At 33.4% G+C, this 142,881-nt stretch overlaps 1 protein-coding gene, 2 long non-coding RNA genes and 1 pseudogene across 4 annotated transcripts; 3 read left to right on the top strand and 1 right to left on the bottom strand.

Moving 5' to 3' along the window:
• Nucleotides 1–5,886: 5,886 nt before the first annotated feature.
• LOC143049673 (uncharacterized) lies at nucleotides 5,887–7,514 on the top strand. Its single transcript, XR_012970285.1, has 2 exons — nucleotides 5,887–5,994; nucleotides 7,382–7,514. It is a non-coding gene; the product is annotated as an uncharacterized LOC143049673 (long non-coding RNA).
• On the top strand, nucleotides 6,000–7,514 carry LOC143048766 (integrase/recombinase xerD homolog; annotated as a pseudogene).
• Nucleotides 7,515–24,820: 17,306 nt separating this feature from the next.
• On the bottom strand, nucleotides 24,821–103,864 carry LOC143049672 (kinetochore protein NDC80 homolog). 2 transcript variants are annotated; one of them, XM_076223317.1, is made up of 18 exons: nucleotides 103,769–103,864; nucleotides 102,619–102,705; nucleotides 55,903–56,157; nucleotides 53,799–53,809; nucleotides 53,496–53,596; nucleotides 52,412–52,498; nucleotides 50,170–50,355; nucleotides 47,116–47,196; nucleotides 46,584–46,677; nucleotides 46,213–46,307; nucleotides 43,234–43,378; nucleotides 39,068–39,273; nucleotides 36,747–36,866; nucleotides 34,448–34,537; nucleotides 29,832–29,924; nucleotides 28,028–28,158; nucleotides 27,386–27,488; nucleotides 24,821–25,068 (listed from the first exon to the last, which is right to left on the bottom strand). In XM_076223317.1, the coding sequence occupies exons 3-18, from the start codon at nucleotides 56,124–56,126 to the stop codon at nucleotides 25,003–25,005; spliced, it is 1,833 nt and encodes a 610-aa protein (XP_076079432.1). In that variant the 5' UTR covers nucleotides 56,127–56,157; nucleotides 102,619–102,705; nucleotides 103,769–103,864; the 3' UTR covers nucleotides 24,821–25,002. The 2 variants fall into 2 exon arrangements, with proteins under 2 accessions (XP_076079432.1, XP_076079431.1); XM_076223316.1 differs by lacking the exon at nucleotides 53,799–53,809 and having other exon boundaries at nucleotides 53,496–53,607.
• Nucleotides 103,865–119,001: 15,137 nt separating this feature from the next.
• LOC143049671 (uncharacterized) lies at nucleotides 119,002–128,966 on the top strand. The gene is made up of 3 exons (XR_012970284.1): nucleotides 119,002–119,037; nucleotides 124,185–124,290; nucleotides 125,938–128,966. It is a non-coding gene; the product is annotated as an uncharacterized LOC143049671 (long non-coding RNA).
• The last annotated feature ends 13,915 nt before the right edge of the window (nucleotides 128,967–142,881 follow it).

Here is a 142,881-nt window from a genome sequence, read left to right as displayed (position 1 = left end):
GAAATTCGAATAAATAGTAAAACGGCTTGCCATATTTTCCAGACTTAGGAATTTTTGAACCAAATTTATGAAAGAGTTTTTATACGACCATAAGAGATTTCCGTTCGTACTTTTTTACACGACCATAAACAAATGTCCGTTCCTATTTAATGCTATCATGTCGTTGTCATCGTCCTAAGACACACTTGATTTCAGGACAATAACGATCAATAACTTAAGTATAATTTTATTGTGCATTTATATTTTTTGGGTAAAGATCGCATGAAATGTAATCAAAAACCAATGGTACTGACTTGATATATAAATCGTCAAAGGTTTAATACTACCTTTGATATACACAAAATATAGTGCATTAATTGTAGCATTCTATACTTACTTTCCATGGACATTTCCAGTTTATCAATGAAATATATGCTCAGGTATTCAAGTTACAAAATGAATTTATACTTTTCATGAAAATTACATAAGTTTTGGAAGGTGCAGGTATCGTTAAAAATTGGAATTGTCTTCCTTTGTCCAGAATTCTTGTAGATCAACTACAACCAATGCAAGATTTAATTTTACTTCCCGGCACCGATAAATTGACTCATGAGTGAGGCTCAGATCAAAATAGTTACAAAGAGCATTGAGGACCCAAAATCCCCAAAAAGTTGTGCCAAATACGGCTAAGGTTATCTATTCTTGGGATAAGAAAATCCTTAGTTATCCGAAAAAAATAAAGTTTTTTTACAGGGAATTTATTAAAATGACCATATAATTGACATTCATGTCAACACCAAAGTGCTGACTACTCGGCTGGTGATACACTCGGGAACACAATGTCCACCAGCAGTGTAAATAGCTATCAAAGGTACCAGGATTATAATTTGATACGCCAGACAAATTAATCAATACTAAGGTTTGAAGGGTCCAAAATTAAACTAGCATCAAGCTTAAATATTGTGTCCAAACTTACCCCAATTATTTAGGGTTCGACCTCTGAGGTCATATAATGCTACGTTGGGCGCAACATTTTATTTGTAATCAATTAGTGTTTTACCTAGCTCCCTGAAACTTTACAGAAAATTACTCATGGTTAAACATACGGAACTGTTTGTAGGAGCTTAGTAATTTTTCAGTAAAATCAAGTCACAAATATTACAATCAACCCATTGAGACTAGCCTATTGTATTTTGTGTGGAATGATTGACAATGTCGTCACAATGAGACACCTATCAAGATAAAGTCAGTCACACCTTTTTTATCTAAAAAGTTCTGAGTCAAATGCTTTGTGCTAAGTTTCATATTGGGTTGCATTCATTTTGTAGACAATAACATTTTAATACATGTACATACTTTTAAAATTGTACAGTGTATATGCCATTTTGTTTTACTATATTGTTCTATCAAATATTTTTTTGTTATTGACAGTCTTTGACAGATCTATCAGGGCCGTAACTGGGGTTCGAATTCAGGGGAGGCAGGGGTTTGTGGACCGCCGATTGAGGCCCCCCAGATAGCGCCGATTTTTTTTCTCTCAGTCAATGGCTAAAAATGACCCGTTTCCCTTCGATTTCTTTACTTTAAGAAACGTCAGTTTTGCTTGAACCTGGAAGCAATTTTTATGCAAAAACAAGCTGAGATTGCTGTTCGGGGTGACCCAAGGCTCCGTCTTGAAGACCTTACTTTGACCTATAATTATTAACATTAAAATTCATCGTGGCCGTCGATTTTTCTCTCTTAGTAAAATGGCTAAAAATAACCCGTTTTCCTTCGATTTCCTGACCGTGACTGTAAGAAACATCAGTATTGATGGATCCTGGGAGCAATTTTTATGCAAACAATTATTATCTGTATTTAAAGATATTTTTGTTAGAAATCAAACTGGTAAGTTAAAAAAAACCATATAAAGCAAGATTAAAGAACGCAAGATTTTTTTTATAGAGGACCTTGAATTTCAATATTGTTGAAATCTGAACAGACATGTTAATAACTACAACCAGGTACTTTCTATGCTAGTATATACTTAGTATATATAGAAAGTCCCTGCTACAACAAATGGGAGGTATTGACCATAATCTTCTCGTACGATGGGGACACGTTAAAAAACGATCCAACAGCTGATTCAGCCGGCAATGAATTTCCGATATCTTTTAAAGATTCAAACTACAAAGGTAACTTCCTCTGCTTAATTGAGCCCCTAAATAAATGTGAATAGTTATGTTTTATTCAAAATTGTCGAAAGCAAAGTTTCATATGTGTTCTCGTACGAATACTGAATAACAGACGGACGGCCACACGAAAAAAATAGATAAAATGAATACTGAAACGGTTCACTTTCGATCAAAAATCCGGAAAATGACAGACATGATAACAATGTTAAAACTGTAAACTAGTGTTGTTTATAAACATATTTATTAAAGTTATGTACACCGGTATGTAAACATTACCACGTGTATTTGTTTATAAAATTACACGTGTTTGAAAGTATATAATAGGTTAAATGTTTTTCATTGGTCGAGTTAGAACTGACCATAATATTTGAATAAGGTCATTTCAAATATTTCGTGCTATACTTTTGGCGGTTTTGTATATTAAAGATTATTGTCATTCGAGGTTCGCTTTTGGTGCAGTAAAGTTGTAAGCTTGTGCTTAACCTGAGTATGTCTGAGAATAGAGAAGGAAGTCCAATGTCCGAAGGTGAGACTGAGCATTCACACATTTCAACCGGTAAATCACATAGTAGCAACCACATAGTAGAAGAGCGACGTGATTTAGCTGATACTTTTGAACTTTTTAAAGTATATTTTGACAATAAGCTTGTAGATCTTAAATCAGATTTGGTCCGTGAACAGGACGTAATTTCCAAAAAGTTAAAGGAAGAGGTTTCCCTTAAATTCAAGCACGAGGGCAACAAAATACAATACAAATTTAACGAGGAAACTATTACCGAGTTAAACAAGGTTTATAGCTTTGTTCCCCGTTCAGAAACCAAGGTGTCACGTATCATCATAGACCTCATAGAAAAGGTTAATGGCAGAAACAAACTGATACGCATAGCAGATACTTCAGCCGGTGGTTGGGCTACTGTCAGAGAGTATGAAGCAAATGTTATCGCTTCAGACTCTGAAGATGAGAAGAAAATCCGCCAGGCGGAGTCCAGAGCCATGCGTTCGACTAAAGACAAATCCCGACGCCCAAATCCCTACAAGACAACTTCTAGACCGGCTCCCGTTGAAACTGCTCCTAATCCTTATTATTCCAATCAGTATCATCGTCAGAACCCGCCGCCCTTTCGAGCTGGCAGCGGGCGGCGTGAGCCGTCCCAGCACGATATGTGCCATGCCTGTAAACAATTTGGCCACTGGAGGAAGAACTGTCCACTTGTCAAACGCAACCAGTTCAACTTCAACAATACACAACAGAACAATTAACAATGAACAGTTAGTTAATGATAAGTATTTATATTTATTTTCTGAATTTGATAGTGATTATTGTTTAAATCATGATATTGAGATTTTGCTTAGACAAGTAAGATTTTTTGAAAATTTCAAATCTAACACGGGTATTTTCTCTGGTGTAAAGGGAAGGTTAGCCAAAAGTATTCAGTACTGGGAGCATATCGGTGCTAATTCATTTATTTTAGACACACTGAAAAATGGTTATCTTATTCCATTTATTGATACTCCTTCGAGCATGTACATGAAAAATAACAAATCTGCTCTTAAGAATGAAGATTTTGTTAGCAAATCTGTAAATGAACTTGTTCTTTCAGGTTGCGTCATTGAGGTCCCTTTTCAACCTTACATTGTGAATCCGCTTAGTGTAGCTACTCAAAAGTCTGGGAAAAGGCGTCTAATTTTAGATTTGAGCACTTTGAATTTATCAGTGAAAAAGGAAAAGATTAAATTTGAAGATTGGAAAATAGCTGTGCAATACTTTCAGAAAAATGATTATCTGTATAAATTTGATTTAAAGTCTGGTTATTTTCATTTGGATATATGTCCACAGCAGCACACGTATCTAGGTTTTTCGTGGGAAGATAAATTTTATTGCTTCACTGTTTTAGCATTTGGTCTTTCAACGGGTCCTTACATATTTACAAAGTGTCTCAGACCATTGGTCAAGTATTGGAGAAAAAATGGTATAAAAATAGTTTTATATCTTGATGATGGATTTGGTATGAATAACGAAAATAATGAATGCATCAAAGATGCTGAATTTGTGAAACAATCACTTTTGAGTGCGGGTTTTCTTCTGAACGAAGAAAAATCAGTTTTTACTCCTGTACAGAAGTTGGAGTGGTTGGGAATCATTTGGGATTCATGTAATTTCACTTTATGCATTCCTCAAAGGAGAATTGACGAATTATTTCAATCTATTCATAATGTTTTCAGAGAAATTCCATATATTTCTGCCAGAAATTTAGCCCAGGTAACGGGTAGAATTATAAGTATGTCTCCTGTGATCGGAAATATTACTAGAATAATGACAAGATATTGCTATATGTCTATTGAAAGTAGAATGTCATGGGATAGTTATTTAGTTTTAGAAAGTAAAAGTTTTGTGATATCAGAATTAAAGTTCTGGCTTGATAACATTGCTAATGTAAATTTTAAAACATTAAATCAATATAGTCAGTCACATGTAATGGTATATTCTGATGCTAGCAGCATAGCTGCCGGAGCATGTACAGTAGAGTTGGAAAGTAAAATTTTTCACACTATGTGGAAATCCACTGAAATGTTAGAGAGTTCCACGTGGAGGGAACTAAAGGCCATAGAATTGGCGTTGATGTCTTATCAACATGCATTTGCGGGAAAATCCTTAAAATGGCTAACTGATAATCAAAATTGTGTCAGAATTGTTCAAGCAGGAAGCATGAAAGAAAAACTGCAAGATATAGCAATTTCCATTTTTTCAATTTGTTTACAAAAGGGAATCTCCATTAACATACAATGGATTCCGAGAGGTGAAAATTCGAAAGCTGATTATATCAGTAAAATCCTTGATTATGAAGACTGGGGAGTCTCAGAATTGTTCTATACTTTTATTAACGACCTTTGGGGTCCTTATACAGTCGATCGTTTTGCTAGTTCTCGTAACACAAAATTAGAAAGATTTAACTCTTTATTCTGGAATGTAAATACAGAAGCTGTAGACTGTTTTACTCAGAATTGGTCTGGTGAAAACAATTGGATTGTACCACCTATTTACTTAGTATTGAGAGCTATAAAACATGTAATTGCTTGTAAAGCTAGAGGTACTTTAATTGTACCAAAATGGATATCTGCGACCTATTGGCCTTTCATTTTTGATAAAAATATGAATTACAGAGATTACATATCTGATGTTATTGAATTTAAAAATACAAGTGGTATTTTTGTCAGTGGTTCTAATAGACAATCCATTTTTGGCACTGAGCCTTTTATTGCTCCAGTATTGGCAGTGAAGTTAGATGCGACAAGGATAACAAGGCCCTAGTGCACTATTGTGTAATGTAGCTGGCGAGGTTAAAGTTGCGAGGCCCTAGTACACGAACGTGTATTGTAGCTGGCGAGGTTAAAGTGACGAGGTCCTAGTACACGGATGTGTATTCTAGCTGGCAAGGTTAAAGTTACGAGGCCCTAGTACATGAATGTGTATTGTAGCAGGCACGGTCGTTGTTGATAAGGCCCTAGTGTGTATATACATTGTAGAAAGCATGGTTGTATTCAACACGGCACTAATGTATATAGCATTGTAGCTGGCATGGTCAAATAAATATTGGACAAGGTCCTGTTATGTTAACAGTGGCATGGTTCACTTGTATATAAGTTTTTAATACTTTGACATTTTATAATGTTTGTTTCACGATTGCACATTTTTCAGATATTTTTCGAGTTGGTAGATGGAAACAGGATTCAGATATTTCGGATGAACTTTCTACATTGAAAGCTAGATTACCAGAGTACTGCTTGAGCTCACGTTCTCTGAACACTCGTAAAAAGTACCAGTATGCCTTTAATGCTTTCTGTAAGTGGACTGAAATACATAATATTACTCCATTACCTTCATCTGATTATACAGTTTCTCTATATTTGATTCACATTTCACAGAATGCAAAATCGGCAAGCAAGATAAATGAAGTAATATACGCCATTAGCTGGGCACATAAACTGGCTGGATTTAATAATCCTTGTACATCTGAATTAGTAACGTTTGTAAACGAAGGAGCACAGAGAAAATTGGGACATTTTATCACTAAGAAAGATCCTATTACACCAGACATTTTACGAAAGATTGTTCATACTTATGGTACTCTTAATAGTAATCTTAAAGACTTAAGAACTGTTTGTATGTGTTTATTAAGCTATGCAGGTTTTTTTAAGGTTTTCAGAACTAGTTAATTTGAGAGGTATCGATATAAAGATTTATTCTACACATGCAAATTTATACTTGGCAAAGAGTAAAACTAATATTTACAGAGAAGGGAGGGATGTGGTTATTTCTAGAACTAATCTTGTAACTTGTCCTGTCTCTATGCTAGAACGATATCTCAAATTAGCTAGTATTACATCAAATTCTGATGAATTTGTTTTTAGATCCGTTAATTTTTGTAAGTCTGATAATTCTTATAAACTTAGAAGTACAGGTCCGTTGTCATACACGAGAGCTCGAGAAATACTACTTTCAAGTTTACAGAGTATAGGCTTAGATAGTAAAAAATTTGGACTGCATAGTCTCCGTTGAGGAGGGGCATCGGCTGCTGCAGCGGCTGGTGTAGAGGACAGATTGTTCAAAAAGCATGGTCGGTGGAAAAGTGACACGGCCAAAGACGGTTATGTTAAAGAGTCTTTGAAGGATAGACTTTCTGTAACAAATAATATTGGAATTTAATGATGTATTTTTTCGTTTATTTTTTCTTTACCCTTTCTTTATTTTTCGAAGCTTTGCTGCACACTGTCAGGCGAGCTGATCCCATACAAAGGTGTTGAGTTTATTTTGTAAATAATTTATGTTCGCTTGAAGTTATGAATTAGAACATAAATATATTTATTAAAGTTATGTACACCGGTATGTAAACATTACCACGTGTATTTGTTTATAAAATTACACGTGTTTGAAAGTATATAATAGGTTAAATGTTTTTCATTGGTCGAGTTAGAACTGACCATAATATTTGAATAAGGTCATTTCAAATATTTCGTGCTATACTTTTGGCGGTTTTGTATATTAAAGATATTGTCATTCGAGGTTCGCTTTTGGTGCAGTAAAGTTTCCCACCCTCCCACCCGACTTAATGTATTTTATTTGTGTTATTTTTTATTAATGGGAATAATAATGTGTGTAAGAACAGAATCTTTATTTGATTCATAAAATGTATTTTCGTACATAATGAAAATTGTTTTTATTTTTGTAGATTGGTTTTTGTGTTTGTTACCTGCAGCGGCCTAGGCAGACAGTAACACTGATGAACATTTTTTACGTTGCATTTGTCTTTAATAAAATTAAAGCTTTGCTGCACACTGTCAGGCGAGCTGATCCCATACAAAGGTGTTGAGTTTATTTTGTAAATAATTTATGTTCGCTTGAAGTTATGAATTAGAACATAATATAAATTCAAGTTCTTCGTGTATATATTGTCAATATTTCAATTTTTTACTTCAAAAAAAAAAGTTGGTGTAGAAAATTCATAGGTAGTTACGGCCCTGTCTATTTGTATGTTTGTGTGTATTATCTAAGTCTGTGCATTGTTTATCTATGATGTATGTTTACACAACATAGCTGTTGGATTTCAATTATAACCAAATACTGTCTGTTTGAGTTGAGTTACACAATTTTGTCAATATGACAGAACTTATGAACAATCTTCATACAAGTGGGATGTTTATCTAGCTATAAAACCAGGTTTAATCCATTACTTTCTGTGTAAAATGGTTTAGGTTTTTCAAGTTTTATGGACTTCCTCTGTCTATCGGTCTGTCGGTCGGTCGGTCGGTCGGTCTTTCCGTCTGTCTGTCCGTCCGTCTGTCTGTCATTGAAAAACGAGTTGCCATAGGGAAGCTATATATTGATCAGGATGATTTACGATAAATTGACTATTGTCTTGATTGTACGTCTATACTAGTGAGCAATTGTATATTTGACGTTTTTAACTACAAGAGGACACATTATGTAAGAGTAGAAACTTTAAATTGATTAGACCATTCAGTAAAAATCAACAAATAAGGAATTAATAATTGAAATTCGGTGATGAGGATATGAAAAAAGAAAGAAATAACTTCCTTTTCCTTGGTAAAATGAATGTCTATACAACTATTTCCTCGGGTATACAATATTAATACTAATCAAATCCCAAACCGTGACAACCTGATAGAATTTAGAGGAAGAATGTTATGAACAAATGTATCTTTTATTTCAATGACAAATATTACTTAGTGAAAAAGTGCACAAGTTACTGTGCATAATACCAATCTGGGAATACAATAATTTATAAGCAACACTGAAGATCTATATGTTATGTGTGTTTTCGTTCTTTCTTTGGTAAGCATTAATGCATGTTTTCTATTGTCTAAATATGTTAAGGGGAGGGTTGAGCGCTTTTATATGGTGGCCTGATATGAGCTTGATAAGCGACAGATAAGAATGAAATGAATAATAAATCGGCAAAAACAATTCATGTCGTCTCAAATAGTATTCCCGGCCTTATTTATCCAGCTTATCATCCTTACAGGAATGTCCTAAACCTGCAATTCCATAAAAACATTAATCACAAAGCTCACATATTATTAAATCTGCATTCATTAACTTATTCATGTCATTTAAACTATTTAAAAGGAAGAGGTAGAACAAAGCCAGAAGATCTTCCCAATGCAAAAAAAAAGATCCTGTTGATACCGTTTACTAATATTTTGGCATTGCAAAATGTAATGATTTTTCAGACTATCGTTGAAGTCTTTACACTAAATCTGTTGGAAGTGTACTGGTTGATTCTGAAGTTTAAGAAAAATGATTTATTTTATTAGATGTAATTGCATGGCTTTGAACCAGCTTCCAGTAACTACCACTACTCTTTTTAGTTACGCAAATTGCTACTTTTTTCAGGTTGTGTTTTGTGTAGTGCTGTAACGCCACTATCTTAAGTAAGGGGAGGGTTGAGTGGTCACAAACATGTTTAACCCCGTCACATTCTTTATGTGTCTGGCCCAAGCCAGGAGCATGTAGAACAGTGTTCGTCATATTTGTTTTTCGTAAATTGATTTGTTATAAATTATTCCGTTAGTTGTTTTTTCCGATTGATTTGTTTTATATTTTTCATGTCGAGCCCTTTTATAGCTGCCTATACAGTATGAATGTGTTTCTCATTGTTGAAGGTCGTACGGTGGCCTATAATTGCTTACTACAACTTAATTTTAACTCTGTTGGATAGGTAGCTCATTCGTGTGCATTCATTCCACTTCTTCTCATTTTATATCCATGTCTTCAAATAACGTCCCTTGAAGTTACATTGCCCACTTTAAGCTCTAGATCCAATATTGATGTAATATTTTTATGAACAATAATTATATTAAAAACAAATAGAAATTGTATGCATGCATTTTTTTTAATGAAAAATAAAGGTATTGAGAATTTGTTTAAGATTTATAAAATTTAAACTGATTGCTAAGTATTTATATATACACAATGAAGTGATTTTCTGATATTCTTTTATAGAATTCAATATCGAAGTGAAATATCAATGGATAAAAGCCAGTCACTGTGTTTGTACGATTATTTATGTCAGAAAATTGGATCTGAAGAGGTTGTTAGAGTGCGGCGAATCACTACCTTAATTTGTGACATTGGATCTGCAGGAGACAAAAGAATAACCAGTGGAAGTAGAGGCGAGGGTCTCAGCTTAAAAAGCAGCGATTTGGACTTGATGATAATAGATTCTCGCTTAAAAGTGTATGAATCAGAGAAAGATATCGTCCACCAAGATGGCATTCGTCCTCTTATTGTGGATGTAGAGGACACACAACCATGTTTCACCAAGCTGCGTCTTTTTGACCCTGCCGTAGTATCTTCATTTTGTAAAACAATGCTGTTGAACGATGGTTTATATACAGTGTTCTCAAGTGAATTGTGTAGATTGACAATTTTGAAATTATCAGCTCATCCAAAACTCATGAAAATGCATGGTCCGTGCTTATCGGATCAGAATGATCAAATTGATATTACAAGTTGTCTTAAATGTGACCAATGGATATCTGTTGCAAAAGCATGGGTCAATAGGCCACGTACGTGGCCTTCTCCTGATATAATTTCCAAAATTACCTCTTGTGGCGTTTTATTTGTTCCAATAGGCAGCAAAGGGTCCAAAAATGAACATATTGAGTGGCGAATATCTTTTTCAGTAGCAGAAAAGATTATCATATTTTCTTTCAATCATACTCAGCTTCTATGTTATGCCTTATTGAAAATCTTGCTGAAAGAAATAATTGAAAGCCATAAAGACTTAAAAGGGTTATTGTGTTCCTATTTCATAAAGACATTGTTGTTTTGGATGATCGAAGAATCAATTCAGTCGATTTGGAGACCAGACAATATAATAACATGTTTTATGTCATGTGTACAAAGACTGTTATACTGTGTACAATATTCAACCTTACTACATTATTTTATACCTGATAACAACTTATTCTTTTCACGATTCAATATTACCAACAAATACAAATTGATAAACACTTTAACAGCTACATATAATCAAGGAATTAATTTTGTCTTTTGCACAGAGACATTGTGTGATTATAGCAGAGTGTCTAATAGTATCTCCAGGCCATTTGACACACAAATTAGATTAACTGAAGAAGTAATGCAGCATTTATTCTTAAGCTTAAACTTTGCCGAAAGTGCAAAAGCAAGTATGTTTGTCCTGATGTACAATTTAGTTAAACATTCCAGAACTCGTCTTTCAAGGGATATATTTACAACACGGTTGTCAAAAGCATTTCAGTTTAACTCACAGGACCCTTCGAATCATCTTGTATCAAACAACAAACACGAATATTATAAATATAAATATAATTTAAGCCAACTGCTTGTAGGTTTGAATACAGATGCAGTATCTGGATGGCTGTTTTTGGCTTCGTTCTTCTATATTCATAACAAATACTTAGTATCACTTAGTTTGATAGGTCATGTTCTAGGTAAAAGCAATGAAGAAATAAAATATTTTCAGCAACGTGATCCCCCGTTTAGCCAGATTCAGAAATATGGGCTAAGAAGAATGAAACGTGAAAAACGTTTCACCGTTTTAAAAACGCTGTCTGTGATGGAGACCTGTTTTAAACACCAATCATCCATCATTCCACGAGAACTTCAACTGGATGTAACAACAGGACCACTCAAATGTGCTCCTGTACCATTTGCATACTTTCTTAGGTTCTTGTGCTACTACAATCTACATTACATTCCACTGTGTATACATTCTCTACAACAGTTGCTATTGACCGTTAAATCTAAATTCAGAATTCAACCATCATCCTACATACAAACACATATTTTCTGTGGCATAGCTTGTCAAATGGTTGGCGAATCAAAAGTTGGAAGACATTTTTTACAAACGGCAGCAAATTTTGACATTTTTGATACAAGCAGTGCAAAATTAAGGCTTTTAATAGAAGTTGCATATAGGCTAATTTGTTTCGACAGGAACATATAAGGTACAATTATATGTATCTGATTTCGACCAACATTTATACATTTCCAAATCTTTACAATTTTGCAGTAATATCAATACCTTTGAGTTTTACACCTCCACTCACCACAACATGAAACAAAATATGATTTATGGCGCCAAGCCCCCCTTTTTGCAGATTGGTGTTTTTATTGTACTTATCAGATTGACAATGGTTCGTGTAAAATCGACAGAACAATCTAAACTCGCAACAAAAAGTGCAATATAAATCTGATGAGCCCTTTTTCAAATATTTAGTTTTGTTTTAATTTCTATCTTGTAAACTCGTAAGCTTTCTATCTTGTAAACTTAAAAATATCGAACTCAGAGATACAGAATTCCCTAAGAAAAGTCCTAAATCAAATGGGAAAACAAAAAGCTCAAACACATCAAACGAATGGATAACAACTGTCATATTCCTGACTTCGTATATACACTTTCTTATGTAGAAAATTATGGATTAAACCTGGTTTGTAGCTAGTTGAACCTCTCACTTGTATGACAGTCCAATAAAATTTTATAATATTGACAACGATGTGTGAACGAAACAAACAGACATAATAGGTAAAAATGTTAAAATTAGGGGTATAACATTCATCATTGTGTATTAAATCACTATAAAAACAAACAATATGTAACAAAGAAACACAAAAAGGCATATATACAAGCACATAAGCAAAAATAACTGACACGAATACAAACATTTACCACTGCACAACAACACAATACAGGGATGTATAAGTGCAGAGCCACGTCATATGTTACAAAGGGCATATAGACAAAGCATATTATCAAAAATGGAAGACAAAAATACTAATTTATCCAGAGCTTACTACCTCTTTTTGCAAAAAGAGACAACATCCTGTCCAAAGTGCAGAAAACAGCCGAAATGGGTAACACAGCGAGAAAATTCCGCACACGGTGGAGGATTTCATCTGGCCCCTAAGCAAATTCGTGTACTGGTCATGTGAAAACGGACGTCATACTTAACTCTAAAACATAGGAATGTTTTTTGCTCTTTGGTCGGGTTGTTGTCTCTTTGACACATTATCCATTTCCATTCTAAAAACAAAACACCAACTACAACAACATACAAATCTATCAAAGACCAAAGGCTCCGGACTTGTGACATGCGCAAAAATGCGGCGAGGTTAAACATGTTTGTGAGATCTATACCCTCTTCGTATAACACTAGCCAATGAAAAATAAACAAACGTACAGCAATACGCACAGTAAAAAAAATAGGTAACAAAAGAAACTAAGCAAAATGACAATGATACATAAATTAACAAAGTATTACTAGCAGTATCAACATTACTACAAATGAAAATATCTTTTAAATCATTTATTCTTGAATTGAATTTTTATTTACTGATAAGTTTAATATTATTCGTTTGTGGTGTAAAAAGACCTTTAAATTTTAAAATGAGACAACACCTATTACATCTCTTTTCTTTTTCTTTTGAAATAAGTTCAGGGTAATAAAAAACTCGTCACTGTCAAGAATGAATTGAGGAAGATATCAGAAAATTTTGCGTATTCGTTCCTTGACAAATACGTACTTTTTTTTAATAGAAAGTGCAGACGTATCATTTTCACAAGTTGTACACAGTAAACTATAACTAGGAGAACATGTTTTTATTTCTTATGAATGGCTCTTGTCGATCCGATGATTCAAGTCGTTTCCAACTGATTGTTACCTACTCTCGCCCAAACGGCCAAGTGAACTTTTTCGATTACTTGGAATCAGTCGTCGTCGTTATCGTATACAATCATATTCCCCTCCGACACTACTGAAACTACTGAATTAAATTTAACCAAACTTGACCACACTCATTATTGAGAGATTTACTTTTAAGTGTTTGCTCATTGATACTGCCTGCAAACCAACATGGCCAAGATGGCTCAAAATAAAACAAGGGGGTTAAATGCAAGTTTTGTCTAATAACATGAAGAGGAGAAACATTACCGCCCTATGAAATTCGTGAGTTTTAATTGTCAATTTTTTTTCTGTGTCCCTTTGATTTTCATGGCAAAATCTTCTTTAAAATTACGATAACTTTGACAAGTATTGTTGTTAATTTGGCAATACAATTTGAACAAAGAATTACAATATATCCATTTGAGGGGAATCATGATTACCAAATAAATTCATGATCCTAATTGTTATTTTTGATATTTATTTTTACCCATCAACTTTAATGACATAATTTCATCAAATTGAGAGACCCTTGACAAATATTGTTGAATCATCAAAACGTTTTGACGCACCCTTAAAAATGCAAATATATTTTGAACCAGTCCGTCCTGTTTTAAATTTCAGCAATGAGTGTGTAAAAATATAATTATTTTCCATTTCCTGCATTAAATCTGGGACTATTATACTAATATAATAGTCCCAGATCAAATTTCTTTTTCGTAATAAAATAAAAGTTTGTACGATTACTTTCCTGGTATAAATCTATTTAATAATATAATAAAAAACATTTCAATCTTTTCTTCGTGCCTACGTCACTATAATACTGACTATTTATATAGCCAATACAAAACAGTGACGGCCCGACAACATTTTAATAAAGGAGTCTACGGAACGTCTGTCTTTTCTATATATACAGACATGGTAAAGTGAGAATGAAAAGAAGTACCAATACACAATGCCAATTACAAGTATCATGTTATATTGTTTAAGGTATGAGATTTTTACTTTTTTTTACTTTGCAACTATTTACAAATTCATTTTTGTGTTGTAGGTGAAATAATACCACAAAAACATTGAAAGAAGCTGAAAACAACGTAAAATATTGATTTTTGACTTTATTTGCTATCAACTATATGGGCGTATGACAAGTTTGCTATCTTTCATTTGCGCCGATTGTTTAAAACAGGTAAATCACAGGTGAATGTTATTTTTTTCTTTATAATAAAGGCAAGTACAGTTTTTGTTTCATCGCATACAGTTTTTATGGATTTTAATGTTTTGAATGTTGTAACTTCGTGATATTCTTATATAGAAAATGGTGGATTGAACATAGTTTTTTTTTAGCGCATTGGACAATATGTGACAGCACTCATTTACTTTAAGTCGACCCAAATGTTGTCTTAAAAGTTAATGACACTCAATTTTTTGTTGCATGTTATTCATTGTATGATTGTTTTACAAGGAAATATTTCAGTATTAAACCCAATCATTTATACGACATCGAAACTTGTCACAATATATATGGTGTAGTACATTCATGTTTGTCTAGTATATAAACAGATATTGTTTTTTTTAAAGCAGTGTAATTTTCTTCCTGTTGCAAATATGTACCCACTGTACTACTCTTACATTCATTGCCGCAAGGAGAGCTATACGAGTTTGTTAGACTTTTTACATTTTATATCTTAAGTCATTTCGAAACATGTGAAAGACAATGCGCCGTTTCAGAATCTAATGCATCCTGGGTAATATTTACAAAAGTGTGCACCAAAACGTCCTGATTGGTTAAAAGTGTCATAAACAATGGAAATTTAACCAATGACGTGACGTTATTTTCATTTTGGGGTACGAACAATGAAATTATCCATGATGCTTTAGATTATGAAACGGCCAATTCCATGGTAACACATGCTCTACTACCATTTAAATATTTGTTTTTCTTTTATTCTAATAGATTGACATAAGGAAACCAGAGAAATGTCAATGGACAAAAAACAGTCGCTTAATTTTTATAAGTTTCTGTGTCAGAAAATTGGATCCGAAGTGGTTGTAAAAACTAGAAGAATCCATTCGATAATAAGTGACATCGGAGCTGCAGAACAAAAACGAATAACTAGTGGAAGTAATGGCGAAGGACTAAATTTTAAAAGTAGCGATATAGATTACATGTTTCTTGATCGTTCCTTCAAAGTATATGAATCAGAAAGAAATGTTGTCCCTCAAGACCTCAGTATTCCTTTTATTATGGATACAGAGGATACACAACCTTGTTTCACTAGGCTACATCTTTTTGACGATAAATTTTATCGTATAATAAATGGTAGCGTTCTGTTGAAAAATGGTCGAAAAAATCTGCTTTCAAGTGAATTGTATAAATTGTATCATTTGAAAAGATTTTGTTTTTCCCCAATCTTTAAGGTTCATGGTCCGTGTTTATCCGATCGGGATGATCGATTTGATTTAGCATATTGTCTTAAATGTGACAATTGGGTATCTCTAGCAAAATCATGGATCACAAGACCACGTAATTGGCCACACCCTGACGTTATTTCCAAAATTATAGCATGTGGTGTTTTGTTTGTACCTATAGGCAATAAAGGGTCCATATATGAACATATTGAGTGGCGAATATCTTTTTCGGTATCAGAAAAGATAATTATATTTTCTTTCAATCATACTCAGCTTCTATGTTATGCCTTATTGAAAATCTTGCTGAAAGAAATAATTGAAAGCCATAAAGACTTAAAAGGTTTATTGTGTTCTTATTTCTTAAAGACAATGTTGTTTTGGATTGCAGAAGAATCAACCCCGTCGATCTGGCGATCAGACAATATAATACCATGTTTCATGGCATGTGTAAAAAGACTGTTGTACTGTGTACAATATTCAACCTTACTACATTATTTTATACCTGACAACAACTTGTTCTCATCACGATTCAACAATACCAACAAACTCAAATTAATAAACATTTTAAACAATACTCATGAAAAGGGAATTCAAAGTTTTTGTTCTACAAAAACCCTGTGCGATTTTGGAAGACTATCATATGAAATCTCTGAGCCATTTGGAAGAAACATTAGAATAATTGAAGAAATTATGCATAAATTTCTTGAAGGTGGAAGTCAGTTTGGTGAAAATACTATACGGCAACTGAACAATTTGATGCATCATTCCAGGACGCGTCTATCTAGAGAAATATTTACTCTACAATTGTCAAAAGCATCTCAATGTGTTTCAAAGTATTCACAAAGACAACATGGATCAAATAACAGAAACCAGTATTTTAAGTACAGATATGATCTCAGCAATTTTCTTCTTGGTTTGAGTACAGATGCAGTATCTGGATGGCTGATCTTGGCCTCTTTCTTCTATGTTCACAAAAAATATTCAACATCGCTCAGAATATTAGACTATGCATTGTCGAAATGCACTGATGAGAAAATTTATTTTCAGCCACGTAACTGCCCGTTTAGTCAGATCCAAGCAAGTGTGTTAAATTTGATGAAACGAGAAAAACTTTATACAGTTTTAAAAACTCTAACTGTTCAAAATATTATATTTGATTGGCAATCGTTTGTCATTCCACCAGAACTACAACTAGATGTGACATGGAATGGTAATGGTGTAGTCTCTTATGCTCCTGTACCATTTGCATATTTCTTAAAGTTCTTGTGCCACTACCATTTACACGAAGAATCGTTGTGTAAACATTGGTTAAGGAAGTTAATGACGTCCGTTAGAAGATGTAAATGGGGAATAAGACTCTTTTCTACAATACATTCAAAGATTTTTGCTGGCATAGCGTATCAAATGCTTGGTGAAGTAGACAAAGCGAGATTTATGTTTGTTGAAGCTTCTATTAGTGACTTTAACGTAAGCAGTGCAAGATACAGGCTTTCGAATTTTTAGACTAATTTATTTTCAATACTTTGTAAATAAAAATAATAAAACTTTCATAAACCGAGACAACCCACCATTTTTTCTTCAAATGTCCTGTGTCATGTCAGGAATATAGTAGTTTTTATAAAATATTCCGTTTTCTGTCCCCGGCATGTTGTTGCTTGTTTTTATAGCATTTCTATGTTTCGTTTGTTCCGTCGGTGTTCTCTAATAGTTGATGTGTTTTTATCGGTATTGGTTTGTGATCCGGATTTGTTTTCGTTTATTCTATTTCTGATTATTGAACAGCGGTATACTTCTAGCTGTTGTCTTTAATTTTTTTTTATTATAAATTGCGATTATTATGATTCCCACCATATTTATTGTTAGTACAGATTTCTGGATTTACCTTCATCAAATTCAAGATTCCTGACCTTCTCTTTAATGGTATTGGTATCAATAAATATCATTTCACTAAATAATTAGTGATTATTATATTTTACATTTATATTTATCACTGAGAAGTACCGTGGATTCCTTTTTTACGTGGCTAAAAATTCTCGTAATTCCATAAATAATTGCATTTTCGTGGTTTTTGCCACAGTCTGCATGCAAGCGTATATGAAATTTATACTTCCTTGGACATCTAAATTCGTGGTTCGCGTAAACCAGAGACATATAATACAACAAATGGAAGTTTTTAACGACCTTGACTGGCTATACAGCCCTTGCACGGTCGGCTTATGAGACATATAATTCTATTGTATAGGGTCTTATATGCCTCTGCGTATACCCACTAAAATTTGGTAATCAGCAATTAAGCAGTTCACAAAATATCTCCAGAGCCTGTATTTAATACCATGATTTCCTTGATAGAGTGGTGCTGATAACAATGTATCGATTAAAGCAGGGTTCCAAGTAATGAAGATGTTATGTATGCCATAGCGGATTGGTTGACCTTTATGGAATACATGAATTCGTTACATAAATGACACAGGCACTCGTCTCAGTATTTCCCCTATATAACTTTGTTATATTAAGGTATATAGGATTTTTTTCTGAGACAAGTGCCTGTGATAAATGACAATGGATATGTTCCAATTGTGTCATAATATCATTATACCGTCATCTTTTCCTCTAATGACACTCCAACGAACTTATAACAGAGTCTGTACGTACATGCGCAACACGATGGGTACTAGGGAGCAGTATCTGCTGGAAGCACTTGAGATTGCCGACAGTTTTTGTGGGATATTTTTTTTCTCGATCGTTGGTTGTTTTGTGTAGTGTATCAAAATTGCTGCTTGTCATTCGTTATTTTCCTTTCGTTGTGTTGTCTTTTTTCTTCAACTTATTTGACTGAACTATTGCTTTTAAAATTGGAGGTGTGCCGAACATGGTATTCCCAAACTTGAATAAAATGTGTTACCAAAAGGGACAATAAAAAACCATAACTTTTTTTTCTTCTAATGACTTAATGAAAAACTATCTAACTAGATAGCTTTTACACGATGGGTACTAGGGAGCAGTATCTGCTGGAAGCACTTGAGATTGCCGACAGTTTTTGTGGGATACTTTTTTTCTCGATCGTTGGTTGTTTTGTGTAGTGTATCAAAATTGCTGCTTGTCATTCGTTATTTTCCTTTCGTTGTGTTGTCTTTTTTCTTCAACTTATTTGACTGAACTATTGCTTTTAAAATTGGAGGTGTGCCGAACATGGTATTCCCAAACTTGAATAGAAAATGTGTTACCAAAAGGGACAATAAAAAACCATAACTTTTTTTTTCTTCTAATGACTAAATGAAAAACTATCTAACTAGATAGCTTGTACGACTTTGCCCCCGCAGAGCTATAGAAAAACAGTACATTAACGGGTGTTACACGGACTCTTTTTAGATGATACACGGACTCTTTTTATTTGTTACACGGACACTTTTTATGAATAGAATCACTCGTGCATGACCAGTGAGTTCATGGGCACTTTATATTAGATTTGAACTCTTTGGTTCACCGACTTATTTCCTGTCTTTTTATTGAACAAAATATTTACGTTAGCACCAATATCTTTTTTCAAACATTTCCAGTAAAATACTATTCAAATCAGTACACTAAGGGATTAGACATTTAACTTCAAAAAAGGGGGGGGGGTATGGCTATCTCCTAAAAAAGTTATTTTGATCCCAAATTTTATGAGAAAAAAAATTATTATGGTCAAGCAGATGACAAATTAATGTTTTGCATGATTCCTAATTTTCCGAATACGGTAAATAGTGCTAATTTAAACAAAACATTTGGGTGATGGCGTTGAAAAGTAAATAGTTAATATTCTCAAAATAGAACATACCGCTCCCTTTATGAAGCAAAATATTCGGTCAATAAATGTTTTCTTCAATATATGGATATGAATAGTATTTTGGACAATGCTGAAAGTAAAGAAATGATGATACTGACGTGTATATTTCAATAAAAATAAGACAGGAAATAAGTTAATAAAAATCAAATCTATTCAAAAGATAAAATCCCTATCAACTCACCAATGCACGATTGATCCTATAAACAAAAAGTGTTCATGTAATACACGTCCAAATAAGCAGCAAATCTAGAAGAAAATCATTAAACTTTGTCATCAATTTTGGGCGGTAAGCTGCGATTGGATCATAATGTAACACGTGTTTATTCCCGATCAACACTTGCATATCTAGAGACGAGCATGAATTAAAAAAAAAATAAAGTATATGCCTGAATATTTATAATATTAAGACAAAATCCATTTTTTCATAAACATTTCATTCACTAATGAAGAAGGAAATTCATTCTTTTGATACATTTATATTGTTATCGAATTTATATCAGTGGCGGATCCAGGTCCAAATCCAGGACAAAACAGGGGGAAGGGGGCCAACTGTATGTCCCCATTTAAATGCATTGATCAACAAAAAAAGGGGTGTTCCAACCCCCGGGACCCCCCACCACTGAATATTAAATTCATGTATTTGGCAACAAACGCGCAATTTTTACGATTTTTTTTAAGGGGGGATGGGGGATGGAATGGCACATCCTGCATTTTTTCATAAAAAAAAAAAGATCACAGCCTGTTATTTTTTAAAATAAAATAGCCCCCCCCCCCTCCCCGCTTTCCGTTTCATCCATAAAAATCAAACGTTATCCTACTTACCACTAAAAAATTTCTTTCATATACTAATTTTTTACGAATTTGCATTTTAAAAAGTTTTAATGTACAACATTCATCTTTTACTTGAAACGGTTCTTTTTTATCAAATTATTAGATTCCTGATTTTTTTTTTTCTTGAAAAAAAAAATCATGATTGAAGGGAAATGAAAAAAAAGGTGTTTATACTATAATTTACATTTACTGCTTTATGGCTATCTAAATTTCTCAAATGTTTAGTCTTGCAAAATGTATTATTACTTTCTTGAAACGTCGTACAAGTCAGATAAAAAACAAAAGTAACAAAAGAAACAGGCCGGTAACAACCAGCTGAATAGTTTTTCTGCACTTGTAGTCTCGTGCAGAAAAACTATCCGGCAACGGTTGTTACCGGCCTGTTTCTTTGTTACCTTTTTATTTTATCTAATACATATAATACCGGGTATTTAATCACTGAACGGTAAGTTCGGAAAATTTCTATCCTGGTATCTACCATGAGTTTATTTACAAACACTGGCGCGATGCCACTGCTAAATTGTTTTTCTCCTCGAGGGTATCATCAGTCCAATAGTCAGCACTTCTGTGTTGACATAAATTATCATTGATATGGTCATTACCATAAATTGACTGTTTACAAAAAATAAACTAAAATTCTTTGAAATATCAAGGATTTCTTAACCCAGGAATCGATTACTAGAGTTGTATTTAGCAAAATTTTTAGGAGTTTTGGGTTTTCAATGCATTCTGGGACATTTATACCAACGGGACTGGAAACTGATCGACCTGTTGAGATTTCAATGCCCCGATAGTGGGATCATTGATTTTTTTGTTTTGATTGACAGGTTATCGTGTCACGTAGTAAATTAGTATTCGGTACATGTAAACAAGTTAGAATCAGTCCTAGATGCATTCAACTTCATATTGTTTTGCCTTTTGAAAGAGGGACGAAAGATACCAAAGGGACATGTACAGTCAAACTCATAAATCTAAAACAAACTGACAACGCTATGGCTAAAAAGGAAAAAGACAAACAAACAACAGCACACATGACACATCATAGAAAACTGAAGAATAAACAACACGAACCCCACCAAAAACTAGGGGTGATCTCAAGTGCTCTGGAAGGGTAAGCAGATCCTGCTCCACATGTGGCACCCGTCGTGTTGCTTATGTGATAACAAATCCGGTAAATAGTCTAATTCGGTTGGTCACATTCATGAAAGGGAAGGGGATTGTAGTTACGACGTAAGGAACATATCCGTTACCATTTGTGAAACGGTTATTCCCGATAACGGTCAACCAACTCGTGATGGCGTCCGTAAAATTTACGAAGGGATGATTTCAACTTCCCCATTTGGAACTCTTGGTTTAATAGCTTCCTTGTGAGAAGTAACCCTCTATCAAGAAAATCAGGAAATGCAAGCACGGGAATATCGTATCAATTGGGAGATATGTACCCCGTATGCAGGTGCTGCTGGAATGTTGCTACTTAGAAATGGAAAGTTCACAATTGGAATGCTGAAATCATCTCTTTTGTCGTAAAGTTTTGTTTTCAACCGACCCTCATTGTCAATTTCTAGATGTAAGTCATTACATGAGGCCGACTTAACTGTATATGTAGTATCCTTTATCTCTCGTTCGATGGGATAGATGCGTTCCACATAGTCACCAAATTTTGAATTATTTAGTGAAAGAACATCATCTATATAGCGGAAAGTAGAGTTAAAGGATATTGCTAACTTCTTATCAAGTTCCTGCATGAAGCCAGCCTCATAATAATAAAGAAACAAGTCGGCTAGTAGAGGGGCACAGTTTGTTCCAATTTGGAATGCCGACAGTCTGTTGAGAAACACGTCCACCGAACGTAACAAATATGTTGTCAATCAAGAAATCAAGCATCTTAATTGATAATATCAGTTTCAGAGAATTTTCTGTTTGAATCAGAGTGATCCTTTACAAAGTAGGATTTATCCCTCCCTAAGACAAGATACTTGTATTTACGTTGGCCATTCTTTTTTATGAAGCAAAGCAATACCAACTCTTTCAATTTGTCTTTTAGTTTGGAATGTGGAATACTTGTGTAAAGAGTAAAAAAGTCAAATGTTTTAATACTGTCAGAGACATATAATACAATTGTATTATATGTCTCTGATACTGTTAAAAGATGAAAGAGAGTTAGATTGTATGTTCTCTAGAAGATATTTGGAATTTTTAAGTATCCACATCTGATTCACGCCACCTCTAGAATAAGCAGTTTCACAATAACTTTGAAGCCTGTCTTTGATTGCTGATAAAATAAATGTTAATAATTTAGAAAGAGGTTTCGTGGAGCACTTGGAAGATCCAGCAATATACCGTTGTTTGTAAGGAAACTTATGAAGTTTAGGTATCCAATACAGTGATGGAAGATCCAGTTCTTCATCTTTGGTTGAAATTCCAAAGGAACACAGAACAGACCTATGATTATCCAGGATTTCCTCTTTGGTAAGTGTCGTGAGGGTATATGTTGAGTTTCCAAGTGAATTGTCAATACCTAATTCGTTTATCAATGTAATGAGTTTTACACACACAAACGATGTTGTTTGGGGCTTTATCTGAGGGGACAACAACATATTTTCATGGAGATAGGATAGGTGTTTTGCAACATTTGGGTCTTTACTCTTTAAAGATTGACGTAGCATGGGCATTGATAGACCCATTCAGTTTCTTAATTCTGATTTGTATCAACGACCTCACTGCCTTAGTCCATTCGGAAAGAGTGTCTACGTCTTCCTTATGAGTAAAATACAGAAAAACAGGTACCAATTTTTTTCACAAAATTTCTTTCTAGATACTAGCTTTTGATCATAAACAAGGTTCTCTCCAAGTTTGGTACAAATCCAGGATAGTTTAAGAAAGTTATTAAAACTTTAAAAACTTTAACCACAGAGTGAATGTTATGTTTTCTGGCAGAAAAAACTAAGTCCATTTATAAGTAAAATACTCAAAAACAGGATTTTGTTTTACAAAATTTACTTCTGGATACTATCTTATGATCATAAACAAGCCTATGTTCACATTTGGTACAAATCCAGGATAGTTTAAGAAAATTTTAAAAACTTTAACTACAGAGTGATCATTTCTGGAATGTCGCCAACGGAATGGAGGATCGCTATGTCTCGCTTTTACGACAATAATACTTTGATGTTTTATAATAACCAATGAGACATATATCCAAATGAATCAGATTAAAGCAACCATGGGCCATTGTTTGACCTTTAACAATGAGTAATCCTATACCATAGTCTCGTTATAGGGTTCTGCATGACAAAATGTGAAACAATTCAATCTAAACAACTTGATTTAAAATAATAACAAATGAGACAGACAGCAACCAACAACCACTACTAGACTCTTGACTTGGGAGAGGAACATTATAGAAGCGGCAGAATTTCACATGTTTGTGAGCCTTCCACCGTTCCCTAACCTGGGACAACTGTGTTACACCACAACGTAAGAACAATCTGTGATAATCAGTTGGAAGTCAATTAACTCAGCAGCAAACAACTATCCTAAAGACAAATGACACATAGAACCAATTTAAAAATACTATCAGTTACAGAAAGCTAGCTCAAAGCTGATAACAACATAGGATTAGTTCATGTATCTCAGACTTAAGTACTCAAATACTTAGCTACAATAAAAACTGGAGGTTCCAATTGATTCAGTAATAAGAATTCCAATAAGTAAATCACTGCTCTGTCAATACTGAGGTTGTGAGTTCGAATCACGCACTTTACAGGTGCGCTCATCTCCAGTCTTTACAATTATTTACCAATACAACATTTTTTTAATTGGAATAATGCAACTAGATGAGTATTGTAGTAAAAAGATATGTATTTATGTCATTAATTTTACATTTTTGTCCATTCTTCAAAAAAGGCAGTTATACACTTAAATACAGTGAATGCATACAATATTTCAGATTTTACTATAATAATTGTTGTTTCAGGTACAGGAATCTATTTCAAAGTTTTCATACACATCTCTTTTTGAATTGGATTGATCAACGGTTGTTAATTTAAGCAGACATCAGTTCAGTTTATAGTAAATATAAAAAAGAAGATGTGGTATGATTGCCAATGAGACAACTATCCACAAAAGATCAAAATGACACAAACATTAATAACTATAGGTCACCGTACGGCCTTCAACAATGATGCCCATACCGCATAGTCAGCTATAAAAGGTCCCAGTAAGACAATGTAAAACAATTCAAACGAGAAAACTAACCGCCTTATTTATGTAAAAAAATGAACTCTGAATGTCTTTTATTGGTTTTTGCAACAATATATATGATAACCTTGTCTCTCCTTAGCTACTTTCCTGGCAATCAAGATAAAAATGCACATTAAATTAAAAGATTGGTTTATAGTGTTAAGAAAGGAAATACAATTCATGCTGTTTAATATATACACATATACACAGTTTGTTCCTCTTTACTGTGACAAACTTCACTAAAGTCAGAAACTAATATCAAATATTCTTGTAAGATTAGAGACATGCTCATCAAGACAATTTTCTTCAGTTCCATCATTTTTCTTTTTCACACTCTTTTCTGTAGGTAGTCACATCTTTTAACATTGTTTCTAATCTTTCCTGAAAAAGAAATTTGACAATTATTTCCATCTTACATTGTGAGCTGCAGAACAAAGTGTATAATGAATGCTTTACATTTAAATAAGAAAGTAAAACCTGCTATCATTGAAAGTCATTAATACAATAGATTTCCGCCACCACTGGCAAGTAATATCTATGTCTCGCAGAGTGTTACTGTCCTCGCAGGCAAGACGATATTAAGTAGTATCTTTCAAATGAAGTAAATGACAAGCCAAACAATTTACTGAGACATTTCATAAACATACATGTAAACTAAATGTTAATTTGCAAATTTCAAAATTACTAAATATAAAATGCTATTAAAAATCATATAAAACACACTTTTAGAAATTCTTTATAAAAAGTTATCAGTTGACTTGTTAAGTAGGTATAGATTATAACATGCCCTTTTCCATCTTGGCCCTGGTATCATCCTGAGACTCCCATATCAGCCTCAAGGCTTTAGTCGAGGGACAATATGGGTCGAGGGATGATACCAGGGCCAATTTGGAAAATAAATGTTATAATCTATATATTACATATATAAGTTCTGCAGAAAAGAGAAAACAAATTTCAATTATAACAATTTAAGGATGTACACCTCTGAGGAGCCAAAAATTTCTAGAATTAAACTTTTTTTCTTAACCTGATTTTTGGGTTTATAAGACTGTAACAAAATAATTGGTGAAGAAAAAATCATATGGTGGTGCACTTCTTTTTTTGCTACGGCCCTTTGAAAATGCCCAATTTTGATGATTTTCCCATTTTTCATCGATCTTTACCTATTTTTGGGCTATTATAATGAAAAAAATCACAGTTCCACAATTAAACTTTTTCTCATACTTTCTATAAAGATGAAGTGGACCAATCTGAATAAATTTTACTTACAAAAACTATAGGTAGGTGTTAATATAAGAAAGTTTTATCATATTTTGAAGCTTTTTTGTGTAAAATTTACCATGCTGTCAATTTGGTATTTTTGTGATTTTTCTCAGTTTTAAGAACAAAATGCATATTATTTCAACTTTTTTTGTTATAAATGATTGGAAAAAGACATATCTAAGAAATTTGAAAAGACCAAAATGATATGGGATGTACATGATTCTTGTAAAATCATTTTTTGTATCCTCACCCATTTTCTCAAAATTTTGGCTAAAAATACTGACTTAATTGGTCTTTAAATTTGAAAACTAGATTACGCAAAACCTTTCATTGTAAATACACAATTTTTTCACAGATTTATGTTTGCTTATAATATTTTTAAAATTCATTGATATTTTCCACTTCTATCACATGTTTTGGGAATAATTCAAGAACGAGATTTCAACGAGACTGAATGAGACTGAAAAGTCAGAAGAATACATCCTTAATGAAACATAACTGGTAAAAATCTTTTGTAGATTTTATCACAAAAGTGTTGTTAAGGATGCAATGACGTGACGTCATATGGAGGAAAGGCACAATATCAATATACTCTTTTTTGCCCCAGGTAATTTTGAGGTTATTGCATATGTAATACCTAAGGTATTCATACCAAATATGTGATGAAAATAAATATACATCTATTAAAATGTACACATGATTTGTCTCTGGTTTTGGGCGGCTTTTTGTATAGTGCACTGTCAATGTCACAGTTAACTTCAGAACTTATATTTATAGATTATCGTTGATCATCTCAACGAGATTGATTTTCTTGCTTGAGTTGGTGCGGGCAAAAGCAAGAAGAATGGAGTTGAGACGATCAATGATAATCTGTTTATCGCTATTTTACCGATGACGATGTTGTCAATTTCATATTAATTTCATTAGCAATGCCACTTGCCTCCTTAGTTTCTAGCGATAATTTTCCATCTCAAGCTTGTAGCATGATATGAAATATTATCACAAAAAAAGATCTAAGGAAAAATGAACAAAATAGCAATAAATTGTTTTTATGTCAGTCTTTGTTAAAATATCCTAATTATTATCTTGAATGTCTTTTGTTACTAAGTCAAAAGGGATCAAAAACAGAACTATAAAAAAAGTCTGGGTGGCTCAACTATTTTTCTTCTGATGCTTTTAAATCTATAAACTGTTATTTTCATTTTATAGAACTGACATGATTTATTCCACATTGATCTTACAATTTCCCTTTATAAATTAAGAAATTATTAAGAAAATTACGTTCATTTTTTTTTTGCCAGGATGATTTAAAACTTGAACTTTAAATTTATCATGATGACCTTGGTGATGACAAGAAATCTACATGATAGTATCAAAAGAATTGACCAAATACTGGTCCCCCAAAACCAGTAAAGAGGGGGGAGCAAATACTAACCTGAATCTTAGTTTTATGATCAATAACTTCTTCTACTACTTTCCTCAAGAAGTCCGTTAACTGACTTTCTTCCTTCTTAATCTCCCATCTCTTTTGAGCTGCCCTGTAATCATACAGTATATATTCAAAAGCAATTTTTTCTAACAGTCAAGACACGGGCGGATCCAACAATTTTCAAAAGAGGGGATTGCCAACCTAGGATTGAAAAAAAGGGGGAGGGTGTTTCCAACAATGTTCTTTCCTATAATAAGTATATATTTTTTAACCATGTCCTTGCTTAGGTTTAGTCATAGTGGTAGTATTTCGCTTTTGTGAATTATAAATAGACTTGTATTTACAAACTGTATACTATACTGACTTAACATATTATGCTTATACGTAATAATCATATGGCGTTACAATATGTTATATTAACAATAACAGTTGCATAAATTAGTCTCTGTATTGCAGCTAATTCGTTAATAGTCTTTTTTAAATAATGGCATGAGGAAACACCAGCAGGATTAACAGCCTCAAATGCCACTATAACTAAAAATGGACATAACATATTATAACAGGGCTATTCTGAAATTTAATGTTTATGGCATATTGCAGGAAATTAGCATATATGTATTTCTTAGTAAGTTTCCAATAAAAACAAACCATTGCTCTTTTTCTAATAAAACTTTTTTAGCATCAGGTACAGATGATTTCCATTGAGTTTGAATTTCCATAATTTCTCTCTGCATTGCTTCTTCCTCTTGTATTTTTATCTGTATTTCTTGTTGGTAATTCTAAAATCAAAAACTGTTGTTAAGGTCTATGCAAAGAAAAGATGTTGGGGTAGGAGGGTTGGACAGCATATTTTTACCCAGCACCCATTATTTTTAAAATTCATTTGTCGCACTTGTATTTGCTTCCCCTCCATTTTCCCACAGAAAAAAATATAATATGGTGTCAAATCCTTATATACATTTTTTTCAGAAATAGCCCCACAGATTTTAGCTTCCTGAAGTTTGTAACCATCTGGTTTTTAAATATACTATACTTAAATAATGTTTGCAAAGCAACCATTGCATCGTAGAATCATAAGCATTTATGTCGGTTTCAATTTTCAACAATTTAATGGGTAGGGGGGATTCTTAATTTGATGTTTTAGCATGTTTAGAAGTTTGATGTTTAGTAACTTGATAGGAGCATCAAAAAATTATAAATAACAACAAAGCTAGGTATCATTAATTGGAACATTGATACATGTACTGACAAAAATAATCATTCTAGTCAGTCATGCGTAGATTTATACATGAAAATTATTAAAGGGGTATAGTTACCTCCCTTAGCCATTCAAAATTTCAAGTCAAATTTAAGTTCTTTATGATTTTCACTGGACTGCAACGCTCAAATCGAGTATCTATGGATCTTCTCTTATAAAATCATATAAATATCCATCAACAACAGTAAACATGGAAAAAATATGTTTGTCACAAAGTTGCCTGGAAATGGGCACACCTCAAATATGTTTTGTTGTAATGGCTATTTAATAACAAGAGGCTGTCACAACGACAGCAAACCGGATTTATTAATATTTATTTGTGTCCTGGCAATATCACAAGAACCATTACTGAGGAATGGTGAAAGTGAAAATCGTCAATATCAAATTTGACCTCCATTTTGTCATCAGTATCAACATATTAAAATTTGAAAAGCTTAGATTGAATGGTTCATGAGTAAATGCAACAACGTGAATGGAAACGCCATTTTAAAATCTTTCAAGAACCATAACGCCTGAACGGTAAAAGTCAATATCGTCATTATTGAACTTGACCTCCATTTTGTCATCAGTAACAACATATTAAAATTTGGGAAGCTTTGGTAGAACAGTTCATGCGTAAATGCACGGACACGACTGAAAACTCCATTTTTCAATCTTTCAAGAACCATAACTCCTGAACGGTAAAAGTCAAAATCGTCATTATTGAACTTGACCTTCATTTAATTGTCAGTAACAACATATTAAAATTTTAAAAGCTTTGGCTGAACGGTTCATGAATTAATGCACGGACAACATTTGATTGCCGCCCGCCCGACCGCCCGACTGCCCGGCCGCCCCACCGCCCGCTGTACATCCCCAAATCAATAACCGACATTTTTGTCACAAAAATCCAGTTAAAAATGTATGTGGGAGGGATAGGAAGGGAAAGGAAGAGAAATTTAATTAATGAACTTGTTTTAAGATCCATATCAACAGGACACTGAAAAATTACATGATATTCATCTTCAACAGTATTAAAACAATAAAAACAACTTCTGTTACAGTGGATATTTTGCAATGATCATTTTTATCCCTGTTATTTTATGTTAAATTCTTCCTATTTTCAAAACAAATTTCTACCAATTTTTCTAAATATTAATTTTTACCTATATTTTTTAAGTCAATTTTTACATATTTTGCAATATTATATCCTACCTGTTTTTTAATGTTAATTTCCTCATCTATCAGTTTGATTTTTTTCTCTACAGAATCGACTTCAGCTTGACACTCTGCTACATATTCCGTTAACTGGAAAATAAACAGTAATCAAAGAGCTGAAAGCTCTGAAGAAAAATGACGCCACTGTCTCTAATATTGGGATAGTTTTTATGCAAGTCTTGATTTTCACATACCGTAATTAGTTTAACAATGCAACATGTCTCGTAAGCATATAATTGATATTCGTATATGTGTGTGTGTGAAGTGAAGGTGCCAACTGGCTGGGTTTTTTTTAAGACAAATGAATAGGTCAAGACTACCTGAATTGTACAAATAAATACCGTAGAAAGGCTTCTATATTTCTCACTGGTACATAGGCTGAATCCGGGTCCGTTCGCGCCCATTCACGTTTGCGCCAACTCATGTTCGCCCCCTTTCACTTTCACACCCTACATGTTCGTAACTAATCTTAATTGGTTTTGTGTTTAATAACTCTGTAAGCAAGTGTTTTCTTATAAGTATAATTGTTGTCATTGTCTCAAAATAAAGTGAGACAGCATTTTTTTTTTGTGTTGAATAAATCTTAATCATGTTTTGGATAGCGTATTGTTAAAGATAATAATAATCCTTTCTAAATAAAGTGGTATTTTGTCAACGTTTTATTTAGCGTTGAATAACTCTTAATCATGTTTTGGTCAGTGTATTGCTATACTTTGTTTCATTGATCTCTTTCATAATGAAGTGAGATTCTGACTAATTTTTTTTCTGTGTGTTTAATTTTATCATGTTTTGGTTATAATAGTGGATTGCTATATTTTGGTTCCTATATTTTATTGTTTCAGATCAAAGGGCTTAAAAACAATTATCTTTTGTGTTTTCCTTTAAAATCTTCAATGTTTTACTCATACCAAGCTATAAATACATTCAGTATTTACACCAAAGCAATTTAAAACAACAATCATGATTTTCCAATTATTCAACTTGAATTTGAATTAAAATTGGGCGCGAATGAGTAGAGTGCGAACAGACCTTGGGTGTGAACGTGCGAGGTGCGAAAGTGTATTGGGCGCAAACAGACCTGATACCACATAGTCTGAACCCCCTTCTCCCACAAAATATGAAGTAAATTAAAAACAAATTGTTCAGAGAACAATTGAAGTCTTTCCACTAGAAAAGATCTATTTTTATATTGAAATATGAAAAATCAGTTTAAAATGTTAGTTTCTTATGGCTTTATGACGTCCTATTAACCTATGACCTTGACCTCAATTTCAAGGTCACAAACCATGGACCTTGAATCAAAATATCCTAGGTCTTTAATATGTTTGGTTAATGAGTACTACCACTTGACGCGTAATTTTAAATGTAAGATGGACAAAAACTCCCTTTTATTGTATGCGCAGCCTTTCAACCAAAATATACAAGTAAGGACATGTAAAATTATTTGTCAAAATGTCATACGGTATTTGAAAAGAAGTGAAAATAAGCCAAAATCAAAATTTATAATATGACCTTGACCTTTGACATTGACCTCATTTTCATTTTAAGTACCAATGACCTCATGAAGACCCTAGGTCTCTATCAGTTATGGTTTACCAGTTGAAAATGCATATCGCTTGAATCAAATGAAAAAGGGGGAATAACTCTCATATGGAGTCCCCATAGAGCTATGGTTCAAACGAATATTCTTATCCTTAATATATGTAACGAGCAATTTGGTAAAATAAAATCTTTTACGGTTACGAAGGAGAGGTGGCCACAAGAAAAACAGTATTTGGGGAGATAACTCTTACAACGTAATGTATTTTGTTATAATTACATTTGATATATGTTTCATTATAATACTTTATTCTGATTGGCTAACTGCACATCACATGTTATTCCTCAAGCAATTGCATCACTCAATAAAACTTTTCATTCATGATAACACGTGGTCCCACAATAAAGTGCACAGATGAATTGAATAAAAAAGTTATAAAATTCGTGTTTTCATGATCCTAGCTAAAAAAAGTAATTATAAGTATTGAATGTTTCTTTTTGTAACCTCATAGGGTTGCAAAAGCATTGACCGTTTGCACATTTTTAGAATGAAGCGCTTACGCTTAGGCGCTTCATACAAAAAGTACTTCGGTCAACGCTTTTACATCTCAATGAATTTACAAAAAAAAAGCATTCAATACTTAAATGCAGTTGTAAATTTTTAAAGCAAAAAGAGTTAATACTAACTTTCACTTTTTTGGATGTTCATGTACATTTTGTATGTATTTATTTTTCTCAACTACATGAATTTTTTGGTGTATTTTTAATGATATATATGAGTAGTCAAAATAATTATTACGTCTGGCAAGGCTTTTTAAATTTTATTCTGGGACACCTTCCTATGACCACAAGGCTATGTTAATTTTTTTCTGGGACGCCTTCTTAGAAAGCCTTCCTACGAACGTCTTAGGAAGGCGTCCCAGAAAAAAATAAAATAGCCTTGTCAGACGTCATTATTATTTGGACTAATACATGAGATATTGGATATTTTTATGCATTATTTAACCAGTTGAGTCTTTTACAGGATTGTTTGTTTAATGCTGTTTAAACATTACTGAAAAAAAACACCTTAAATTTGCTAATTATTTGGCATGAAAGTTTGATTTATTGAAAGGGACTCATAGTTTTCCATTTAATTTTAATAATTGTCTAATGGTTAAAACAATAGCTTCGTTGTTTACTTTTATACACAACAACATATTCACTTTGGTTTCGTTGTTTACCTAATATTCACTATGTACTTGGTAACAGTTATTAATTAATTGAATAGAAAATATTATAATAAATATTATTGGAAGCCGAATTGACGTCAAATAGGTGCCGATTTGACTAGATGCCAATTTAACCAGGTGCCGACTTGACTTGTACGTTTCAATTCCTCTGCGATCGTTTGCGGTATTTTCTTGAGAAAACAAATTTTCCATCATCAAAGAGAAGGAGAAACTGCTTGAAATGATTCCCGAACGCTTCGTGATTGTTAAAATAAGTTTAATTCACTCAAAAAACAATTTTAAAACTTGCGATGTTTAATTCTGTATTCTGTTTAAACAGGAAGTTTCAAAAGCACGTGTAAAAGAAGAAATTAACCGGTGAAAGTGGAAATCCGTACATAACATATATCACTATAGTACGACTTTTAAAGCAAAACAGTTTCATCCTTTTGTAAAACAGTCTTTAATATACCTATCACATTAATGTTTGAAGGGTCTTAAGCTTATTCAAACCATATAAGTCGGTATGAAACACCAAAACGGAATGATAATAACCGATTACGTTTTGTAGTTTACAAAATTCTGGACTGGTTCCTGTCAAACTACAACACTTTGTTCGACTGTAGTGGAATACAAACAGAAACCAGTTAGTTTGTAAACTGGTTCCTGGCTGATTACTACACAATGCTCATGCATAATGATAAGGAACACAAGCACATTCCAGTTTGTATTGAAATTAGTAAATACGAAACCAAGCGCGGTAGGCAGAGAAATCAGGTCGGCAGTTATGGAACAATGACTGCGTCATTTTCCAAAAATCAAGGCATGGGTTTAAAGTATTATGAAATGAGTGTTAGTGTTGTATGAAGTCATGTAATAAAAAAAAAAAGTTCTTTGTCTGCAAGATTGTAATTTCTACCTTCTGGGTCTATTTCCCAAACATTGAAAATATCCGATTGTGCATGGTTTTGAACAAAATTTTCTGAATATTCTTATCCTACTTGCCAATATATATATAGATTCTTACATTGATACCAGTGGATTATCGGATTTATCCAATCTTGATAGTTAAATTATCAAGTTTAAAGTCCGACCGCCTGGGTGAGGACTTTAAAATTTATAATTTAACTATTGAGATTGGATAAATCCGATAATCCTCCAGTAACTATGTAAGAATCTGTTTCTCTAATGATTAAAAAATACATTTTCTTTTTTTGTTAACCGAAAATCCTGTTAGCATATTTTGATTCAGAAGCTAAAAAGGTCATGACCCTTAAAATCATCCAATGATCTTTTGAGATCACCAGCAACCACACGTTGATTAAATTTTTTTATACAATGGCTTCGGAAAGGAATAAATTTCCATAGAATTAGAGAAATTCTTATATCCAATATTCAATTACACGATAAAATTAGCATTTAACACAAAAGAAAGAGTTTGGTGTTTTAAAATGATATTACAATAGCCAATATATCTGTTTAGCCGATATCAGATTAGGTGGAGTCTACTGTACCTTAAATTAGAATAGAGCAAAGCAGTCCACAGCTTTTTAGAAAGTTGAGACTTGTTGAGGTCATTTTCAAATTGTTAACAAAACTGTTAGTGAAATACAAATAACTATGTCTTCCTTTCTTTGAATGTACAGCAAACATGTTTATAAAGGTCACAGGTCCAGAGGAAACTAACCCTTAAAGTGAGGTGACCTTGGCATTGAGATCCAAAAAGGCAAAAGTATCACAAAAAGATAAGAAGATGGTGACCTGACCAGACTGTTTTTTCTCAATAGAGATGCCATTTATAGACAGGTTTGACTGTACTAATTTGAATAATGATTTGAAATGATATGACCATAATGTACTAACCTGCTCTAGAGAATCAAGATTGGTTATTTTTTCTGACGTTTTCTTTATGATGAAATCCTGACACTGTTTACTACATTTGACAACAGAAGGCTGAAATAAAGTCATGATTTTTAAGTCTTATCATGTTCAAATAATATTATACATTTCAACTTATATTACAGAATAAGACGGATCTCCAAATTTGTCTTAGGCCAAATAAAAAAGTATGTGTGGTTCCAGTTACGTCTGAACAAAAGTTAGGGTAGGTAGGTAGGGATTTTTTTTTTTTTTTTTACTTTTTTTTACATTGAGTCTATGAAAGCAACATTCTGATTAACAGTGCTTAATGAAAAATGACAATAAAATCTTTAGGGTAGGCTAACTTTAAGACGAAAAAGTAGGGACGGTAGGGTTACTGGAACCACACATATATTTTTATTTGGCCTTACCATTAGAAACACAACAGGTTGCATTCGTGAAGCAGGATCTGTTTTATTTACAGTCTGGAGCACATGAGATCCTTTTCAGTTTACAGTCTGGAGCACATGAGATCATTTTCAGTTTACAGTCTGGAGCACATGAGATCATTTTCAAAGTTTGTTTGGGTTCAAATTTTTAAGTCTTTTGTTTTCTATGAAGTGTTCTGTAGACATGGTTGTTTTCATTTTCCTCCTTTTTTGTATATCTTGTATATATTTTTTTTAGTTTTTAAAGTCCCCTTGGTATATGCTGTCTCTTTTGCTTTGGATATATCTTTACCTTGTCATATTTGTGTTTTAAACAAATGTTAAATTTGCCTTGAAGACAACCTGTTTGATGTTTTGGGTTTCTTTAAATACATTTTTTGTTTGTTAGTTTCATAATCTGTAGATGAGAATTGCTGTCTGCAACAAGAATGTGTCCGTAGGGCCACTGTTTTTTACTTTGTTGGTTTACAGATATTCCCCATATAAAAGTCAGGTTGGTCAGTCGGGAAAAAAAAGAAAAAAAAACATCTTTCAAGACAGAAAAATATGCAAAATAAATATATATTTTACCTTTCTAACAATATGTCTGTTATGCTATTTTGTCATAATTTCTTGAATTTTAGTTCGATAAAATATTATTGCTCAGCTGTCATAAACATCGCATGACATTGTCTAATAATATCCAGTTAAAAAAGGGGGTGCAGGGACAAAGATGAAATTAAATCGTCACTTCAAAAACAAGTAAAACAGATTCGTGTAGCTCTTAATCAATTCCAGAAAACTTGGTGAATAATGATCTCCATCATGAAAAAATGATTTAGAAAAAAATGTAAAAATGTCGTACGAAAATAAGTTTGAACACACGTGTCAAAAAACGTAATAGACTCGTCCACTGGAGAAACGAGAATATCGGGTAAATCTGTAGTCATGCATTCCCGTTTTTTATCCAAATGGCCGATTTTTTTTTTTATTATCTATCAAACAAGAAAATTCCAAATGATTTGTTAATGTTCTATACTTTTACTTGATGTATTCCACCTGTCCAAATTTGGACAAGTCTATTTCTATGAGATGATGCAGTCTCTGATGAACGGACTGATGACAAATAAGGGAAACGAACTAATTGTGTAATTGGTCTTAAACACAGGTTTCGTTCTGCAAAACGATTTGCGCAAACGACATTTCAAGGTCAGTTATAATTGATTTGTCTATTTTTAGAAACGTAAACTGGAAGTTCGATTTTTTTCACAAGAGAAAGTGTTATCAATTTTGTTAATGATTAATGCATTTCATTTTATAAAAAAGATAAACTTATTTTTTTTTCAAGGATAATGCATTTGTTAAGGTTGGTGGGAATAAAAAAGCATGAAAAGTAAATTTTATTTTTATTCTGAACATCGGCAAAATCGGGTCGGCGGATCCGTAAACCAACAAATAAAAAAACCTTGGCCTAGTCTATGGATGCCTCACTTGCACTATCATTTTCTATGCTTAGTGGACTGTGAAATTGGGGTCAAACTCTAATTTGGCATCAAAATTAGAGAGATCATATCATAAGGAACATGTATACTAGGTATCAAGTTGATGGACTTTCTACTTCATCAACAACTACATTGACCAAAAACTTTAACCTGAAGTGGAACAGATGGATGAAAGGACACACAGACCTAACAAAAAATAATGCCACTAAGAGGAGCATAAAAAGATTAGAAATAGCAACATTCAAATCCATGATATACACATACTGTAAAATCTAAAATTACAGCGACAACACAATCTGTAAAATTTTTAAATCTCACAACCTCAGTGTTAAGATGATGTTATAATCACTGAAATTTTCCCACCAATCTTACCTTGATTACATCTCTGAGTCTTTCCAAAGCACTGGCATCCAAGAAGCCAATCTGAAAGTCCACATCTGATGACTTTAACTGCTGGGCTAGTTTATTGTACTGTAGTAAGCTCTGTTCAAACTGAAATTATACACATATAAAATTTAAAGTACAACTCCAACAACTCCATACAAGATTCAGACAAATGAATTTAAATAATTGGTTAATGGCGTTTAATGTAATTTTCATATTTTGTATGTACCATCAGCTAACATATATTGACAGGACTTGATTTTACTGAATATGATATTTTATTTAAAATGATGTCTGATTCTTATGAATAGAGAAGACTTTTCATAGGAAAAATTATATGAAAGCTTAGTTTGGACATTTTTATAGCAATTCAAAATTACAACAGTTCACCTTTTGCATGGTAATGACTATAATAATATGCCTACACAAACTGTTCGACTGATTTTGTCACATCAACATTGAAATGGACAAAGATCATTTAGGATTGTAAGTATGTTTTATTTTATCACCTGGCACTTTCACATTTTGACTGAATAATTTGTTCAAAATTCAGACCAGTTGAACAGTTTGGTTTAATAAAACAAATTGCAATTTGGTCAGAATTTTAAATGAGTTGCAATTGGTGGAGAGCAACACACTAACAGTCAAGCCACTGTAAAACTTATTTTCACAAAAATAGTATTGAATAGGAAGTTATTAAGAGATGAATCTGAAAACGCATCACCATACCTGCCAACTTTTTAAAATGCCAATGGGGGTTTTACATGAGAGATGGTTCTTGTAGTCCTACAAAACCTTCAAGGGGGCCTTCAAATATATTCTAATGTGGTTTTTTGGTTTCTTCATGCTTTAACAAGCTCATAGCCATTGTTAAATCAATTGTTTTCTTTAAAATAGTGGACAAATTTGCTCTTATAAAATTTCCACTGGGGAGCCTCCATGGGGGAAATCCCCTGCAAATAGTGACAGTTGGCAGGTATGCATCACACGGTATAACTGACTTATATAAACCCTAAAACCAAATTTCAGAAATGCTTGTAATGTGGTTTCTGAGAAAGATGCGATGAAAATATTCATGGGATGGACGAACCAAGGTAAAACAGTATACCCCACTTTTTTAAAGCAGGGTATAATAAAATACATACAAATTTTGCTCATAAAAAAGCTAGCTATATAAAAATCACACCCTATAAACGGAGTATCTATTACCAAGAAAGACAACTCAATGAAAACTGATGTAAAAAGAAATACAATAAATCAAGTGTTCTCATAAAATATATCATGCCACATCCTGCAACCAATACCACAGGGACGTTCAAACTTATTTGTTCAAAATAAACTGACAAGGCTATGGCTAAAAAACAAAACAGACCAAAAGACTAACAACAGTACACAAAACACAAGACATAGACAATAACTGTTTAGTGTCTTTAAATATCAGCTGTATTTGTACGAGGCTAGGAAACAAGGTGTATGCGAGCTTTTAGCGAGCTACTACACCTGTTTCGAGCCGAGTACAAATACAGCTGATATTGAAAGACACTAAACAGTTATTGTCTTTATCCTGCAATTAATTCTGTATATTGTTTGTGTTTTGAAAGACACAAAAACTAACATATTTAGCATTTATTTTTGATTTGCAATCCCATGAGGCCCGCGTAGTAATATCAAAATCACACATTACGCTGAAGACAGGTTCACCAAAAAAGAATGGTCAACAATAATACATCGCTCAAGGTGAATAATTATCTATTTTAACATAACTACTAATTTCAACAGTAAAAACAAATAACAAAACATTGTCAAATTTGAAACAGAAGTGTACAAGTTGTCCTACGCTTCAGACTTGACATTTACTAAACATGCATGCTGAAATTGATTTTGTAACACATCATACACATTCATGTTTTGAAATCGACAATTGTCATCGTCATTGGAATGAAACTGGAATACACATTCTGAGGTCACACAAGTTCAAACAATACTCAGTCCGGCAGTGGGCGGAGCTTTAAAGCGATATCTGTATAGTATACAGATACAGCATAGCGATATCTGTAGGGCTGTATCTGTATAGTAGGACACCCAATTGCAGGATAAAGAAAAATAACCCCACCAAAAATCAGGGGTGATCTCAATTTCTGTCATGTTGCTCATGCTAGTTCAAATCCAGTGGATTGATAGACTAGTGAAGTAAATTGTTAACAGCAATATATTGTTGAATAATAAAAAAAAATAATCCAGTGTTAAGTCTAATACAGTAGGTCACATTCAGTGAAAAGGGGGCATAACTTTTGACAAAGATTCTTCACCTTTTCTCTCTCCTTAGAAAGTTTCATCTCCACACTCCAGATGTCCTGGTCTACATTAGCCCCTCTGTTCTCCATCTCATCAATCTGACGTTTTAATTCCATGCCGCTAGCCTTGATTCTATCAATATCGGCAGAACTAAACTCTTGAGTCTCGTAAATTGACTTCATTCTCTGTAGCTGGTGCAAACATTCATCATATTCTGCAGCTGTAATGAGAAATATATTTCACTACATATTCTATGAAAATGAAATAACTCAGAAATGATTGCTCGCATTTATTATTGCGATTTTATCATTTGAGACTTAAATGCATTTATTTAACTATATATGCAATTTTAATGTTTGCCATATTGAGAAAAATCCTAATTAATTAATTTATTAAAATTCAACATGCAAGTTTAAATTATTGTGATTATAACCCTGTTGATTTTTCTCGTGATAATAAACACATAGAAATAATTTGTGAATTTACAGTAAGTTCTAATTAGGGGTTAGGGTCACTTTTCTTCTCTATCAGGCAAGAAATCATGTGTTTCTCATGTCCCTTGATAAATGATGCTTATAAAATTGTATGTCTGGTTTCATTCCTTTAATTGCACATAAAGAGAAGTTATGACACTAAAATCCAATACAATTTCAATTATCTCATATTTAAAAATAGAATTATGTACTTTGATAAAAAGAATGCTTGTTTGGTGAACAACTCCATCTTTTCATAAGTAAGAATACAGACATGGAATGCAACTAAATTCAGTTAAATGACAAAATAATGCAAAATCTAAACAATTTGAACTGTACATGCTATATATGTATAATTTCAAGTAAGTGACCTGTGTGTATGTGTATCATTCTTGGCAAGTTACCGTTATTTGTGTATAATTCTACCATTAAATTTTCTATATATATATATGTTACAATACTCATGTTATTAATTCATAGAAAAACTGTCTAAACAAGAGTGCACACGCTGAAATGTCTCGCCTTCTATACTAATCATTGATATTATGTTGATAGTCCTAGGTATAAAGCTAAGCTTTATTACAACTGTCACATAAACTTAACATTAACCAAGATAACTAAAACCAAAAGACCAATGAACCTTGAAAATGAGGTCAAGGTCAGATGAAACATGCCAGGCAGACATGTACAGCTAACAATGCTTCTATACAACATATATAGTTGACCCATTACTTATAGTTTAAGAAAAATAGACCAAAACACAAAAAGTTAACATTGTGCAATGAACCGTGAAAATGAGGTCAGGGTCAAATAAAACCTGCGTGACTGACATAAAGATCATAATATATTTCCATACACCAAATATAGTTGACCTATGGCATATAGTATTAGATAAAAAGCCCAAAACTCAAAAACTTAACTTTGACCACTGAACCATGAAAATGAGGTCAGGGTCACATGACATCTGCCCGCTAGATATGTACACCTTACAATCATTCCATACAACAAATATAGTAGACCTATTGCATATGGTATGAGAAAAACAGACCAAAACACAAAAATTTAACTATAACCACTGAACCATGAAAATGAGGTCAAGGTCAGATGACACCTGCCAGTTGGACATGTACACCTTACAGTCCTTCCATACACCGAATATACTAGCCCTATTGCTTATAGTATCTGAGATATGGACTTGACCACCAAAACTTAACCTTGTTCACTGATCCATGAAATGAGGTCGAGGTCAAGTGAAAACTGTCTGACAGACATGAGGACCTTGCAAGGTACGCACATATCAAATATAGTTATCCTATTACTTATAATAAGAGAGAATTCAACATTACAAAAAAATTTGAACTTTTTTTTCAAGTGGTCACTGAACCATGAAAATGAGGTCAAGGACATTGGACATGTGACTGACGGAAACTTCGTAACATGAAGCATCTATATACAAAGTATGAAGTATCCAGGTCTTCTACCTTCTAAAATATAAAGCTTTTAAGAAGTGAGCTAACGCCGCCGCCGGATCACTATCCCTATGTCGAGCTTTCTGCAACAAAAGTTGCAGGCTCGACAAAAACTATTTACAGGTGCCACATGTGGAACAGGGTCTGCTTACCCTTCCAGAGCACCTGTGATCACCCCCCAGTTTGTGTTGGGGTTTGTGTTGCCTGTGTCGATCAGTCTTTATATTTTGAATGTTGTGTTTTGTGGATTCATTTATTTTCGTGGATATCAATTTTCGTGGATTGCTGAAAACTTGCATATTCATGGATATTGGATTTCCTTGTTTTGCCAATCTCTGTATCAATTCAAAATATTTTATTGTTCAAATATCAAATGTACATTTAAACAAAGGGATTGGACAAAAGGCAGTGCCTATACAAATCCTTTCCCATACAAGATGGATTGAATAACATGCATGATAGTATATAATTTTCTGATAAGTTAATAGATCATACGTTGTTGCAGTGAGTCAGGGGAGGCAATTCCCCCACTTCTTGAAGTATTTTATTGTGTATACGTATATATATAAATAACTATGTTAACAAAGTCAAAGCAAGACCTACTGAAGGTGGTGTCGAATTTTATACCACATTAATAAGTGTTGGTTAGGAATCAAGTAGATCATTAAGTGATTTTTTACTCGAATTCACAAACTCACTGCAACAAAGTTGTTCTATTTATATGAATAACAAGAATTGATTGGCCCTTTTTTGCAATACATAATTAATTTAGTGTACCATCTTATTACATGACAATTAATTTCTTGATTTTTGAAAATATAATTACTAATACAAAAAATAAAATAAAATATATATAAATTTATTTGCAAAAAGATGCTAAACACAATTGGTTGTTTTTTGTGTGTTAAAAGTTAGGTTTGTCTTTAATTAAGACTAAAGAGTGGTACACTGTGGTTATAAGCCGATTTCTAAACAGTATAGTATCATATGAAATATTATAAAAATCTTCCAGTTTCATGAATATATTGTTGTACATATGTAAATATGTCTGTGTTTTCATCAACATTAAAGTCTGAGCAACCCTGTAGTAGGACATCAAGATTGACATTATTAAAGTTACTCATTTTTCGAAAGAGCTCATATCTCTGATAAATGTAAAATGGACAAACATAAAAGAAATGAAAATCTCTGTATACAAAGCCTATTGAAAAGATGATATTTGTTGAACATTTGGTTTCGTGGTTCGACTGTATTCACGAAAATTGGTATCAACGAATTACCGGTATAATGAATTCACAGTACTATGGTTATTCTGCATGTCCTATTCTTTCTTTGCAATGGCGTTATCAGATCAAGCCAAGTTACCTGTATTTGTGAATAGTTCTAGCCCAGTAATTAATGTATAATTTAAGTCTAACTACCTGTATTTGTGAATAGTTCTAGCCCAGTAATTAATGTATAATTTAAGTCTAACTACCTGTATTTGTGAATAGTTCTAGCCCAGTAATTAATGTATAATTTAATTCTAACTACCTGTATTTGTGAATAGTTCTAGCCCAGTAATTAATGTATAATTTAAGTCTAAATACCTGTATTTGTGAATAGTTCTAGCCCAGTTATTAATGTACAATTTAAGTCTAAATACCTGTATTTGTGAATAGTTCTAGCCCAGTAATTAATGTATAATTTAAGTCTAAATACCTGTATTTGTGAATAGTTCTAGCCCAGTAATTAATGAATAATTTAAGTCTAAATACCCGTATTTATGAATAGTTCTAGCCCAGTAATTAATGTATAATTTAAGTCTAACTACCTGTATTTGTGAATAGTTCTAGCCCAGTAATTAATGTATAATTTAAGTCTAAATACCTGTATTTGTATGTGAATAGTTCTAGCCCAGTAATTAATGTCTAATTTAAGTCTAACTACCTGTATTTGTGAATAGTTCTAGCCCAGTAATTAATGTATAATTTAAGTCTAACTACCTGTATTTGTATGTGAATCCTCTATAATTTAAGTCTAACTACCTGTATTTGTATGTGAATCCTCTATAATCTGTTTGATATTTTGTAATTGTTTGTTATATTTCATTGTATTTCATGAGGGCCTCAGGGAAGATTAGCTTTATAGCTAACTGTGTAACCCTCTTTAAATAAAGAATTATTATTATTATTATTATTATTATTATAATTTAAGTCGAACTACCTGTATTTGTATGTGAATCCTCTGTCTAAATACCTGTATTTGTATGTGAATCCTCTGCCTCTTTGTAAATAATTTCTTGATTTTGTCTGTGAATCTCTAATTCATTTATATAGGACTCGAATATCTTTATATCAGACTTAAGAGAATGTTCTTTTTCTTGCAGACTTCTTAATTTATCCTGAAACCAATTGCAGATAATTAATTAATACAAGTTTAACAAGATGGTGCTTTTTCTCCCATCAACAATGGAAAGGCAAAACTATGTTAATTGGACATGCTTTGATACTATATATGCCCTTGAATTTTTACTAGATAACATTTTTGTTTGCTTTGGGGATTCCGTATATCGTCAGATTATCGGAATTCCAATGGGGACTAACTGTGCACCACTTATTGCGGACCTGTTTTTGTATTGTTATGAGTTACAAGTTATGACAAAAATAAGCAAAGACCCATTGAAACAACATCTGATAAACAAATTTAATAATACTTTTAGATATTTGGATGATATTTTGGCTCTCAATAATGACGACTTCAGTATGTATATTAATGAAATTTATCCTGTTGAACTTACTTTAAATAAAGCTAATACTAACAATGACCACTGCCCTTTTCTCGATCTTGATATCTATATCACTAATGGAAAGCTGAATACTAAAATTTATGATAAAAGGGATGATTTTTCATTTCCTATCGTTAATTATCCGTTTTTAGATGGTGACGTTCCCTTGTCACCATCTTACGGTGTTTATATATCTCAACCTGTACGATTCGCTCGTGTATGTAACAATGTTTTAGATTTTAACGAGAGAAATTTATGTATTACTGAAAAATTATTACACCAGGGTTTTCGATATCACAAACTAGTCAAAACATTTACTAAATTTTATCATCGGTATAAAGACATTATTCGTAAATATAGCTCAACATGCAGACTTTTAATATGTTCAGGTATTTCACATCCAATTTTTTATGGTAATATTCTTTATAAAGCACAAAGGTGTCAGTATTCACCCCAGAAACTTACAAAACCTTTGAATAGACTTATTAAGAAGGGATATAATTACGATACTGTTGTCAAGTCATTAAAGATTGCATATTTTGGCGTTAATATTGAGTCACTGATAAGGTCTTTGCATCGGAACTAAACACATTTATTCTAAAAACAGTTGTTGGCATGACACGGGTTATGTTCTTCTCATATATGTTATGATGGTATGATATTAAACCCCTAACGGGAAGGATTGTGCCTGATGTTCATATGATGAAATCATAATCTTTCAGTCAGTTTAGTTGAAGTCTGGAGCTGGCATGTCAGTTAACTGCTAGTAGTCTGTTGTTATTTATGTATTATTGTCATTTTGTTTATTTTCTTTGGTTACATCTTCTGACATCAGACTTGGATTTCTCTTGAACTGAATTTTAATGTGCGTATTGTTATGCGTTTACTTTACTACATTGGTTAGAGGTATAGGGGGAGGGTTGAGATCTCACAAACATGTTTAACCCCGCCGCATTTTTGCGCCTGTCCCAAGTCAGGAGCCTTTGGCCTTTGTTAGTCTTGTATTATTTTAATTTTAGTTTCTTGTGTACAATTTGGAAATTAGTATGGCGTTCATTATCACTGGACTAGTATATATTTGTTTAGGGGCCAGCTGAAGGACGCCTCCGGGTGCGGGAATTTCTCGCTACATTGAAGACCTGTTGGTGACCCTCTGCTGTTGTTTTTTATTTGGGCGGGTTGTTGTCTCTTTGACACATTCCCCATTTCCATTCTCAATTTTATATTTAACCTTTTAATAAGGAGTGAATAGTAACAACATGAATAAGACAACAGTAAAGTCAGATCAGTGTATTTTAGCACAAACTGGTTGATATTCTTATTTTACAAAGGAGTAGGCCCAGTAAGAACCCTTTTTGGCCCAAAAATATAGAATTTTTACAAATTTGTTAAATTGTTAACTTTTAGCTTAAAATTGGAAAGTATCTCACATTTCCTACATAAATATGGGCCGGGTTTTTTGCACATGCATCAGGTACTAGCATCATTAATTCATGCAAAAATTCAGAAATCTTCACAATTTTAGCATTTGTGCTCATTTCAAAACTGTTTTTGTCTAAACTGGAAGTTGACACACTTGTTTTCAGTCTTAATATTTGAAGCATATTTTTGTATTTAGGGATAACACATAACATATATATATATATAAAGGTTGAATCTGAACATGAATACAGAGCCTTTCATTTTAAACATAATCCATTTGAAAAGGGAAGTTTTATAACATATTTGATAGATTTTTCATAATAAAGCTTGAATTTGAGTGCCTTTAATGACTTGACAAGTTCAAAGTTTATTTATAAACTAATTGAATCGACTGAAGTAGACATCAGATTTATTTTGAATCTTAAGCCAAAAAAGTCCTTACCTGATCTTCTGAACAAACAGTGCAAACTGCTGTTATCTCCTCTTTGATCAATTGTTGTCTCTGTGAGACATTACCCGTTTCCATTCTCAATTTGAAATGAGCTTATTAAGATCCTGAGTAGATGTAATGAGTTAATCAAGACTTAGGATCAAGAATCAGGAATCTGATGTACAGTAGTTGTCATATGTAATTTATACGTGTCTCTCGTTTCTCGTTTTTTTTTATATAGATTATACCGTTGTTTTTTTCCATTTGAATGGTTTTACACTAGTAATTTTGGGGCCCTTTATAGCTTGTTATTCAGTGTGAGCCAAGGCTCTGTGTTGAAGACCGTACATTTACATATAATGGTTTACTTTTATAAATTGTTATTTGGATGGAGAGTTGTCTCATTGGCACGCATACCACATCTTCCTATATCTATTAGTTAATAGGAATTCAGATATCAAATTATTATAAAATATAGCAACAAGTATAACAAGTCCAATTAGATTGGTTTATCAAGCTATTTGTGCACCCTTGCCATCCAGTAAAGGGAAATAACTCCATCAAAATGGACAATATTTGTGTACTCTAGTTCACTTACACTATCTTGTTCCAGAACCTCAAGTTCTTGTAACAACCTTCTGTTTTCCTTTTCTAATGTCTCTTTCCCTCCAGATATACCATAATATTTCTGTTCTAAAAATAGATGCAAAGAAAAATTGAAGTGTCAGGTGTTTTTAAGTCTTCATGCCTATCTTAAACAAAAAAAAACTTCACATGAGGATAATAAAAGATTTTCAGTAGGCAGATATTTTCTGAGTAGGTAGGTTTAGGGCAAACAAGCATATTTATTTTTATGGCGCCGCAAAGTAACAGTTAGAAAGAAAACACTTTTCTAATCCAAGCTGACCAGTTTTTCCTTTTACTCACTAAATGCTGCTTGTATGGTAAGGAGAATAGCAGTAAACTTACTTAAAACATCAGCCAGTTTATCATCATATTCTTCAAATGTATCTTGTCCTCTCATGTAGGCCACATATGTAGACTCTATGTAATCAAACTCTATCTAAAATCACAATTACAAATAATATTTAGGAAACAGTAATTTTACTCAAAAAGAGGGAGGGGAGAGATTATGGTAATTAATATAAAAAATATTCTTAATGAAAAGATTTGCCAACAAATGTTTTTTTTCAAAAATGTTTTTTTCCCCAATGCAAAGTTGAAAAGTAATTCCCTAATCAAAGTTCTGGAATTAATTAATTGAAACAGCATAGGATTCTAATAAATTCAGATTCAACCGAAAAATGCAGATGAATACAATAGAAAATTAAATTCTATGTAAAATTTGGCTGGTCAATTCTTTTGAGCAAGTAAAATTGAAGGTTTTTGGATAACACTGCTTTTAATGACAACTGAGCTCAAATCTTGACAATAAACAGAAAAAGTTAAAAAAGCTGACATAACTCTGCAATAAAAATCTCCATGTTAAATAATATAATACCTTCTTCTCAGACTTTGTATCAAAATCGTCATCTGGCGGGAACATGATGGTATCTATAGAGCTAGACAGAGTTTCTCCTGACTGAAATAAAAAACACGTGGTATCTATAGAGCTAGACAGAGTTTCTCCTCACTGAAATAAAAAGTATGTGGTATCTATGATTGAGCCTTTCTAAACAAAATTTTGGCAATTCAATTAATTTTTTTCAGATTCCCAGAGCCAAAAATGAGTGATCAAGCTCCTTGAAAAACATATTCATCTTAATTTTAAACTAGTATGGAATTTGTCTCTATATATCTATTTTAATTTTTGTGGAACAAAGTTGTAAAAGTGGTCATTCTATTTGTAGCAGGAATGTGCAAGTTTTTTTTTATGGTGCCTTCAAAATAGAAAGAGGGGAGTTTTTGTATGCAAATTCCAAACTTGTCTATCCTGTCCTTTTTTATGTCTGTACAAAGTCTGGGCATTTAGACCATGTAAAGTTTGTTGTTATTTGTCTTTGTTTTAGTCTCTTTTTTGTTTGCTAGTGATTGGTGCGATCTGTTCATGCTATGTCAAATATTTTTTGTAATTATTTTTTCTTATAGATAAAATTGAGACATACATGACGGTAGCAGCTTTATTAAGGAAAATCAGAATATCAAGTATTATTATTGATTAGTTAATGTTTAATGTCACTTTCAACACTTTTGTTCTATTTGATGGAAGTCAATTTTTATTGCTGGAGGAAGCTGGAGAGAGAGAACCATGCCATGAACCGAGTGCATCTGCCCCAAGTGGGATTCTAACTCACAATCTCAGTGTTGACTGGCTAGTGATACAATAGTGCAAGTACTTATACCACTCAACCATAGAAGCCTAGTATACATGAAGTACATGTATATATTAAATTGAGCATAATTATACAAAATATTACCTTCAACAATAAACTGTAAATTTTTTGCATTTATTCTTGGGAATGTTCAACAATTTAAAACACAAATGCTAGTTTTTGTAACTCTATAAAATGAAAATAATGCTATCAAAATGTAAAATGCTATTTTTTTATTTTTATTTGAGTGACATGTATCATGTAGCACTTTTTCATGCAATCAATATTTGGACTGGTTCTTATAAGCTGCAGAAATCTGCTGCAGACCTGCCAACTTTTGAAAATCTCCATGGGGGATTTAGCGCGGGACCAGATTTTTAAGGGTTATAATTTTAGCGACTTTTCTGTGTGCATTGTTTTTTACTCCTAAAATAATCTAAGTTCTCTTCTTTTTTCTTTTAGTATTCTAATGATGAGCTTGTAGGCCTTGATTTCTTTTATTTGCATGATTCTTGTACTATTAAATTAAAAAATTGACAAAATAACTGAAGAATAGAGAAAAATGGCATTAAGAATAAAGGATTCTAAGTAGAGACCCCCCTTTTCCCACTCCAAAGACCTTCTTATCTATGAACCTTGACTCAAAAGACCTAAAACTACATGTCCTAAAGTTAGAAGGATGAAGACAGATTTTGATTTAGTCTTACTTATGGTCTTATCAGTATCAATGAGAAAATAGATAAAATTTGAGTTATCTTTTTTTGTATTCAGAGGTGCTCTTACCGGCGGAGGCTTATACAGTAACACAGTAACACAGTAGAAGTGAATACAAAATGGCGTCGATTTTAAATCAACAGACACACGACGTCTGGTTTCAAAAATTAAACAGATTTCAAGATAAACGATGTTTTCTTGATCAGTTCATTACAATTCTCATCTTTCTATTAATTATGATTTTGTTGTGGAACTACGGCAAATGTTGCAAATTGTGCTTGTATGTTAAATTGATTAAAATTGAAAGGCTGTTTGACCAAAATTGTGTATACAAATTAATTTTGAGGACTGTTACGACCCATTAGGTAATCTGATTACATACAACCACTAATTATGACACCTGTTGTGACTGTTGATTAGCGTAGGGTCGTTATAACTTGTCATAATTTCTCCCCAGGTAAAATTATAGATTTTTTAAAATTGAACAGAAAAACTTCAAAATCGGTAAACAATAATTTTTTCGGGTATATTTGGTGAAAATCGGGATTTTGACTAGTTTTACGATCCCGATATCGGGATTCGGGTTGAGGGATAAAAATCGGGATGATACCGCAAAAATCGGGATAGTTGGCAGGTCTGCTGCTGCATAGTTTCTGATTTATTGATGGAAATCAAAACAGTACCAACTGCTGTGGAGTCACTTCTTTTTCTAGTGTACCAATTTTCATGTATTGAGGGAAAATTGTATGTTCATGAATATTTGATTTCTTGGTTTTGCTTCAGTCCTTGTACAAGCCAATATAAAATCAATTTCTTGTAAAAGATTTAAAGGAGTAGGTCCAGTAAGGGTCGATTTTGGCCTCAAATTTCAGATTCATCTGACGAAAGATTTCAGACACTTTTTAAACACTTAAGTGTCTATTTCAGTGGATTTAATTAGTTAATGTGAAAGATTTTAACTGATTTAGTCATTAAAAAGGCTCCAATTCAAGCTTAAAGTGGAAAAATCTATCAAATATGCCAAAAAATGTCACTTTTCAGATGATTTTTGTCAAAAATGAAAGTGGCCACATCCGTGTTCATCCTCAACCTTTATATATGGTTTGTATTATCATCAGATACAACTTACATTTCAATATAAAGAATGAACACGGATGCGGCCACTTTCATTTAAGACATAAACCGTCAAAATTTTAACTAAAATGCTCAAATTATGGCGATTTCAGTAATTTAGCATGACTTAATGATGCTAGTACCCGATATATGTGCATTGTATTGTCAAAAACAGCACATCTTCAGGTAGCAGAAGCATTGTACTTTCAAATAACTAGCTGAAAGTTTACATTTTAACAATTTTATAAAACTGCTGTATTTTGGGGCCAAAAAGGGGTCTTACTGGACCTACTCCTTTGAGGTTCATGTATTCCAATGAAAATTCATATTCCACAAATAATTAAAAATCTACAGTAAACAGGGGTATTCAAGACAAAACAAATAAGGATTCCAATTGGTTACAAAACAACACATACATGGATTAAGTCCACAAGCCAGGAGACTGCAGCCAATATGTGTGGCCATGTGTGTGGTGATCCCAAGGCAAACATCTGACTCTTAGAAATCATGAATGGGTAACCTATCTGTTTGAATATCTTAGGTATCTGTTCTTCTGGCTTCTTATCCAACTTGAACTTTGGAACTAGGAAACCATACAGGAACTGGAAAAAAAAGTATAACAATAATAAACATGATAAATGAGTACATTTATATAAATGAGTTAGATTTCATATCAGTCAGGGAGTAATGTAAAATTTGAATATAAAATATTAGTGTTAAATATTTTTTTCAGGATTGAAATATGTACCATATTTTTTTGTATTTCTTACATGACTTGAACCAATGACACAGATTTTAAAGTATGCAAACATTTTAAGGGCATAAATATCATCTATTTGAAGAGCATGACAACCAAAAGAAAAGAGACATTACAGATAAACGTAAATTGTCTACCATCAATAAATTTATGAACTAGAAATTAAATGACAATTTGTATTATCAAAATTATTTTTTCATTGACATAACTTGAGTAGCCTTATTTCCCTTTTTTAGAATAAATACAGATGGATAGGCCTCACATTAAATTCTCAGGAGGACTTGGGGGGGGGGGGGGTAAAGAGAGTTGTATTACAGAATTTTAGTTTAAGTTTAAACTCTTTAAAAGTTTCATGCATATAATTATTGAAAATATGTATAGCATAACCCTGTATTTAGACCTTTCAAAAATAATAGTTTATGTGAATTTTCTAGTCCAAGGGCAAGGTATGATTTTTTTAAAAACATCATAGCATTAGCATAATAGGAGCTCCTATGGGAAATTGCATTGTCCATATTTACAGAAGTGCATCTTTTCGGGATTGCTTAATACAAAATGTGTCAATTAAGTAAGTTGAAAAAGAAAAATGAACCAGTTTACCCTCAAACATGGCTACCAAGGGAAGTAACTCCAACCTAAATTAAGTTAATGAAATTCATGTAGTAAAAATGCCACTGTGTTAGGTGTAATAGGAGTTCCTATGGGAAATTGCATTGTGTATATTTACTTATCACATATTTGTTATGAATACCTTAGGTTTTGCATATGCAATAACCTCAAAATTGCCCGGGGCAAAAAAGAGATATTGATATTGTGCCCTGTTCCTAATGACGTGACGTCATTGCATCCTTAACGACACGTTCGTGATAAATTGTTTAAGATTTTACCTTTTATGTATCATTAAATTGTTATAATTGACCTTTTTTCTCTTTTCTGCAGAACTTAAATATGTGATAAAAAGATTATAGCATGTCTCTTCCATATTGACCCGGTTATCATCCCTCTACCCATATCGGCCCTCGGCTAAAGCCTCGAGGCCGATATGGGAGTCTCAGGATGATACCAGGGCCAATATGGAAAAGGGCATGTTATAATCTATACATACATGCATCCTTACAGGCATGCTTAATACTAAATGTGTCAATTCGGTAAATTGAAAAACAAAATCAACCAATTTACCTCAAAATGATATCCAAGGGCAGTAACTCCAACCAAAATTAAGTCAATGAAATTTATATAGCAAAAACATCACTTTGTTAGGTGTAATCAGAGATCCTATGGGAAATTACATTGTCTATATTAACAGAAGTGCAACCTTTCAGAGTTAATGTGTCAATTTGGTAATGTCAATTAGAAAATCAACCAGTTTGCCCTCAAACATGGCACTCAAGGGAAGAAACTCCAACTGATATTAAGTCAATGGAATCTTTCTTCACCAAAGCATAAGCAAGAGAAATAAATGTTATATTTTGTCTTTTTTTAGTGGTGAGGGTCATTAAAAACACATTCCTATACAGGTGAAATAGTTCAGTTTATGTTGATCAAATACTTAACCTGGACATCATTTGTAGTCCATTTTTCTAGAATTTTAAGAAATAAAGGTATTCTTACAAAATTTGTTGATATGTTAACTTCTTCTTAGCTCTCACTAGCGACCTCATTATAAATTCTCTTAAACTTATACATTAAATTTCAGAATCATCTACTGAACAGTCTTTGGGTTTGTTTGACCGAGATTTTTTTGGGACGTTTTTCTAATCTATATTTTCAAATTAAATTTTTTTGAAAGATTTTGTCTGACCGTTGACATTTTGTCAGTCAGACAGAGTTTGGGAATCATTGAGCAAGATAAAATATTTTAAACCTACTCTTCCAGGACTTATTGTCTACAGTATAGTTACCTCAAATATCCTGAAGAAGTCTTTGCTGGTCGGAGACTGCAGTAATTTATCTGATATACTGTGAGGGTACAACTTCTCAGATAAAAACTGAAATGTAATAACAAGAATTAACATGAGACTGTCATACACTACATAGTCTATACAATTGATTGGTTGATTTTTGGTGTTTAATGCAACTTTCACCACTATTGGCTACAATTCCATGTTAAAATGAATGCAGCTTCTGAACTTGAATTATCAAATTCAGAAGTAATTCAAGTTCTGGGGCAGGTAATAATTGATCTAAGATTCTGAAAACTAACTTTTTGACAAAATTTGAGGATTCAATTTGAGTGGGAATGCAAATCTAGGCAGGTGATGAAGTCAAAATTCACCTGAACTGTTATTTAAGGGCAGACGATACAGTTACAGGGGAGGTAATGACGTTGCTAACGTAAAATGTTATTTTCGCGACGTCAAACTGTGACTTATCGGGAAAAGATGCATTTTTCGACTGATCTTTATCATTCAAACTGATTTAATTTGAAAACGAGTGCATGGACCCTTATTTTTTAAAACAACATTTTGTTTCATTTTGCCCGGAGATTATGTGGACCAAATTTTATAAAACTGTAAAAAGTGCAATTTTTTTAATTTGGATAAATATACAGCAAAAAATTACGTTTTTTTCTCAATTCATGACCATTTGATAAATATGAGTCATTTCTGAATAAAAAATGCATAACTTTTTAGAATACTTATATAATACAGAAATCACAAATTATTTAACAAAAAACAATTTGTGTTTATGTCTTAAAACAAAAAAGTTATGTCTTTCTTTCGAAAGGGAAAATAAGGCCACGAATCCGAATTTTGAGCAAATATTCAAAATTTCGACCTCATTTAACTCAAAAAGTAGCACATGAAGGTATACTTTTTATTACATATTTGATTTAATTAGGTAAAAAATAGCCTATATGCAAATTTTCATCAACTTGTAAATACGGGATCAAAACTGTATCGTATGCCCTTAAAGCTAGGCAGATGACGAAGACAAATTTTAACTAAGCCATTATTTAAACAAGGTATCCTTTAATTATGTTACCTCTACTAATTTCTTTATACAATTTCTCTGGAATAATTTATCAGATACAGGTCTGGGGTCCTTTGGTACACAGTTCTGTCCACGTAGACCAACACTACTACCTCTGGACAACCTGGAAAAACATCAGAACATAATAATTTATCAGATACAGGTCTGGGGTCCTTTGGTACACAGTTCTGTCCACGTAGACCAACACTACTACCCCTGGACAACCTAGAAAAACATCAGAACATAATAATTTATCAGATACAGGTCTAGGGTCCTTTGGTACACAGTTCTGTCCACGGAGACCAACACTACTACCCCTGGACAACCTGGAAAAACATCAGAACATAATAATTTATCAGATACAGGTCTAGGGTCCTTTGGTACACAGTTCTGTCCACGGAGACCAACATTACTACCCCTGGACAACCTGGAAAAACATCAGAACATAATAATTTATCAGATACAGGTCTGGGGTCCTTTGGTACACAGTTCTGTCCACGGAGACCAACACTACTACCTCTGGACAACCTGGAAAAACATCAGAACATAATAATTTATCAGATACAGGTCTGGGGTCCTTTGGTACACAGTTCTGTCCACGGAGACCAACACTACTACCCCTGGACAACCTGGAAAAACATCAGAACATAATAATTTATCAGATACTGGTCTGGGGTCCTTTGGTACACAGTTCTGTCCACGTAGACCAACACTACTACCTCTGGACAACCTGGAAAAACATCAGAACATAATAATTTATCAGATACAGGTCTAGGGTCCTTTGGTACACAGTTCTGTCCACGTAGACCAACACTACTACCTCTGGACAACCTGGAAAAACATCAGAACATAATAATTTATCAGATACTGGTCTGGGGTCCTTTGGTACACAGTTCTGTCCACGTAGACCAACACTACTACCTCTGGACAACCTGGAAAAACATCAGAACATAATAATTTATCAGATACAGGTCTGGGGTCCTTTGGTACACAGTTCTGTCCACGGAGACCAACCTGGAAAAACATCAGAAGATATCTATGTATAATATGGGACTTCTCTTCTTGTTATCATGGCTTTGTCAAGTGAAACACATAGAAATTTGAAAACAATTAACATGAAATATATATGCAGAATAGCTTAGAATAGTATGACATGTAAGGTCTGTGTTCAGGGGTAAAATAACAATTGTGCTCATAACTGCATGAAAGTACCTAATTTATGTTGTCAATACTTGTGCAACAATCATAACAATAGCACTATTAGGTCAAAGATTCTTACAAGTTTATATGAAAATACAGAAGTGGGATATTTGTAATTGAGACAGCAACCCAATGACATAAACAATTAGTTTGCTCAGTCTTTAGGTTGTGTTTTGTGTACTGTTTGTCTTTTCATCGTTTATTTGTTTTTAGCCATGGCGTTGTCAGTTTATTTGTCTTGTGAGTTTGAATATCCCTTTAGTATCTTTTTTTCTCTCTTTTAACATACAATAAATGTAGGAAACCAAGTGCTCTCCAGGGCTCAACTTTATACATCCACAGAGGTCGAAACCCTGAACAGTTGGGGCAAATTTGGTCACAATATTCAAGGTTGATACTGTCTGAATTTGGATTGTGATCAAATTTTTTACATAATATAGGTTTTTGTCACAAAATAAATGTGGTAAAAATCTTATTTCGAAATTTGAAAAAAAGGAATCCCTTAAAAAAATTGTAAACAAAAAATCCCCCCCCCACTTACCACTTAATGAAACCCCCCTTGGAGCAATAACCTTTAAACTCAATCCCATTCTTTCCTTTGTAGTATGGAACATTGTAGTACAATTTCAGAGAGATCCATACACTTAAACACAAGTAATTGCCTGGAAACTAGAAAAATGCTTCTTTTTGGGCCTTTTTTGGCCCCTAATTCCTATATATTTTGGGCAATTAACCCAAAACTTAATCTAAGCCTCCCCTTTGATATATGGAACATTGTGGTACAATTTCAAAGAGATCCATAAAATTACACACAAGTTATTGTCTGGAAACTAGAAAAATGCTTGTTTTTGGCCCTTAAATCCTAAACTTTGGCCCCATAACCCCTAAAATGAATCAGACCTACTTGTAGTTTTAAACATTGTGGTATAATTTCAGAGCAATTGAAATACTTAGACACAAGTTATTAGCCTGAAACTAGAAAAATGCTTGTTTTGAGCCCCTTTTGGCCCCTAATTCCTAAACAGTTGGGACCATCATCCCAAGAAATAGATCCCAACCTTCCTTTTGTGGCATTGAACCTTCTGAAAAAATTTAATAAAGATCTATTTGCTTAAACTAAAGTGATTGTCCGGAAACCAATGTGTCTTCGAACGATGATGACATCATACCATTATATGATCCCAAAATTTTTTTGCGGTCGTATAATAATGTTACATACCTGCCCATTGGCATTCCAAATTTGCCTAAAGGACTCTTCCCTGAACCACTGCTAGCAGACCTGCCAAATGACAACCGAGATGTTCCGGAGGACAGTCTACTCTGGTGTTGTGTATTATGTGTGTTGTCATTACGTACTCTGAGAGGGGCCACAGAAGATGACCGTCTGCTACTACTACTACCATGACTACTCAGTCGGTTTCCTCCAATACTGGATTTCCTCATTTTATGTTAATTGTTCTAGAACTTGAATTATCTGAAAAATATGGAAGATTGTTGTTTAATTTGTTACAATGTTATGTGATATTTGTTGAAAAATGGGTGTCATTCGTTAATTAATTGGTAAATTTTGATTAACACAGTATCAACTTAAAAAGACTCTAAACTGATGTCATAAATGAAACAGGAAGTGATTAAACTTTTCTGAGCACCGGAGTCTACTACTGAGTATTTTTAGATCTGTTGGTGTTTCTCCAAATTTTAGTTATCTGTGAGGTGTAAATTAAGGTCAATTCTTCTTTCTTTTAAATAAAACCCTTCCTGTCTTCTTATGATTTAGAGTTTTGAGTTTTTGCATGTGTCATGCTTGGCAAAATTCACTTGCTATTTTATAGCTATTATATATTAACTTTGAAACTAGATGTGTCAAAGCGACACGAATGGGTCCGTCCCAAAAAGTTGAAAAATCTGCAATTTCAATATAAACACATGTGGACACAAACATGATGGTTGTCTAACATATCAAAAAAACAGCTCATAATCTGGAGGCGTATAGAAAAAAATTCTGTATAACTGTAATTTTCAATAATTTATCAAAGTCCAAAGCCCGTAATTTCAGCAAAAATTAGCAGAGCGGAACGAAACTTAAACATGGAAGAGGAGAAACAAGATAAATCTACTAAAAGACAGTAAACCAAACACTACATTATAAAAATAAAGACTGAGTCACACAAAACTCAAAATAAAAATAAAATGGGGTTGATCTCAGGTACTCTAATAAGGTTAACGGAAAATTGATGATTTTGGACTTATTACTGATATTTCAGGCATGCTTCAAATTTTGAGTGACGTTTTGTTTGGGAATCAAATTTCAAAGAAGGTTCAAGCTGGAAAACAGATGAAACAAGTGAATCTATGAGCTACTGCTCACTGAGGATATCTCCGCCGCAAGTGGATAATTTTAATAGTGTAACAAGAATGTGTCCAAAGTACACGGATGCCCCACTCGCACTATCATTTTCCATGTTCAATGGACCGTGAAAATGGGTAAAAAGTTTAATTTGTCTTTAAAATTAGAAAGATCATATCATAAGGAACATATGTACTAAGTTTCAAGTTGATTGGACTTCAGCTTCATCAAAAACTACCTTGACCAAAAACTTTAACCTGAAGTGGGACAGACGGACAAACGAACGGACGGACAGATGAACGAACGGATGCACAGACCAGAAAACATAATGCCCCTCTACTATTGTAGGTGGGGCATAAAAATATACAAGTGGATGATAAACAGGAAGTTGTCGAGTAATGAATCTGAAAACGCATCACATGGTATAGCAGACTTATATAAACCTTGAAACCAAAATTTCAGAAATCCTTGTATTGTCTTTCCTGAGAAAAATGTGAAGAAAATTTTCAACTTGTCTATCATGTGTAAAATAATACAAGTGTTCTGTAAACAGGAAGTTGTTGAGTGATGAATCTGAAAACGCATCACAGAGTATAGCAGACTTATATAAACCTTAAAACCAAATTTCAGAAATCCTTGTATTGTAGTTCCTACGAAAAATGTGACGAAAGATATTCATGGGATGGACAGACTGACGGACTGATGGACAGACGGACTAACGGATGGATTGACAGACAAAAGTAAAACAGTATACCCCACCCCCCCCCCTTTTTCAAAACGGGGGTATAATCAAAATAGATAATTCTCAAATCTCCTAAATTGATGTTCTATCAATATGACTTGTCATTTTTAGTAATTGACTGTTATAAACATTTGTAGTTTACAACAGTTCCCATTATACAGTCAAGTAATTCTAAGGCAATCTAAAAAGGGAAATAACTCAATATGAGACCATATTAGCAAACATTTAAAATTAAATTTTTATTTTTTTTTCCAAATTGTGCCACATTTAGCTCTGGTTTGGGAAGATTTTCAAAAATAAATAAAGGCGGAAAAAGAATGATTCGTACTGATTTATGGTTGTAATTAAATGGTGACGTTAAATTTTCTTGGTTTCTTCTGAATTTTCCTATTGTGACTTCATGAAATAAGGAGACCAAGCCGGATAACTTCACATATAAAGTGCACAACTTTCTTGAGGTGAGAAATATTGTAAAACACTTATTGCAGTAGTGAAATCTATATGTACGTTACATGTTACATTTTTTCGCATAGATAAATACATTGTATAAATTTCTTTATTTACAGTATAAACAGCTAGTAAGCTTCAGATTCTCTTGTATTGATTTAAATTTGTAATTTGTAAATGTGAACCAACTGACTCTATAAATAAATCCAAACAAACGTTTTATACTAGAATAAAAAGAGTGGAGAAATAGAAAACTACATTTCAGACTCATTTTTAAATATTATAAAAATATTTAAATTTGAAGGAAAAGTATTGTGAAGCTATAAAATATGTCACTTTCCACTATTTAATCTGGCAGATTTTTTTTTATATCAAAATGGGACACTGAAAGATATTTGATTGGATTGCTCTGATAGTCCAATGCTTACTATAATCCAAAAAATGAACTGCATTCTCAACAAGTTTTAAACAAAACAAAATGGTAGGCAAAGAAAGGCAACAAATTACTTGTTTTAATTGCTTTAAGAAATAAATGGCTGGTTTAAGACTTCTTCAAAGTTTTAGTTTTATTTAGAAATTATTATAACCAGTACCAATGTATTTATTTTTCAAATTTTAGTGAATGATAACTTTACAAATTTATTATTATTTTTTTTTATAAATCTTAAATATTCATTTTTATTTCAGTTTGTATTCTATTTACAAAATTAATTATGTAATGTGCAAACATAAGTTTATTCAAGTTTTTTCTTGAAATTAATTAATCTAACAAACTGCATTTTCAAGCCATAATTTCTTTAGGTTAGATAAACATGTTTTTTTCTTTCCTTTCAAGCCCTAAATTTTGAGAAAAAGTAATTTTCTTTGAACCACAAAGCCCTAAATTTAACAAGATACAAGCTATATACCATTCCAAAGCCAATTTACTCAAACATAGAATTTCCTTTTGACCCCCAAGCCCATACAATACCAATCACGGCTCCAATGAAGCCATTATAAACTTTCTCTTTGTTTTAGAAGCCATACAAATTAAATCCAGGTACCCATAACCAAACCCTACTTTGTAATTAGACTAAAGACCACACAATGTATTGCTATGTTGTTTCAATCACTTTTACTTGTTTTCTTGTGCATTTTATAGTTGTTTTCAGTTTTTATATCTTAAAATAAAAATCCCCAAAAAATAAAAAAATAAATAAAATATATATGTAATAATAAAAACAAAATGTGCATATATTAAACAAAAAATATAGAAATAAATAAAACAAAAAATGTGCAAGCTTGATGAAAAAAAATAAAGATGTAGAAATAAATAAAATAAAATACTTATCAATATGATCAATATCATAAAACTCTATCACCATGGTAACAATTCTATGAAAACATTTTTTTTTATCAACGCCAAAATTTTCTCTTGAATACCCCCCCCCCCCCCCCCAATCCCTTTAACAAATTTTTGTTGTAGACCATTAATAATGGCAGTAGAGAAATATTCCATTGTTAAGAGTTCAAACAAAGCAATTTATGTATCAGCACCTGACAATTGTGTTTACATTGCACTGACATTCAAAAGTAAGAGGGTTACACACCAAAAAACATTTAGAAGGCGTCCTTTGTTGTCATCTGTTATATCTGTTTTCTGTTCATATCGTTAAGTCATAGGGCAGCTAGTATTTTCTATTGAATTGTTTCATATTTAATCATATTAGAGCATTTGATAGCTGTCTAAAAACTGTATGGGTTTTTCTCATTGTTGAAGGCCATACAGTGACCTATCTAAATGCTCTTCATTTGGAACCTGGTAGACATGGTAGACTGTTGTATCATGGTCAATCCCTCAACATCTCCCATCTTATCAATATTCTTTAAATCTGATGGTTTTTGGAAAGTTTTCTCAGATTTTATGATAATTTCTCTGTGATATTGTGCACATCTCTGTTTATGAAAATATATAATAATGTTCAATGTTTGTCATTATGTGATTAAGGTAAAGACACAGGTATAAATGAAGATGGGGCAACTGAAAGCATTATTAAAAGCTAAGACTTTTCAAAAACCAAGCGAGAAAATTTCTTAGGGCTAAGTTATCCAATACCATGTAACACTTGATCTGTTACACGCTTTTGCATATTTCATAACCATATTTATATATAGAACTGAAATTATAGATAAATAATGGATATCTTATTATGTTTGTCATGCTAAGGGTACTGACAGGCAGGGATGTGAAAAAGTATACAGCACAACACTATTTAACATTATAAATATGATCTTGACATTTATTTGCTGTATGTTCAGTGGCAAATATTATTACTGTATAGATAATGAAAGCAATTATAACAAATCAATAAGGTATAACTACCGTAAAAAAATCTTAATTAAAAGGGGAGGAGAGAATTTTCAACTTTGTTCTTCAAAATTTTATGATATATTATCAATAAAACTATTTCAAGTTAACATGTACAGGTACATGTTTAACCCTTTCCTCCATAGATTTTTTTTTTTAATATACTTGATTCGCATAGGATTTTTTTTAGTTAAAAAAATCATCAGTTTTAAAGTGTTAATGCATTGTGAAAACCAATATTTCATCAATGAAATTCAAATCAGATAATTCTCATGAATATCCGTTTCATCATGTATTCAATTTTTTCCAAGTCTGATGCAGACATTTTGTAGTCAAAGCATTTCAACTGAGGTACTACACAGACGTCATTATGGAGGAGAGGGTTAAAACTGAATGGTTTTGGAAATTCAAATATAAAATAAAATATTTTTCACGAAATTAATTTAATTACTTGGCTTTTAACATGAGTACAAGATAAGCTAAAGTTTATGATAGTGTACATATGACTTTGGTTTATATAAATTGACCAGATTGTACCTAGTATACAAATTGAAACACGAAACCTCACATGCACTTATAATAAATTCAAATTCAAATATTAATTGCCATGTAAACTTTAAACTTTAAGTTTGTGACATACAAAATAATAAACAATATAACTATATTTCACATATATATATATACACAATCATTCATTTACAGTAAATAGTCCAGTGTCCCCTGTCCTCTGTTCTAATGACCTTTTGATGTCATGGATGTAGGACCCCAATTTATTTACTTGTGATGGTGTTGATGGATTGAGTATAAAAATCAACTTTTCTTCATCAGATAAATCTTTAACAGAAAAATTAAAATCCAAATTGTTAAAAAAGTTATTTCTTAGTTCCATATTTAATTTACAATCTAATATAAAATGTTTTTCGTTTTCTAATGTTTTACATTTAAGGCATAATCTCTGCTCTCTAGGAATATTAGTATGTCTGCCTTTTTCTATATTTAAATTATGGTCACTAATTCTTATAAATACTAGTGTAATTGTCCCAGACAAACAAAGTCATAGAAAAAATACCAAAATTTGTGATGATGCTCAAAATAACTAATTTTTTTATAAGCAATTTTTTGGTTGGTTGTTTTATGACAGATTTATTTTTTGTTTTTTTATGTTTCATTGTTTTCTGTTTTTCTTATTTGTTATCTATTTTAACAGGAATTATTTAAACTATTTTATTTTTTTTAATTTTTTTCAAATCACAAATTTCTATTTTATTATTAGTTATGGCTTCTTCTTGATTTCTTTTACTAAAAAAGACATTATGGCTTCTTTGTCTTTTTTCCATTGGTTGTTATTTTCCCAAGCCATACCTTAATTTGTTTGAGTAAATAACAATGACCAATCAGATAGAAATCACCTGACCTACTGCTACTAATTATAATATTATAAATTAAAAAAAATTGGTACATTTAATTGTTCAAGAGAAGATTGAAGACCTGCTGATCAAGGTAGGAACTATATCCTTATTATATTATATAGAGAATAAAGTATCGATTTTAAAATTTAATAAAATCTTAATTTTTTGGTTTATACTAAGAATATTAGAATAGAAAGTATTTTTTTAATCATCATAAAATTCATATGATTTTCACCTTCAGTATGTCTAATGATACATAGAACAAATTATAACTTTAACATTGAAACATGTTTTTTTTTAAATTAGCCTTCAAATAAATAACATGATAAAAATATGTTAGCTGTAAATCCCTTTTGCATAAAAAAGAAAGGTCAAGATTTCATGCTTTCAGTTGGTCCAAGGACACAGTTATCCTTTGGTTTTCGTTGTCTACGAATATAGTCCCTAGTGTAAACAGTGTATAACTTGCATGTTTTATTTGAAACACTTTCCCAATTTATTTCTTGATATTAAATGCATGAAATATTAAGTAGCGGGATGTAATTACATGTTAAAAAAATTTGGGTGCTGAATCTTTATGTGAAGTAGTGATTTGGTCCAGTTCAAAAAGGTCAAATTTTATCACGTCTGAAGTTGTCAAACTGAATTTTACACCCCCTTAACACAGAATTGTCAATATTTTGAGTTAGAGCTGGAAGAAGTTTCTATAATTTTGATATTATTTGTCTCACTTGTAGTACACTACACTGTAAAAATCTTTTTAAGAAAGAGCACGTGCGATTTTTTTAATTTGAATTTATTGTCTAAAAGAAATGCACTATGAAATAACTGTGTTCTCAGGCCTAAGTTTGTAGTCAATATCAGATATCCTTAAATTTCTTCTAAAACAATAATCTTAACCAAAACTTGCAAAAGACAAATGTTTTCCTGCAGAAACTTTTTTTTTTAGTTATTTTTCAATAATTTGTGATACATGATTTCTCTTTAAAAGGCAAAAAAGATTATTCTTCTGAAAATACAAAATTGTTTTGAAGGTTAGCATGAAAAAATATAACCCAAAAATTTCATGTAAATTTGTATTGAAAATTGAAAAATCTAAAAAATTGAAGACATTACAAAAAAGAAAAAAATATATGACAAAAAAAAAAACAATGCATCTTTAATTTCTCATTTTTACTAGCTATTAATGAAAAACTTGTCCTATTTTCACCTTGGCCCTAATCCTGGTCTTATATGATGAGTTGTGTTGTGGCATACGAAATGTCTATATATTATATGTACTTGTGAATAAAAGGAGGCTTGCTGGTACAAGAATTTCATCAAAAACTTTTTTTATTAAATTTTTTATATATTACACTATTAGTCAGTTACTTTATAGTATAATAAATAAATTGTTTTGGCATGAGATGACTTTTATAATGTTCATATTAATGAAAAAGCTCTAAATTATATCCCTTTGGTGCAAAAATGCCAATGACCTATATAATTTTACTTTATTTTTGAAATTACCTCTATTTCTCCTATTAGTTCAACAGAAAAAAATAACTTGAACAAAAATGCATGTATTTAAAGGCAGATTGTGAGCGTAAATGAATGGTTACCCCGTTTTTTTAATTTTATTTTTCTATTAATTATATGATAAAGTTTATTTAACCCTTTCCTCCATTGAATTTTTTTTTTGCATACTTGATTCGCATAGGATTTTTTTAATAAAATGCTGAACATATGCTTTAAAGTATTAAGGCATTGCGAAAAACAACTATTTCATCAAATAAGTTTATGTCGGATATTCCTATGATATTCCTTTTCAAATTTGATACAAATTTTATTAAGTCAACTGCAGACACTTTGTAGTCAAAGTGTTTCAACTGAGGTACTACACAGGCGTCAAAAGGCATCATTATGTAGTAAGGGGGGGTGGCGTCAAAAGGCGTCATTATGGAGGAAAGGGTTAAAGAAAAAAAAAGCGTAATCTTATATTTAAAAAAACATATTTGAATTATACCATCGATTCCGCTTAAAGTGTTTTTCACCTGCTGTTACATGTGCTTCATGCACACCATTTTTTTTTATAATTAAGCCAGAGAGAGGCTAAAATCATAATAGCAACTTGTATTTCCAAAGATTTTAAGTAAGTTTTACATTTATACAATTTAAGAAATTGTTTGGTTTAAACTGAAATTTAGTTTTATCAGGGTCAGATTTTATGTATTATTCACTATTGAAGATTACAATAACCTAGTATAAACATATAGCTCCTTACTTCTTTAAATGTTCTCTAGTGGACAATGTTGTCTTATACATTTGTAGTATAACATTTTCACAATACAAAAAAACATTTTCAATGTTACATTCTACCTAATAATTGTACTGAAACTGATGCTATTTATTGTATATTTGGCCATAAAAAAGAATAGGTTTGTTTGCCCAAACCCTACCTACCCAGGAATTTTTTTTTTTCTATTTTCTTTAAGATAGGTATGAAGAAAAATAAACACGGGTTACACCCTATACTTCAATTTCTTTCTGTGTAAAAAAAAGAAAATGCCTACCTACCTACCCAGTGTCTCAACCTTTGGGTAGGGTTTGGGCAAACCAAAATATTTCTAAATGTAGCCTTTCTATCCAGAACTTGTACTGCTGACCACTTTTTGTTACAACAGAGAGTGTTTATTCCATTTTTATTTATTCTTATCATTTCATATTTTTTTTGCATTTATCTATTTGCAAATAACACTAATAAAAAAACCAGATACTAAAAAATATTTCAAAGTCTTTAAATATTAATCGATTTTAATTTAAATTGCAATTGGGGGGGGGGTTCCGGGGGTGCGCACTCCCCTTTATTTTTGCCGATCAATGCATTTGTATCGGGACATATGTTTTGCACCCCCCCCTTTGCCCTGGGTGCCCTGGGTTAGCACCCCCCTTTCGAAAATTCCTGCATCCGCCCCTGTACATGTGCTTTGTTCCAGGATCAAAGTTGCTTTTTAATTTTTCTCTTTTTCCTTCTCTCTATTTAAAAAGGTGCTTACTTCAGACTGCTAGCAAAAGATGTCTCCTTTTCTACATGTGCTAGCAATGTGCTGCAAACTTACATCAAAGACACAAGAAGATATTTACTCTTCAATATTTTTCCTTTTTCAAAATTTTCGTTTAAATATTAAGTCCATAAGCTGTCTTATTCTTAGTACATGTACTGTGCTGGTCTGTGTTATAGTACTAGCACTTACATGTGCTAGCAATGAGCTGCAAACTTCCCCACATGCACAAGCTGTAAGCTGCTTATCAATATTTTCTTATTTAGTGTTCTGATAAAAGACCTAAGTTACTAAGCTGTCTTATTCTTAGTACATGTACTGTGCTGGTCTGTGTTATAGTACTAGCACTTACATGTGCTGGGAATAAGCTGCTATCAGAAGCTGTTGCAAAAGAAGAAATCTGATCTTTAATTTATCACATTTTCCATTTTTTCTATTTACTATTTTGTTAGTCTTTAAGCTATCTTATTCTTAGTACATGTAGTGTGCTGGTCTGTGTAATAGTACTAGCACTTACATGTGCTTGGGATACAGTGCTTACTTGGACTGCTCACACAAGATAACTGCTATCTTATATTTTTTCCTTTTTCAATGTTTTAATTTAAAACTTAAGTCATCAAGCTGCCTTATTCTTAGTACATGTACTGTGCTGGTCTGTGTAATAGTACTAGCACTTACATGTGCTGGGAGTAAGCTGCAAACTTCCCCACATGCACAAGCTGTAAGCTGCTTATAAATATTTTCTTATTTAGTGTTCTGATAAAAGACCTAAGTTACTAAGCTGTCTTATTCTTAGTACATGTACTGTGCTGGTCTCTGTTATAGTACTAGCACTTACATGTGCTGGGAATAAGCTGCTACCAGAAGCTGTTGCAAAAGAATAAATATGATCTTTAATTTAACACATTTTCCATTTTTTCTATTTACTATTTTGTTAGTCTCTAAGCTATCTTATTCTTAGTACATGTAATGTGCTGGTCTGTGTAATAGTACTAGCACTTACATGTGCTTCGGATAGGGTGCTTACTTGAACTGCTTGCACAAGATAGCTGCTATCTTATATTTTTTCCTTTTTCAATGTTTTGACTTAAGTCATTAAGCTGCCTTATTCTTAGTACATATACTGTGCTGGTCTGTGTTATAGTACTAGCACTTACATGTGCTAGCAATGAGTTGCGAACTTACACCACATGCACAAGAAGAAAGTTGGTCTGCAATATTTTTCTTTTAAATTTTTCATTTAAATATTAAGTCCATAAGCTGTCTTATTCTTAGTACATGTACTGTGCTGGTCTGTGTTATAGTACTAGCACTTACATGTGCTCGGAATAAGCTGCTATCAGAAGCTGTTGCAAAAGAAGAAATCTGATCTTTAATTTATGACATTTTCTTTTTTTTCTATTTACTATTTTGTTAGTCTCTAAGCTATCTTATTCTTAGTACATGTAGTGTGCTGGTCTGTGTAATAGTACTAGCACTTACATGTGCTTGGGATACAGTGCTTACTTGGACTGCTCACACAAGATAGCTGCTTTCTTATATTTTTTCCTTTTTCAATGTTTTAATTTAAGACTTAAGTCATCAAGCTGCCTTATTCTTAGTACATCTACTGTGCTGGTCTGTGTTATAGTACTAGCACTTACATGTGCTTGGAATAAGCTGCTACCAGAAGCTGTTGCAAAAGAAGAAATCTGATCTGTAATTTATCACATTTTCCATTTTTTCTATTTACTATTTGTTAGTCTCTAAGCTATCTTATTTTTAGTACATGTAATGTGCTGGTCTGTGTAATAGTACTAGCACTTACATGTGCTTCGGATAGGGTGCTTACTTGGACTGCTTGCACAAGATAGCTGCTATCTTATATTTTTTCCTTTTTCAATGTTTTGACTTAAGTCATTAAGCTGCCTTATTCTTAGTACATGTACTGTGCTGGTCTGTGTAATAGTACTAGCACTTACATGTGCTAGCAATGAGTTGCGAACTTACACCACATGCACAAGAAGAAAGTTGGTCTGCAATATTTCCTTTAAATTTTTCATTTAAATATTAAGTCCATAAGCTGTCTTATTCTTAGTACATGTACTGTGCTGGTCTGTGTTATAGTACTAGCACTTACATGTGTTAGCAATGAGCTGCAAACTTCCCCACATGCACAAGCTGTAAGCTGCTTATCAATATTTTCTTATTTAGTGTTCTGATAAAAGACCTAAGTTACTAAGCTGTCTTATTCTTAGTACATGTACTGTGCTGGTCTGTGTTATAGTACTAGCACTTACATGTGCTGGTAATAAGCTGCTATCAGAAGCTGTTGCAAAAGAAGAAATCTGATATTTAATTTATCACATTTTCCATTTCTTCTATTTACTATTTTGTTAGTTTCTAAGCTATCTTATTCTTAGTACATGTAATGTGCTGGTCTGTGTAATAGTACTAGCACTTACATGTGCTTGGGATAGGGTGCTTACTTGGACTGCTCGCACAATATAGCTGCCATCTTTTATTTTACCTTTTTCAATGTTTAATTTAAGACTTAAGTCATTAAGCTGCCTTATTCTTAGTACATGTACTGTGCTGGTCTGTGTTATAGAACTAGCAATGAGTTGCAAACTTACACCACATGCACAAGAAGAAAGTTGGTCTTCAATATTTTCCTTTTAAATTTTTCATTTAAATATTAAGTCCATAAGCTGTCTTATTCTTAGTACATGTACTGTGCTGGTCTCTGTTATAGTACTAGCACTTACATGTGCTGGGAATAAGCTGCTATCAGAAGCTGTTGCAAAAGAAGAAATCTGATCTTTAATTTATCACATTTTCTATTTTTTCTATTTACTATTTGGTTAGTCTCTAAGCTATCTTACTCTTAGTACATGTAATGTGCTGGTCTGTGTAATAGTACTAGCACTTACATGTGCTTGGGATAGGGTGCTTACTTGGACTGCTCGCACAAGATAGCTGCTATCTTATTTTTTTTTCCTCTTTCAATGTTTTGCTTAAGTCATTAAGCTGCCTTATTCTTAGTACAAGTACTGTGCTGGTCTGTGTTATAGTACTAGCACTTACATGTGCTAGCAATGAGTTGCAAACTTACACCTCATGCACAAGAAGAAAGTTGGTCTGCAATATTTTTCTTTTAAATTTTTCATTTAAATATTAAGTCCATAAGCTGTCTTATTCTTAGTACATGTACTGTGCTGGTCTGTGTAATAGTACTAGCATTTACATGTGCTAGCAATGAGCTGCAAACTTCCCCACATGCACAAGCTGTAAGCTGCTTATCAATATTTTCTTATTTAGTGTTCTGATAAAAGACCTAAGTTACTAAGCTGTCTCATTCTTAGTACATGTACTGTGCTGGTCTGTGTTATAGTACTAGCACTTACATGTGCTGGGAATAAGCTGCTATCAGAAGCTGTTGCAAAAGAAGAAATCTGATCTTTAATTTATGACATTTTCCTTTTTTTCTATTTACTATTTTGTTAGTCTTTAAGCTATCTTATTCTTAGTACATGTAGTGTGCTGGTCTGTGTAATAGTACTAGCACTTACATGTGCTTGGGATACAGTGCTTACTTGGACTGCTCACACAAGATAACTGCTATCTTATATTTTTTCCTTTTTCAATGTTTTAATTTAAAACTTAAGTCATCAAGCTGCCTTATTCTTAGTACATGTACTGTGCTGGTCTGTGTAATAGTACTAGCACTTACATGTGCTGGGAGTAAGCTGCAAACTTCCCCACATGCACAAGCTGTAAGCTGCTTAGAAATATTTTCTTATTTAGTGTTCTGATAAAAGACCTAAGTTACTAAGCTGTCTTATTCTTATTACATGTACTGTGCTGGTCTCTGTTATAGTACTAGCACTTACATGTGCTGGGAATAAGCTGCTACCAGAAGCTGTTGCAAAAGAATAAATATGATCTTTAATTTATCACATTTTCCATTTTTTCTATTTACTATTTTGTTAGTCTCTAAGCTATCTTATTCTTAGTACATGTAATGTGCTGGTCTGTGTAATAGTACTAGCACTTACATGTGCTTGGGATAGGGTGCTTACTTGGACTGCCTGCACAAGATAGCTGCTATCTTATATTTTTTCCTTTTTCAATGTTTTGACTTAAGTCATTAAGCTGCCTTATTCTTAGTACATATACTGTGCTGGTCTGTGTTATAGTACTAGCACTTACATGTGCTAGCAATGAGTTGCGAACTTACACCACATGCACAAGAAGAAAGTTGGTCTGCAATATTTTTCTTTTAAATTTTTCATTTAAATATTAAGTCCATAAGCTGTCTTATTCTTAGTACATGTACTGTGCTGGTCTGTGTTATAGTACTAGCACTTACATGTGCTCGGAATAAGCTGCTATCAGAAGCTGTTGCAAAAGAAGAAATCTGATCTTTAATTTATGACATTTTCTTTTTTTTCTATTTACTATTTTGTTAGTCTCTAAGCTATCTTATTCTTAGTACATGTAGTGTGCTGGTCTGTGTAATAGTACAAGCACTTACATGTGCTTGGGATACAGTGCTTACTTGGACTGCTCACACAAGATAGCTGCTTTCTTATATTTTTTCCTTTTTCAATGTTTTAATTTAAGACTTAAGTCATCAAGCTGCCTTATTCTTAGTACATCTACTGTGCTGGTCTGTGTTATAGTACTAGCACTTACATGTGCTTGGAATAAGCTGCTACCAGAAGCTGTTGCAAAAGAAGAAATCTGATCTTTAATTTATCACATTTTCCATTTTTTCTATTTACTATTTTGTTAGTCTCTAAGCTATCTTATTCTTAGTACATGTAATGTGCTGGTCTGTGTAATAGTACTAGCACTTACATGTGCTTGGGATACAGTGCTTACTTGGACTGCTCACACAAGATAACTGCTATCTTATATTTTTTCCTTTTTCAATGTTTTAATTTAAAACTTAAGTCATCAAGCTGCCTTATTCTTAGTACATGTACTGTGCTGGTCTGTGTTATAGTACTAGCACTTACATGTGCTAGCAATGAGTTGCAAACTTACACCTCATGCACAAGAAGAAAGTTGGTCTGCAATATTTTTCTTTTAAATTTTTCATTTAAATATTAAGTCCATAAGGTGTCTTATTCTTAGTACATGTACTGTGCTGGTCTGTGTTATAGTACTAGCACTTACATGTGCTAGCAATGAGCTGCAAACTTCCCCACATGCACAAGCTGTAAGCTGCTTATCAATATTTTCTTATTTAGTGTTCTGATAAAAGACCTAAGTTACTAAGCTGTCTTATTCTTAGTACATGTACTGTGCTGGTCTGTGTTAGAGTACTAGCACTTACATGTGATGGGAATAAGCTGCTATCTGAAGCTGTTGCAAAAGAAGAAATCTGATCTTTAATTTATCACATTTTCCATTTTTTCTATTTACTATTTTGTTAGTCTTTAAGCTATCTTATTCTTAGTACATGTAATGTGCTGGTCTGTGTAATAGTACTAGCACTTACATGTGCTTCAGATAGGGTGCTTACTTGGACAGCTCGCACAAGATAGCTGCTATCTTATATTTTTTTCCTTTTTCAATGTTTTGACTAAAGTCATTAAGCTGCCTTATTCTTAGTACATGTACTGTGCTGGTCTGTGTTATAGTACTAGCACTTACATGTGCTAGCAATGAGTTGCGAACTTACACCTCATGCACACAATAAGAAAGTTGGTCTGCAATATTTTTCTTTTAAATTTTTCATTTAAATATTAAGTCCATAAGCTGTCTTATTCTTAGTACATGTACTGTGCTGGTCTGTGTTATAGTACTAGCACTTACATGTGCTAGCAATTAGCTGCAAACTTCCCCACATGCACAAGCTGTAAGCTGCTTATCAATATTTTCTTATTTAGTGTTCTGATAAAAGACCTAAGTTACTAAGCTGTCTTATTCTTAGTACATGTACTGTGCTGGTCTGTGTTAGAGTACTAGCACTTACATGTGCTGGGAATAAGCGGCTATCAGAAGCTGTTGCAAAAGAAAAAATCTGATCTTTAATTTATCACATTTTCCATTTCTTCTATTTACTATTTTGTTAGTTTCTAAGCTATCTTATTCTTAGTACATGTAATGTGCTGGTCTGTGTTATAGTACTAGCACTTACATGTGCTAGCAATGAGTTGAGAACTTACACCACATGCACAAGAAGAAAGTTGGTCTTCAATATTTTTCTTTTAAATTTATCATTTAAATATTAAGTCCATAAGCTGTCTTATTCTTAGTACATGTACTGTGCTGGTCTGTGTTATAGTACTAGCACTTACATGTGCTAGCAATGGGCTGCAAACTTCCCCACATGCACAAGCTGTAAGCTGCTTATCAATATTTTCTTATTTAGTGTTCTGATAAAAGACCTAAGTTACTAAGCTGTCTTATTCTTAGTACATGTACTGTGCTGGTCTGTGTTAGAGTACTAGCACTTACATGTGCTGGGAATAGGCGGCTATCAGAAGCTGTTGCAAAAGAAGAAATCTGATCTTTAATTTATCACATTTTCCATTTCTTCTATTTACTATTTTGTTAGTTTCTAAGCTATCTTATTCTTAGTACATGTAATGTGCTGGTCTGTGTGATAGTACTAGCACTTACATGTGCTTGGGATAGGGTGCTTACTTGGACTGCTCGCACAATATAGCTGCTATGTTATATTTTTTTCCTTTTTCAATGTTTAATTTAAGACTTAAGTCATTAAGCTGCCTTATTCTTAGTACATGTACTGTGCTGGTCTGTGTTATAGAACTAGCAATGAGTTGCAAACTTACACCACATGCACAAGAAGAAAACTGGTCTTCAAAATTTTTCTTTCAAATTTTTCATTTAAATCTTAAGTCCATAAGCTGTCTTATTCTTAGTACATGTACTGTGCTGGTCTGTGTTATAGTACTAGCACTTACATGTGCTGGGAATAAGCTGCTATCAGAAGCTGTTGCAAAAGAAGAAATCTGATCTTTAATTTATCACATTTTCCATTTCTTCTATTTACTATTTTGTTAGTCTCTAAGCTATCTTATTCTTAGTACATGTAATGTGCTGGTCTGTGTAATAGTACTAGCACTTACATGTGCTTGGGATAGGGTGCTTACTTGGACTGCTCGCACAAGATAGCTGCTATCTTATATTTTTTTCCTTTTTCAATGTTTTGACTTAAGTCATTAAGCTGCCTTATTCTTAGTACATGTACTGTGCTGGTCTGTGTTATAGTACTAGCACTTACATGTGCTAGCAATGAGCTGCAAACTTCCCCACATGCACAAGCTGTAAGCTGCTTATCAATATTTTCTTATTTAGTGTTCTGATAAAAGACCTAAGTTACTAAGCTGTCTTATTCTACGTACATGTACTGTGCTGGTCTGTGTTATAGTACTAGCACTTAGCAATGGGCTGCGACTTCCCCACATGCACAAGCTGTAAGCTGCTTATCAATATTTTCTTATTTAGTGTTCTGATAAAAGACCTTAGTTACTAAGCTGTCTTATTCTTAGTACATGTACTGTTCTGGTCTGTGTAATAGTACTAGCACTTACATGTGCTTGGGATAGGGTGCTTACTTGGACTGCTGGCACAAGATAGCTGCTATCTTATATTTTTTTCCTTTTTCAATGTTTTGACTTAAGTCATTAAGCTGCCTTATTATTAGTACATGTACTGTGCTGGTCTGTGTTATAGTACTAGCACTTACATGTGCTAGCAATGAGTTGCGAACTTACACCTCATGCACAAGAAGAAAGATGGTCTGCAATATTTTTCTTTTAAATTTTTCATTTAAATATTAAGTCCATAAGCTGTCTTATTCTTAGTACATGTACTGTGCTGGTCTATGTCATAGTACTAGCACTTACATGTGCTAGCAATGGGCTGCAAACTTCCCCACATGCACAAGCTGTAAGCTGCTTATCAATATTTTCTTATTTAGTGTTCTGATAAAAGACCTTAGTTACTAAGCTGTCTTATTCTTAGTACATGTACTGTGCTGGTCTGTGTTATAGTACTAGCACTTACATGTGCTGGGAATAAGCTGCTATCAGAAGCTGTTGCAAAAGAAGAAATCTGATCTTTAATTTATCACATTTTCCATTTTTTCTATTTACAATTTTGTTAGTCTCTAAGCTGCCTTATTCTTAGTACATGTAATGTGCTGGTCTGTGTAATAGTACTAGCACTTACATGTGCTTGGGATATGGTGCTTACTTGGACTGCTGGCACAAGATAGCTGCTATCTTATATTTTTTTCCTCTTTCAATGTTTTGACTTAAGTCATTAAGCTGCTTTATTCTTAGTTCTTGTACTGTGCTGGTCTGTGTTATAGTACTAGCACTTACATGTGCTAGCAATGAGTTGCGAACATTCACCTCATGCACAAGAAGAAAGATGGTCTGCAATATTTTTCTTTTAAATTTTTCATTTAAATATTAATTCCATAAGCTATCTTATTCTTAGTACATGTACTGTGCTGGTCTATGTTATAGTACTAGCACTTACATGTGCTAGCAATGAGCTGCGAACATTCACCTCATGCACAAGAAGAAAGATGGTCTGCAATATTTTTCTTTTAAATTTTTCATTTAAATATTAATTCCATAAGCTATCTTATTCTTAGTACATGTACTGTGCTGGTCTGTGTTATAGTACTAGCACTTACATGTGCTGGGAATAAGCTGCTATCAGAAGCTGTTGCAAAAGAAGAAATCTGATCTTTAATTTATCACATTTTCCATTTTTTCTATTTACAATTTTGTTAGTCTCTAAGCTATCTTATTCTTAGTACATGTAATGTGCTGGTCTGTGTAATAGTACTAGCACTTACATGTGCTTGGGATAGGGTGCTTACTTGGACTGCTGGCACAAGATAGCTGCTATCTTATATTTTTTTCCTTTTTCAATGTTTTGACTTAAGTCATTAAGCTGCCTTATTATTAGTACATGTACTGTGCTGGTCTGTGTTATAGTACTAGCACTTACATGTGCTAGCAATGAGTTGCGAACTTACACCTCATGCACAAGAAGAAAGATGGTCTGCAATATTTTTCTTTTAAATTTTTCATTTAAATATTAAGTCCATAAGCTGTCTTATTCTTAGTACATGTACTGTGCTGGTCTATGTCATAGTACTAGCACTTACATGTGCTAGCAATGGGCTGCAAACTTCCCCACATGCACAAGCTGTAAGCTGCTTATCAATATTTTCTTATTTAGTGTTCTGATAAAAGACCTAAGTTACTAAGCTGTCTTATTCTTAGTACATGTACTGTGCTGGTCTGTGTTATAGTACTAGCACTTACATGTGCTGGGAATAAGCTGCTATCAGAAGCTGTTGCAAAAGAAGAAATCTGATCTTTAATTTATCACATTTTGCATTTTTTCTATTTACTATTTTGTTAGTCTCTAAGCTATCTTATTCTTAGTACATGTAATGTGCTGGTCTGTGTAATAGTACTAGCACTTACATGTGCTTCGGATAGGGTGCTTACTTGGACTGCTGGCACAAGATAGCTGCTATCTTATATTTTTTTCCTTTTTCAATGTTTTGACTTAAGTCATTAAGCTGCCTTATTCTTAGTACATGTACTGTGCTGGTCTGTGTTATAGTACTAGCACTTACATGTGCTAGCAATGGGCTGCAATTCCCACATGCACAAGCTGTAAGCTGCTTATCAATATTTTCTTATTTAGTGTTCTGATAAAAGACCTAAGTTTCTAAGCTGTCTTATTCTTAGTACATGTACTGTGCTTGTCTGTGTTAGAGTACTAGCACTAACATGTGCTGGTAATAAGCTGCTATCAGAAGCTGTTGCAAAAGAAGAAATCTGATCTTTAATTTATCACATTTTCCATTTTTTCTATTTACTATTTTGATAGTCTCTAAGCTATCTTATTCTTAGTACATGTAATGTGCTGGTCAGTGTAATAGTACTAGCACTTACATGTGCTTGGGATAGGGTGCTTACTTGGACTGCTGGCACAAGATAGCTGCTATCTTATATTTTTTTCCTTTTTCAATGTTTTGACTTAAGTCATTAAGCTGCCTTATTCTTAGTACATGTACTGTGTTGGTCTGTGTTATAGTACTAGCACTTACATGTGCTAGCAATGGGCTGCAAACTTCCCCACATGCACAAGCTGTAAGCTGCTTATCAATATTTTCTTATTTAGTGTTCTGATAAAAGACCTTAGTTACTAAGCTGTCTTATTCTTAGTACATGTACTGTGCTGGTCTGTGTTATAGTACTAGCACTTACATGTGCTGGGAATAAGCTGCTATCAGAAGCTGTTGCAAAAGAAGAAATCTGATCTTTAATTTATCACATTTTCCATTTTTTCTATTTACAATTTTGTTAGTCTCTAAGCTGCCTTATTCTTAGTACATGTAATGTGCTGGTCTGTGTAATAGTACTAGCACTTACATGTGCTTGGGATATGGTGCTTACTTGGACTGCTGGCACAAGATAGCTGCTATCTTATATTTTTTTCCTCTTTCAATGTTTTGACTTAAGTCATTAAGCTGCTTTATTCTTAGTTCTTGTACTGTGCTGGTCTGTGTTATAGTACTAGCACTTACATGTGCTAGCAATGAGTTGCGAACATTCACCTCATGCACAAGAAGAAAGATGGTCTGCAATATTTTTCTTTTAAATTTTTCATTTAAATATTAATTCCATAAGCTATCTTATTCTTAGTACATGTACTGTGCTGGTCTATGTTATAGTACTAGCACTTACATGTGCTAGCAATGAGCTGCGAACATTCACCTCATGCACAAGAAGAAAGATGGTCTGCAATATTTTTCTTTTAAATTTTTCATTTAAATATTAATTCCATAAGCTATCTTATTCTTAGTACATGTACTGTGCTGGTCTGTGTTATAGTACTAGCACTTACATGTGCTGGGAATAAGCTGCTATCAGAAGCTGTTGCAAAAGAAGAAATCTGATCTTTAATTTATCACATTTTCCATTTTTTCTATTTACAATTTTGTTAGTCTCTAAGCTATCTTATTCTTAGTACATGTAATGTGCTGGTCTGTGTAATAGTACTAGCACTTACATGTGCTTGGGATAGGGTGCTTACTTGGACTGCTGGCACAAGATAGCTGCTATCTTATATTTTTTTCCTTTTTCAATGTTTTGACTTAAGTCATTAAGCTGCCTTATTATTAGTACATGTACTGTGCTGGTCTGTGTTATAGTACTAGCACTTACATGTGCTAGCAATGAGTTGCGAACTTACACCTCATGCACAAGAAGAAAGATGGTCTGCAATATTTTTCTTTTAAATTTTTCATTTAAATATTAAGTCCATAAGCTGTCTTATTCTTAGTACATGTACTGTGCTGGTCTATGTCATAGTACTAGCACTTACATGTGCTAGCAATGGGCTGCAAACTTCCCCACATGCACAAGCTGTAAGCTGCTTATCAATATTTTCTTATTTAGTGTTCTGATAAAAGACCTAAGTTACTAAGCTGTCTTATTCTTAGTACATGTACTGTGCTGGTCTGTGTTATAGTACTAGCACTTACATGTGCTGGGAATAAGCTGCTATCAGAAGCTGTCGCAAAAGAAGAAATCTGATCTTTAATTTATCACATTTTGCATTTTTTCTATTTACTATTTTGTTAGTCTCTAAGCTATCTTATTCTTAGTACATGTAATGTGCTGGTCTGTGTAATAGTACTAGCACTTACATGTGCTTCGGATAGGGTGCTTACTTGGACTGCTGGCACAAGATAGCTGCTATCTTATATTTTTTTCCTTTTCAATGTTTTGACTTAAGTCATTAAGCTGCCTTATTCTTAGTACATGTACTGTGCTGGTCTGTGTTATAGTACTAGCACTTACATGTGCTAGCAATGGGCTGCAATTCCCACATGCACAAGCTGTAAGCTGCTTATCAATATTTTCTTATTTAGTGTTCTGATAAAAGACCTAAGTTTCTAAGCTGTCTTATTCTTAGTACATGTACTGTGCTTGTCTGTGTTAGAGTACTAGCACTAACATGTGCTGGTAATAAGCTGCTATCAGAAGCTGTTGCAAAAGAAGAAATCTGATCTTTAATTTATCACATTTTCCATTTTTTCTATTTACTATTTTGATAGTCTCTAAGCTATCTTATTCTTAGTACATGTAATGTGCTGGTCAGTGTAATAGTACTAGCACTTACATGTGCTTGGGATAGGGTGCTTACTTGGACTGCTGGCACAAGATAGCTGCTATCTTATATTTTTTTCCTTTTTCAATGTTTTGACTTAAGTCATTAAGCTGCCTTATTCTTAGTACATGTACTGTGTTGGTCTGTGTTATAGTACTAGCACTTACATGTGCTAGCAATGGGCTGCAAACTTCCCCACATGCACAAGCTGTAAGCTGCTTATCAATATTTTCTTATTTAGTGTTCTGATAAAAGACCTAAGTTACTAAGCTGTCTTATTCTTAGTACATGTACTGTACTGGTCTGTGTTATAGTACTAGCACTTACATGTGCTGGGAATAAGCTGCTATCAGAAGCTGTTGCAAAAGAAGAAATCTGATCTTTAATTTATCACATTTTCCATTTTTTCTATTTACTATTTTGTTAGTCTCTAAGCTATCTTATTCTTAGTAGATGTAATGTGCTGGTCTGTGTAATAGTACTAGCACTTACATGTGCTTCGGATAGGGTGCTTACCTGGACTCCTCGCACAAGATAGCTGCTACTTTATATTTTTTTCCTTTTTCAATGTTTTGACTTAAGTCATTAAGCTGCCTTATTCTTAGTACATGTACTGTGCTGGTCTGTGTTATAGTACTAGCACTTACATGTGCTAGCAATGAGTTGCAAACTTACACCTCATGCACAAGAAGAAAGTTGGTCTGCAATATTTTTCTTTTAAATTTTTCATTTAAATATTAAGTCCATAAGCTGTCTTATTCTTAGTACATGTACTGTGCTGGTCTGTGTTATAGTACTAGCACTTACATGTGCTGGGAATAAGCTGCTATCAGAAGCTGTTGCAAAAGAAGAAATCTGATCTTTAATTTATCACATTTTCCATTTTTTCTATTTACAATTTTGTTAGTCTCTAAGCTATCTTATTCTTAGTACATGTAATGTGCTGGTCTGTGTAATAGTACTAGCACTTACATGTGCTTGGGATAGGGTGCTTACTTGGACTGCTGGCACAAGATAGCTGCTATCTTATATTTTTTTCCTCTTTCAATGTTTTGACTTAAGTCATTAAGCTGCTTTATTCTTAGTTCTTGTACTGTGCTGGTCTGTGTTATAGTACTAGCACTTACATGTGCTAGCAATGAGTTGCGAACATTCACCTCATGCACAAGAAGAAAGATGGTCTGCAATATTTTTCTTTTAAATTTTTCATTTAAATATTAATTCCATAAGCTATCTTATTCTTAGTACATGTACTGTGCTGGTCTATGTTATAGTACTAGCACTTACATGTGCTAGCAATGAGCTGCAAACTTCCCCACATGCACAAGCTGTAAGCTGCTTATCAATATTTTCTTATTTAGTGTTCTGATAAAAGACCGAAGTTACTAAGCTGTCTTATTCTTAGTACATGTACTGTGCTGGTCTGTGTTATAGTACTAGCACTTACATGTGCTGGGAATAAGCTGCTATCAGAAGCTGTTGCAAAAGAAGAAATCTGATCTTTAATTTATCACATTTTGCATTTTTTCTATTTACTATTTTGTTAGTCTCTAAGCTATCTTATTCTTAGTACATGTAATGTGCTGGTCTGTGTAATAGTACTAGCACTTACATGTGCTTCGGATAGGGTGCTTACTTGGACTGCTGGCACAAGATAGCTGCTATCTTATATTTTTTTCCTTTTTCAATGTTTTGACTTAAGTCATTAAGCTGCCTTATTCTTGGTACATGTACTGTGCTGGTCTGTGTTATAGTACTAGCACTTACATGTGCTAGCAATGGGCTGCAATTCCCACATGCACAAGCTGTAAGCTGCTTATCAATATTTTCTTATTTAGTGTTCTGATAAAAGACCTAAGTTTCTAAGCTGTCTTATTCTTAGTACATGTACTGTGCTTGTCTGTGTTAGAGTACTAGCACTAACATGTGCTGGTAATAAGCTGCTATCAGAAGCTGTTGCAAAAGAAGAAATCTGATCTTTAATTTATCACATTTTCCATTTTTTCTATTTACTATTTTGTTAGTCTCTAAGCTATCTTATTCTTAGTACATGTAATGTGCTGGTCAGTGTAATAGTACTAGCACTTACATGTGCTTGGGATAGGGTGCTTACTTGGACTGCTGGCACAAGATAGCTGCTATCTTATATTTTTTTCCTTTTTCAATGTTTTGACTTAAGTCATTAAGCTGCCTTATTCTTAGTACATGTACTGTGTTGGTCTGTGTTATAGTACTAGCACTTACATGTGCTAGCAATGGGCTGCAAACTTCCCCACATGCACAAGCTGTAAGCTGCTTATCAATATTTTCTTATTTAGTGTTCTGATAAAAGACCTAAGTTACTAAGCTGTCTTATTCTTAGTACATGTACTGTACTGGTCTGTGTTATAGTACTAGCACTTACATGTGCTGGGAATAAGCTGCTATCAGAAGCTGTTGCAAAAGAAGAAATCTGATCTTTAATTTATCACATTTTCCATTTTTTCTATTTACTATTTTGTTAGTCTCTAAGCTATCTTATTCTTAGTACATGTAATGTGCTGGTCTGTGTAATAGTACTAGCACTTACATGTGCTTCGGATAGGGTGCTTACCTGGACTGCTTGCACAAGATAGCTGCTACTTTATATTTTTTTCCTTTTTCAATGTTTTGAATTAAGTCATTAAGCTGCCTTATTCTTAGTACATGTACTGTGCTGGTCTGTGTTATAGTACTAGCACTTACATGTGCTAGCAATGAGTTGCAAACTTACACCTCATGCACAAGAAGAAAGTTGGTCTGCAATATTTTTCTTTTAAATTTTTCATTTAAATATTAAGTCCATAAGCTGTCTTATTCTTAGTACATGTACTGTGCTGGTCTGTGTTATAGTACTAGCACTTACATGTGCTAGCAATGAGCTGCAAACTTTCCCACATGCACAAGCTGTAAGCTGCTTATCAATATTTTCTTATTTAGTGTTCTGATAAAAGACCTAAGTTACTAAGCTGTCTTATTCTTAGAACATGTACTGTGCTGGTCTGTGTTATAGTACTAGCACTTACATGTGCTGGGAATAAGCTGCTATCAGAAGCTGTTGCAAAAGAAGAAATCTGATCTTTAATTTATCACATTTTCCATTTTTTCTATTTACAATTTTGTTAGTCTCTAAGCTATCTTATTCTTAGTACATGTAATGTGCTGGTCTGTGTAATAGTACTAGCACTTACATGTGCTTGGGATAGGGTGCTTACTTGGACTGCTGGCACAAGATAGCTGCTATCTTATATTTTTTTCCTTTTTCAATGTTTTGACTTAAGTCATTAAGCTGCCTTATTCTTAGTACATGTACTGTGCTGGTCTGTGTTATAGTACTAGCACTTACATGTGCTAGCAATGAGCTGCAAACTTACACCTCATGCACAAGAAGAAAGATGGTCTGCAATATTTTTCTTTTAAATTTTTCATTTAAATATTAAGTCCATAAACTGTCTTATTCTTAATACATGTACTGTGCTGGTCTGTGTTATAGTACTAGCACTTACATGTGCTAGCAATGAGTTGCAAACTTCATGAACTTACACCTCATGCACAAGAAGAAAGATGGTCTGCAATATTTTTCTTTTAAATTATTCATTTAAATATTAAGTCCATAAGCTGTCTTATTCTTAGTACATGTACTGTGCTGGTCTGTGTTATAGTACTAGCACTTACATGTGCTAGCAATGAGCTGCAAACTTTCCCACATGCACAAGCTGTAAGCTGCTTATCAATATTTTCTTATTTAGTGTTCTGATAAAAGACCTAAGTTACTAAGCTGTCTTATTCTTAGTACATGTACTGTGCTGGTCTGTGTTATAGTACTAGCACTTACATGTGCTGGGAATAAGCTGCTATCAGAAGCTGTTGCAAAAGGAAAAATCTGATCTTTAATTTATCACATTTTCCATTTTTTCTATTTACTATTTTGTTAGTCTCTAAGCTATCTTATTCTTAGTACATGTAATGGGCTGGTCTGTGTAATAGTACTAGCACTTACATGTGCTTCGGATAGGGTGTTTACCTGGACTGCTCGCACAAGAAAGCTGCTATCTTATATTTTTTTCCTTTTTCAATGTTTTGACTTAAGTCATTAAGCTGCCTTATTCTTAGTACATGTACTGTGCTGGTCTGTGTTATAGTACTAGCACTTACATGTGCTAGCAATGAGTTGCGAACTTACACCACATGCACAAGAAGAAAGTTGGTCTTCAATATTTTTCTTTTAAATTTTTTCATTTAATTATTAAGTCCATAAGCTGTCCTATTCCTAGTACATGTACCGTGCTGGTCTGTGTTATAGTACTAGCACTTACATGTGCTAGCAATGAGCTGCAAACTTTCCCACATGCACAAGCTGTAAGCTGCTTATCAATATTTTCTTATTTAGTGTTCTGATAAAAGACCTAAGTTACTAAGCTGTCTTATTCTTAGTACATGTACTGTGCTGGTCTGTGTTATAGTACTAGCACTTACATGTGCTGGGAATAAGCTGCTATCAGAAGCTGTTGCAAAAGAAGAAATCTGATCTTTAATTTATCACATTTTCCATTTTTTCTATTTACAATTTTGTTAGTCTCTAAGCTATCTTATTCTTAGTACATGTAATGTGCTGGTCTGTGTAATAGTACTAGCACTTACATGTGCTTGGGATAGGGTGCTTACTTGGACTGCTGGCACAAGATAGCTGCTATCTTATATTTTTTTCCTTTTTCAATGTTTTGACTTAAGTCATTAAGCTGCCTTATTCTTAGTACATGTACTGTGCTGGTCTGTGTTATAGTACTAGCACTTACATGTGCTAGCAATGAGCTGCAAACTTACACCTCATGCACAAGAAGAAAGATGGTCTGCAATATTTTTCTTTTAAATTTTTCATTTAAATATTAAGTCCATAAACTGTCTTATTCTTAATACATGTACTGTGCTGGTCTGTGTTATAGTACTAGCACTTACATGTGCTAGCAATGAGTTGCAAACTTCATGAACTTACACCTCATGCACAAGAAGAAAGATGGTCTGCAATATTTTTCTTTTAAATTATTCATTTAAATATTAAGTCCATAAGCTGTCTTATTCTTAGTACATGTACTGTGCTGGTCTGTGTTATAGTACTAGCACTTACATGTGCTAGAAATGATCTGCAAACTTCCCCACATGCACAAGCTGTAAGCTGCTTATCAATATTTTCTTATTTAGTGTTCTGATAAAAGACCTAAGTTACTAAGCTGTCTTATTCTTATAACATGTACTGTGCTGGTCTGTGTTATAGTACTAGCACTTACATGTGCTGGGAATAAGCTGCTATCAGAAGCTGTTGCAAAAGGAAAAATCTGATCTTTAATTTATCACATTTTCCATTTTTTCTATTTACTATTTTGTTAGTCTCTAAGCTATCTTATTCTTAGTACATGTAATGGGCTGGTCTGTGTAATAGTACTAGCACTTACATGTGCTTCGGATAGGGTGTTTACCTGGACTGCTCGCACAAGAAAGCTGCTATCTTATATTTTTTTCCTTTTTCAATGTTTTGACTTAAGTCATTAAGCTGCCTTATTCTTAGTACATGTACTGTGCTGGTCTGTGTTATAGTACTAGCACTTACATGTGCTAGCAATGATTTGCGAACTTACACCACATGCACAAGAAGAAAGTTGGTCTTCAATATTTTTCTTTTAAATTTTTCATTTAATTATTAAGTCCATAAGCTGTCCTATTCTTAGTACATGTACCGTGCCGGTCTGTGTTATAGTACTAGCACTTACATGTGCTAGCAATGAGCTGCAAACTTCCCCACATGCACAAGCTGTAAGCTGCTTATCAATATTTTCTTATTTAGTGTTCTGATAAAAGACTAAAGTTACTAAGCTGTCTTATTCTTAGTACATGTATTGTGCTGGTCTGTGTTATAGTACTAGCACTTACATGTGCTGGGAATAAGCTGCTATCAGAAGCTGTTGCAAAAGAAGAAATCTGATCTTTAATTTATCACATTTTTCATTTTTTCTATTTACAATTTTGTTAGTCTCTAAGCTATCTTATTCTTAGTACATGTAATGTGCTGGTCTGTGTAATAGTACTAGCACTTACATGTGCTTGGGATAGGGTGCTTACTTGGACTGCTCGCACAAGATAGCTGCTATCTTATATTTTTTTCCTTTTTCAATGTTTTGACTTAAGTCATTAAGCTGCCTTATTCTTAGTACATGTACTGTGCTGGTCTGTGTTATAGTACTAGCACTTACATGTGCTAGCAATGAGCTGCAAACTTCCCCACATGCACAAGCTGTAAGCTGCTTATCAATATTTTCTTATTTAGTGTTCTGATAAAAGACCTAAGTTACTAAGCTGTCTTATTCTACGTACATGTACTGTGCTGGTCTGTGTTATAGTACTAGCACTTACATGTGCTGGGAATGAGTTGCGAACTTACACCACAAGCACAAGAAAAAAGTTGGTCTTCAATATTTTTCTTTTAAAACTTTCATTTAAGTATTAAGTCCATAAGCTGTCTTATTCTTAGTACATGTACTGTGCTGGTCTGTGTAATAGTACTAGCACTTACATGTGCTTGGGATAGGGTGCTTACCTGGACTGCTCGCACAAGATAGCTGCTATCTTATATTTTTTTCCTTTTTCAATGTTTTGACTTAAGTCATTAAGCTGCCTTATTCTTAGTACATGTACTGTGCTGGTCTGTGTTATAGTACTAGCACTAACATGTGCTAGCAATGAGTTGCGAACTTACACCTCATGCACAAGAAGAAAGATGGTCTGCAATATTTTTCTTTTAAATTTTTCATTTAAATATTAAGTCCATAAGCTGTCTTATTCTTAGTACATGTACTGTGCTGGTCTATGTTATAGTACTAGCACTTACATGTGCTAGCAATGAGCTGCAAACTTCCCCACATGCACAAGCTGTAAGCTGCTTATCAATATTTTCTTATTTAGTGTTCTGATAAAAGACCTAAGTTACTAAGCTGTCTTATTCTTAGTACATGTACTGTGCTGGTCTGTGTTATAGTACTAGCACTTACATGTGCTGGGAATAAGCTGCTATCAGAAGCTGTTGCAAAAGAAGAAATCTGATCTTTAATTTATCACATTTTGCATTTTTTTATTTACTATTTTGTTAGTCTCTAAGCTATCTTATTCTTAGTACATGTAATGTGCTGGTCTGTGTAATAGTACTAGCACTTACATGTGCTTCGGATAGGGTGCTTACTTGGACTGCTCGCACAAGATAGCTGCTATCTTATATTTTTTTCCTTTTTCAATGTTTTGACTTAAGTCATTAAGCTGCCTTATTCTTAGTACATGTACTGTGCTGGTCTGTGTTATAGTACTAGCACTTACATGTGCTAGCAATGGGCTGCAATTCCCACATGCACAAGCTGTAAGCTGCTTATCAATATTTTCTTATTTAGTGTTCTGATAAAAGACCTAAGTTTCTAAGCTGTCTTATTCTTAGTACATGTACTGTGCTTGTCTGTGTTAGAGTACCAGCACTTACATGTGCTGGGAATAAGCTGCTATCAGAAGCTGTTGCAAAAGAAGAAATCTGATCTTTAATTTATCAAATTTTCTATTTTTTCTATTTACTATTTTGTTAGTCTCTAAGCTATCTTATTCTTAGTACATGTAATGTGCTGGTCAGTGTAATAGTACTAGCACTTACATGTGCTTGGGATAGGGTGCTTACTTGGACTGCTGGCACAAGATAGCTGCTATCTTATATTTTTTTCCTTTTTCAATGTTTTGACTTAAGTCATTAACCTGCCTTATTCTTAGTACATGTACTGTGCTGGTCTGTGTTATAGTACTAGCACTTACATGTGCTAGCAATGAGCTGCAAACTTCCCCACATGCACAAGCTGTAAGCTGCTTATCAATATTTTCTTATTTAGTGTTCTGATAAAAGACCTAAGTTACTAAGCTGTCTTATTCTTAGTACATGTACTGTACTGGTCTGTGTTATAGTACTAGCACTTACATGTGCTGGGAATAAGCTGCTATCAGAAGCTGTTGCAAAAGAAGAAATCTGATCTTTAATTTATCACATTTTCCATTTTTTCTATTTACTATTTTGTTAGTCTCTAAGCTATCTTATTCTTAGTACATGTAATGTGCTGGTCTGTGTAATAGTACTAGCACTTACATGTGCTAGCAATGAGTTGCAAACTTACACCTCATGCACAAGAAGAAAGTTGGTCTGCAATATTTTTCTTTTAAATTTTTCATTTAAATATTAAGTCCATAAGCTGTCTTATTCTTAGTACATGTACTGTGCTGGTCTGTGTTACAGTATTAGCACTTACATGTGCTAGCAATGAGCTGCAAACTTCCCCACATGCACAAGCTGTAAGCTGCTTATCAATATTTTCTTATTTAGTGTTCTGATAAAAGACCTAAGTTACTAAGCTGTCTTATTCTTAGTACATGTACTGTGCTGGTCTGTGTTATAGTACTAGCACTTACATGTGCTGGGAATGAGTTGCAAACTTACACCACAAGCACAAGAAAAAAGTTGGTCTTCAATATTTTTCTTTTAAAACTTTCATTTAAGTATTAAGTCCATAAGCTGTCTTATTCTTAGTACATGTAGTGTGCTGGTCTGTGTAATAGTACTAGCACTTACATGTGCTTGGGATAGGGTGCTTACCTGGACTGCTTGCACAAGATAGCTGCTATCTTATATTTTTTTCCTTTTTCAATGTTTTGACTTCAGTCATTAAGCTGCCTTATTCTTAGTACATGTACTGTGCTGGTCTGTGTTATAGTACTAGCACTTACATGTGCTAGCAATGGGCTGCAAACTTCCCCACATGCACAAGCTGTAAGCTGCTTATCAATATTTTCTTATTTAGTGTTCTGATAAAAGACCTAAGTTACTAAGCTGTCTTATTCTTAGTACATGTACTGTACTGGTCTGTGTTATAGTACTAGCACTTACATGTGCTGGGAATAAGCTGCTATCAGAAGCTGTTGCAAAAGAAGAAATCTGATCTTTAATTTATCACATTTTCCATTTTTTCTATTTACTATTTTGTTAGTCTCTAAGCTATCTTATTCTTAGTACATGTAATGTGCTGGTCTGTGTAATAGTACTAGCACTTACATGTGCTTGGGATATGGTGCTTACTTGGACTGCTGGCACAAGATAGCTGCTATCTTATATTTTTTTCCTCTTTCAATGTTTTGACTTCAGTCATTAAGCTGCCTTATTCTTAGTACATGTACTGTGCTGGTCTGTGTTATAGTACTAGCACTTACATGTGCTAGCAATGAGTTGCGAACTTACACCTCATGCACAAGAAGAAAGATGGTCTGCAATATTTTTCTTTTAAATTTTTCATTTAAATATTAAGTCCATAAGCTGTCTTATTCTTAGTACATGTACTGTGCTGGTCTATGTTATAGTACTAGCACTTACATGTGCTAGCAATGAGCTGCAAACTTTCCCACATGCACAAGCTGTAAGCTGCTTATCAATATTTTCTTATTTAGTGTTCTGATAAAAGACCTAAGTTACTAAGCTGTCTTATTCTTAGTACATGTACTGTGCTGGTCTGTGTTATAGTACTAGCACTTACATGTGCTGGGAATAAGCTGCTATCAGAAGCTGTTGCAAAAGAAGAAATCTGATCTTTAATTTATCACATTTTGCATTTTTTCTATTTACTATTTTGTTAGTCTCTATGCTATCTTATTCTTAGTTCATGTAATGTGCTGGTCTGTGTAATAGTACTAGCACTTACATGTGCTTCGGATAGGGTGCTTACTTGGACTGCTCGCACAAGATAGCTGCTATCTTATATTTTTTTCCTTTTTCAATGTTTTGACTTAAGTCATTAAGCTGCCTTATTCTTAGTACATGTACTGTGCTGGTCTGTGTTATAGTACTAGCACTTACATGTGCTAGCAATGGGCTGCAATTCCCACATGCACAAGCTGTAAGCTGCTTATCAATATTTTCTTATTTAGTGTTCTGATAAAAGACCTAAGTTACTAAGCTGTCTTATTCTTAGTACATGTACTGTGCTGGTCTGTGTTATAGTACTAGCACATACATGTGCTGGGAATAAGCTGCTATCAGAAGCTGTTGCATAAGAAGAAATCTGATCTTTAATTTATCACATTTTCCATTTTTTCTATTTACAATTTTGTTAGCACTTACATGTGCTAGCAATGAGCTGCAAACTTACACCTCATGCACAAGAAGAAAGATGGTCTGCAATATTTTTCTTTTAAATTTTTCATTTAAATATTAAGTCCATAAGCTGTCTTATTCTTAGTACATGTACTGTGCTGGTCTGTGTTAGAGTACTAGCACTTACATGTGCTGGGAATAAGCTGCTATCAGAAGCTGTTGCAAAAGGAAAAATCTGATCTTTAATTTATCACATTTTACTATTTACTATTTTGTTAGTCTCTAAGCTATCTTATTCTTAGTACATGTAATGGGCTGGTCTGTGTAATAGTACTAGCACTTACATGTGCTTCGGATAGGGTGTTTACCTGGACTGCTCGCACAAGAAAGCTGCTATCTTATATTTTTTTCCTTTTTCAATGTTTTGACTTAAGTCATTAAGCTGCCTTATTCTTAGTACATGTACTGTGCTGGTCTGTGTTATAGTACTAGCACTTACATGTGCTAGCAATGAGTTGCGAACTTACACCACATGCACAAGAAGAAAGTTGGTCTTCAATATTTTTCTTTTAAATTTTTCATTTAATTATTAAGTCCATAAGCTGTCCTATTCTTAATACATGTACCGTGCTGGTCTGTGTTATAGTACTAGCACTTACATGTGCTAGCAATGAGCTGCAAACTTCCCCACATGCACAAGCTGTAAGCTGCTTATCAATATTTTCTTATTTAGTGTTCTGATAAAAGACCTAAGTTACTAAGCTGTCTTATTCTTAGTACATGTACTGTGCTGGTCTGTGTTATAGTACTAGCACTTACATGTGCTGGGAATAAGCTGCTATCAGAAGCTGTTGCAAAAGAAGAAATCTGATCTTTAATTTATCACATTTTCCACTTTTTCTATTTACAATTTTGTTAGTCTCTAAGCTATCTTATTCTTAGTACATGTAATGTGCTGGTCTGTGTAATAGTACTAGCACTTACATGTGCTTGGGATAGGGTGCTTACTTGGACTGCTCGCACAAGATAGCTGCTATCTTATATTTTTTTCCTTTTTCAATGTTTTGACTTAAGTCATTAAGCTGCCTTATTCTTAGTAAATGTACTGTGCTGGTCTGTGTTATAGTACTAGCACTTACATGTGCTAGCAATGAGCTGCAAACTTCCCCACATGCACAAGCTGTAAGCTGCTTATCAATATTTTCTTATTTAGTGTTTTGATAAAAGACCTAAGTTACTAAGCTGTCTTATTCTACGTACATGTACTGTGCTGGTCTGTGTTATAGTACTAGCACTTACATGTGCTGGGAATGAGTTGCGAACTTACACCACAAGCACAAGAAAAAAGTTGGTCTTCAATATTTTTCTTTTAAAACTTTCATTTAATTATTAAGTCCATAAGCTGTCTTATTCTTAGTACATGCACTGTGCTGGTCTGTGTTATAGTACTAGCACTTACATGTGCTGGGAATAAGCTGCTATCAGAAGCTGTTGCAAAAGAAGAAATCTGATCTTTAATTTATCACATTTTCCATTTTCTCTATTTACTATTTGGTTAGTCTCAAAGCTATCTTATTCTTAGTACATGTAATGTGCTGGTCTGTGTAATAGTACTAGCACTTACATGTGCTTCGGATAGGGTGTTTACCTGGACTGCTCGCACAACAAAGCTGCTATCTTATATTTTTTTCCTTTTTCAATGTTTTGACTTAAGTCATTAAGCTGCCTTATTCTTAGTACATGTACTGTGCTGGTCTGTGTTATAGTACTAGCACTTACATGTGCTAGCAATGAGTTGCGAACTTACACCACATGCACAAGAAGAAAGTTGGTCTTCAATATTTTTCTTTTAAATTTTTCATTTAATTATTATGTCCATAAGGTGTCCTATTCTTAGTACATGTACCGTGCTGGTCTGTGTTATAGTACTAGCACTTACATGTGCTAGCAATGAGCTGCAAACTTCCCCACATGCACAAGCTGTAAGCTGCTTATCAATATTTTCTTATTTAGTTCTGATAAAAGACCTAAGTTACTAAGCTGTCTTATTCTTAGTACATGTACTGTGCTAGTCTGTGTTATAGTACTAGCACTTACATGTGCTGGGAATGAGTTGCGAACTTACACCACAAGCACAAGAAAAAAGTTGGTCTTCAATATTTTTCTTTTAAAACTTTTATTGAAGTATTAAGTCCAAAAGCTGTCTTATTCTTAGTACATGTACTGTGCTGGTCTGTGTTATAGTACTACCACTTACATGTGCTGGGAATAAGCTGCTATCTGAAGCTATATGCAAAAGAAGAAATCTGATCTTTAATTTATCACATTTTCCTTTTTTTTTCTATTTAGTATTTTGTTAGTCTCTAAGCTATCTTATTCTTAGCACATGTACTGTGCTGGTCTGTGTTATAGAATTAGCACTTACATGTGCTTCGGATAGGGTGTTTACCTGGACTGCTCGCACAAGAAAGCTGCTATCTTATATTTTTTTCCTTTTTCAATGTTTTGACTTAAGTCATTAAGCTGCCTTATTCTTAGTACATGTAATGTGCTGGTCTGTGTTATAGTACTAGCACTTACATGTGCTAGCAATGAGTTGCGAACTTACACCTCATGCACAAGAAGAAAGTTGGTCTGCAATATTTCCTTTAAATTTTTCATTTAAATATTAAGTCCATAAGCTGTCCTATTCTTAGTACATGTACTGTGTTGGTCTGTGTTATAGTACTAGCACTTACATGTGCTAGCAATGAGCTGCAAACTTCCCCACATGCACAAGCTGTAAGCTGCTTATCAATATTTTCTTATTTAGTGTTCTGATAAAAGACCTAAGTTACTAAGCTGTCTTATTCTTAGTACATGTACTGTGCTGGTCTGTGTTATAGTACTAGCACTTACATGTGCTGGGAATGAGTTGCGAACTTACACCACAAGCACAAGAAAAAAGTTGGTCTTCAATATTTTTCTTTTAAAACTTTCATTTAAGTATTAAGTCCATAAGCTGTCTTATTCTTAGTACATGTACTGTGCTGGTCTGTGTTATAGTACTAGCACTTACATGTGCTGGGAATAAGCTGCTATCAGAAGCTGTTGCAAAAGAAGAAATCTGATCTTTAATTTATCACATTTTCCATTTTCTCTATTTACTATTTGGTTAGTCTTTAAGCTATCTTATTCTTAGTACATGTAATGTGCTGGTCTGTGTAATAGTACTAGCACTTACATGTGCTTCGGATAGGGTGTTTACCTGGACTGCTCGCACAAGAAAGCTGCTATCTTATATTTTTTTCCTTTTTCAATGTTTTGACTTAAGTCATTAAGCTGCCTTATTCTTAGTACATGTACTGTGCTGGTCTGTGTTATAGTACTAGCACTTACATGTGCTAGCAATGAGTTGCGAACTTACACCACATGCACAAGAAGAAAGTTGGTCTTCAATATTTTTCTTTTAAATTTTTCATTTAATTATTAAGTCCATAAGCTGTCCTATTCTTACTACATGTACCGTGCTGGTCTGTGTTATAGTACTAGCACTTACATGTGCTAGCAATGAGCTGCAAACTTCCCCACATGCACAAGCTGTAAGCTGCTTATCAATATTTTCTTATTTAGTGTTCTGATAAAAGACCTAAGTTACTAAGCTGTCTTATTCTTAGTACATGTACTGTGCTGGTCTGTGTTATAGTACTAGCACTTACATGTGCTGGGAATGAGTTGCGAACTTACACCACAAGCACAAGAAAAAAGTTGGTCTTCAATATTTTTCTTTTAAAACTTTCATTTAAGTATTAAGTCCATAAGCTGTCTTATTCTTACTACATGTACCGTGCTGGTCTGTGTTATAGTACTAGCACTTACATGTGCTAGCAATGAGCTACAAACTTCCCCACATGCACAAGCAGTAAGCTGCTTATCAGTATTTTCTGATCTAGTGTTCTTATAAAAGACGTAAGTTACTAAGCTGTCTTATTCTTAGTACATGTACTGTGCTGGTCTGTGTTATAGTACTAGCACTTACATGTGCTATCAATGAGCTGCAAACTTCCCCACATGCACAAGCTGTAAGCTGCTTATCAATATTTTCTGATTTAGTGTTCTGATAAAAGACCTTAGTTACTTAGCTGTCTTATTCTTAGTACTTAGGACTGCTTTCCTGTATTTTTTCCTTTTTCAATGTTTAATTATTATGTCCATAAGCTGTCCTATTCTTAGTACATGTACTGTGCTGGTCTGTGTTATAGTACTAGCACTTACATGTGCTAGCAATGAGCTGCAAACTTCCCCACATGCACAAGCTGTAAGCTGCTTATCAATATTTTCTTATTAAGTGTTCTGATAAAAGACCTAAGTTACCAATCTGTCTTATTCTTAGTACATGTGCTGTGCTGGTCTGTGTTATAGTACTAGCACTTACAAGTGCTAGCAATGAGTTGCGAACTTACACCACAAGCACAAGAAAAAAGTTGGTCTTCAATATTTTTTTTTAAATTTTTTAATTTAAATAGTAAGTCCATAAGCTGTCTTATTCTTAGTACATGTACTGTGCTGGTCTGTGTTATAGTACTAGCACTTACATGTGCTAGCAATGAGTTGCAAACTTACACCACATGCACAAGAAGTAAGCTGTCTTCAATATTTTTCCCTTTTCAAATTTTCGTTTAAAGACCTTAGTCACTAAGCTGTCTTATTCGTAGTACATGTACTGTGTTGGTCTGTGTTATAGTATTAGTACTAAAGTGTGCTGGGATTAAGCTGCTATCTTAAGCTATATGCAAAAGAAGAAATCTGATCTTTAATTTATCACATTTTCCTTTTTTTTTCTATTTTCTATTTTGTTAGTCTCTAATCTATCTTATTCTTTGTACATGTACTGTGCTGGTCTGTGTAATAGTACTAGCATTTACATGTGCTAGCAATGAGCTGCAAACTTCCCCACATGCACAAGCTGTAAGCTGCTTATCAATATTTTCTTATTAAGTGTTCTGATAAAAGACCTAAGTTACCAATCTGTCTTATTCTTAGTACATGTGCTGTGCTGGTCTGTGTTATAGTACTAGCACTTACAAGTGCTAGCAATGAGTTGCGAACTTACACCACAAGCACAAGAAAAAAGTTGGTCTTCAATATTTTTTTTTAAATTTTTTAATTTAAATAGTAAGTCCATAAGCTGTCTTATTCTTAGTACATGTACTGTGCTGGTCTGTGTTATAGTACTAGCACTTACATGTGCTAGCAATGAGTTGCAAACTTACACCACATGCACAAGAAGTAAGCTGTCTTCAATATTTTTCCCTTTTCAAATTTTCGTTTAAAGACCTTAGTCACTAAGCTGTCTTATTCGTAGTACATGTACTGTGTTGGTCTGTGTTATAGTATTAGTACTTAAGTGTGCTGGGATTAAGCTGCTATCTTAAGCTATATGCAAAAGAAGAAATCTGATCTTTAATTTATCACATTTTCCTTTTTTTTTCTATTTTCTATTTTGTTAGTCTCTAATCTATCTTATTCTTTGTACATGTACTGTGCTGGTCTGTGTAATAGTACTAGCATTTACATGTGCTAGCAATGAGCTGCAAACTTACACCACATTTACAAAAAGTAAGCTGTCTTCAATATTTTTTCTATTTCAAATTTTCGTTTAAAGACCTTAGTCACTAAGTTATCTTATTCTTAGTACATGTACTGTGCTGGTCTGTGTTATAGTACTAGCACTTACATGTGCTGGGAATAAGCTGCTATCTGAAGCTATATGCAAAAGAAGAAATCTGATCTTTAATTTATCACATTTTCCTTTTTTTTTCTATTTAGTATTTTGTTAGTCTCTAAGCTATCTTATTCTTAGCACATGTACTGTGCTGGTCTGTGTTATAGAATTAGCACTTACATGTGCTTGGGATAAGGTGTTTACTTAAACTGTTTGCAAAAGATAGCTACTATTTTATATTTTCCTTATTTCAATGTTTTGATACAAGGCAAAAGTAAACCATGTTGTCTTATTCTTAGTACATGTACTGTGCTGGTCTGTGTAATAGTACTAGCATTTACATGTGCTAGCAATGAGCTGCAAACTTACACCACATTTACAAGAAGTAAGCTGTCTTCAATATTTTTCCTATTTCAAATTTTCGTTTAAAGACCTTAGTCACTAAGCTATCTTATTCTTAGTACATGTACTTTGCTGGTCTGTGTTATAGTACTAGCACTTACATGTGCTGGGAATAAGCTGCTATCTGAAGCTATATGCAAAAGAAGAAATCTGATCTTTAATTTTTCACATTTTCCTTCTTTCTATTTACTATTTTCTTAGTCTCTAAGCTGTTTTATTCCTAGTACATGTACTGTGCTGGTCTGTGTTATAGTATTAGCACTGACATGTGCTTGGGATAAGGTACTTACTTAAACTGCTAGCAAAATATAGCTGCTATTTAATATTTTCCTTATTTTAATGTTTTGATACAAGGCTTATTAAGTAAACCAAGTTGTCTTATTCTTAGTACCTGTACTGTGCTGGTCTGTGTTATAGTATTAGCACTTACATGTGCTAGCAATGAGTTGCAAACTTACACCACATGCACAAGAAGTAAGCTGTCTTCAATATTTTTCCCTTTTCAAATTTTCATTTAAAGACCTTAGTCACTAAGCTGTCATATTCGTAGTACATGTACTGTGTTGGTCTGTGTTATAGTATTAGTACTTAAGTGTGCTGGGATTAAGCTGCTATCTGAAGCTATATGCAAAAGAAGAAATCTGATCTTTAATTACTCACATTTTCCTTTTTTTTTCTATTTTCTACTTTGTTAGTCTCGAAGCTATCTTATTCTTAGCACATGTACTGTGCTGGTCTGTGTTATAGTATTAGCACTTACATGTGCTTGGGATAAGGTGTTTACTTAAACTGTTTGCAAAAGATAGCTACTATTTTATATTTTCCTTATTTCAATGTTTTGATACAAGGCAAAAGTAAACCAAGTGGTCTTATTCTTTGTACATGTACTGTGCTGGTCTGTGTAATAGTACTAGCATTTACATGTGCTAGCAATGAGCTGCAAACTTACACCACATTTACAAAAAGTAAGCTGTCTTCAAAATTTTTCTTTCAAATTTTCGTTTAAAGACCTTAGTCACTAAGCTATCTTATTCTTAGTACATGTACTGTGCTGGTCTGTGTTATAGTACTAGCACTTACATGTGCTGCTATCTGAAGCTATATGCAAAAGAAGAAATCTGATCTTTAATTTATCACATTTTCCCTTTTTTTTCTATTTAGTATTTTGTTAGTCTCTAAGCTATCTTATTCTTAGCACATGTACTGTGCTGGTCTGTGTTATAGAATTAGCACTTACATGTGCTTGGGATAAGGTGTTTACTTAAACTGTTTGCAAAAGATAGCTACTATTTTATATTTTCCTTATTTCAATGTTTTGATACAAGGCAAAAGTAAACCATGTTGTCTTATTCTTAGTACATGTACTGTGCTGGTCTGTGTAATAGTACTAGCATTTACATGTGCTAGCAATGAGCTGCAAACTTACACCACATTTACAAGAAGTAAGCTGTCTTCAATATTTTTCCTATTTCAAATTTTCGTTTAAAGACCTTAGTCACTAAGCTATCTTATTCTTAGTACATGTACTGTGCTGGTCTGTGTTATAGTACTAGCACTTACATGTGCTGGGAATAAGCTGCTATCTGAAGCTATATGCAAAAGAAGAAATCTGATCTTTAATTTTTCACATTTTCCTTCTTTCTATTTACTATTTTCTTAGTCTCTAAGCTGTTTTATTCTTAGTACATGTACTGTGCTGGTCTGTGTTATAGTATTAGCACTTACATGTGCTGGGAACAAGGTGCTTACTTAAACTGCTAGCAAAATATAGCTGCTATTTAATATTTTCCTTATTTTAAATGTTTTGATACAAGGCTTATTAAGTAAACCAAGTTGTCTCATTCTTAGTGCATGTACTGTGCTGGTCTGTGTTATAGTATTAGCACTTACATGTGCTAGCAATGAGCTGCAAACTTACACCACATTCACAAGAAGTACGCTGTCTTCAATATTTTTCCTATTTCAAATTTTCGTTTAAAGACCTTAGTCACTAAGCTATCTTATTCTTAGTACATGTACTGTGCTGGTCTGTGTTATAGTATTAGCACTTACATGTGCTTGGGATAAGGTGCTTACTTAAACTGCTAGCAAAATATAGCTGCTATTTAATATTTTCCTTATTTTAATGTTTTGATACAAGGCTTATTAAGTAAACCAAGTGGTCTTATTCTTAGTACATGTACTGTGCTGGTCTGTGTTATAGTACTAGCACTTACATGTGCTAGCAATGAGCTGCAAACTTACACCACATTCACAAGAAGTAAGCTGTCTTCAATATTTTTCCTATTTCAAATTTTCGTTTAAAGACCTTAGTCACTAAGCTATCTTATTCTTAGTACATGTACTGTGCTGGTCTGTGTTATAGTATTAGCACTTACATGTGCTTGGGATAAGGTGCTTACTTAAACTGCTAGCAAAATATAGCTGCTATTTAATATTTTCCTTATTTTAATGTTTTGATACAAGGCTTATTAAGTAAACCAAGTTGTCTTATTCTTAGTACCTGTACTGTGCTGGTCTGTGTTATAGTATTAGCACTTACATGTGCTTGGGATAAGGTGCTTACTTAAACTGCTTGCAAAATATATATCTGCTATTTTATATTTTCCTTGTTTCAATATTTTGATACAACGCTTAAGTTAACCAAGTTGTCTTATTCTTAGTACATGTACTGTGCTTGTCTGTGTTATAGTACCAGCACTTACATGTTCTAGCAATGAGCTGCAAACTTACACAACTTGCCAAAGAAGTGAGCTGTTTCATTATTTTTCCTTTTTCAAATTTTCTTTTAAAGACCTTATTCATTAAGTTGTCTTATTCTTAGTACATGTACTGTGCTGGTCTGTGTAATAGTACTAGCACTTACATGTGCTGGGAATAAGCTGCTATCTGAAGCTATATGCAAAAGAAGAAATCTGATCTTTAATTACTCACATTTCCTTTTTTTTCTATTTACTATTTTGTTAGTCTCTAAGCTATCTTATTCTTAGTACATGTACTGTTCTGGTCTGTGTTATATTATTTAATAGCACTTACATATGCTTGGAATAAGGTGCTTACTTTAACTTCTTGCAAAAGATAGCTGCTATTTAATATTTTCCCTATTTCAATGTTTTGATACAAGGTAAAAGTAAACCAAGCTGTCTTATTCTTAGTACATGTACTGTGCTGGTCTGTGTTATAGTATTAGCACTTACATGTGCTAGCAATGAGCTGCAAACTTACACCATATTCACAAGAAGTAAGCTGTCTTCAATATTTTTCCTATTTCAAATTTTTGTAATAAAGACCTTAGCCACTAAGCTATCTTATTCTTAGTACATGTACTGTGCTGGTCTGTAAAATTGAGAATGGAAATGGGGAATGTGTCAAAGAGACAACAACCCGCCCAAACAAAAAATAAAAAACAACAGCAGAGGGTCACCAACAGGTCTTCAATGTAGCGAGAAATTCCCGCACCCGGAGGCGTCCTTCAGCTGGCCCCTAAACAAATATATACTAGTCCAGTGATAATGAACGCCATACTAATTTCCAAATTGTACACAAGAAACTAAAATTAAAATAATACAAGACTAACAAAGGCCAGAGGCTCCTGACTTGGGACAGGCGCAAAAATGCGGCGGGGTTAAACATGTTTGTGAGATCTCAACCCTCCCCCTATACCTCTAACCAATGTAGTAAAGTAAACGCATAACAATACGCACATTAAAATTCAGTTCAAGAGAAATCCGAGTCTGATGTCAGAAGATGTAACCAAAGAAAATAAACAAAATGACAATAATACATAAATAACAACAGACTACTAGCAGTTAACTGACATGCCAGCTCCAGACTTCAACTAAACTGACTGAAAGATTATGATTTCATCATATGAACATCAGGCACAATCCTTCCCGTTAGGGGTTTAGTATCATACCATCATAACATATATGAGAAGAACATAACCCATGTCATGCCAACAACTGTTTTTAGAATAAATGTGTTTAGTTCCGATGCAAAGACCTTATCAGTGACTCAATATTAACGCCAAAATATGCAATCTTTAATGACTTGACAACAGTATCGTAATTATATCCCTTCTTAATAAGTCTATTCAAAGGTTTTGTAAGTTTCTGAGGTGAATACTGACACCTTTGTGCTTTATAAAGAATATTACCATAAACAAGAGGCTCTCAAGAGCCTGAATCGCTCACCTTAATTCTTTTGGTTAAATCTCTCATCAATGATTATTTTGGCTTATCAATTTATTTAAATGTTTTTTGGATCGTCCTATTTTCTTCAAAAGCCAAAAAAAATAATAATTTTCTCCTATGTTCTATTTTAGCCATAGTAGCTATGTTTCTTGACATACAAGGAAATAAAATATAAAATTTATACTAGATACTCTGAAACTCATTTAGCCTAAGTTTGGCTGAAATTGATACAGCAGTTTCAAAGGAGAAGATTTTTTAAAGTAAGTCAACATGATGAACAAATTGTGAAAAAAAGTCTTTAAAGGGCTATAACTCCTTAAGGGGTCAATTGACAATTTTGGTCAAATTGACTTAATTGAAGATCTTACTTTGCTGAACATTATTGCTGTTTACAGTTTATTTCTATCTATAATTATATTCAAGATAATAAACAAAAACAGCAAAATTTCCTTAAAATTATCAATTCAGGGGCAGCAACCCAACAACAGGTTGTCTGATTCATCTGAAAATTTCAGGGCAGATAGATCTTGACCTGATAAACAATATAACCCAATGTCAGATTTGCTCTAAATGCTTTGGTTTTTGAGTTATAAGCCAAAAACTGCATTTGACCCCTATGTTCTATTTTTAGCAATGGCGACCATGTTTGTTGATAGATCATAACTTCGGATACAATTTACAAACTAGATACCCTAAGGAACATTCAGTTAAAGTTTGGAAGTATTTGGCCCAGTAGTTTCATAGGAGAAGAATTTTGTAAAAGATTTCTAAGATTTACGAAAAATGGTTAAAAATTGACTATAAAGGGCAATAACTCCTAAAGGGGTCAACTGACCATTTCCGTCATGTTGACTTATTTGTAAATCTTACTTTGCTGAACATTATTGCTGTGTACAGTTTATCTCTATCTTTAATAATATTCAAGATAATAACCAAAAACAGCAAAATTTCCTTAAAATTATCAATTCAGGGACAGCAACCCAACAACAGGTTGTCTGATTCATCTGAAAATTTCAGGGCAGATAGATCTTGACCTGATAAACAATATAACCCCGGTCAGATTTGCTCTAAATGCTTTGGTTTTTGAGTTATAAGCCAAAAACTGCATTTGACCCCTATGTTCTATTTTTAGCACTGGCGACCATGTTTGTTGATAGATCATAACTTCGGATACAATTTACAAACTAGATACCCTAAGGAACATTCAGTTAAAGTTTGGAAGTATTTTGCCCAGTAGTTTCAGAGGAGAAGATTTTTGTAAAAGATTACTAAGATTTACGAAAAATGGTTAAAAATCGACTATAAAGGGCAATAACTCCTAAAGGGGTCAACTGACCATTTCCGTCATGTTGACTTATTTGTAAATCTTACTTTGCTGAACATTATTCCTGTTTACAGTTTATCTCTATCTATAATAATATTCAAGATAATAACCAAATTCAGCAAAATTTCCTTAAAATTACCAATTCAGGGGCAGCAACCCAACAATGGGTTGTCTGATTCATCTGAAAATTTCAGGGCAGATAGATCTTGACCTGATAAACAATATTACCCCATGTCAGATTTGCTCTAAATGCTTTGGTTTTTGAGTTATTAGCCAAAAACTGCATTTAACCCATATGTTCTATTTTTAGCAATGGCGACCATGTTTGTTGATAGATCAAAACTTCGGATACAATTTATAAATTAGATACCCTAAGGAACATTCAGTTAAAGTTTGAAAGTATTTGGCCCAGTAGTTTCAGAGGAGAAGATTTTTGAAATAGTTTACGACGACAGACGACGACAGACGACGGACGCCAAGTGATGGCATAAGCTCACTTGTCCCTTCGGGACAGGTGAGCTAAAAATTGGATGTGAAATACCTGAATACCTGTTATAGTATTAGCACTTACATGTGCTTGGAATAAGGTGCTTACTTAAACTGCTTGAAAAAGATAGCTGCTATTTAATATTTTCCCTATTTCAATATTTTGATACACAGCTTAAGGTAACCAAGCTGTCTAATTCTTAGTACATGTACTGTGCTGGTTTGTGTTATAGTACTAGCACTTACATGTGCTTGGGATAAGCTGCTATCAGAAGCTGTTGCAAAGGAAGAAATATGATCTCTTACTTTTCCCTTTTTCCTTTCTATCTGATTAACTATTTTCTTAGTTTCTTAGCTATCTTATCCTTAGTACATGTACTGTGCTGGTCGGTGTTGTGGTATTAGCACTTACATGTGCATGGGATATCAAAAGATAGCTACTATTTTATATATTTATCTTTTTTAATATTTAAATAAAATAAATATGTCACCAAGCTGTCTTATTCTTAGGACAAATTCAAATTCAAATATATTTTATTGCTAATCAAAGCGCCCACAAGGAGCAGAACAATCAACATTAATTACATACAAATGATTACAAGTGATTCAATATGATTAACACACAATGTTATAAAAACATGTACTGTGTTATATTACTAGCACTTACATGTGCTGGGAATAAGGTGCTATCTGAAGCTACATGCAAAAGGTGAAATCTGATCTTATTTTACTTTTCCCTTTCTTTCTAATTGATTTTTTCTGATCACTAAGCTGGCTTATTCTTAGTACATGTACTGTGCTGGTCTGTGTTATAGTACTAGCACTTACATGTGCTAGCAATGAGCTGCAAAGTTACAACACATGCAAAAGAAGAAAACTGCTCTTCAATATTTTCTAATTTTTTTTTTTGAAAGACAGAAGTCAATAAGCTGTCTAATTCTTAGTACATGTACTGTGCTGGTCTGTGTTATAGTACTAGCACTTACATGTGCTTGGGATAAGGTGCTTACTTGAAGTTCTCGCAAAATATAGCTGCTACACATGTGTATTTTATATTTTTCCTTTTCAATGTTTTAATGAGAGACTTAAGTTACAAAGCTGTCTTATTCTTAGTACATGTACTGTGCTGGTCTGCAATGAGCTGCAAACTTACACCACATACATGTGTACACAAGAAATAAGCTGCTCTTTTTAATATTTTATTTTTTTGCAATTTCTTGATTTAAGACCTACATTTTGTCACTAAGTCACTAAGCTACATGTATCTTCTTAAAACATCTTGTTGATGTGTTGAAGACTTTTTGGTTGTTTTCTGCTCTTGTTTTGGGTTAGTGTATTTTTGACTAATTCCCCATTTTACATTCTCAATTTTATGTTAGTTTTCTCACTTATCTTATGATGTAAAAAATGGAATCATGAGGTTCAGATTTTAAAGAAATTTAAATCCCAAAATCCCTAAATTTGAAAAATAGAATTCCCGGATCCAGATAGGATCAATTACAAAATCTCTAGTTTAAAAACGCCAGACTCTGAAGGCCCCTCTAGGATCAATAATTAATTTTGATGAAAAATTGTATGACACTGAAGTTGAGGTTTTATTTCATTATTTTCTAATTGCCCCAAGATTTCTTAAGTTCTTTTTACAAAAATTTTGACCATGTTGACACGATCATGATTTGAAAGAGAAGTATTGAAACAAAAATGGTGTAGCATAAATTTTGTTGATATTATGTCTGAAATTACTGTAGAAGTGAAAGAAATGGAAGAGGAAATAATCATAAATGTAAATCATAAAGGAAAAGGGACCTTGAATACAGCCAATCAAGAATATTGAAGGGTTTACTTTAAAAAAAAAAAATATACAAGAAGTTAAGTCACTGAACCATAAAATTATATATACAATGTATATAACGTATTGGTATGCGTTTAATTTTCTACATTGGCTAGAGGTATAGGGGGAGGGTTGAGATCTCACAAACATGTTTAACCCCGCCGCATTTTTGCCCCTGTCCCAAGTCAGGAGCCTCTGGCCTTTGTTAGTCTTGTATTATTTTAATTTTAGTTTCTTGTGTACAATTTGGAAATTAGTATGGCGTTCATTATCACTGGACAAGTATATATTTGTTTAGGGGCCAGCTGAATGACGCCTTCGGGTGCTACATTGAAGACCTGTTGGTGACCCTCTGCTGTTGTTTTTTATTTGGTCGGGTTGTTGTCTCTTTGACACATTCCCCATTTCCATTCTCAATTTTATTATAAAATCTTAATCATTGTGAAAGGAAAAATGTCTACCATGTAGTTAAGAAGAAAAATAAAGAAACTGCAGAAGGCCAACATTGGCTGAAACATCTTTTGGTTTATTACTACAATAATGTAATATATATATGCATGTTCCCTATTGGAATTTTTGAAACAAGGACATGAAAACGAGGTCAAGGACATTGGAATTATGACATACAGAAACTTAGCTACACAAAGTTTGAAGCATTATATATAGTCTTCTAATCTACATTATACCTTCTGAAATTCAAAGTTTTACACAAATAATCATCACCATGTCTCCCATACTGCAACTTTCTTTACACATGTTACAGTAGACAATAAAAAAAAATCTATTATTTATAGTATGGGGTCATTTTGAATTTCCGGTGAAATTTTGATTAACATGATAAATTTGCATTTTTACCATGTTTACTCATGGAATATTTTAAAACAGATTAAATTGTTTAGCATGTCATGCATGTTTAGGTTGTAATTTTGTTATATGAACCATTGTCATTTTCCATAACATGATTTAATCAAAATGTTTTATTAACATCATGAACATGATTAATATGATTAAACCTTAAGAAAATTATATAGATAACTTTCAAATTTGTACAATGTATGTTTTCAGCTGTCACACCATACATGCAAAACTTGTCAAGTCATAAACATGATAAAAGATACAATTTTTCAATGATGTCTTTCATGATGACATCAAGGGTCATTTGTTGTAACTCATTCTCAATATAATGAAGTCGAATAAACAAATAAATTTGGACAAATTCAGCATTTTTCCACACAGCTTTGGTTTGTAAAATATTTTTTTTGAAAAAACGCAATTTGATATGAAATAAATAGAAACAAACTTTCTGTGATGAATACTCACTTATTCCATGCACTGTAGAACTATATCTGTCTGTACATGTATTTGTTTTGGGGTAGTTCTGTACCAGACTGTGGTATCTTTTTTATTCTGTGACAAAAAGTGAAATTTGTATAACTAATATAAATTAATTGATTCTTAATTTAAGTGTATCTTCATCATGATCTTCCCAAACCGAACAGTTGGTAAGAAATCAGATATAAAACTGTTTGAGGAAATAATGAGTTCTACTGACATGAAAAAATGTATACAATTATTTGGAGGGTACGTTATTCCAAGGATTTGTATAGTCTTACTATACAAATAATTGGTTATACCTCAATTCAGGTATATTTACCATTTTACATACAGTAAGATACACCAATTGAGGTAATAGTTTTTATCCCTAAAAAAATATGTCAGCATAATTACCACAACAAGCTACAATGTACATTTGTATGATGACCATTTAGTCATGTTAGTGATGACATGTAATTGATTCTGACACATTATGCATCAATTTGTTAGAGAAACATAAAAACTAAAATAACTCTACTTTCTGAATTTCAATTTCTAAATTCCCGTCTTATAAAATGTTATAAAATCAGATATTTATACCCACATGTCTCATGTTTTTGACTGATAATCGAATGCAAAATAACGTTATCACTAGTTATAACTTATATATTAATTTCATTGTCTCATTGGTTTTCATAATATTTAGTGTAAGAATGCAAATGTGACTTCACAATTAAAGTTGAAAAGGCATGCATAGTAGGATTTCATACGAAAACACGTCCATATATATACAAAATAAACAGCACTTTGTCATGTTTGTCTTTTGTTGGAATCATAATTTACACTAGTCATGCTAGTCTTGTAAATAAACGTGGGTGCAATTTAATTTAGGTACCTTCACATTACATGAAAGCGGGTAGATTTTACCAGAATTAAGGGGCATTAAGGATAATTCATCAACTGAATGTTAATTGTTATTCCTGAGCTAATGAATGGGTGTTGGTCAGTTGATATTCGAATAATTTATTGAATTAAAAGGGTCACCTATTTCGGTCAATGAAGCTGCGACGAGCACTGCAATTTCCTATCTATCATGTGCATAAGTGATATGATCAAAAATGGTATTTATCTGTGTTAAATCAATCTTATAACTTACGTATAAACAGAAATCTGTTGATGATTTTCAAAAAAGGCGCTATACTAAAAATAACAATAAACATGTAAAGTTCAGAATGTATGACGGATATTTTAATTTCCGGAAATAGCCCACAGATTATATTTTTAAATAGTACATATATTTTCGCTACCGTGCTGTATAGTGTACGATCTGCGATCCTTGCTTGGGAGAAGATCATTAAACTCTCATTGATATAATACATAGAATTTAAATTATTATTCTAATTCTAGAAATAATTGTATAACGAATTTTCAAATCATGGCCTAGTATGGGGAAAACATGTGATTTTATTGGTAGTTCTTTTGACTTGAGAAGAACAGGTTTTACTTTAGATACTGTTATTTAATATCAATATTATAAGTAAGTAATTAAGTAAAATTTATATTGATTCGGCATATTGACAAACATATTACAACACCGAATATAAAAACATATCGGCGGCAATAACAAATAAAACCGGCCGTAGCACAGCATGCAAATAACTTGAATAGTAATTCATAAAACAGCACCACATTTAACTCTAGCATATACATGTAGCTTGCTAATATCTCTAAATTCTAAAACATTGCAGCTAAAAAATTTTTTTTTTAAATTTAAAATGATTAAAACTTCAACATGTTCAACTCTTGGCACGAATTATTAAAACGTAAATTTTAGTTGCAATGCAAGGTGTTAATGCAGCATAAAGAGCACAAATAACTGTGACACAAATTACCTACAGGCAGAGCGAAAACAGTCTGTTCCTCTCCATGACCGTAACTAGCCTCTTTTCAGAGTGAGGCCAAATATATTTGCCGAGCGTAGCGAGGCGAAAAATTTTTGGCAAAGCTCTGAGAAAAATAACGCAAAATCGTGCATTCTGAGCGTTTCCCAGACTATCCTTGCATTGAAACGGCTTAATTAATTTTTGGCTAATTTTTTTCGCTATTTCTTTTTCAACAATATTCTGGTCCCAAAGCAAAAACATAGATTCATTGTAATTTAAGGTTCTAGATACAACATTAAAAGACCGATATGTATGATAAAGCAAAAATTGTAATTCTGATAATTATTAAATACCGGATCTGTCTGTCTGTTCTTGTCTTGTATTGTGCTTAGACTTTGGTGATTTTTTTATGACTAGATCTAAATATAGTGACAATGCAGTATTATAATTTCAGTACTAGTTCTGCTTAAGTCCACACTAGGGACAATTCTTCACCTTGTTTTACGGTATTAATGATTCTCTCAAAGTATTGTTGAAGACTCTCCAGCAATTATCAAGATGAAGAACAGGATCAAAATCTTTGACTATTGATCATTTGTATTTTTTCTATGCATTGACTTTGTGTGCGATTAGGTCCTCTGAAAGTGTACCCCATATTCCTTTATTTTCTCAACACGACTTAATGCGGCAAGTTTAACCCTTCAATGTAAAAGGTCATATATGGCAATACCTTGTTGTTGTTTTTTTTTCCAAGTTATTTGATACCGGGTAATAGGTGACCTTACTTAATTCAAACCATGTCAGCTATCTAGTTTTAATTACAAAAAAAACTATTTCGTATTCTTTGATATCAATTATCCATGCAGAAAGGACCATTTTTTTGTGTCCAGTAGCATCGTATATTTTAAAAATATTTTCTCGCACAATGTCTGGACATCGGTGGACATGCAACATTGGAAACCACGTTTGCAAATGAAAATCAACACTCAGACTATAGTCATAAAGTAGGACAATAAATGAACAAAAGACAAACTCGGGACACAGAAGTACAAACAATTGACCATCAACTCTGAAAACTAAAAGGAAAATAGAAACATGGATAACCAAAAAAAAAACATGCAGGGGCGACACCAAAGAGTGCAGAAAGACACTTTCCGTGAAAAACAATTATATATGAAAACAATCTTTTGTTGCACGTTTTTTTTTGGGGGGGAGGGGGATTTCTAACATGATGCATTTTCCTCATTTGCCTCAATGTAGTTATGGCCCTGCAAAAACAAAATTCACATTTGTAGAAATGAGTGTGGCAAAAATACACCAGAATGACCCTAGCGGTCATACAATGTAAAACTCACCATGTTCCTCGATCATTTCTCGTTTTTTATATAGATAAGACGTTCCCGTTTGAATGGTTTAACACTAGTATCTTTGTGGACCTATATAGCTTATTGTTCGGTTTGAGCCAAGGCTCCGCGTTGAAGACCGCACATTGACCTATTTGGATGGAGAGTTGTCTCATTGGCACTCACTCCGCATCTTCCTATATCTATGAGTCTATCACAAGCATGACAAGTCTGTTAACCCAGGCGGATTGCTGGACTCCCATTATTGAGAAATGGCCGGTAAAGTGTTTTAAAACGACTTAATTTACTTTATTTGTATTTTATTAAAGATGTGTATTTATTTGTATTCTAATCTACGAATGAGAAGAGATTTGAAAAGCCGGAAAACACTAAATCGACCTCTGCTTGTCGACTTTTACCATGCTTTTTAAGTTTTCAACAGACTTCCGTTAGAAAAAAACATTTTCATAAAATGAATTGTTTTCCATTTTTCATTTCGGGGCCTTTATAGCTGACTATGCAGTACGTATTTTGCACATAGTTGAAGGTCCTATGGTGACTATAGTTGTTTATTTCGGTTTCATTTGGTTTCTGACTGTTTATGACGTCTTTACACTAAAATAAGCCATTTGATGTTGGATGTTTACTGATTGATGATTTAGTCTAAGATGCATGATTTTTTTATTAGTTGTTAATAGCTTTGAACTAGCTGTCAGTAACTGCGAGTACTCTCAGATATGTACTTAGTGTCTTTTTTCTTGTTGGGTTGTACAACTACCCGGCCTCGTCCACTTGTATTTGTAGTATTTGTATTTTTCCGATGTAGTCGGTATAGTTTCGGTTTGTGCCCTTTGAACTTAAGGAAGCTTAACTATGGCAACAGAATACGCATGCTCGAAAATCCTTTCTGTGATTGGACAAAATACTGTCATGGTGGGTGATTTGGTCGTGTTTGAAAAAACGTATCGTTAATTATATCGTGATGGAAAGCAAGTGAAAAACTATAAATATTTGAACTGGATCTTGACAAAGATTTATATTTTTTATTAAAATACTGGTTTCTTCAATAGCTCTTTGCATCCGTGACAGCTGTTTATTCGGGACAATTATATAATTTTTAATGTAAACTTTGTTATACGAACGTACATGACTTTTAGAACGCACCTACTCATGTGAGATTTCCGTGGGGTTTTGGTGAATGTGTAAGACATAATAGTGTCCTGTGAAAACGTGTCCATGTGGACAGTTTTTCATAGAATTTTGGTATTCAATAATGTCCATTGCCATGGAATAGTGTCCCTTCAAATGGACAGATTTTTACTGCAAAAGAAATGAAATAGTGTCCACCAACAGGACCAATGGGCTATGGTACATGATAAATATACGTCGGATATCTTTTTTTAAAGATAGTTCTTGTTATCCATCTGATGAGTTAAGCCTTTATCAACTGTTTTTTTTATAGTTCGTTCTTATATTGTACTTAACACCACTGTCCCAGGTTAGGGGAGGGTTGGGATCCTGCTAATATGTTTAACCCTGCCCATTCTGTGTGTATGTTCCTGTCCCAAGTCAGAAGACTGATGAAAATTTAAACTTGAACGATTATGTTGATCGTATCTGTAAGATTATATCACATCTAGAATATCACTTTGGTATAAATTTAAATAACACACAAGACAAGTATTAAAATGCATATATTCGACCACATATAGAGTATTGTAGTTCAGCTTTATAAAGGTTCAGATAGAATCATAAAACTTAAAAAAAAAAAAGAGTAGCAAGAACCATACGTGAATGAGATATTTCTGTTCCATCTGGTACCGAGGTGTTCCTCCAAAAAGTATCAGTCTTGCTGTAGGGTGTATAAGTACCCTGTCACGCTCTTAAGTACACTCGGGAGCCCTAATAAAGGCTAGTTAGGGTCCCAAGGTGTTCCTGCTCCAAAAAGTACCATTCAATTTCGTCTAGCCCCTCGTGACGTACATGTAAATGCGATGTGAGGCTATTATCCATATAGATAACTTGACACTACATAGACACTTGACTATTGCTGTTGACTCACAGCTGTATGTTCCCCTCATGAAAATTGAGAATGGAAATAGGGAATGTGCCAAAGAGACAATAACCCGACCATAGAAAAAATAACAGCAGAAGGTCATCAACAGGTCTTCAATGTAGCGAGAAATTCCCGCACCCGGAGGCGTCCTTCAGCTGGCCCCTAAACAAATATATACTAGTTCAGTGATAATGAACGCCATTTCCAAATAGTACACAAGAAACTAAAATTAAAATAATACAAGACTAACAAAGGCCAGAGGCTCCTGACTCGGGACAGGCGCAAAAATGCGGCGGGGTTAAACATGCTTGTGAGATCTCAACCATCCCCCTATACCTCTAGCCAATGTAGAAAAGTTAACGCATAACAATACGCACAATAAAATTCAGTTCAAGAGAAGTCCGAGTCTGATGTCAGAAGATGTAACCAAAGAAAATAAAGAAAATGACAATAATACATAAATAACAACAAACTACTAGCCGTTATCTGACATGCCAGCTCCAGACCTTCTGGCAAATGTCTTGCAAGATGTCCAATGTCGGATTTCGCCGTTTTTTACAAATAAATTGTCATTTGCGACGTTATTTATTAAAAATTTAGATTAGTTGCATGCTAAATAGTCCTTTTCCGTAATTGTGCTTTAAATTTACAAAACAGCTACATACTTTTTGATAACTTGCGTAGTCAAAACGACTTCGTTTTCAAAGAAATGAAATGTCTTGCAAGTTTGTCCACTGGACGATTTTCGTACGTTTTCAACGTTGTCGACTCGGGGTACGCTATTTATGGTGGATCATCTGTATATAGTTCCTCAGATAGAATTTTCTTGATAGTCAAATACTATCAACAAGACTACAAAGCATCATAAAAAAAATCCGATGAATAGGTTTGTTCGTTTAGATGAGGTTCTTAAGTTGTGAAAAAGTTTTGTATCACAAGAGGATAACAAATCATCTTTATCAAATTTTCAAATTTGGGGAGCGTAAACTGACTGCGATTTTTTTTCTTTCTCTGCAATAAGATTCATGTGTATAGAATTGAAAGTGAAAATAAAATTGGACCTAAAGCGTGGCTATATACCTCTCCACATCATACAAAGCTTGTAAACATATGAGATGAATTATAATTAACCTTTTTTTCTGACAATCGTTTCATTTCATAATCTAATATTGTACTGCTATTAAGTATAGTGAATTTTATAAGTAAGACCCGTTTAACTTGTTATTCTCGACAAACTTTTTATATTAAAGCAAAATATATATCCTCCTCCTTTTCGGATCTAAATGGGAAAACATTGCACTTTAATACGTTTTATGTCAATTGATCTCTGGTAGAGAGTTGCCTCATTGACACTCATCATGCCGTATATATCTTCTCATTTCATAAAGACATTACCCAAATACGAATATATTTTGTTGTTTGTTGCTTACGTTACCTTCATTGAGAAATATTCAATGCATATTCAGTACAACAAAATATTATAAGAAGTATCAATATTGATGTGCAAAACAAAAACTGCAAGCGAAATACAAAACTTATCCCAAATAATCGGTAATCGCCGTAAAACGTAAAAATTTGACGTTACCATTTGAGACGCATATCGTGCTTAACGTCAGAGCAGACAACAGCCGAATGCCACCAATTAGACCTTGGTTTTCCCGTTGAAGGGTTTTACACTAGTTATTGTTGAAGATCGTACTTTGTTCTATAATGGTTTACTTTTACAAATTGTGACTTGGATGGAGAGTTGTCTTATTGGCACCATGGAAGTAATATTTAAATAAATATTACTTCCATGTTTGCCCTCATACCACATCTTCTTATGTCTATATATTATAGAGTTTGTATAAACTAAATTAATGCCACAGGAGGGCATATAACATATAAACAATGTAATCTTTTACATTTGCAGAAACCATAATATATACACATGTAATGCAATCTAGACAATTGATAGAAAGTAATGTTATAAAAAACACCTCACACTGAAATAACAATATCACATAGTTATACTATGTTGAAATTGACACCAGTGCACCAGGTAAGTGTAATTTGACTATTAATAAAATGTATGTAATATATGAATTTAAGACGAACTATTATCTCTATTCAATCCTGCAAAGCACTATGTCACCTGACTTAGACTATTTCAACCATGTGATCATTTCCCTTCCTTTTCCAAGAAAAGTCATATATATAATGGAATTTTGAGTTTTTGACCTGAAGAAAGGATAGTTAAACAACTGTGTTGTGGATCGGAAAACATATGCATATCCGATACAATAGTCGTCTTGGAAGTAAAATGAGTGTCTCCGTAAGGTATATAGAAATAATTTTAATATTGTTGTATTTTAAAAAGAAAGTAGGTTAATTTGTGCAATCCAAAATGTTTTTTTCATTGTACCGATATGAATAGTAACCTGTTTATAACTAGAAAACAAAGAAATGTTGACGCCTGTAATAAATGCCTAAATTAAAGTAAAACAAAATGACAGGAAAAAAGAGAAAAAAAAACATTGATATTTTTTATCTGCTGGCTATGACGTAAGTGTTGCAGGAGGAAGATGCTGAGGCGGGGGTCTTGATGCCACCTAGTCATGGAAAGCTGAGGATTTCATGTCCAGCAAAAGCGTAGAATTATATAGATATTCATAGGGGTTTAATGCAAGGCTGTCTTGTCAGTGCGTTTATTTTCGTGAAATCAATTACTGTAGCATGTGTAGCAGCACGGACGATGCTAACTTTGCATAATTAAAGCAATGTATGAAGTAAACAATCCGGCGCTAACGATTTTATCTTTATTACACTTCATCCCTTGGCATTATCGCTGAAAGTGGCTATTGATAACTGGGTCAAACAAAATTCTTTATTTTTTCCCGCTAAAATATATATGTTTGCACTTGCATGGTTTTTTTTTATAACAATCTTCAATTGCACAGTATTGCACAATAGCAATAAATCTTCATTTGCACAGTATTTGGCAATAGCAAGAAATCTTCAATTGCACAGTATTGAGCAATAGCAAGAAATCTTCAATTGCACAGTATTGCGCAATAGCAAGAAATCTACAATTGCACAGTATTGCGCAATAACAAGAAATATCCAATTGCGTGATAGCAAGAAATCTTCAATTGAAAATTATTACAAATTTTTCAACCCATTTCAAATTTTTAAGATCTTCATTACACTTATTTTGTGTCAGAAAACTATATCATGTCAAAATTTTGATCACAATCCAAATTCAGACAGTATCAATATATATAGGAAGAAGTGGTATGATGATTGAATGCTAGTGCCAATGAGACAACTCTACATCCAAGTAATAATTTAAAGTAAACCATAATAGGTCAAGGTACGGCCTTCGACACGGAGCCTTGGCTCACACCGAACAGCAAGCTATAAAGGGCCCCAAAAATTACCAGTGTAAAACCATTCAAACGGTCTAATCTATATAAAAACGAGAAACGAGAAACACGTATGAACTACATAAACAATATTTAAACTTGAATATTGTGTCCAAACGTGCACCAACTGTTCAGAGCTCGACATCTGCGGTCGTATCAGGCTGCGCTTTTTATTACATTTTTGTTTGGATGACAAAAGCTACCTACGCTTTTATGTAATAAACATATGCAACGAACATGGGTTTCTTTGTTTGTTTATTATTAAAGTTTAAAATATAAGAAAAAAAAAGAAGAAAATATGAAAGAACGAATGCGAACGGAAGTATTGAGAGGAATGAAGTGTAATAAAAAATGAAATATGTGGCTATTTATTTAGCGAAACTGTTATGAGCATTCGCAGTGTTTGGGTCTGTTGTGCGTAACCCGTTTCAAAAATCGCCTTTTCTCCCCCAACGTCAGGTTTATAGGGAAACACGTGGTACCTCAATGATACTCTGTAGGCAGATGTATTAGCATTGGCACATCTCATTTCCATATATATTATTTAGCCCCACCCGATGTGTTGTCAATTGACTTTGAAAATTTTACTTGGTCTTCATACATATCTTCTTTGTGGTTTGGTCAGTGTATTGGAACAATTTGTGCATGGTAGGCCAAGGATATTTAGTATGATCTCATATTTCTATGGAGATTATTTTGCCCCACCCCTCAGTCATGGACTAATAACTATTGCTTAGTTTACATGAATCAGTTTATGATTATATCAATAAAGGAGGAAAAATAAGTGGTAGGTCAATGATATTTAGTATGCAGAAGTATTAGCACAGGCACATCTCATTTCTTTTGCCCCCTCTCAGTCATGGTTCATTGATTTTGAATGTTTTGCATTATTTACATGTTAAAGCTTGTGATTATATCAAATTAAGATGGACGACTAAATAAATTTGAAGTCATTAATATTTGGTATGTAGTTGAATTGGCATTTGCAAGTCTCAATTCCATGCAAATTATACGACCCAACCCTTGCATCATTTTTTATAGACTTTAATTGAGACTTTTTCATAGTTTCTAGATAAGCTGACAAAGTATGTGTTAAGGTTAGATTAAAGGAAACCACTTATGATAAGTTATGGTATTGTAAATTGAGTATCGCGAAATTATATCACCGGAAATGGGTTAGAAAAGGCTAAACGCAAAATAAATCATCCGCGAAAACAAGTTGGTTTACATTATATGTCCTTTGCACGAGGCATCAGATTTAACGTCCCCTGCGAACTTTTACATCCCATACAGCCAAATGGTGACCATATTAATATTTCTCAGTCACCCTTGGTATTTTAAGATTTTTGTAACACCGTCATGACGGATGTCTATGAAAATTAGATCTGGTACACATGATCTATACAGTCGGCAATCCTCGGGTGAATCCGCTACTCGGCACTTTCTATCGTCATTCGGAAATTCTCGGTAGAATCGCTACTCACCTTAAGAGGGTACAGTATCGACCGAGTTGAGAATAAACTCATCATAGATACGAGGACTGACGAATGCTTCTATCGTTAGATGAAAGTACGGAATCGGCCGAGTTGTGACAAATGATGATCTCTATTCGGATATTCTCATGTTTATATGCATTCGTCATGACTGTGGTGCAAAGTTCATGTTATTGATATTTTTTCTCGTCCTTAATATGCATGAAATATTTTCCACTAGCTGTTCAGGAAAGAACAATCGATCTATGAAATAAACAAGCACGTTAGATGATAGTAACTTGCTTAAAATTAATGTATCAAAATATTTTCTATAAATCCGCTTTTGATATGTATATTGCAGGATCATGGCCTGTAATTGGCGTCTCTGTGGTGTTTGTGACAGTCGTCAGATAACCAAGCAATCAGTAGTCTGTTGTTCCGAATGTGACGAAGGACTATGCGAAGGTTTTAAGGAACATCACAGTATTTCCAAGGCCTCAAAGAACCTTGAAACTGTTTCCATCGCCGAGTACAAGAAATTACCGACCAAAGTCCTGCAAATCGCTGAAGTCTGCAAAAAACATAATGAGAAATACGAGCTTTTCTGTAGAAAATACGATTGTCCGTGCTGTAAAAATGTTTGAAATCTCACGACGATTGTAAAGGTTTAACCGATATCAGTGAAATCATAGAAAATGTAAAAACCTCAAACGCCTTTTATGAAATCGAACAAACCCTGATGGAAGTCGTCGAAAATATTAAACGACTCAGCACGAACTGGAAATATAATCTAAAATCGCTAGAAAATAAAAATAGAGAAATTGAAGTAGAAATTAAAGAAAATAGGACCAAGATAAATCTTCACCTCGATAAACTTCAGGATAACTTAAAGAAAGAATTAATGACCGTTGAACAAAAAGAGAGCAGAAAAATAGAAAAAATGTTGACTACTTCGGGTAAAGAAGAAAAAGAGATCACCGACATTCAAGTAAACAATGCAAGAATTAAACAGAAAGCGTCCGAACTTAACACATTTTTAACCATGAAAGATATCGAAAAAGAAATGGCAGCTGAAGAACAATTTTTTGAATCGCTTACCACAAGTTACACCTTTAACCACGTCGATATTTCATGTCAAATTAACAAGACTTTACAGCAAATCACAGCCAGCGTACAGGAGTTTGGAGAGATTTGAGTCCGTTCTGATCCGTGTCATTTTATCATTCAGAAACGGAAGAACAGACCTGCCCAGATTATGGGATCTCTGCTCATAGAACTATCGATAAGCTGCGTTATTTCGTAACATTACAGAAACGTTTCAATACAGGATTGTCAGATGTCAAAAGTTGTTCACTGCTTCCTGTTGGTAGGATGATATTCTCCTGTTATGAACAAGATAAAATAGCAGTTTTCGAGTCTAACGGATCAAACGATTTCGAAATAAATAACATCGGTTATACGTTTGATGTGGTATTTATCGGTGATGATTCTATTGCTGTTTCATCTGGAGAGTCAGATACGATAAATATAATCGACTTAAAGAAGCAAAAACTGAAGAAATCAATAAAAGTTCATACACACAACGAAGGATTAGTATACATATACAAACATTTGATTTATTGTGCGGGGGAGAAAGGACTACAGATGGTTAATCTTAGTGATGAATCCATTACCAATGTTAGCAGAAACAAACTTCCTTACGGTGCGTACGTTACAACATTCCGTGACAAACTGTTCTTCACAAACCCTGAAAATAACAGTGTAACCTGTTGTGATTACCATGGTAACATACTGTGGACATTCTGTGATACAAGTGTTCTGAAATGTCCACTCGGTATCTCTGTAGACAATTCTGGTAACGTGTTTGTAGTGGGATGTTATACTCACAGTGTGGGCGTCATCTCATCTGATGGACACTACTATAGCCAAATTTTATCTAGAGAGGATGGACTGAAATTTCCACAGGTTCTGCACTATGACCAATCTACCAATCAAATTTTAGTGGTAAATACAGCCAATGAAGCGTTCGTGTATGGTGTTAAATGATAAGACATGATGGTTAACCTATCCAGTACCAACTTCCGAAGCAAGGTTGTCGGCTCTCCGTACTTTCCCGAAGTCCTGCGTTTAACACAGCGTTTGTCGAGTTTATGAGTTTCGGTCCTTGCTTGGAAATTGATCCAGTACTCGACTTACCGAATTTAACATTTCGTTGATCTAAATTAATAATTTGATTGCAAATAAACCAAATGTATTTAAAATCGTCTGATTTTGTTCAAGATTACCATGAGTCTAAATAAAAAGTCAGGAATACGTATATGAGATAGAAATCCAACAACAAAATTAACCAAAAGAAAGTTTTAAAGAAGAAAAAATAGAGACAGCAACCCATTAACCAAATTAATCAAAAGACATTTCAATATGTATAATAAAAGATGTAATCTATACGTATATGAGACAGCAATCCTTCGACAAAATGAATAAATAGACAGTTAAATGAAGATGGCAGGTAATCATATATGAGGCAGCATTAAATCGACAAAGTTAATCAAACAAGTCAATTTGAATGAAGGTTGATCTTATTGAGACGGAAACCTATAGAAAAATGAATTCAAAAGACAGTTAAATAGGAATTAAAAAAAGATGTAGTGTATACGTAAATAAAACAGCTAACCATCGACAAAATAAATCAAAAGACAGTTCAATATGACTGAAAGAAGATGTTAGTTACACGTACATGAGACATCAACCCATCAACATGAAAATTTAAAAATACAGGTCAATAGTAATAAAAGAAGATGCCGAGCATACTTATATAAGACCACAACTTATTAACAAAATAAATCCAAACTTTTTTGAATATGACATAAAGACGATACGAGTTTTGTGTATATTAGACAACAACTCGAAGATAAAATACAAAAAACGACAGTTCAGAACGAAAATGGAAGATGTCGGATAACCATATACATGTACGTATTTATCAGAGACAGCAACACTCCGACAAGAACAAGTAAAAGAAATATTAAATATGAACAAAAAAATCAGGTAATGAGGTATCCGAAATTGGGACATCAATCCATCGTCAAAATAAACAGAAGACAATACGAAATAAACCAACCCGAATTCATATATACCTATAGGAGACAGCTACCCATTGGAAAAACTACCCTAACAAAAAGACATTTGAATATGGCCAATAAAAGATGTGGCAAAAATGAAACAACAACCCATCGACAATATGACTGCACCAACACACTCAATAATATGGCTATTTAGAAAAATAAAAAGAGATGTATAGTATACTACCTAAAAAAAAATAAAAACCAAAAATGATGTTTTAGGAAACCAAATGATGGACTTTTCAATTGGCAGAAAAATCATTTTCGCAGAATAGTCTAAGATTATGAAAAGACACCCACTACCAAGGTTCTTGAATAAATCGATTCAATATATATATATACTCTGAATTATATTTGCTTTCAGGTTTATATGATCCGTCTTTTTTCGACTCATCAAAATTCACGAGATATCCTAAACTGAGGTAAATTATGTTGCCTTTCAAATACCGTTTCGATTCCTTACATCACTGAAAAGACATTAATTGTCTAAATCCGGATATGGACTCATTTTTGCACCTTTTGTTCAGGGTATACCATCTTTTACGTAATTTTATGGTTTTTTGGAATTAACTTAATAAAAAAAAAGATCCATTTTGTTACATCTGGTGATTCGTTTATATGACAATCGTCACTGGCAGTCATCAAGGTTTAAGAACATCCGTTATTCGACCTGCTAGTCAAATGATGTTTGTAAAATATACTTGTTCACTTTTTTGGTCTTTTTGAAATTTTGTTTGTGCTGTATTTGGACCCCTCTTTTTGTTTTTTGTTTTGCATGCAGACAAATAGGAATCTCCTAATTTTCATTGACGACGTTACATACATGAAATGTGTAAGAAACATAACTACAGGGCCATTCTTCAGGGCCATCATATCACGTTCAAGAAACACAACTACTGGGCCATTATACAAAGTGTAAGATACATAACTACTAGGTCATTCTGCAGGGCAATCATACAACGTGCAAGAAACACACCTGAAGGGTCATGCTTCAGGGACTTTATACAACTATACAGACACATAACTGCAGGCTATCATACATCGTACAGGAAACATAACTACAGGATCAACATACATCGTGTAAGAAACATAACTACAAGGGTCATTCTGCAGGGCCATCATACAACGCTGAGGAAACATAACTGCAGAGCTATTATACAACTAGGAAGACACATAACTACAGGGCCATCATACATCGTGTAAGAAACACAACTACATGCCTATCTGCATGACCATCATACAACGTGAAAGAAACATAACTACGGCAAGTACATTATACAACGTGAAAGCTACATAACTGCAGGGCGTGTATACAACGTGTAAGAACTATACTAGTATCGCTGGGCCATTATTCAACGCGTTTTTCAAGTCGATGTGACCCAAACTCCATCGTAAACTTTAACCTAAACTTTCGCCTGATTCAGGAAAACGAACAAAATAGCGGTTGGACTGTATATCAGACAAACGAACATGTCAGAAAACAAGTTTTTATCCATCCTATACCTGATCATACCTGCTATCACAGTTCGCAAAAAATTCTTATTAGTACATAAATAACACCATCATAACATATATGCTATATAATGATGTAACATAAATGGTATTTTTACCTTAGTTCTTCGAATTAATTAACACTGGCAACCTTTAGAGGAGTGTAATTAACTGGACAGATTTTTAATTAGATTGCAACGATGCCCACCCTTGACCGCTCTTAATAGGAATAACAACGAAACGGGGGAGCTTGAACTAGGGTTCGAACTTCCATCTATAAGTTGTTAATGCCTATTAATTTTAATTAAGGAATGGCAGAACGAAAAACATATCAATAAGAAATACTTGTAGCTTAAAGTTTAAGATCTAAAGTTGTACGAGCCATTTTTTTTTAATTCAGACACGTTTTTGGTCCCCCCAAAGGTATATCACTTGACCGGTATGTGTAACTTTTTGGTACTGAGATACGTTTTCAGGGGAAAAAAAGGTTTATCAACTTTCTCTTTACGATAATTGCCAATTTTAAGGATTTTTCCAAAATACTGCTGCAGAGCAGAGATGCAAATTAACGCTTTCAAAAGGTCAATCTGTTATATTTCTGTGAAATTGTTTTAAGTGTACTTATCCAAGTATAGGTGTATCTATCATAATAGGTTGTTTTGTGAACATTTGTCTTTAGCTAGAGGTATAGGGGGCGGGTTGAGATCTCACAAACATGTTTAATCCCGCCGCATTTTTGCGCCTGTCCCAAGTCAGGAGCCTCTGGCCTTTGTTAGTCTTGTATTATTTATACTTTTAGTTTCTTGTGTACAATTTGGAGTTTAGTATGGCGTTCATTATCACTGAACTAGTATATATTTGTTTAGGGGCCAGCTGAAGGACGCCTCCGGGTGCGGGAATTTCTCGTTGCATTGAAGACCTGTTGGTGACCTTCTGCTTTTTTCTGCATGCTCTATGGTCGGGTTGTTGTCTCTTTGGCACATTCCCCATTTCCATTCTCAATTTTATTTAACTCACAAACATTTTTTAGCTTCAAACTATAATTTGAGTGCAGGCAAGTACATTGTTTGCCAAAAATCCCGAATTATGCACCTACATTTACTCTATAAGCAATATAAACAGATGTAAACAATCCAAATATACCAACATGGCAATTTTAAGCTTATCTAATAAAGTGTTTAATTTCAACTGGATATAAGCTTGGTATGGTTGCTGTTATTTAACTCATTTAGAATTTTGGCTATAAGAAAAATAAGGGCATACTTTCATTCTGAAATATGAAGAACAGGTAGCATGGGCCGTAAAAACAAAAGAAAAGAGAAACATTGTCTTAAATAAAATCTCATCAGAAAGCAAAGTCGAAAAGTTACCGATTCCGGTTAATATGAAAAAAGTGCACCTGATACATTACAAAACAACTGTTAAAAATCTTAAATCAAATGATTAAAAACTCATGATATTTGATTTAAAGTGAACCATTTCAATCACTTTAAAAGTATGTTTAACTGGTTGTGCACTGGTGATTTATAAAGGAAACATTATATCTATTAGATTTATTTACAAAATAATATATCCTAGCTTAACATATATTCTAATCATGTGACCATTTACCTTTCTTTTCCAAAGAAATGTCCTATTCATAAGGTCGATTTAGGTATGTTGTTTATTTCATCATGTATCTGTATAATACAATTTGATAAAAACAGACACACATACAAAACAAAATACGTACAAAATACAATTAATGTCGAGTTTTTTTACTTTTTTTTTTTTTTTTTTTTTTATCTTTATTTACTTTCGTTTTAATTCTTCCAGCATATATATGTTTCGACATGTTAATGTTTCACTATTTTTAACAATGATGTGAATTTCGACATTTGTTATTTGTTCCCTTCGAATTTTTATGGACTTTTGTCTTATTTTGTTTCTTTGTTTCTTTAATTTGTGAATACGATACTATTTGCAATGTATTAACAAGAATATGAAACTTCTGTCTTTTTTATTCAATATACAAGGAATATGAACTAATAATAATTGAATAAATGATTTGTGTTCTGCCGAGCATTTAATTTTACGTTCTGAAGTATAAGGTGGATATTTTTTGAAAAAATGACTATTAAAAGATTTCTAGCTCATCTGCCGTATCCGAATACAAGACCAGAACGAGCTTTTGTTGTAACTTTTTGTACGTCGGCAATAGACCTTTTCAGATATTTTCTGTACTCAAATGAACAATTGTCTATCATCTATGTATTTATATGCAAAATAAAGGCAACAGTAGTATACCGCTGTTCAAAACTCATAAATCCATGGACAAAAAACAAAATCGGGGTAACAAACTAAAACCGAGGGAAACGCATTAAATACAAGAGGAGAACAACGACACAACACCGAAACGTAAAACACATAGAAACGGACCAAGCATCAGACAAAACACCACGAGAATAACAAATATAACATGAAAACCAAATACATGAATTTGGGATAGACAAGTACCGTGCCACGTCTTATCTCAATTTCTCAAAAATAAGAGAAAACACAAACGACTCAACGTTAAAATGCAACACACACAGAAACGAACAATAATATAACAATGGCCATCTTCCTGACTTGGTACAGGACACTTTTAAAGGGGAATAAAAGTGGTGGGTTGAACCTGGTTTTGTGGCATGCCAAACCTCGCACTTTAATGGCAAAGTTAAATATAACATTGAAATGACAACATAATATTACAGGACTACAATACAAATTAATAGAACATATTAGACAAAGAAAAACATGATTAATAGATAACAAAAAGCATCAGGTTTAAAATTCAATACGCCAAAAAACGCGCCTTGTCCACACAAGATTTACAAGTGACGTCCACATATAAAAGATCGAAAGTGAAAAAAGTACAAAGTTGTACAACACTGAAGATCAAAAGTTGAAAAGGTTTCGCCAAATACGGCATTGTTTTTATGCCCGGGATAAGAACATTCTTATTATAAACAATTCATGCTATTGCAAACAGTAAATTTTATCAAATGAATATGAAAGAGATATACATAAAGAAACTGAAGTATTAACTAATTACAGAAAACTAAACCCGAATACATAACGCCCAGATATAAAAGATCGGAAGTGAAACAGGTACAAAGTTGTACAGCACTGAAGATAAAAAGTTGAAAAGGTTTTGCCAAATACGGCATTGTTTTTATGCCCGGGATAAAGAACATCCTTATTATATAGAACAATTCATGCTATTGCAAACAGTAAATTTTAACAAATGAATATGAAAGAGATATACATAATGAAACTGAAGTATTAACTAATTACAGAAAACTAAACCCGAATACATAATGCTATTAAAGTTTAACACAGAATAAACACACCCGAATCAGTCCAGGCGTCAACGTAATTAAAAAAAATGTGACGTCACATACGATGGCGAAAAGGCACAAACGTTATGCCACATTTGAATTTATGAAATTTAGAAACAGCATGACGTCACATATGAAAAACTATCAAAGTGAGATAGAATTAGGATTGATTTAAGATTATATTAGAACTAAATACTGATAATTCATTTAAACAAAATGCATATTGCAATACTTATTAATAACAATTAACTGTAATATATATATATGTCCAGTTTGTTATGAATCCAACTTCAAACGTAAATAATCGTACAAAATTTAATATAATTAATAAAGGCGGTGATTAATTTTTCTATCCGTAACACCTAAATATAATAAAAAGACGTCAACACATTTGACAAAATCCGATGAGAATTACAAATATAACATTAAACATGTAAACTAAATACATGAATTTGGGATCAACAAGTACAGAAACACGTCTTATAGTAATGCGAATTCACATTCAGCAAAACAGTCACAATCGGGAATAAGTCACGTTTGGTAATTAAAAGATTAGACGACATAATGACAAACCACAATCTACCATGTGATAAAAATGTCCTTAGCTATCATTAGACATCATATGGATCCACCAATTCGTGATGGTGTCCATAAAATTTACGGAGTGTCAATTTTAATCTGTCCTCCTCATAACTTTGTTGGAGCAGTTTCTGCGTAAGGAGCACACTCCTGTATATGAAGTCCGTATAGTGTGAACAAGCACGCAACAAAATATGCTAATTTCCATATTAAGAACCTGAATATAGCTGTTTGTTGGTAGAGTTGGCGTTGCATTGTCCTTAGCATGTTCTCAGAGCTTTTCGTTTAAAACATTTTGATTGAATGATTAATTTATTATATGATTTTGGATTTGAACAAGTTTTCAGTGAATTCGAGTTTGTCAGATCCGATTCGGGATTTTGATCATGTAGTCTTTATGCTCGTATTAGTGTGTGTTTCATATCGATCTGATGGGTCAACTTTTTGGAATTTTGGAATTTTGGATCCTCAGTCAATGCTGTTCAACTTTGTACTTGTTTGGCTTTATACATATTTTGATATGAGCGTCATTGATGAGTCTTATAAAGACACAACGCGCGTCTGGCATACTAAATTATAATCCGGATACCTTTGTTAACTATAATCAAGCCATCACCAACTGCATGATTGATTTTAACAGTTTCATATATTGTTGTACTTTTACACCTCTGTACTTAGTAAGAGGAGTTGAACGCAAACAAACCCAACACATTCTATATCAGATTATGTATGCTCCTGTTCCAATCAAGGATCCTGTTATTCAGTTGTTGTCGTTGGATCGTGTTTGGAATATGTGTTTTTCATTTATTGTTTTGTCTTAATTAAGACTGTAGTTCGTTTCGTATAAATTATTTCGCATTGATCATGCCAGGCTCTGATATTGTTAAAGACAACAATTGACGTAACTTGCTTAACGTTATGTCAAATTAAAAAAAAAAAAGAACTCCCTCTGTTTCAGAATAAATTCCAAAATACATCAAACATTTAAAAAATGGCACTGACCTAGTTTACAAATTAAGCCAGTTCACACCCCTGGTGTGGAAAATTCAAAACATTTTTTGATATTTACTTTTTAAACCTAACATAATCACTCTTCGCATCCACTGAACAGATGAAATATAACATATCAAAAGTTTTCAACTCAACTTTCATTTTCTAAACCATCAAAACTTAATTGAAAGAAAAGTTTTTAGGAAATAGCACTCTTTGATGATTAAATATAAAGGAGATTAATTAATTTGCAGATATTTCATATCGAACAACATTTCCGGTCAATCTGACAAGTTAAACGAAAGTTTTAACCACACTATCCTCGTACTGGAAATATAAACAATTTTCTGACTGGAAATTTACAAAGCATCTAATTAATTACTTGGAACATTTAACAATTCATAATTGTTTTGATTAAAGGTAAAATGAAGTAATAGTAGTTAAATAATTAAAAACATTTTATAATCTCTATGAATCATTACCCAGAATACTGTTTCAATACTGAAAAACAAATACACCTTTTTTTGAAAATATTGAATAAAGAAGAATAACTTTCAAAAGTCGGTTACCTTACCTGTAATTAGAAAAATATTACATACACATCAATTAGAAATAATTTACAGATACTTGATCTGTTTATCTGAAGTGCCAAAGTGCATGTGTAAAGTCAAATTACATGTTATGAACATTTCAAACTAGAGATATTTCTTTCATTCCCTGAAATATTACACTGAAATCAACTTTTAAAGAATTTTCCCTTTTTTCATTGCGACTAGCGTGAGGGCATTCCGATGTATTGTTGCCATAGAAATTTCTACTTAAGTAACTTTCGTTTTTGACTGGTTAACGATCTATAAACACGCGGACGTTATCGAGTGCAAAATAACATCGCTTGGTATCTATTAATTTCTTTAATGAATAGTCATAAAAATATCTTTTTAGAACATATATTAATAATATGAAATATACATATAAATAAAAAATAATTAATATCTATGAACACGTACAGAAAAAAATGCTTTTACGAGCGCTCGAATCTAAAAGAAGTTAAAGTACGAAGTTGAAGAGTAGTGAAGACCCAAAATTCCTGAATGTTTTTCTTAATGCAGCTACCGTAATCTATACATAACAGAAACATGGAAAGTTGTTTTAGATTTGTTTAATGTGTTTGGGCTTTTGATTTTGTCATTTGATAAGGAATATTCTCTTTTGAATTTTTCTTAGAGTTCAGTAGATTTATAATTCCCCCTCCTTTTCGTAAACACAATCCCATCCTAATCTTCTCGAATCTGAAATCACCCTGTTTTTTTGTTATGGGTTCGTGTTGCACAGTCCTTAGTTGTCCATGTTGATTGCTTCTGTAAACTGTTGTTCTTTACTCCTTCGATTTCCATTTTCTACCATGGCGTTGAATGTATTGACATGTAATTTCTACAATAATAAGCAAAAACAAAACTCACATGTTGCACCTAAAAATTTTCTTTTTATCAAACTTTAGTACATTCTGAAGCGACACAGAAGCCAGAAAACGCCCGGTGTTTATGTTTGACGCCGGAAGCATACCTAGGACGTCACCTAGTATAGGGACCAAAGAAGATAACGTCGCTAGGTAAACTAAATTTGCGACAGTAAAACTACCGATTGACGTCCTTAAAGCTTCAATACAATACAGTTATCTCTTAATTGCCAGTGTTGTTATTAAACTCTTTAGTTTTCTATTTTGTTGTTGATTGACTGCTGTTGTTTTTGCCATAACATTATCTGTTTTTTTTATTGGATAAAGCAATGTACCCGTGTTATCTGTTTTTCTGTGTTGAAGAGCATCTTATCTTATTGAATTGTTACATTATTCGAAGGATTTTGTTTTCAGAATTGTTTTACTTAAACGGTACCAATGCTGCAAAATCCATAAATTGTCTCCTACACTGTCAACTCAGATTCATGAAATCTTACAGAAACAAGCAAACCTGATGACAGTATGTATTTCATAAAAGAGTTGTTTAGATATATGCACCTCATATCTGCATGCCATACGTCTAGGTTTTGTATAGATGTATCTCCGTTATTGATGGAACATTTTAGGCAATCCTTTTATTTGATTCTTTGATTCTTTTTTTGATATCCTTTATATGCATTACATCTTGGACTACACGTAAATAAAATTGAAATATCATTCTAACAATATAAAAAAGAAGATGTGGTATGATTGCCAATGATACAACTCTCTACAAGAGACCAAAATATCACAGAAATTAACAACTATAGTTCACCGTACGGCCTTCAACAATGAGCAAAGCACATACTACTTTGTCAGCTATAACAAGCACGTTTAATAATAAATACATGTTTGAATATATCGTATCATTATATGTATAATATCAAATTGAGAATGGAAATGGGGAAAGTGTCAAAGAGACAACAACCCGACCATAGAAAAAACAACAGCAGAAGGTCACCAACAGGTCTTCAATGTAGCGAGAAATTCCCGCACCCGGAGGCGTCCTTCAGCTGGCCCCTAAACAAATATTTACTAGTTCAGTGAGAATGAACGCCATACTAATTTCCAAATTGTACACAAGAAACTAAAATTAAAATGATACAAGACTAACAAAGGCTAGAGGCTCCTGACTTGGGACAGGCGCAAAAATGCGGCGGGGTTAAACATGTTTATGAGATCTCAATCCTCCCCCTATACCTCTAGCCAATGTAGAAAAGTAAATGCATAACAATATGCACATTTAAATTCAAGTCCGAGTCTGATATCAGAAGATGTAACCAAAGAAAATAAACAAAATGACAATAATACATAAATAACAACAGACTACTAGCAGTTAACTGACATGCCAGCTCCAGACTTCAATTAGACTGATTGAAAGATTATGATTTCATCATATGAATATCAGGCACAATCCTTCCTGTTAGGGGTTTAGTATCATACCATCATAACATATATGAGAAGAACATAATGAAATGAAATAAATGTTCCAGACCATATGCATATTTGGACCATACTGGAAAGTCACTGGAAAGTAACATAGTTTATTATAGTTGTCTTGTGAATATGGTGTATTGCAGTCATGTTACGATATTTGAGATCTAGAGCTTCTTGAAAATACCGTAGACAAATCGGAATGTACAAAGACCTCGGTATCAATGTACGCAGCTGCAAAAAGGCTAGCTTTTCACTCGCAAACAAAAGGTGTAAATGAAAAGGATAGTGCACAACCAAGATGTTGCAGATGCAAAAAAGCTATGATATCGTGTTGAAGTATATGTCATCCCAAGCCTACATGCAAGCGTCAATATTTAATTTTTACGTCGTAATTGAATTAAAAAAAATAATACATTGTCATGTAACCATCATTGTTTTTTTTATATAAAGATTTTGTGTTATTATAACTTTGATAACTTTATTTAAAAAAAAATACCTATATGGTCCAAATACTCATATGGTCCGGCCCGTTAATAACCAAACGAGTATTATACTCATATGGTCCGACCGTACGCGTATGGTAGGACCATATGAGTATGGTAGGACCATATGGTCAAGACCATACGCGTATGGTCCAAATACTCATATGGTCCGGAACATACACAATATCGTTATGATTTTTGTTTTTCAGAATCATGGCCAGTAATTGGAGTCTCTGTGGTGTTTGTGATAATCGTCAACTTATCAAATCAGCCATAGTCTGGTGTTCCGAATGTGACGAAGGATTATGTACAGATTGTAACGAACATCACAGTATTTCCAATGGAACAAAAAGACACGAAACCGTGTCCATCGCCGAGTACAGGGAATTACAAAACGCTGAAGTCTGTATTCTACATAATGAGAAATACGAGCTATTCTGCAGAGAACACGATTGTCCATGCTGTAAAACATGTGGGAAAACTCAAAAAGATTGTAAAGGTTTGACCGACATCAATGAAATGATAAAGAACATCAAAAGTTCAAATGCCTTTTATGAAATCGAACAAAATCTGCTTGAAATTGTCGAGAATGTTAAACGAATCAGTACTAGACGGAAAGAAAATCTAAAATCGCTAGAAAACAAGAAAAGGGAAATTGAAGAAGAAATAAAACTAACCAGGACAAAGGTTAATAATCACCTCGATAAACTTCAGGATGATTTTCTGAATGAATTATGTACAATTGAACAAAAAGAAAGCATAAAAATAAAAACATCATTGACCTCTCTTAAGAAGAAAAAGAAAGAGGTAGCAAAATACCAAGCTAGATTTGATAATATCAAAAAGTATGCATCGGACATAAAAGCATTTATGTACATGAAACAACTCGAAAAAGATATTATAGATGAAGAAAACTTTATTGAATCAATGAACAAAAAACACATTTTGAATCAAATCAAAATTTCATTCGTGATTAACAAATCTTTAGATCAAATTACAGCCAATATTCAGGAGTTTGGAGGAGTCAGTATAAGTTCTGAACGATGCGATTGGCCAACTCTGAAACGTAAGAATAGTCAAGCCCAGAGTATTCTAGCTCTTCCAACCAGAAGTATTGAAAGTCTTACTCTGAAGTTAAAGAAACGTATCAATACCGAGTTGGCAGAAGTCAGAGGTTGTTCATTGCTACCTGATGGTCGGACGGTATTCTCCTGTTGTATCCCAAACCTAATAAGAGTGCTGAAAACAGACGGATCAAAAGATTTTGAAATAAATAATATCAGTGATACATTTGATGTGTTATTTATCGGTGATGATTCTATTGTTGTAACATCTGGCCATTTAGATACGATAAACATAATCGACATAAAGAACAAAAATCTCGAGAAAACGATAAAAGTTAATTCAGACAATGATGGAGTAGTATACAAAGACGGACATTTGATTTATTGTGCCAGGGAGAAAGGACTACAAATGATCAGTCTCAAAGACGAATCCATTACCAATGTTACCAGTGACAAACTTTCGGTCTTTTCATACGTTGCAACATTTAGGGATAAACTGTTTTACACAAACAGTGACAATCACAGTGTAACTTGTTGTGATTACCATGGTAACATACTGTGGACTTTCTGTCATATAAGTGTCCTGCTGTCTCCTTCCGGTATATCTGTGGACAAGAATGGAAACGTGTTTGTTGTGGGATGGGGTTCTCACAATGTGGTCGTTATTTCTCCTGATGGACAAAGCTTCAGACAACTTTTATCCCGTAAAGATGGATTAGATAATCCCCAGGCTCTGCACTATGACCAATCTACCAACAATTTATTAGTCGCATTAAGAACCAATGAAGCGTATTTGTTTGAAGTTAATTATAACCTATAATCAGCTTACCTAACAAAACATTAAGATTATTGAATTGAATTATATTTCAATCCAAAAAAATGGTATGATTTTGTTCGAAACAACATTGTATTTATATATGTCGTGTACAAGCTGCGATTTTGTACAGGTTATAACATGTACAATGTTTTTGTACATGTTATAATTTGTACAATGCCAATATACAAGTTATAACATGTACAAAAGTACCTCATAATGTTATAACATGTACAAAAAATTGCTTAAAAATGGTTTTAACTTTTAATAAAAATATGTTTCTATAATACAACACATGCCATTAACCTCAATAATATTTTCATCATTTTTTTGTTATTGTCCATTCATGTAATTGTTATACCTTTTTGATGCAGTTACTTGGTTTTTATAATTACTTAATACCTTAAAGACTTTTAGAATACACATGTAGTCAATAAAATTTTGAAGCAAGTTCTGTATCAAAGAAACCTGATAGTGGAGACCCCTTTACCGAGACAGAACATAATACTGACACTGAAATTGAAACTGACAAAACAATGTCAGAGACGGACATTAATACTGACACAAACACTGAAACTGATGGTAGATTGAATGGTCATGATTCAACAGACAACAATGAACAAACTATTGAGTTAGAAACAGAAACAATGGTAACGGAATGAAGTGATGCTAACATGGTTGGTGAGGAAGTATCACAATGCCAACTTCTGGTATATTTCCTCCAAAGAGGGTGCTTTCTTGTGGTGATATAAGTGCTGTCAATAACAGTGAGGGTTTGTCTGAAATTTTAAATATTGACATCAAGCGTGCACGAAAGAGGGCCTTTTCTGGCCAGCAGGTAAAAGCTGAGGCCTCAAAAAACTAAAAAAAAATATAGATAAACTGTTCTTTTCCAATGCGATAACGTTATCATTCCTATTCCGTCCAATGATATGGGCCTTGCCGATGAGAAAAAAAAACATAACAGGCGTGGTGATGTATGTGAAAGTACATGGCGGCTATAAAATTGGAACTAAAGACTTAGTTGCACAAATAAAGTGATACTTGAATAGAAACCAGGTTCAATTTCTTACACACTTTAAAGTTCTCTGAAGTCCCAATGAGTGATATGAATTTGAAAGAGATGGTGCGTAAGATATCATTAAGTGGAGGGCACAGTTTTGCACATTGTCAGTGTCAGAAAGGCAGTTAAAAATGTAAAAGAATGAAAGTTGTGTAAAGTAAAACAACTTATTTCTTAAATGTATGAAAATGAGGTATTTTTGTGCATAGTGTAAATAATGCACCTTCTTTTACAATTGATTGTTTTCTTTATTATTTGATAAATTTCAATCGTGAATGTATATTCTGCTTTATTATTATTATTAAATTTTGTACATGTTGAAACCATTTTTAAGCAATATTTTGTAAATGTTATAACATGTACAAGGTACTTCTGTACATGTTATATTTGTATTTTGGCATTGTACAAATTATAACATAATATTTTTGCACTTTTTATAACCTGTACAGAATTGCAACATGTACACGACATATATAAGAGAATGTGATTAATTGCTTTTTTTTAATCGTATTTGTCATTGATATGGGAACAAACTGTGCCCCTCTACTTGCCGACTTGTTTCTTTATTATTATGAGGCTGACTTCATGCAGGAACTTCTTAGGAAGAAAGAAAAGAAGTTAGCAATATCCTTTAACTCTACTTTCCGCTATATAGATGATGTTCTTTCACTAAATAATTCAAAATTTGGTGACTATGTGGAACGCATCTATTCCATCGAACTAGAGATAAAGGATACTACAGATACAGTTAAGTCGGCCTTATATCTTGACCTTCACCTAGAAATTGACAATGAGGGTCGTTTGAAAACAAAACTTTACGACAAAAGAGATGATTTCAGCTTTCCAATTGTGAACTTTCCATTTCTTAGTAGCAACATTCCAGCAGCACCTGCATACGAAACACATATCTCCCAATTGATACGATATTCCCGTGCTTGCATTTCCTATCATGATTTTCTTGATAGAGGGTTGCTGCTCACAAGGTAACTATTAAACCAAGAGTTCCAAATGGTGCAGTTAAAATCATACCTTCGTAAATTTTACGGACGCCATCACGAGTTGGTTGACCGTTATGGAATAACCGTTAAACAAATGATTTCGGATATGTTCCTTACGTCGTAACTACAATCCCTTAATCCTAGGAAATTTTGGTCCCTTAGTAAATCTGTGTTAGGTTACAATTCAGATAGAACTATCCCCCCTTTAAAAGATAACATGAATCTGATATCTGATGATCTTGAGAAAGCAGAACTCCTTAATTGTTATTTTTCTGCTCAGATGCACTTGGGTCAACATGAAAATGACTTGCCCGCTCTACCGCCATTATCTTTTCTTACAGTAGAGCGTCTTCAGGAGATAGTAGCTGTCGAAGAAGATGTTCTTGAATATTTACGCCAATCTAACCCCCATAAGTCATGCGGCCCAGATGGTATATCAAACCATATCCTAAAGTACTGTGCTCATTCTCTGTATAAACCACTCACTAAACTCTTTAATTTCTCACTCCATTCTGGAGTATATCCATCTATCTGGAAAGTATCTAATGTGTGCCCAGTGTACAAAAATAAAGGCGATAAAAATATCATGTCTAATTATCGACCAATTGCTCTACTATCATCTGTGTCCAAGATCCTTGAAAAATTCATCTACAAGGCTATCTATGAGTTCTGTGAATTTAATGACTTACTCATCAGTGAAAATTCGGGCTTTAAGAAAAACGATTCAACAGTGAATCAACTAATTACTGTTACTCATGAAATTTACAAGTCATTAGAAAGCGGTAAAGATGTATGTACAATCTTTTTAGATGTTTCAAAGGCCTTTGATAAGGTTTGGCACAAAGGCCTGATTTTCAAACTTAAACAATTTGGCATATGTGGCTCACTTTTGTCTCTTGTAGAGAATTACCTCTCAGGTCGTACTCAAAGAGTCGTTATTAATGGTCAGACATCATCGAGTCAAAACACCTATGCTGGTGTACCCCAGGGCTCTATACTCGGTCCTTTGCTTTTTCTTATATATGTGAATGATATTAAAGATGGAATTGTCAGCAATATCAAACTGTTTGCTGATGATACGTCCCTTGTCAAACAAATTGATGACATCTCTGATTGTTTCCAAACTCTGAACAGTGACCTCGTCACGTTGAACACATGGGCCCAGCAATGGTGTGTAACATTCAATGCAGAAAAAACGGAGTATCTTATTATTTCTAAGAAGAAGCAAATACCACACTACCCTCCATTGATCTTAAATAATGTAAATATAAAGAGAGTTACATGCCATAAACATTTAGGTCTTATCTTGAATGATAAACTTTCTTGGACCGATCATATTGCTGATATTTGTAAGAAATGTCATAATAAACTGAACACTATCTTGAGGATGCGACATATATTACCTAGATTATGCATTGAAAAATTATATAAAACATTTGTTCGTTCATTGCTAGATTATGCAGATGTCATCTATGATAACTGCACTAGCGCCGATTCTGCAAACATTGAACATGTACAGAGACGTGCCTGCATTATATCTACTGGGGCAATCAGGGTCACAAAACATGTCACTTTATTGAAAGAGGTTGGTCTTGAGCTTCTCAAAACACGCCGTCAAGTTCATAGACTTACATACTTGTACAAAATTAAAAATCATCTTGTCCCAGATTATCTTTGTAATTTTCATCCATTGTTCCATCATAATACTGTAAACTATAACTTAAGACGACATGCTAACCTGATACCCATCAGGTCAAGAACAGTAGCATACTATAACTCTTTTCTTCTAGCTACGATTAGAGACTGGAATAGTTTGTCAGCTGAACTAATTACAGCAACATCTTTGGCGAGTTTCAAAAGGTTGTTAAAGAAGAATCTCAATTTGTGTAGTAAAAAAATATATTCACGAGGACATGGTTATGAGAAAAAGATTCATACTAGATTACGCTTAGGGCTAAGTGCTCTTAATGACCACTTGTATAAATATAATCTTACATTAAATAGGTTTTGCGATTTCTGCCCAGGTAACTGCATTGAAAACACTGAGCACTATTTAATTCATTGCGCCCGTTACACGAACTATCGGATTACTCTTCTACTTGGAATTAAGAATCTGCTTTGTCCAGATATAAATATAGCAATGTTGCGGGATCTATGTCCCAACTATCTGAGCAAAATATTAATAGAAGGTAGTGATGATTTGTCTGCTGATACTAATTTAGAGTTGTTTGAGTGTGTGTTTCGATTTATTAAATCTTCGAACAGATTTTCTCGATAGCTTAAAAACTTTTTTTGACCTGATTGTGCTCAAAATTGTCTTTCCATAATCACTATTTTATATTACTGAATCATACATGTTTGTTAATTCGTGTGCATGTGAGTAAGAATGAGCGAGTGATTGGATGGGTGTGTAGTATTTGTATGTCTTGTCCTGTACATATTGTCTTGTCTTGTGTTTAACATGTTTGTATTCAAAACTTTGATAATTGTGAATCTGTATATATCTATGTTGAGGAGATCCACGCGTAGCCTCTGGCTGTTGGCAATCCTCTTTAAATAAATAAAGAATTAAAAAAAAAAACTACAATCCCCTTCCATTTCATGAATGTGACCTATCGAATTATACCATTTACCGGATTTGTTATCACATAAGCAACATGATGGGTGCCAAATGTGGAGCAGGATCTACTTACCCTTCCGGAGCACCTGAGATCACCCCTAGTTTTTGGTGGTGTTCGTGTTATTGGTTATTTAGTTTTCTATGTTTTGTCATATGTGCTATTGTTTGTCTGTTTGTCTTTTTCATTTTTAGCCATGGCGTTGTCAGTTTATTTTAGATTTATGAGTTTGAATGTCCCTTTGGAATCTTTCGCCCCTATTTCTTGACGTTGGTTTGTTTTCTCGTTTAAATTGTTTCAGATATTATTGTTGGGGCCTTTAAAAAAGTACTATACGACATACGGTTTTCAATTTTTGAAGGCGTACGATTACATTTCATGTCTTACATCTATCAAAATATACTCTTGGTTGTTGTTATCAAATAGGCTTTAAACCACATATCCCTTCTTTTAATATTTACATTTGCATGATCGTTTTGGTTATGACAGCAAAATAAAATTGAGCATGACAATGGGAAATACAAGCATGTCAAAAATTTGCTTTCGAGTAATGCTTAACCATGTTGTAGTTGTTTTCAAGAAGACACATTTTGTTTTCAGATAATAACTTAAATTTGGTGAATGGATCTCTATGAAATTGTACTAAAAGGTTCAATACACAAAAGGAAGATTAGAATTGATTTAGGGGTAATTATGGTACAATAATTTATTTTTTTTTACAAAATTTTGGGTTTTTCTGAAAAAAATTACCATATTTACATTGATTATTACTCATCTAGTATATAAAGATGCAACAATTTCTGACTTGGCAGGAGATGCACACAAAATAGGGTGGTTTAATTATTTTATCTGTAATTTGTGCATTTGTCCTACGATGCGGTCTCCTTGATAATGTCGACGTCAGTATTAGGATAAAGAAAATATAGTTGGTAAGTATATTCACAATTGACATGCCCCAGTGTGCCGCAAAAGGATCTTCTTTCCCTTTAATTTCGCAAATTGCACATGATTTTTTTTCACAAAAAAAACACGAGTTATTTGGTAAATAAAACACTTGTCATTGTTTGAAACTTTCAGTAATAAAAATTAAGCCTTTTTGATTGTTTCACTGATTGTGTGAAAATTTTAACAGAAAATGTACAAAACACTTGATAAAATTGCATTGTCTGCAGAATTATTGATAACTTTCTTCACTATATATTCACAAGGACATATAACTAACATATCTTCAATGCTATTCTGATCTGAGTTTTTATTCATACATATACTGGCATGGCTGGTGCTGTTCCAAGTTGTATTTTTTTCTGTTTCTCGAGAAGTACTTGTTTAACCTGTTCAGTCACTATAAAGTGTTACAATTCTTATTCAGACGCAACACATAAATAGTGACCAAAAAAGTCCCGCTTTCACACAAGGGAAGCTAGAAAAAAAATTAATTTACATATTTTCAATATTTTTTTTGGATATCATATAATATTAAGGAGATATGTAGTTAGAGACTGCTGCTGAATAGAAATGTTTGGATTCACCTGATACCTGTTTTCAAATTAGTCCATATTGAAGTTTGAAGGGTCCAAAATTAAAATATGTTTGATTTCAACTGTCATGAAAATAAATTTGTAGTTGTGAAATTGCTAACATGAGAGTACCTAAATTGCAGATATATTGTCAGTTTTTTCACCAACTTTTTTTTATGAACCAGACAAAAGTCCATTCTGTGCATATTTTGTAGACTATCCTTGTTTGCAATATAGTTACACCAATTTGATTTTTTGAGTCCATGTAGAGATATAGAAAAAAGTGGTTTGAACTGTAATTGATTCTGTAAGGAGGTCAGTACCCAAATTCCATACATCACTGCATGTTTAATTTCAAATTTTTAAAACTGGAATATAAACAGATGTTTTGTTCTATTTCTTCAAATATTTCAAACAATTTGAAATAATTCCATGCTTCAACTATTATTTTTGGAAAAAAATGGATGCTGGTAACAAATTTAATTTGCTCATTTTAAAAAGATGATAATTAGATAACTTCACATGGTGAAAGAAAACTTGCAAGATTTACGCAGATTTTTTTGTTGTTGAAAATGTGCAAATTGGTTACTGAGTGCAATTTTGGTACTGTGATGTTATATAACCATAAGTGTGTATTGCTAGATAGGTTGAAATGTAAACATGATACAGAGATAAAGTACTCGGTAGAGTGAAAATGTTTTGATCAGGTTTAAACTGACACATAAAATATACAGGCGACTGCTCCAGCTTGAATTTTAAAGGATATACACTACATGTAGCCACTAGCCAACCTACTTCCCCTAAATGAAATCATACAAAACAATAGAAACAAAGACGAATTATATCTTCAATAACGACATAACAATGAAAACGTAACATTGCAAAATAAACCATGACAATTTAACAGACGGACAGACATGTTAACGTCAATAGATATAGGAAGGTGTGATGTGAGTGCCAATGAGACATCTATCCATCCAATAACAATTTATAAAAGTAAACCATTATAGGTCAATGTACTGCCTTCAACACGGATGATTGGCTCACACCGAACAACAAGCTATAAAGGGCCCCAAAATTACTAATGTAAAACTATTCAAACGGGAAAACCAAGTGTCTAATCTACATAAAAAACGAGAAACGAGAAACACGTATAAATAATATAAACAAACGACAACTACTTTAAATAAAGGCAACAGTAGTATACCGCTGTTCAAAACTCATGAATCCATGGTCAAAAAACAAAATCGGGGTAACAAACTAAAACTGAGGGAAACGCATTAAATATAAGAGGAAAACAACGACACATCATTAAAATGCAACACACACAGAAACAGACTAAGCATTAGACAAAATCCTATGAGAATAACAAATATAACATCAAAACCAAATACATGAATTTGGGATAGATAAGTACCGTGACACGTCTTATAGTTATGTGAATTCACACTCAAAAATAAATCAGATTCGGTACTCAATACATTTAATTCATCAGCTATGGATGACCTATAACTGCTTACAATACTAGTATCTTAGAAACTCAACTTAGTCGTCTAAACCGTGAAATGAGTTCATGTTCAACTGAACTTTGTCTAATATGCATGTGTTCCATGAATAATTTTATATCAAAAATATAGTTTCTCTATTACTATTTACAAGTGAACAAAGAACTAGATAGTATTCTTTTCTTTTTTTTAACAGTCACTGAACCAAGAACATGAGGTCATAAACAACAGACATATATTCCAGACAGAAACTTTAGAACATAAGCATATGTACATAAGATACACTACAAACCAGGAAGAGTCTTTAATGACTTTTATCTGTACTCGACAGTACCAGATTTTACTAGACCAGTCTGAATCGGTCTGCATTTTCTTGATATAACTCGACCAAAGTCTTAACCGTACTCGACTATACAAATAATTCATACTTAATATATTTCGTAAAAAAATCTGCAATGCTGGAACTTAAAAAGAAAATATATAACATGTCAATTTTCTCTAACCTGTAATCACTTTTGAGTACTGCGTGTGTAATAAGCCTTAATAATTTATTAAAGAGTAGTAATCATGATTAGAATTGTCAATAGAGAGACAAAAATAACATTACTCAAAGATTTGCAGTGCGCACGAGCTATAGAAATTCCCAAAGAATTGGCGCAGAATAGTTCGAAAAATACATTCTAGTAAAATAAAATCCCCAAAAGTGTTAAATACCTAATCTATATATATATGCTCTTATGAATCAGCGACATATCCTTCCTATGCCGAGTCACTCTTACAACGACCATGAGGTTCCAACACCTGTCGCGTACATTTTAATTCGCTGCTTTTGTAGCACCACTATCCCTCAGTGAATGCAAACCAATATTGAAATTTCAACAAACTTCCTTCAAACGATGGACAATACATTATCTAGTCCTAGTGTAACTTAATGGTTTGTTTTTATTTATTACATTGGTTGCAACAAATTGTATTAATTTCCTAGTGAAATAAAAATCGATTAATTTACATGTAAAACACACGTGGTTAGTTCACTCCTCTGACGTCATACAACAATAGGCGTTGTCATGACGTCGGGTCAAAACAAATTGTGAATGCTTATAAAAAGATATAGTTCCTTACATTTTCTACTTTAATTTCAGAAAAAAGGACGTTTGCCAATGTAATATAAAGAATAACTAATCAAATAACAAAATCGAAAAAATATTCAAATCTTGACAAAAAAAAAACTGTAGGCATTCGCAATAATGTGTTGTTCGGTCACTCGTTGGGTACTTTTCTCTATTTCAGTTCTTTGATGAGTTATTCTGTAAATTTAATATCAAACTATAATTTCTGCCTGGTTAAAAGGGGTCTAAATATGAATTCATTAGACCAAATGATATTTGCTTTATTCAAATACCTTTTAAGGTAGCAAAATACAAAGATTTTTCATCCCCAATCAGACACCTTTAAACTGATGTAATTCCACTCATCTTTCTTTAAATTTTATAAATGAGGTACCAAAAGAAAGAAGAAGGATTAATCTTTCAAATTGTAATAATTTCATTATGACATAATTATTACATAATTATTTGTTATGTAATACGTTGTCATATTGTGGTGTCCATACTTGAATGAATTTAGCTTCTTTGTTATTCCTTGCATCCCAAAATATTTTATAGATTCTTGCACAACACAGTTTGACCTCCAAAACTATGTCTCAGATTTTTCCTATCGCATTTCATTCTCTCATAAATCTTCAATGAAGTTTGCAACATCGATTCATAAGAGACCACTAAATTCAATTGGGTATAAAATTTGTTCTATTGATGTTTTTGGAAATCTGAGACACAGTTTTGGAGGTCAAGCTGTGTTGTACAAGAATCTATAAAATATTTTGGGATGCTACGAAGAACAAAGACGCTAAATGTATTCAAGTGTGGACATCACAATATAGCAACTAATTACATAATAATTGATTATGTAATAATTATGTCATAATGAAATTATCACAATTTGAAAGATTAATCTTTCTTCTTTCTTTTGGTACCTTATTTATAAAATATAAAGCAGGATGAAATGAATTACATCAGTTTAAAGTTGTCTGATTGGGAGTGAAAAAATCTTTGTATTGTGCTACCTTAAGTAAAAGAAAATGACATGCTGTGGATTGACCTTCAGCAATAACTATAGAGACACAGAATAATTCCGTGTTTTACTTCTTCCTCGTAAAGTATGATTTGTGGAAAAAGTAACCGACTCTAAAAGTAAAGTTTTCAGCCTCCCCCTTTCAGTCACTAACAATGTCCAGAAGGCTGCTGATGTCCAGTTGTGAATTACTAATATACATGTAACCTGATCTTGCATTTTTCAAAAAACATTTTGCAATCAAACTAAGAGGTGGAACTGTCCAATTAATATCTATTACCCATGCATAATTTAACACAGCTTTATATTTGGTATCTATGCACCAATATGTTGAATTATAAAGTAAAATCACAAAAATATTGAACTCAGAGGAAAATCAAATCGGTAAGTCTCTAATCACATGGCAAAATGAAATGATAAAACACATAAAAAACGACTGGACATATGCATTTTTTATTGTTATCTGACGCAAATCTGTCAATTGATTATCTACCCCACTTTTTATTAAGATACTTAAAAATATATTCTTTTATCTTATTGCCATAACAATCTGATTTTTTAGTAAAAAAAATCAGCCATTACATTATCAGTTCTGTGTATTCATTGTGGGCTTAACTGAATGTATACTCTAGTACATATGCCTGCAACACTTATTACGATTCTTTGTAGATCTGACTTAAAACTACCTCTCTGCAATATGTGATAATCAGTTTTCCTTAGAACTTTTCGACCTCCAATGAAGTTCAATTACGACATAAGCATTGTAAACTGCCTCAAGTTCACGCCATGTTAAATTTTTCACTTGTTCTTCCGGTTTCCATGAACCTTTTACACCGCTTTGTTCGTAATCTACTATATACCCATCGAAGCCTATATCAGATGCATCGGTGTACACCAAACTGGTGCACGTGTTTTAATTTAATAGTTCCTTTCCATTGAGGGACTTTGAGTTTTTCGTCCAGGAAACGAAACCATCAAATGTCAATTCTTTAATTAAAACTGTCAAATCCCAACTAGCTTTTTGAATTATGCATTCATAAGGACCTTTAGTTCTCAATCTAACCAAATTCTCATAGCTGCCTTCATAGAAAATATCTGACCTACTTATGAAGCTAATAACCTTGAGCACACTATAAACTAACAGTTTCCTGCAGAAAATTTCCCTAAGAATTAATTTTAAAGCGTTCAGGATTCGAGGTATGTTTTATGTTCAGAAAGTATCTCAATATGGTGATCTTCGGAATTATCATTTAGACTATTCGTCTGGTATTCCTCTACCGTCTTCTACACACTATCTGACTGTGTTAGTTAATCAATCAATTTACCAGTTCTTTGAGGTGCTGAATTTATCTGTTCGTTGTGCATTAGGCTGTTTTTTTAGGTTACACTTAGAAGAGGGCTCTTTCATCTTTTTCATGATTTTGGTGTTAATTTTATGTTGTTAATAAAATTGAGAATGGAAATGGGGAATGTGCCAAAGAGACAACAACCCGACCATAGAAAAAAACAACAGCAGAAGGTCACCAACAGGTCTTCAATGTAACGAGAAATTCCCGCACCCGGTGGCGTCCTTCAACTGGCCCCTAAACAAATATATACTAGTTCAGTGATAATGAACGCCATATTAATTTCCAAATTGTACACAAGAAACTAAAATTAAAATAATACAAGACTAACAAGTTCTTTTTTACCCTTCCATTTAATTCATCGTAAATGTCTGTTTTAAGATTTCATTTTTTGCAATTTGTCCGTTAGAGAGCTGTCTCTTGGATTCTTTCAAAGACTCTAGCTTATTGCTTATAAAATAGAATATTCTGGAAAGCATGGAATTCTGAGAACTCGGTACAGCCTTTTGAACATCGCTTGCTATCAACTATGTAATCGCCGGATCGTCCATTATGTTGTTTGTTATCGAACGTCCACGGCTAGACCTTAATACATTTGTCACCAAACATAAAACACTTTGAACATTTTCTTCTGAAACACTTAGTCTTGATGAACCTTGATCTACAATATTTTTCTGCTGTACTACGAAACGTCGAAAAAGGTACTTTTTCATAATTAACTTGAAAACTGCCGGAAAATATCCAGGCTGAACCGTGTACATGTATGTAGCCCACCTTTTCGTATGGCGGCCCACAGCCAGGATCATTCTAAGTTATTGGCATAGGCGATATCTGACCGGTGTTGGTTACTGAGAATATTTGACATCACATGCTTAAACGGTTATCTCATTCTATTTCCCAGTCTAAAATATTAATCATTACACTTCCAACATATTAAGTGTTTAAGACTATATACAAAAATAAAACAGTGCCACCTTTTGAGGTGCCGAAGTAAAGGTATCAACAGGAGAATGACCAAAGGGCCATAACTTCTTAAGGGGTCAATTGACAATTTTGGTCATATTAACTTTTTTAATTTTCATTAGTGTACATGTTTGCTTTTTTATAGTGTACCTTATCTTCAAATTACCCTCGGAGACGAAACGTCAACCAGCAGTGGCATCGACACAATGGTGTAAATAGTTATCAAAGGTACAAGGATTATAATTTAATACGCCAGACGCGCGTTTCGTCTACATAAGACTCATCAAACCCAAAACTGATTTGACCTTATGTTCTATGTTTTTTGCCATGGTGGCCATGTTTTTTGATGATCAAAACTTCGGAAACAAACTATGAAATAGATACCATAAGGAAAATTCAGTTAAACTTTGAAGGTATTTTGACCATGTAGTTTCAGAGATTATTCTTGAAAAAGTTGTTGGCATAGGCGATATCTGACCGGTGTTCGTTACTTAGAATATTTGACGTCACATGTTTAAACGGTTATCTCATTCTATTTCCCAGTCTAAAATATTAATCATTACACTTCCAATTTTGGAATTTTGGACCCTCAATGCTCTTCAACTTTGTACTTGTTTGGCTTTATAAATATTTTGATATGAGCGTCACTGATGAGTCTTATATAGACGGAACGCGCGTCTGGCGTACTAAATTATAATCCTGGTACCTTTGATAACTATTTACACCACTGGGTCGATGCCACTGCTTGTGGACGTTTCGTCCCCGAGGGTATCACCAGCCCAGTAGTCAGCAATTCGGTGTTGACATGAATATCAATTATGTGGTCATTTTTATAAATTTCCTGTTGACAAAACATTGAACTTACCGAAAACTAAGGATTTTCTTATCCCAGGAATAGATTACCTTAGCCGTATTTGGCACAATTCTTTGGAATTTTGGACCCTCAACGCTCTTCAACTTCGTACTTGTTTGGCTTTATAAATATTTTGATATGAGCGTCACTGATGAGTCTTATGTAGACGAAACGCGCGTCTAGCGTACTAAATTATTATCCTGGTACCTTTGATAACTATTTACACCACTGGGTCGATGCCACTGCTGGTGGACGTTTCGTCCCCAAGGGTATCACCACCCCAGTAGTCAGCACTTCGGTGTGGACATGAATATCAAATATGTGGTCATTTTTATAAATTTCCTGTTGACAAAACATTGAATTAACCGAAAACTAAGGATTTTCTTATCCCAGGAATAGATTACCTTAGCCGTATTTGGCACAATTTTTTGGAATTTTGGACCTTCAATGCTCTTCAACTTCGTACTTGTTTGGCTTTATAAATATTTTGATATGAGCGTCACTGATGAGTCTTATGTAGACGAAACGCGCGTCTGGCGTACTAAATTATAATCCTGGTACCTTTGATAACTATTTACACCACTGGGTCGATGCCACTGCTGGTGGACGTTTTGTTCCCGAGGGTATCACCAGTCCAATAGTCAGCACTTCGGTGTTGACATGAATATCAAATATGTGGTCATTTTTATAAATTTCCTGTTGACAAAACATTGAATTTACCGAAAACTAAGGATTTTCTTATCCCAGGAATAGATTACCTTAGCCGTATTTGGCACAATTTTTTGGAATTTTGGACCCCTCAATGCTCTTCAACTTCGTACTTGTTTGGCTTTATAAATATTTTGATATGAGCGTCGCTGATGAATTTTATGTAGACGAAACGCGCGTCTAGCGTACTAAATTATAATCCTGGTACCTTTGATAATTATTTACACCACTTGGTTGATGCCACTGCTGATGGACGTTTCGTCCCCGAGGGTATCACCAGCCCAATAGTCAGCACTTCGGTGTTGACATGAATATCAAATATGTGGTCATTTTTATAAATTTCCTGTTGACAAAACATTGAATTTACCAAAAACTAAGGATTTTCTTATCCCAGGAATAGATTACCTTAGCCGTATTTGGCACAATTTTTTGGAATTTTGGACCCTCAATGCTCTCCAACTTCGTACTTGTTTGGCTTTATAAATATTTTGATATGAGCGTCGCTGATGAGTTTTATGTAGACGAAACGCGCGTCTAGCGTACTAAATTATAATCCTGGTACCTTTGATAACTATTTACACCACTTGGTCGATGCCACTGCTGATGGACGTTTCGTCCCCGAGGGTATCACCACCCCAGTAGTCAGCACTTCGGTGTTGACATGAATATCAATTATGTGGTCATTTTTATAAATTTCCTGTTGACAAAACATTGAATTTACCGAAAACTAAGGATTTTTTTTTATCCCAGGAATAGATTACCTTAGCCGTATTTGGCACAAGTTTTTAGAATTTTGGACCCTCAATGCTCTTCAACTTCGTACTTGTTTGGCTTTATAAATATTTTGATATGAGCGTCACTGATGAGTCTTATGTAGACGAAACGCGCGTCTGGCGTACTAAATTATAATCCTGGTACCTTTGATAACTATTTACACCACTGGGTCGATGCCACTGCTGGTGGACGTTTCGTCCCCGAGGGTATCACCACCCCAGTAGTCATCACTTCGGCGTTGACATGCATATCAATTATGTGGTCATTTTATAAATTTCCTGTTGACAAAACATTGAAGTTACCGAAAACTAAGGATTTTTTTTATCTTTTTTTACCTTTGATAACTATTTACACCACTGGGTCGATGCCACTGCTGGTGGACGTTTCGTCCCCGAGGGTATCACCAGCCCAGTAGTCAACACTTTGGTGCTGACATGAATATCAATAATATGGTCATTTTTATAAATTTCCTGTATACAAAACTTTGAACTTTTTGAAAAACTAAGGATTTTCTTGCCGAGGTAAAGGTATCAACAGGAGAATGACCAAAGGGCCATAACTTCTTAAGGGGTCAATTGAAAATTTTTGTCATATTAACTTTTTTAATTTTCATTAGTGTACATGTTTGCTTTATATAGTGTACCTTATCTTCAAATTACCCTCGGAGACGAAACGTCAACCAGCAGTGGCATCGACACAGTGGTGTAAATAGTTATCAAAGGTACAAGGATTATAATTTAATACGCCAGACGCGCGTTTCGTCTACATAAGACTCATCAAACCCAAAACTGGTTTGACCT

Source organism: Mytilus galloprovincialis, chromosome 10 (genome assembly GCF_965363235.1).
Source record: "Mytilus galloprovincialis chromosome 10, xbMytGall1.hap1.1, whole genome shotgun sequence".
NCBI lineage: Eukaryota > Metazoa > Mollusca > Bivalvia > Mytilida > Mytilidae > Mytilus > Mytilus galloprovincialis.
Note: the sequence above shows the minus strand (reverse complement) of the source record. Positions and strands in the feature narration are given on the sequence as shown.

What these genes read in the sequence shown, in the direction of transcription:
- LOC143049672 (XM_076223317.1), bottom strand. Translation starts at nt 56,126, where the DNA reads ATGAGGAAATCCAGTATTGGAGGAAACCGACTGAGTAGTCATGGTAGT. An exon ending in TTTCTAAGGAGAGAGAAAAG is followed by an intron (nt 36,867 to 39,067) that starts GTGAAGAATCTT and finishes GTATAATTTCAG; the next exon opens with TTTGAACAGAGCTTACTACA. An exon ending in GACTCAGAGATGTAATCAAG is followed by an intron (nt 34,538 to 36,746) that starts GTAAGATTGGTG and finishes ACTTTATTTCAG; the next exon opens with CCTTCTGTTGTCAAATGTAG.